The 109,753-nt window shown below is 41.3% G+C and overlaps 2 protein-coding genes across 6 annotated transcripts; one reads left to right on the top strand and one right to left on the bottom strand.

The window, feature by feature from the left end:
- Positions 1-8,065: 8,065 nt before the first annotated feature.
- THBS4 (thrombospondin 4) lies at positions 8,066-64,550 on the bottom strand. Its single transcript, XM_054578539.1, has 22 exons — positions 64,254-64,550; positions 57,730-57,933; positions 34,738-34,985; positions 32,321-32,429; positions 31,863-31,945; positions 31,479-31,530; positions 31,070-31,272; positions 29,432-29,569; positions 27,084-27,152; positions 25,131-25,283; positions 22,023-22,127; positions 21,363-21,470; positions 20,895-21,054; positions 19,427-19,545; positions 18,512-18,564; positions 15,784-15,977; positions 14,679-14,857; positions 14,008-14,056; positions 13,712-13,908; positions 12,929-13,101; positions 8,800-8,939; positions 8,066-8,284 (listed from the first exon to the last, which is right to left on the bottom strand). Exons 1-22 carry the CDS (start codon positions 64,336-64,338, stop codon positions 8,223-8,225), a joined length of 2,883 nt encoding a protein of 960 aa, XP_054434514.1. The 5' UTR covers positions 64,339-64,550; the 3' UTR covers positions 8,066-8,222.
- Positions 64,551-98,377: 33,827 nt separating this feature from the next.
- Positions 98,378-107,494, top strand: MTX3 (metaxin 3). 5 transcript variants are annotated; one of them, XR_008529550.1, is made up of 10 exons: positions 98,378-98,472; positions 99,013-99,082; positions 99,429-99,505; positions 99,987-100,079; positions 100,580-100,762; positions 100,909-100,985; positions 101,486-101,643; positions 102,924-103,012; positions 105,448-105,616; positions 106,352-107,494. XR_008529550.1 is itself a non-coding variant. In XM_054578535.1 (9 exons), the coding sequence occupies exons 1-9, from the start codon at positions 98,392-98,394 to the stop codon at positions 105,556-105,558; spliced, it is 939 nt and encodes a 312-aa protein (XP_054434510.1). In that variant the 5' UTR covers positions 98,378-98,391; the 3' UTR covers positions 105,559-107,494. The 5 variants fall into 5 exon arrangements, 3 of the variants coding, with proteins under 3 accessions (XP_054434510.1, XP_054434513.1, XP_054434511.1); XR_008529551.1 differs by lacking the exon at positions 106,352-107,494 and adding an exon at positions 102,031-102,127 and having other exon boundaries at positions 105,448-105,485; XM_054578535.1 differs by having other exon boundaries at positions 105,448-107,494.
- Positions 107,495-109,753: the final 2,259 nt, after the last annotated feature.

Genomic DNA, 109,753 nt, shown 5'->3' with positions numbered 1-109,753 from the left:
CTTTGACACTTGATTAACTCTGAGACTACTATATTCCTTCTTACAGGAAGAGCACAAGTGCGGAAGTTGTAGGACAGTGTCTATGTTTCTATGCCCTGCTGTTTCCGCATGTGGGTCTGAGGCTGCCTGCTTCTGCCTCCGGGGACTGGTGGTTGGATGTGCAGTGTCACCAGAAACACCTTCTGGAACTGGGGGTGCAGAGTCTGGAGGTGGCCCTTGCTCCCCTGTGGCCCACTTCCCTTCCCTGAGTGCAGGTCCCTTTGGCCCTGGCCCCCGTGTCCTCCCTTCCTTGACTTTCCTTCCGTCTGCTCCCCTCTGCTGTCACTCTGTCCTCTTGCCCTCTCACCCAGCCAGCCTCCTCTGTCAGCCCTTATTGGGGGAACTTCTTTGACCCCATCCTCCTCTTCAGAACCTCTGGGTTTATATGGCTTCAGAAGATGAGACTAGGGCCCTATCTTTCACGGTTACCACCTCTGTTGTTGCTCCTTAGCTCTTGGGTATTTCTGCGGGAATCCAGTCCTCCAGAGCACAGGGGAGGAGCGCTTTTTTCCAGGGTGGATGCATTGGTGTTCCCCATGACCGGCCTGCCCGCCGTTGCAGACGTGGCTACTGGGAGCCCTGGCCTCTGCTCCAGGGTGCGCGCTGAAGTGTCCAGATTGCAGTTGCTAACAGGTGCCCCGTTAGAAGCTCCGCCCACTTTCTCACTGCGTGTGGGACTACACCAGACCCTGCCACCCCTCTGCGCCACTTTGCTTCGGGGAATCCCTCTCTCTCCTTCCTCCAACCGTCTCCCTTTGCCTCTTGAGCAACTCCGGTTTCACCTTGATTAAGCCTGACTTTTCCACACAGTATCCCTGGTGGCTATTTTAATTTTTCAGGTAACCCCTCCCCACACAAACATGATCATACACTTTCAGTCACCAACATTTGAGGTTGTTCAGAATGTGGTGGGGGAGTCACTCATTTCCCTGTCATAGTCCCTCTTCCGCAGTCCTCCCACTCAGGCAGAGGGTGGACTCTGAACTTGTTACCTCAGAGCGGGTGTGGCAGGTGCCTGAAAACTCAGCCTTACGGACATGTGGAGCTTGGGGAGTGAGTGAAGGAAGGCTGGAAGCAGACACAAGTTCTTGCTTCATAAGCAAGGAGGAGGAGGAGGAAGAGGAGGAAGAAGAGGAGGGGGAGGGGAAGGGGGAAGGGGGAAGGGGAGGGGAAAGGGGAGGGGGAGGAGGAGGCTGCCCTCCTCATTCCAGGGAAATATTTTCCCACACCCGGAGGGAGACTGAGAAAAGGGGAGGGGAGGCCTGTGGGCTTCCTGCAGCCGCTCAGGTGGGGCCAGTAAAGAAATGGCCGCACAGGTGCAGACAGTTTTGGGGGTGCAATTGTGGACTTTCAGTCTCAGAGGATGGGGGGTAGGCGCTGACCATGGTCATGCTGGGAGGAATCTGCGTGGAGAGATGTACCCCCTCTCCACCCCCCGACTTCACACTGAGAAGGCATCCCAGAGTCTTGATCCTGGGAGAAGGGAAACCCCAAGAAAGATTGGAGTCATGGTTCTCTTGAGCCTGGCAGAATGAGCTCTCAAATTCACGTTGAAATTTGGGAAATAAAGTTGTTTTCTTGCAAACCTGAGTTCAGGGACTGATTCATGTGCACTACATGGCTGAGGAGGTGGGCCATGCGAGGAAAACACTTTTCATTTTTTTTTATGATAAGCTAAGGAATGGGCTGTAATTACTCCCCAGTCGGGCGTCCAGTCAGAAAAGGGCAGCCGCCGTTCTGCAGGCCTCAGTCACCTGCAGCCCTCCAGGGAACAAGGCACGTTCGGGCATCCTGCGGAGGTGCCCACGTGCAGCCCGCGGGCCCCGTGCAGCCCAGCCAGGGTGGCTGTGAACCGTAAATTTATTGTAAATTTATTTAAAACAGTATGAGATTTTTTTTTTCAAGATTATGGGTCGCAATGTATTTAATGTGTGGCACAAGACAACTCTTCTTCTTCCAGTGTGGTGCAGAGATGTCAAAAGGTGGGACACCCCGGAACAGAAGGCAGGGAGGAAAGGGAGGTGCTCCTTGCTCCGCGCCCACACAGGGCCCGCGCCGGGGCTGGGGCGGGGCCCGTGGTGCCAGGGAGGAGGGGTCAGAGCAGGAGCGCCCGGGTGAGGCTGCAGCCGGCCACCTGGTGATGCCCCTGCAGCGAGGAGAGCTGCACCCAGGTCCTATCCCCTCTGGACGATAACAGCCCCCATTGTCAAAATGGGCCGTGCTCTGGAGCGGTTGTCGGCCACTCATTTGTGGTTGAGGATGCATTTCCTCGGGCTCTTCTAAAATAAACCAGCCCTGTCAGTGTCGCCCATCTGTCACTGGACTGTTTTTGGTTGGCTTTGATTTTTTGCTTATGAGGTTAGCTTTGCTATACAGAAAACAACTTATGGCTACATTGGTCTTTTTAAAATTAGTATTTGATTAACTGAAGATATATATTGCAAAACCTTATGTTTATAAGTTCAATTTAAAATATTATTACTATACTCTATAAATATACAGATTTACTTGTTATTCTATAACAGTTTATAGTCACTTTTTAGCTCTTGATTAATGTTTAGTCTCATTTGCAAACTTAGTTAATTCAGTTTACTTAAGTATTTAAAATTACATTTATAAACAATATATCAATCTATAACAATAAGATACTACGTTAATTATACAAATATTTAAATCCCATCAATTTAATTTTTCTGTCATTTGTCTGACAAAACCTACTGAGGTACCTAAGTAGCTCTTGTAAATATAAAAAATGTACAATATCGTGGATTATAGATTATGTTAACCACCTCACAATTATTTATATGTTTAACCAAATTCTCCCATACTTTTTCACTTAAAATCACAAATCTAAAATCAAATACTCAACTATACATTTTTAATTAGAATCACAAGTTCAATTTATTAGATTTTCTAATATGCCAAATTCTCTTAAATACTTCAACTACTTTAAATACCACATACTCAAAAATAATTCTCAAGTAGCACACAAATACTAGGATGATGGATGCAGCACTTCTATATTAATTCTAAGTTTTCTCAGGAATAAAAGATACTTGTCCACTAATGAAATTATACTGTCTCAGTAAATTTGGGGAGAAATTCTCAGTGGATTGAGGTTATTTATTAACCAAAGATTTGGGCAAGGAAGTAAGATTTGGAGCTATGGACACTGAAGGGTATTTTTCCTCATGAAACCAGAGGAAAGATCGAGCCCTGTCCCCTTGTCCCAGTGTTGTTAGGGCCCCCAGGCGCATGCCCTCCAAACAGGGGCACCTCATGCCTCGCTCCCTTAGATTCATGTGATAAATGACCTAGTTCTTAGGTTTCCTCACTTGTAGATCAGATTCTCTTTTTGTCACTTGAGTATATTCTGAGTTATCTTCCTGGTTTGGGCCATAAAAAATGCTTACAGATATTTAAATAACAGGTGACTGGATTCTGCATCTTTCTCATTTTCTTTGACTCTATAGCCCAGCACCAAAATTAAGCTAAGGACTATTACCTGTAATAATTCTGAAATATAAGAATATACCCTAGGCAGGGAGAAGGAAGAGCTTCCTTTCTCTCCCTAGGGTGGAGGCAGAATGCGCTCCCCGCCCCTCTCTGCACCTGCTCCTGTGCCCTGGGGCCTTGGCCCTCCTCCTGCCTCCAGGTCTCTCCCCACACCCTGTGGGATTCCACCCAGGCACAGCTTTTCCCCCACAGTCACACAGCTCTTTCCCAATCATACCTCATGCCCCCTCAGGACCCGCGATCTCAGACAGAAGTCAGGAGGAGGATAGACAGTGGAATTCGTCCCAGTGAGTGACTGACGGCTCAGACTCCTAGGACGTTCATATGATTCAAATAAGGACCTTACTAACCCGCATGGTCCCCCAACAGGGATTTGAGTGACTGTGTTAAACTTGAATATAAACATTAAAAAATCCCAGGTGTGACTTGGGGGAGAGGGCACCACACCTGCCAGTCCATTTCCATGGTGTGTGCCTGGCTAGGCTCTCTCAGGTGCTCCCTAATTTTCACAATTCTACTTCTCCACTTTAAAGAATTGAATATATGTGATATATAATGTGTATATTTAAGGTATATAATGTGTTAATTTGATATACTCATATAGGGTGGGGCAAAAGTAGGTTTACGGTTGTGAATATGTGAAATAGTTTTTTCTTGTATTATTATTTTTGACTTAGTGTATTATTTCCCATACAAACAACTGTAAACCTACTTTTGCCCCACCTGTATATTATAATATGATGGCTATTGTATCTATACTTAGTTCCTCTATCACATTGCTTAATCATCCTTTATTTTCAGTGGTTAGGATAATGTTTAGTCTCTTAGCAAGTTTGATATTGCAGTACAATATTTTGTCTATATCTATTACACAGTGCAGTAGATCTCTATGACTTATTTAGTACTCATTGTAAGTTTGTATCCTTAAACAACATCAGTCTTTCCCCCCCACTCTCCATTCCTTGGTAACCACCATTTTACTCCTTGCTTTTTATGAGTTTGACCATTTAAAATTCCACATGTAAGTGATACCATGCAAATTTGACTTTCTCGGACTTATTTCACTTAATAATACGCTGGGGGGCCATCCATGTTGTTGCAAATGGCAGAATATCCTTGCTTCTCATGGTTGAATAACATTCCATTTTTTATGTACATATAGAATTTTTTAAATCCATTCATCTGTTGATGGATATTTAGGTTGTTTCCACATCTTTGCTATTGGGAATAAAGAGACCTGTGGGAATGCATTGGTCTCTTTAACATCCTTTTTTCATTTCCTTTGGGTATATACCCAGAATGGAATTGGTGGATCATGTGGTAGTTTTCTTTTTTATCTTTTATTTTTCAGGAACTTCTATGCTGTTTTCCTTAGTGGCTGGACCAATTTACATTCCCACCAACAGTTCATGAGGGTTCCCTTTACTCCACACCCTCGCCAGCACCTGTTCTATCTCTTTGACAGCAGTCATTCTAACAGGTATGAAGTAATATCTCACTAGGGCTTGATTTGCATTTTCCTGATGATTAGTCATCTTGAGCATCTTTTTTTAAAATTTAATATTTATTAAATTTTTTCCATTACCATTTAGTCTCCTTATACCCCTTCCCCCAGCAATCACCACACTGTTATCCATGTCCATGAGTCCTTTTTCATTTTTTTGAGCATCTTTCCATGAACCTGTTTGCCATTTTGTTGCTCTCGTTGGAAAAATGTCTATTTAGTTACTGTGCTCATTTTTAAATTAAATTTTATTATTGAATAGTATGAGTTATTTATATATTTTTCATATTAACCCCTTGCAAAAACATTCTTCCATTTAGTAGGTTGACTGTTAATTTTGTTAATTGTTTCTTTTACTGTGCAGAAGCTTTTGAGTTCGATGTAGTCTCATTTGTTGATCTTTCCTTTTGTTGTTTGTGACTTTGGCATTGTATCTAAAAACTCATTGCCAAGACCAATATTGAGGAGCTTCCTCCCTATGTTTTCTTCTAAGAAGACTTTCCCACTTCTTAAACAAATAGTTTTCTGATAGTTTCAAGCTTTCTATAAGAGCTTCCCAGATATGGAGGCGGAGGGATGACTAGGAATAAGACAAGATGTACCCAGTTGTGTGTTGGTATTTGACAACAAGCTCTATGGAGTCCTGATTTGTAGTGTTTGCCAGTTTCTGTGGTGTAACTCTTCCAACCAAAGCCAGTTTCAAACTATCGACTTTTTAACCACTGGCTCACAAAATTCTTAAAAATTTAATGGTTGGTTCTTACGAGCAGGTATGCGCTGGCTTTGGCACACCACTGGATCTACCTGTGCTATTTGCTCCCAGGCTGTGTATAATAACTTTGTCCTCTGGCACTGTAATAAGCTCCCTGAGGGATAGAACTACGTTTTAGATCTTCTGTGGGTCCACGGTGCTCCCATGGTTATAGTCACAAGGGTATTAACTAAAGAAACTATTTCCTGTGGAGAGATTGCTTTCTTGGAGCGACTACACAATTAACAGCAGGGAGACTGGCAGGTGGGAGGCTGTGTAGGCGAGAACCTATAGAAGCCATAGGATGCTCTCAGTAAGGAAACCAGGCTCACTGAAAGTCCAATCAAGATACTGTAAGATTCTTGATTCAGCTCAGATTCCCATCCAGATCTGATCAACCAACACACTTTCCTATTAGAAATTAGTGTATTTCATGTGCAGTACATGGTATGCACTTCAGTGTTAGAAATTCTTCAACAAGAGGATTTGTGGCCTTCTTCACAGACTGCCTAGTATAAAGTGACAAGGACTCAGAAAAAAGGGCATTGAAATAGCTGTGTATAAAGTTATAACCGAACTGTACCATAGAGTAGATGAAGACCGAGTAGGCCAGAGAGCTCCTGGAAGCCCTCAGGCTCAAGAAGTAAGCGTTTGGTGAGATATAAATAGTGAGGATCAGGGAGAAGATTGAGAGATGGCAATCTTCAAATAAATGAATTTGGTTCTCCTTTTGAGATTTTTGGGGGAATTGGGAGAGATTTGCTGTATGTGGAACCAGAGCCTGAAAAAGACCTATGAGAGCAATATGGCCCAGAAACCCATGAAGGCAGCTCCTGCAGCAGGATCCCCGGGAGACCAGATCGTGACAGAGAGGGAACAGTGCTGGACAGGCCCGAGTCCTGTCCACTCCCTGAAGACTGTGATGTAGGTGGTCGAATGTCCAGAATGGAGGCAACATACACCTCGAGGCTTTGTGTGTGTTGGGGGGGGGGGGGGGGGGGGGGAGGTGTATGTGTGTGTCCTGAAATCCTCTGTCTCTCACACTGGCCATGCATATGCCATTGTATGTTCTATTGAAATTATAAAACTGTGCTGTTTATCGTTTATTTATGAGTTCAGATATTTCCAGGAATTCTGGAATAGAATATATTACTAACCAGCAGTAATCTTTGAAACAAAATTCTTAAGGAATTTGTAAAAATTGGCCTGGATCTTTGCTTTACAACTGGAATGGAATTTTTAGTGCACAAATGAAGCAAGTTTCTGCCCTGTACAGGCAGCGATGCTACTGATGTCACCACGGTTAGGCCATATGTTGTGAGCAGCTTTTTGAGTTGTAGGAGGGCTTATGTGGTCTATATATACCATTGTCCTTGTTACTTGAGGCATTTACCCATCCACTTGCCCATCAACCCAGTGAACATTTACTGGGTATCAACTACATGCCAGGTATAGCCTACCCTTTGGATCCACAAGTTTTGCATCTGTGAATCCAACCAACCACCGATTGAAAATACTTGGGGGGGAAAAGGTACATTGTTGCTGACATGTACTACGTAGTTAGGCTTGTACTAAACATGGAGCCTTTTTGTCATTATTCCCTAAACAATACAGCTATTTATATTACTTTAGATAGTATAAGTAATCTAGAGATGATTTATATTATGCAAATACTTAGCAATTTTACATAAGTGACTTGAGCATCTGTGAATTTGGGTATCTGCAGGGAGTCCTATAACCAGTCTCCACTGGATAGATACCAGAAGATGGCTGTACTGCTAGGCATTTAGGGATACGGATTGTAGACCTGGTCCTTCACGCTCAATAAGCGTATATTCCACTAGGGGGAGCCAAATCTACATATCAATAAGCCTGCAGTAATTGTTGAAGGTGCTGGCATTGAAGTCTCTGTGGGTGTGTGGTGTGGAGGAGGGTATCCGAAAGAACTAGGCAAATATTTCTGAGCATTAGTCAGGAAGAATCTTCATAGGGAAGGTGCCTCTGAGCACATGTTTCCGAGGGTCACCGAATAAGGAGGGTGCTGATGTGTGCCTGGAACTGTAAGGTTTTGTGTGAAGCTAACTGGTGTGGGCAAAGATGAGATCTTTGGCCTGAGCACCCTGTTTCTCACACATGCTCACTGACTGACCTGGTCTTAGGAAAGATCCCCCCACAAGTTTAACGTTGATGCCTCAGGACAACATACTTGTGTCCCAGGCTTCGATGGTGTGTAAGTGACATCTTGAGTAACATGGTTTTTAGAAATTATCTCTTCTTTATTGCCACATTCACAGGAAAAGTTTGATATATTTGGGCTGGTAAAAGAAAGCCACAGTACATATAAAGTTGTAGGAAGTTAAAAAATATATGGCTTTAGTATTTGGAAGAGCAGTTGTGAATTGCTCCTTGGGCTTATTTATCCAGGCGATCAAAATTCTGGGTTTGAAACTCTTGGAAATCTTCTGGGATGGTGTCTGTGAACAAAAAAGGCACAGGGGTTAGGAAGGCTCTGTAAGCCCTGGAAACCTGCTCCGTCGCACCCAGGGCAGGCGGCCTCTAGGGGTCACTGTCAGCCTGCCCGACGGGGCCTGCAGCCATTTTCTACCTCAGGCTGCTTTGCAAATCATCGTGGGGAACCCCACGAGTGCTCATTCACAGGCACAGAGAATATTAGCAGGCAGAGTCACTTTTGAGTCTGTGATTATGTTGGAACTTTGTGAAGGTAAAAGCTGCCTGAAAATTAAACCTGACTGAATTTCTCACAGGACCCCAAATCCTATGTCAAGAAGTTAAATTCTATGGGTCTCAATTTCCTCATCTATCAAACAGCAAAAATGAGATGTACCTTTCACTACAGTTACACAGGGACTAGCAGGTTTTAATGACTATGTGACATGAACATTGGGCCTCTGGGAGGAAAGTGTGCTATAAAAATAAGGAGGCATTATTTAATTCCTTATTATTGTACAATAATAAGGAAGTACATTACCGTTGCAGCGATACTTGAGGTTGGACCAAATGATGTTTTCTTGGGAGAAGCAGAACACGCCAAGCCGGCCTCCCCGCATGGTGGTGTCTATGGTGACCCCAGAGTCAGCCACCAACTCGGAGCCTTCATAAAATCGCACCCTGCAGACAACACAGCCCGAGTGGGTATCCATGAAACTCAAACCAAGGTAAGGGAGCAGTGCCCCCCGTGAGACCCAGGGCTCCCCCTTCTCATGCACGTGCATCTTTGCTCTGTTTCCTCTTCTGTTTTCCACAGACCTGGGTTGTACTCTAGCTATTGCCCCTTCCCCACTGGATTGGAAGGAAGCTCCACGAGGTCAGGGACCAGTTGTCCTCCCATCTCCTGTCTCTTCCAAGGCTCAGCAAGACATTGGGCACAGAGTCAAGCTCAATGAGTCCTTGCTCATCCGTCACAGAAAAATCACAATGTGACCCAGGACCAAGAAGCTTTGGGACTTCCTTGTTCTGTGAGTTGCCCTGGCTAGACATCATGCCTAAAAAACGCTGCTCTCTCCTAGGTCTCGTTAGTTTCACCTGGTGGGAGTCAAAGCAATAATATTCATCAGGAGTGACAGTACTCCCTAAAGCAGGGTTTTAGAAATTTGTGGGGTCATTTTTGGCTGTCTCTGTGGCATGAATGACAGAAGCCAGGGATGCTGGTTGGCTTAGAGGGCCCTGGAAAGAACAATTAAAACTTGTCATTCACGTATTTCACAGAAATAGAAGAGACATTTCAAAAATTTATATGGAACCATAAACGACCCCGAATAGCCACAGCAATTTTGAGAAAGAAACACAAAGTAGGAGGGATCACAATACCGGACATCAAACTCTACTACAAAGCCACCATACTCAAAACAATCTGGTACTGGCACAAGAACAGACCCATAGACCAGTGGAACAGAATAGAAAACCCAGAAATAAGCCCAGGTCTCTATGGACATCTAATATTCGACAAAGGGGGCAGAAGCATAAAATGGAGCAATAACAGCCTCTTCAACAAATGGTGTTGGGAGAGCTGGACGGCTACATGCAAAAAATTGAAATTGGATCATCAGCTGACACCATACACAAAAATAAACTCAAGATGGATAAAAGACTTAAATATAAGTTGCAACACCATCAAAGTCCTAGAGGAGAACATTGGCAGGAAACTCTCAGATATCCCACGCAGCAATTTTTTCACTGATATGTCTCCTAAAGCAAGGGACATAAAGGAAAGAATAAACAAGTGGGACCTCATCAAAATAAGAAGCTTCTGCACGGCGAAAGAAAACATCAGCAAAATGAAAAGGGAGCCAACCCTATGGGAAAATATATTTGCTAATGATACATCAGATAGAGGTTTGATCTCCAAGATATATAAAGAACTCACTCGACTCCACTCTAAGAAGACAAACAATCCAATCAAAAAATGGGCAAAGAACCTGGGCAGATGCTTTTCTAAGGAGGAGATACAGAGGGCTCAGAGACATTTGAAAGGATGCTCAGCATCACTAGCCATCAGAGAAATGCAGATCAAAACCACCATGAGGTACCACCTCACACCGGTCAGCATGGCCATCATAAACAGATCCACAAACAACAGGTGCTGGCGAGGCTGTGGAGAAAAGGGAACCCTAGTCCACTGTGGGTGGGAATGCAGACTGGTGCAGCCACTGTGGAAAGCAGTGTGGAATTTCCTCACAAAGCTGAAAATGGAACTGCCTTTTGATCCAGCGATTCCCCTGCTGGGACTATACCCTGAGAACACCAAAACGCCAATACAAAAGAACCTATGCACCCCAATGTTCATAGCAGCACAATTTACAATAGCCAAGTGTTGGAAGCAACCTAAATGCCCATTAGTAGATGATTGGATCAAAAAATTACGGTACATATACACAATGGAATACTACGCAGCAGAAAGAAAAAAAGAAGTACTAAACTTTGCGACAGCATGGATGGAACTGGAGAGCATCATGCTAAGCGAAATAAGCCAGGGGGTGAAAGACAAATACCGTATGATCTCACCTATAAGCGGAACCTAACCAACAATGCAAAGATGCAAGGAAAATATGACCAGCAACACTGAAAGGAAAAGAAATCAACAGAGACAAGAGGGAAAGGGGGGCAGGGAAAGGGAAGGGAAGGGGAAAGTCAAGGAACATATAGCAAGGACTCATGGACAAAACCAAAGGGGAAGAGCTGAGGGAGGGAAGGTGGGAGGGGGCAAGGGAAAGAGGTGGGGGGGAGGCAGAGACAAATGTATTTAAAAAGTAAATAAATTAAAAAAAAATAAGTAAGACATTAAAAAAAAAAAAAGGCAGATCAGGAAAACAAAACAAAACAAAACAAAAAAACTTGTCATTCATTCCAGACACCTGGGTAGGTGAAGAGCCTGTTTAATCAATACCCAGGTCTAGAACCTCACTCCCTTTTACTTGTGAACATGTATTCTTTTTTTGTACTGTTTTAATAAAGGGGTGTGAACAAGATTTATAGTTGTAATACAAATGAATAATACAATAATTAATAATACAAAAATTAACTCTTTTGTGTACTCACAACTATAAACCTACTTTTGCCTCCCTCCACCCCCAGTATAAACCGAATTTTCCAGGGTAAGCTGAGAAATTGTTGAGTCCTTTGTTCCATTCGAAAATTAAAAGCTGTTCAAAAACAAACTCATAGATACAGAAAATAAACTGGTGGTTGCCAGATGGGAAGGGGGTTGGGTAAAAAGATGAAGGGATTAAGAAGTACAAATTAGTAACCACAGAATAGTCACGGGGATGTGAAGCATAGCATCAGCATAGGGCATATAGTCAATAACACTGTAATAACTGTGTATGGTGTCAGATGGGTAGTAGACTTATGCGGGCGATCACTTGAAGTTGTATCTCACTACTCTGCTATACACCTGAAACTAGTAATAGTGAATGTCAACTCTAATTGAAAATAAATAAAAAAACTGTTTACCATTTTAGAAGTTCACATCACTACTGGTAACGCTAACTGAATATTTAAATCACCAACATAAGAGCTGGATTATTAGAATGTTGCCTTCACAGGGATTCCAGGGAGAGGCACAAGTAAGTGTCTATTTCATTTTGTGTTTTGGTGTGGTTATGTTCAATCATTTTCATATAAAGTATTCTTATTTCTCTATTGTTAGGTGTCAACTTGATTTTCTAAAACTATATGTGCAGGTAGGTTATATTTTCTATGATTTCTTTTTGCAGAAGAGAGGACACTTAAATATTTGTTATAAAAAAGGGGTATTGGGCTTCCAGAGTTGAGAATAAGATCACGTTACTGGGAGACAAAGAGTGCATTCTATGTATCATCTCAGAGAAGAACAAATGTGAGTTAGCCCTCACGATCTCCTCTCGGCCCCGGCTGCTGTCTTGCCCTGCTCAGGAGACTGCCACGGGTTCTCCTTCGCAAACGCACCACATAAGCTGGCGGGGTGTCCGTCTGCACACTGGAGCAATGAGAAAGTGAGTACCTGGTCCAAATTTCAAAGATGTAGTCCTAAGCCATCCTAGCTTCTGAGGATAGTTTTCATTGTTTAAAAAAATAGCCCTACAGGGAAACAAGGCAGATTACATTGACTTGCTTGAAGATCAGGTCATGCCATGTGTGGTCATTGGGAAACCAAGATCAAATAAAACACAGGCTTAGACCTCATGGGGTTTACATCCAGGGGGACAAAGAGATTCTAAGGGGCTCACTGCAGTGTGAAACATTCATGGGTGAGTTATCATACAGGGCCCGGGGGGGTCCTGGGGGGCGGTGTGGATGGAGCCTTGGCCACGAATCTCGCCTCACATGGGTCCGCCTGTCCCTCTCAGGCTTCTCTACAGAACGTGGCAGAAGAACTCTAGTCCCCCTATGCTGAGGTCTCCCCCAGAAGGTCCTTCTACCCTCAGTTTGGTCCTAAAGCCCAGGTGGTCAGCCTGAGCCTTGCTCCCCCAGCCCTTGCTGCGAGCCCGAGGTCTCGGGAGCCCTGGCAGGCCCTCGCAGACAATCCTGGGTCAGGCCTACTCAGCGCAGCGAAGGCTCTGAGACGCAGAGTGAGGGTGTGCTTTGCTTCCAGTTCAAGATGAGATGAGTCGCCCGCCTACCTGATGTAGCCCACCTGGGGCCTGTGCTGCAGGAACCAGCGATAGGACACCTTGTCCTTCCAGCCCACGTTCCTGGAGTCCTTCCACAGCAGCCTGACCTGGTCACTGGTGTCCCCGGTGTGCCACAGGGAATTTCGGAGATGCTCCCCGGGACCTGTCTTAGACTTAACAGCCTGGACAATGACACGAGCACGGTTTTAGAATGGATGCACAGACCACCCTTCCTGGCTCCACGGGGCAGTGAAGGGGTAGCGAATTCATGGCTACAACCTGGCTGCCTTGGATTTGAACAAGAGCATAAACCCTTAAGACACCACTTCTACTGAGGTATCCCAGCCCTGGAATAATCAGCCCTGGCCAATATTCCACTCACCCCATATTTTTCCTGCCAGAAACCTACTGCTTCCCACAGGTGCCTGACGAGGGTTCTGCAATCTGCCCTTTCTCCAGCAGGAGTGGCAGAGGCAGCCTCTCAGGCCTCCTGTGTAAAGTTGGCCCCACCGAGGAAACAGATGAGCCCGTTTCCAATACAGTGTGCTTGAGATGTACCCCCAAATCTTCACCTCTTGGGCCCTACTTGGGCTGATGGTCTCACCACTAGCGTCCCCCAGAAGTTAGAATGGAGCAAGGACCTGGGTGGGCTCTAGTGTTCCCTGACTTGAACGCCAGCAAGAGTGCAACCATTTCTTAGATGAACAAAATGCCATATGGGAACATACAGAATTTAAAAGGCATGTGAAAGGCCCAGAAAAAAGGGAGATGAGTGACTTCAAACCACCCTACCTTAAGCTGAATGCCCGGTTCTGCAACAGCTCGGAACGGGGTGGCCTGCCAGTACGTCTGCTCTGTCTGCTTCCACATGACCACGTAGAAGCTAGAGCTGTCTTGGTAACCGAAGATAAAGCCAGCATAGTCATCATCTGTCTGGGTATTTACGTGGAAGGTCCCTTCGAAGTCAACTCCATTAAAAGCCGTGTATCCTGTAAAGATCAAAATAAAATTAGAAAAGCAGACAAAGCGCCATGAGTACCTGGAAAGAGTGAATTCTACACAAGTGGTACCAAAGGCCCTGGACATACCTACTGCCAGCCCAGGGTCGCTGTTCATGGTCTGCACAATCTCCATGCCCTGTAAAGAGAGTTGAGGGAGTTAAGAGCAATCCTCGAAGGGCCAGAGTGAGCTTGAGGAAGCCCAGAACCTCAGGCATCATGGATGAACGGTCAGCGATATCTGACCTTCATGTTAAGACTTGATTACCTGAGGAATTGCTCTCCCTTGTTCTGTGCTCAAAGCTGAATGGAAATAATATTGCTAAAACTATCACTTAAGCTGACTCAGTAAAGCCTCAGCTGGTGAACATAAACTTCTAATGAATCTCTTGCTGGGTGATGCTGGAATATCTAAGTCTCTCTGTGCCTGCCTTCTCTAGTTGAGGACCCATGGGAGGCAGTGTCCTGGGGAAATTAGGCGCATGGCTGCAGGGTCAGGCTGCCTGGATCCCATTTCCAGCAGTCCTGACCACTCACCTGCAGGGTCACCACGGGCGATCACTGGAGCTTTACAGGGCTTCATCTCATCGTCTGTATACGGGGGCTGATGAGAGGACTTGGTCATGGGGCTACGGTGAGGGATATGTATGATGGAGAATAGTCCCTGGCTGGTAGGCAGGACTCCCTACATTCCTACTGTTCTCAGAGGGCCTGCGTCTGTGTTGAGGCAAAGCTGAGATGTTGCCAACCACGTGACACACCTGGTTTAGGACTACCCAATTTGGATCAATCTGGGCATCCCCTTCAGGGTCCAGGACCACGGTCTGGTAGGCCCTGAAGTCGGTCAGGGTGACCTCAGCATTCTCTGGGCAGACATCGATCCGATCAATGACCTTGTCCTGGTCGAAGTCTGTCTCACAGGCGTCTCCCACGCCGTCACCTGAGCGGGGTGGAAGGGGAGGAAAGGAGCTTACGGGGCTGCGCCCGCCACCACTCCTTGAAGAGGATGGGGCTGGACAAGGAACAGAAGTAAGCCCTGGGGCTACAGTTCTCAAACCACGTTGGGAAGAAGATCCCTGGCATCACCTATGTCTGAGCCTGCCCCAGGCCCGTGCTCAAGTCCTTGTGATGGGTTGGTGAACCCCACTGTATGTGATCAAAAGAACTTCCTGGGGACAGATGGAGGGGGGAACTGTTCAAAATTGGCCTTACCAGAAACCCTGGGTATCCCCTGAGGATGGTGGTGTTCACTACCTGGTGGATCTTTTGCCCGACCTTACATAAACAAATATCTATAGAACTTTCTAGACTACAGTGTAGAAAGAGCAGGGAAATTACTGTCACCGAAATTTATCTCTAAGCCCATAATTTCTGGTGGTTCTGAGGCTGAATCTGGCCCATAGCATGTTTTGTTCAGCTGACAGTGTTAAAATATTTGCAGCTGCATAGCTGGGGATGGGCGGGGCCTCACCAGCTCACCACAGTCCTCACCTGCTGTCTCGTTTCTGGCTGGGCGCACACCTTTCACATCTGGGGGTCTGTGACCCCACCTAGGTCATTTGCTGCTATGCCTTCTTGCTCTCCTGTGCCTTTTCTGTGACACCTGGCGAAGGGAGCAAGCAAGATGGCAGAGCAGCTCTCCGAGCACCTTGCACGGGAGCATCCGGCTGCCCCCTGCCCCTGGCACTGCTCAGAATCTGCGAAGCAGCTTTTCTCTGACCGTTGGAGAACGGTATCTACCAGATATCTATTGTCCACACAGGTTGCAGCTACTCAGAGAAGCTGGTGCCCTGGGAGACGTGTGTCACCTTCTGCCTGGCCGAAGGGAGCCTGGAGTCCTGTGCAGCCCTGGGCTGAGCCACTTACTGTTGCTGTCCTCCTGGCCTGGGTTGGGGACCAGCCGGCAGTTGTCTGGTCCAGGGGGCACCCGGTCTGGAATGCCATCATTGTCATCATCATCATCACACTCGTCACCTATTCCATCCTTATCAGTGTCCAGCTGGGCACTGTTAATGACATTGGGACAGTTGTCTGTGCTGTCCTGGTGCCCGTCGCCATCACTGTGGGAGAAAGGAGAGGCAGCTGCATCACGGGCCAGCAGAAGGCAGTGGGAGTCCAGCTCTCAGGAGGGAGAGTTTGGGTTTGGGGTTTTAACTGGGCCTGGTCTTTTATCAAACACGTGTGTCCTTAGATAAGGCTGCCCTGTGGGCCTCAGACACCATTTTCCCACTTCCTCAACCCGATGAAATAACAGATCACTTCCTATGCAGGAGATAAGGGCCGAGTTTGTGATTTTGTGCCCAGAAGCTCCTATCAGACCCTGGAGAGGACTAGCTGATCTCCTACGGAGAGGGAAGGTGTGCCGAGGGAACAGAGTGAGGGGCGGGGGAGCCTGACTGTCAGCCCCTTCCCAGTTTGTGGCCCCAGGGAAGATACTGGACCCTCTACGCTTCAGTGTCCTCATCTGGAAAATGGGAACAACAACAGAGCCTACCTCATAAGGTGGTTATGAAGATTAAATGATTAAGTGATTAAAATTTTGCACTTTCAATATTTATATAGGAAAAAGCACTTCTAAGTACCTGGTCTTAGGAAACCCTACAATGTTTTCTTTTCTGTTACTCTTCACAATCCCTGGCCGGTAGACCCAAGAAGGATCGGATATGAATGGCAAAGAGAACAGGGTAGCCCCTTCCTGAGAGGTCAGCAGGTAGGCTGGGCTCAGTCCTGGTCTAACACACTTCTCAGAACCCTCTTTCTCTGCCAACGTGACTTTTCTTCTTTCTAGGCCTTATGTCCCGTCCCCAGAGCTTTTCCTGATTGACGAGGCCTCCCACGGCTATCGTGGACCAGGGCAGATCCCCCCTTCACCCCACCCCTCCCAGGGCCTATTTTGGTCTAGGAACTGTCCCTGCCTGGTCTGGGATGGGACAGGGGAGGGAAGCCAGGTCCCAGTGCATGCCCTTCCGGCCATGCTTCCCAGCTGGGTCCCAAAGAAAGTGAGGCCAACCTGGACAAGCAGAAGGTGACATAGCTCCGATGGTGGCATCCCTGTTCCTGTAGCTGCTTTTTAAATCTTAAGATTGGGCTATTTCCATTAGCAGCCATTCAATGTAGCCTTGGACATTTTTATGCAAAAACAAGCAGTTCCTATCCTCCTCCCCAAGGTTCAAGATCGTGGGAATTAAAATGTAGCAGAATGAGTCATTTACTTTATGCAAATATCTAGAGGCTGGTGGAATACGATATTCTAGAAATTGCTTAGATGGCACTCAGAGTGCAGGATGACCTGTGATGGGGAACATTCTTGGTGGACATCATTTAAGGGAGTTATCAGGGTACCGGTCCCACCTTCCACTCAAAAGCGGAGATGTCCTGTGTCAGACTGTCGCCGTGTCGCCTCTCCTCAGTCTGTGATTACAGCAGCCACCACTTTGTGCGGGTCACCTGAGGACCAGCACTGTGTCGGGAGCTTTATCTACATTATCTTTCATTTCACCCTGACCAGCAGGATGCACTTATGATCTCTGCTTTGCAGATGAAGAAATTGAGACTCTGAGAGACTGAGAAGTACATTGAAGTTCAGGTAGCTAGTGTGTCCTTTACAGCAAGGTCACTGAGTACAGGATGAAGACGGGACTTCACAGGAACTGTCCTTGAGCCACGTTTAGCTCCAGAACTGCTGTCTGCAGGGCAACCTCTGACAAGAGGCTGAGACGGGAAGCTACAGTTCTTCTTGCTTTTGCCTTCTGGCATCCTCTCCCTCTCTCATCCCTGGCCCCCCACCTCTGTCCTGGTTCCCCATGGAGATGAAAGGGTTTAGAGCCTGGTTTTGCAGAAGCCTCTGGGGCAGCGCTGCACATGTCTATGTTTTTGGTGAGGTTCCTGCAGCGTCTGATCCAGGCTTTGGCCCAGGACTCCGTCCATGTGGGGTTAGGAGTGTTGACAAAATTCATTTGCATAGAAAAATTCCACTCAAATAAGAGAAGTATAACAAAAGAATTCCAAGGACTACGGAAGAACTGTGATTCTGAGCAAACTGACAGCTTTCTATTTTGGGATGGTGGCGAAGCTTTCCCGAACTGAAAGAATATAATAGAAAAGAGCTAGTATCTATTGAGTGCTATCTATGTAACCGGAACTGTAATATGCACTTTTCACAAATTAACTACATTATCACAACAGTCCTCTGAGCTCCACTGCATTGTCAACCCATTTTTACAGATGAGAAAATTGAGGTGCCGAGAGAAATTCGGTAACTTGCCTAAGGTTTGCCAGTTTGTAAGTGAAGGAGCTGGGGTTTATGTCTAGCTGTGTCTCTCTGGAGCCCGTCTCTGAATTATGATACTATACTGCCTCTCCTGTAATAGAATCTCACTTGCTAGAGCACCTAGTGGCCCCTCCTGATACCATCACCCCAGTGACGCAGAGCTTTCAGGGAGGTGTGGTGGCCCTGACCAGAGGCAGGGCTACTGTCCCACCAGCAGCTCTACCCAGGCAGAGCCCAAAGCATGGTGCTGGTAGCACACCCTGAAGGAGAGAACTGTCTCTAGATGCTTCATCTGGTCCTATGAAGCTGGGAGATGTGCCATACCTGTCCTGATTGGTGTCACAGGAGTCCCCAACCAGATCGTTATCCACATCAGACTGCAAAGAAAACAGAATGTGTTGTTATTTATCCCTGGGACTGTGTGCACGGAATGTTCCAGAGAAGGCAGACCTGACCCATCGTCACTAGGTCTCAGGAATTATTTCTCTGGAATCGGGACTGTGCAAAACTGCAAAAGGACAACACCATATTGGTGTAGGCACAATGTTGAATTTTCAGAAAAGCTTTCCCAAATACCAGGCTATGTGGAGGGGCTGCCTACACACCAGATGGGCTGATGGGAAAGGGCGCCGGGGTAGCGTGGTGGCAGGTGGACACGTGGAACCCTGGCCTGCGTCCGGAGGGAGTCAGCCATAGGCACCAGGAGAAAGCAAACTGACTGTTTGCTTCTGCATTTTGGAATTGAGCCAGAGAGGGAGTGAGTCACAGAGGACAACAATGACTCTCCTCTCTCAGGGCTTTAAAAATACATGACACATCATCCCCAATTATCCAGACAGGAAGGAGGAGGGAGAAGGGAAACAACATGTCGCTGACTGATCTTAATCTGAAATGTCCATACTTAGTCGGTGTAGGGATTTGGGGACTAAAGGGACACAAAGTTCCCACGGTTAATTTCCATGTTACATTTTCATTTCAGCCGAAAAAACTTGTTTGGGCACCACTAAACTCACATTACGAACCTCAGAGGCTCTCCGCAGCCTGTGAGATTAGAGCGAAGGGCCTCGGATCCCTGCCGCGTTCCTCCTCCCGCCTCCGGGCCTCAGCAGGAACCTCGCGGCCCCTGCTCTGTCAGGCAACAGCCAAGAGCTGAGCCGGTGGGCTCTGCTGTTTGGTCTTACATGCGCCCGTGCCCGGGGGAGTTCAGCCTAGAGCATGACTTCCCTATACCCTACTAACCTGATTAGGGTTGCTGACATCTGGGCAACTGTCACAGGCATCTCCCACGCCATCAGCATCCCGGTCCCGTTGGTCACGATTGGGAACTTTTTGGCAGTTGTCCAGAATGTTTTTTATTCCTACGAGAAAGGAATGCTTCCCTGAGTGAGGTGAACGTCACAGACAGGTCTGGGACACGCACACCTGGGTGTCGTCCAGATCAGGCCTACACACACGCATGTGGGGAGTGACTTCTGTCTGGGCCGTCCTTAGAGAGCCACCGCCTTTCCCAGCAGTAACCTGGAGGTAAGGTCAAAGGATGGATTCTGGGAGACTTAAAAATGAACAGTGATCTGAGGCATTTGTCTAATGAGTTATAATTTGTCCGAGATACCAAGGGCTCTGTCGGCAACCAGATGAGGTCGTGAGGGCCAAGTGGGCTGGCCCTGGGGAGGGAGGACCTTGTGGGTGTGTGAGCCAGGCCTGGGACCCAAGGGCTCGGGCAGGCCCATCGTGCCCCTCTCTTCCCAGCTTCCCCGTCGATCATGTCCTCTCTCACACTGGTAGCTTGAACTCAGTGGTGGCGGGAGCGGTTGTTTACATTACAGAAATTGGTGAATGCTACAGCTTGGGGTTTGGGTTTGTTTTGTTGAGTTGGTTTGTCAGCGCACCTGGATCTGAGTCATTGGTTGGGCTTGTAGAAGGTGAGGCCAGGTTCTACAGAGGTGTGGATATTTTGGAGTGGGGTGGGGCTGTGTGTGTGCGTGTGTGTGCATGCATATGTAACGTAGTTCTGAAAGAATTTTCCTTCAAGGCCCTGTGATGTACTATGTTTTTCAGATACTATAGGATCCAGCCTATGCTTTGATAATAGTCCTATGTACGTTATGGAGGCTAGAGAGGAACAGCTGTCCTTCCTCAAGTCCTGTGGGGCGCCAGAGCTCGGGATTGTACCCCAGGGCCCATTCACGCAGGCCACAGTCGGAGGCCTCTTCAGTGGACCCTGGCGCTGGGCAATGCAGCCACCCTGGCTCCACAGCTCTTCACAGAACAGGTGGGGATGCCCGTGTCTCTGGGGGAAATGCCTGATTCCCTGCAGGAGGAGCCTGACCCAGGGCTGACCTGCTCAAGGCCCCCTCATCCAGTTCTCCACTTCCAGGACCCTCGTGTGTGACAATGATGGTGGGGAATGGGGCAGGGTACAATCCGGAAGACAGATGTCCTGAAAAGACACAGCCCTGGTGAGATACTCCTTTCCTACAAGGTTTCTGGCAATGATGCAGCGTTCTAGAAACACCCAGGTTATTAAACAGGTGAGTGGGCTGTGGAGCCTCCTTCAACAGGCACGAGTGGACCTTGGGTTCCTCCGTCATGGGCTGCGTGGAACCACCTGGAGCAGAAGGGCCCTTCTAGGCAGTAATTCTATCTCTGCTCCTCAAAGAGAACAAGGCAAAAGGACAAGTCAGTCCCAAATATAAGACAAACCCACCATCTCCATCCATGTCATCGTCGCAGGCATCTCCTTTTCCGTCCCCGTCAGTATCTCTCTGGTCATTATTTAGGACATCCTGGCAGTTATCACAGGCATCTCCAAAGATATCTTGGTCACTGTTTCTTTGGTCCACATTGTGAGTAAGGACACAGTTGTCCTGAAGGATCAGAAGACCAAACACTCCGACTGTTACTGCTTCCCTGCTGTGTGCGGGTCCTGCGGTGGAGGCTGGCCCACCACCTGCCCCCGACATGGTCATGAGTTGTCAGAACTCAGGAGGCCCAAGTTCGTCAGTTTTATACTTTAAACATTGGATAATCTTAGAATAAGAAGTTGTAGTGCTATGGGAGTGCAGGCATGGAAACTAACATTTGGGATGATTAGTATAAATAGTTGACCTCATGAGATTTCTTCCATCGTCCCCGGCATGTGGCGATTCGTGGGCCCTCCCAGCAAAGTCGGTACCTGCTCATTCGGGATCCCATCTCCGTCAGCATCCTCATCACAAGCGTCCCCAATGCCATCTCTGTCTGCGTCTTCTTGGCCAGAATTTGGCACGTACTTGCAGTTGTCCTAAGGGAGGAAACACACCTCAGAGAGACATCTACACCTGTCGTCTTAGCTTAATTGAAGTATAATTGACAAAATTGTAAGGTAGTTAAAATGTATAATGTGATGAATTGATATATGTACATACTATGAAAGAATTCCCCCATCGAGTTAATTAACAGATCCATCTCCTCACATTTTATCTCCCCCTTTTTTGCTGAGAACATTGAAGTTCTACTCTCTTAGCAAATTTCCATTATACAACAGTGTTATCAACTATAGTCACTATGTCATACCTTAGACCCTCCAACCTTATTCATTTTATAACCGGAAGTTTGTACCCTTTTACCAACATCCCACGCTTCCCACATTCCCCTCTTCACCTGTCTTGAGTTGTCAAACCTCAAGACAACTGTGGCTGCCTGGCTTTATTATTGATGACTCTTTTGCTACACTTGAGTTGTGGCCACTCTAAAAATGCAAATTTCAGTGGAACCCACAGAACCCCTCCCCCATATAAGGTGTGGCTCGGAAAGCCACTGTGTGAGTGAGCATGTGTGTATTTGTCCTACTTACCTTCTTGCAGTTCTTTGCAGAGCATGGAAGTTCTTCGTCCGGGTAGCTGTCGATGTCCACGTCCTTTCCACAGAAATAGCCGTCACCAGCCCATCCGACTCCGCACTGTGAAGGGAAAGCCCGTCAGAGGCCTGGGAGGCCGAGCCTGGTGGGAGGCCGGTGGCCAACGGGAGCCTCTGCCCCTGTGTGCACATCCCTGGAGGGAGGGCCCGGTGCCAGATGGCCTTGCTAGGGAGGATTTGAAAACTATTAAATTGTTTTTCTGAATAGTCTAATGGTCCAGAATTCACTGGGTACAAAGGGAGATACAGGGTAAAGTTCCCACTCCTGTTCCTTTAGCTCAGGTGAGCAAGGCAATCGGATCCCCTGTGTCGTTTGAGAGGTAGGCTATGCACGGACAAGCAAATGCACACCGTCCTTTTTCTCTGTTCTTTAATACAATTGGTAGCATACATATATATGCGATTCTGCAGCTTGGTTTTTAAAAATTAACATTATATCTTGGAGCTCTTTCCATACCACTCCACTAGAGTTTTTTTTTTTTTTTTTAAATAGCAACAGATATATCATATAAAACATGGTATGCATGTACCTTGATTAATTTACTCAGTTCTCTACTGGTGAATGTCAGGTTTTAAAAATCTTCTTAGATTGTAAATAATGCTGCGACAATTCGGTCTAATACATGTGTCATTCTGCACATGTACTGGTTTCTTAGTGTGAAATCCTGGTTCAAAGGGTATTTGTAACTTTGAATTATTGCCAAAAGTTCTTCATTGGCCTGTCCAATTTCTTTTCTCTGGGGAAATGTGGCATTTTCCTTACCATTCTTGAACCATAGCCATCTCCGTGAATCTCACAGTCTTCTAGATCAAGTCCCACAAAAGGAGGAGCCTTCTAAATTGTCTGACACCTATTTATTCCCTTTTCTTTTAACAGAAGGCTCCCATAGGCACAGTGCTGGGTCTGTGTGTTCGCTACTTCCCTGGAGAAAGGGAATAATTATTTAGGCCAGTGCCGCTGGCCGCCGAGAATGAGCCTTGTGTCGGCAGAACAGGCATGAAAATACCAGTTATTCTACACCAAACTCTACAGCCATTTTCTTCAGTTGCTACAGGGACACTGCAAGGTCTCTGTTATCCCATTTTACGCAAGAATCAACGAGGCTCCGAGTGGTTAGGGTCCCTTGCTCAGGGTCTCAGAACTGGGACTAGAACTAGCCCAATGTCTTCTGCCATGTATATTTGTTTAACAGGCGCTTTGAGTTCTTCCTTTGATCCTAGTTTACCTTCCATATCCTAGTTTACCTCATTAAAGGATGTTTGACAAACCAAAGGGAAAGGAAATCATTCCGTAAGTGGTCTCCTGGGTATGAGATGGCTCCTGGAGGCTCAGCCCAGGAGCAGGGTGGGCGCTGGAGTGGGGGGAAGGTGGGACTGCAGAACATGGGAGAAGGGGCCTGGAAAAGGACAGGCAGCTAGAAGGGCAGGGAGAGGAAAGGAGCCTGAGGAAGAGAGTCGGGCCAAGGGAAAAGAAACGCCAAGAGTCAGTGTTGCATTTCCTGGCCTCGCTAATTGGAATAAGGTGACTTAAGACCAGTGACTGCCTTCACGGCAGCCTGCCTGTTCTCAGTCATCTGCACTCTCCTTCTGCAACCAGAGAGTTCGAAGGCAGGGTTCCAAAGATGCCTCTCCCCCCGCTACCCCTATTTCTGCTCAACTGCTTCTGCAGGGCCTTCCGAAGGCCTGGAGAGCTCAGCTATGGGGTATGGTCCCTGACTCATTTTAATGAAGAAAAAAAATTTCATCTAGGAACAAATACATTTTTAATGAGCCATTTTCTGGCAGATTACATTATTTTAGTAGTCACACCAAGTGTATTAATCCTTTACCATCTGTCGCTGCACCTTATTACAAATTCAAAAACATATTAAGAGCCCCATCACCCACCATCCCAGGACGTCATTAATTTGTTCACAGAAAATGAGGATTTAAATATAGATCTACACTTCCCTCTCAGTGGTGATAAGCATGCCCAACCCACGGGAATTAGGGAAACTGTCTTTTCCCCTCTGACCCAGCTTGTTCCTTCATCAGGACCTTGTGTCACCAACAAGAGCTGATGTCATTGCAGTTATTTCTTTAACTTTGACTTTTCTCATTTTTCCTATCTGAAAAGTGACATGCTCATGGCAGAAACTTTTGCGAGCTTAAAAATGTCTAAGTGTGAGGTACAGAGAAGAGGGAAGAAGTCTCCCCGAATCCATCCTGCCACTCAGACGTGCTCACCACGAACCTGTGGAATCTCGGACTCCGAGGGTCACCTGCCAGGGCCTGGCTCGCTGGAAAGCAAGGCAGAGGCGAGCAACTGAAAGTGGCTGATTTATCAGTGCCCAGCATCTCCGAGGGCTCTGGAGCCCAAGTTTGGGAGTGGATGGCAGGAACAAGGCTTCTTCCTCACCAAGGGTCCAGGCTACCAGCCTGGCATGAGACTCAGGTCAGGCCAAACTGCTCTGCTCTCTTCCCAGCCTCCTCCTCCCCAGATCGGCTCCAGGGCTGGGAAATGTGCAGGAAGAAGAGTGGCTTTCTCTGAACGTAGGTGGAGGGAGACACATCAATGTGTGGGAGATGGGGGGTTTCTCTCTGAGGGTGTACAACAGCCTGCCACCCCTCTGCTGTGAACCACGTCCTGGGGCCAGATTTTGAAACTAGATGTCTTAAGGGTGAAGGCAGTTAGAAATGACAGCAGTATGCTAATAAGTTATAAAACAAGTCACTGGGGCAGTAGATGGAAGGGAGGGAAGAAGGCTCCTTCACCTCCTGCTGCTCACTTCCCGGACCTTCTACCGAGCATGCTTGGGAGCTGGGGCTCCATCGCTGAGAGGCCCAAGGGGGACAGAGTCAACCACTGCCAACAGGGAGAGAAAGGGCAGCTGCTGGTTGGATGGACTTCTGATTGCTCCCCACAAACCCAGCTGATGCTCTTACTATTATATTCTGTGTTTATTTTGATTGAACTGTTTCCGTTTTTGAGTACTTTTACCCTGAAGCAAGTAGAAACCAGAATAGTATTTAAAATGGAGGAGGGTAAAATGATAAAGCAACTTACAACACACGTCACATCCCCACCCCGCTCTTCGATGCACTGCGCGTTCACACTGCAAGGGTTCAGTTCTGGGTTTCTGCAGTTTCTTTCAGTTTTGCATCCCCTTGTTTGATCCCCAGTGTACCCAGGTTTGCAAGGCCCACAGCGATAAGATCCCTGTAAAAGCAAAGACAAGACGATAAGCCAGGAGCTCAGAAGTGTAAGCAGAAGGTACTGTAACTGTGTTTACCTTGACGTGATGCCAGGATTAAGTGAGACCTGTGCCTGTCTCTCTGTTTACATGTATTTTTTATAAGATGGCGCGAATATTGGGAAAGACGCCAGCAGGCTGGGGCTGCAGCAGGCCATGCAGGCACGAAGGCATAGAAGAACCGAAGGCCGGTGGCTACCCGGTGAACCACCACTCTGACATGCCAGCTCCACTGAGGGCGGCAGATGGGGAAGGGGCTGAAAGTTCCCATCCGGCCCTGGGAGGGGAAGTCAGAGAACTTACTTTGGGACTAGGGAGACAGTTCGATTAAAACACAAGTCAGAATGTTTTTTATTTACTCTCCCTTTGGGGGAGTGGTTTTTTTGTTTTGTTTTGTTTTTAAACAATCGAGTGACGAAGGAAGAGGGCGCAGAGAAATGCGGGCGGCCTCGCACTGACACCGGTTGGGGTGGGGGGGTGGGTCGTGAGGGTGGGGACCTGCCAATGCTGTCAGCGTCACTGCAAAGGCACTTCCACTGCCACATACGACTTTTGAAGAAAAGTTTTTAACAGCGTTATGGAGATAAAATTTACATACTATGAAAGAGACCCACGTAAAGTGTACAATTACAGGGTTTTAGTCACTAACATCCCTGAATTGTCAAGCTCAAAGCATGCTCTTCGATGTTCTTTCCTGATCCATCAGACCCATTGGGCTGCTTCTTTGGTCAGTTCTCTCCTTTGCTTCTGCTCCTCTGTCTTTCCCGCTTCCTTATTTTTTGAAGTTCTCTGGCATGCTATTTTCTAGAAAGTTCCACTGTTTATTTTATTTTTTTCTTCCTAGGTGGCTTTAGTTATTACCTTTATGTCAATGTCTTCCAAATCTATCTGGGCAGACTAGTTGTGCCCTGGTAAAAAGCTAAGTATAAGTCCCTGTGGGTCCCTAGGCACTAGAGCGTGTGGAGAAGACCACAGGCTCTGCAGCCACCCCCGAGTCTTGTGGCAAGCGTGGCCTCAGCCTAATTCCCAGCCGTTCTGTGCTTCGGTGTCTTCAGCTGTAAAATGGTGATAATAATAGTGCCTATTGACAGGGCTGCTGTGAGGATTAAAATAAGTGATTGTATTTCTAAAATGCTTTTACATACAAGGAAACTAAGAACCTACAGATTAAATAACTTTCCCCGGGGACACATAATAGAGTAAGTTAGAAGCAGTCACACACGGAATCAGTAGTTCTTCTCTTTCGTTGACAATCTACTGTGCTACACTAACCATCTTGGAAAGAGCTGACAGGAACTTTCAGAACTAAAACCCATATCTGAAGATTTAAATTTTAGACCCCCTAAGTGCTAAGCATTTTAATTTAATACAAATGACTTTCAAAAGTTTCACGGAAATAATGAATACCATTTGGGGGTTGTGTCATCACTGGTAAAACTCACATTCTGAGAGTAAATGAAGAAGATGTTCATATTTTTAAAATACAAAAATGATAATATTTTAGTCATTAATATGTCTCTAAAAGCCCAACACTGCAACTTAAATAGAAGATAAAAAAACAAGTTTGGCAGTTAAAAAATTATTCTTATAAAAATTACTTTTATATATTAAAAACTGTTCTTTAGCACAAACTTTTTACCCTCATTTGCCAATCGAATAAATTATGCCCATATGTTCTATATGTGTTTTGGGGTTATGGTTTATAAATACATATTTGGGTTAATAACTGGTCGGCTTTGATCACATCATCCATGAAAAATACTTACCAAAGTGTTAACGCAGATAGAATTGAGGACACACGCTCCATTTCGACACTCATCAATATCATTGCAGATCTAGTGCAGAAAGATTTAAAGAGACACTTTGCTTACATACAAATGCAAATAACTTTTGCTGCATTTTGACACTGTGGCGTGAAGCGAAGGCAGGGCGTTTCAGGCAGAATGGTCATTGGGGCGTCATTGTAGCCCTCTCCCTGTGTTTGTGTCAGTCTGTACTATCAAGGGACAGTTGCCCACCTGGTGTTTAAAGTGATTCATAAAAGACAACCTGTATGATTAATCTGTTCCACAACCTTTTTAGTGAAGAAGGTTTTTTATCCTGCTTGGGACTGTGTACTTCTACCTGAGAGTTCCTATTTTTCAGCAATTCTGGAAAATTCTCAGTTTCTCTCTGCTCCTATTCTTTCTACTCTTTCTTTGGAACTGCAATTAAACAAATACTGGACCTTTCTCATTAATCTCTTTGGTTGACCTTTAACCTCTTATTTGTATTTTCCATATCTTTATTTCTCTGTGCATGCAGCATTCTGGATGATTTCCTTAGTTCCACCTTCCAATCCATAAACTCCCTGTTAGCTGTCTTGCTCATCTATTAAGTTTTTAATGCCAATGATGATGTTTTCATTGAATAAATTTTACTTGGCTATTTCTCAAAATGCCTGTTCCCCCCCAACCCCCCAACCTCTATTCTTTAATTATGATGTCTATTCCTTCCTTTTTCTCTTTATCCTTTTTAACTTATATTCATCATGTTTCCTCATGGTAGCGTCTTCGTATAAATTGCCCTTTTTGTTTGTGAGCACATCCTTAGTGGTCCTGCCTTTGCCTGTGGGTGTTCCACTGCCTCTGAGTTTGGAGTCTCTTTACCAAGTAGTGTGGCTTTGGCCTTAGCCAGGGCCCTGGGGATTTTACTGCTCCAGAGCTGGTTCTCATGTTAATTTTTGGCTTGTATATCTGCGTTATATGTGTAACACAGATTTGGAGCTCACAACTCTATGCAACATAAACTTGGAGCTTTAATTTGTTGTGGGCAATTTTCATTTGTGTTAACCTTGTCCCAAAACTGACATCAAGCTTCCTTGTTGATTTTTGGGGCTAGTAAAGGTTTCTCATCTCTTTGTAATGGGAAAGGTAGCTCTTTGAGGCTCCTGGCTTTATGCAGGAGTGCTAGGTCTTTCTGCAGGTCTGGGACCACATCTGCTGTACCCACAAAGGTGCCAAAACCCAGCTCTCCACCCCTGAGACCTACACCCAGCTCCCGCCTCTCATGGCGCTGAGAACTATGAGCTGCTGTGGCTTCAGCTTCCACCCACAGCTCTGGTTTTGAGTTCCGTCTTTGTTTCCACCTTTCTTTTTATTTCTTTTGATATTGGTGATGCATTAAAATTGTTTTTAAATTTCATCAAGACAATTCCCTTCTACCTCAGTTCAATCTACCATATTGCAGAAAACCCACTGGGAAGTGCTCCGTAATAGCTTACATAAAGCCCCTTCTATTTCATTTTGTCTGTTTTCCTTGCTTTAGTCCTGGAAACTTTGTCTTTAGAGGAGAGGAAGAAAAACGTTGGGTCATTACTCTAATGGCTTCTTGTCATTCCAATCTGCCTAGCTTGCCTCCTTATTCTAGTCTCAGAAATCATGCCCTCTAGGATTCTTTGATAGGCAGCAAGGAGATAATGAACCCTGCCCTTCTTTAAAGCTCATAATTTCCCTAAGGTAGTAAAATATATTTATAGACCGAGCATTTTTAAGGGTTGAAGACATCAAAAAGAATTTCACAGTCAGTCAGTTAAATAATGACCAAGATACAGTAGAACGTTTGGAAATAAATGAGGACTGTCACGAAGTGCCCAAGTGCTTTATGGCAATTTACAGCTTACACTGGAAGAAGCAGGGAATTCCTCGGGGGATGAGTTCGCCCCTTGAAATCCTTTCATCTCTAAAACAGCTTCCGATCAGCAACAATGACTCTAAAAGTGACCTATTTTTTTGAAGCTTTTATTCGTTTCCCTGATTTTCAAGTTGTTTTGCAGGACAAAACGTTCGGTGGCTATTAACAAAATACGCCTGAAATCATGCGTTACCCCATTCGCTGTTTTTCTAGTAATACTCTGTTATCCCAATTTAAGAGCTTCCTCCCTAATAAACTTTATGAACATGTATATTCAGAAATGAGTTGGAAAACATGCCGATTTGTTCATTGGCACCATGACATTCCACATGGCATTGGCTGCTCAAGGAGGTAAAGGGATGTACAGAAAGGTGGCAACCAACCAGAGTTCTTCTGTGGGTAATTAAGGTAAAAGTAATTAAAGACCATCACGTCAGCCCACCTGTTTATTTGACTTGGCAAAACTGATCCCAACACCCTGCACCGTGGGCCCTGTGAAGCCCACCGGGCAGGAGTCACATCTGAAACCGGGAGCTAAGTTCACACAGCGCACACCTGGGTAGCAGGGGTGGTACTTACACTGGAGAGAAAAAAAAATCAAAGTCATTAGTCACATGGAGAAAACACCCTTCGAACTTTCATTTTTCTATCTGCATGTGCTTATTTACTCCCTTAACTCTTTTTGGTGGTCAGAATGGTAAAAGGAAATGAAGGCTTCCAATTTCAGTTGCCCTAGGAACCCCTGACCCATGCCATCCGGAGCTGCTTTGCTGTGCTACAGAGCAATGGTACAGCCTTCATGTCACTGTCCCCCCCAGTGGAAATTCCCTGATATTCTAACCTGGAATTCAGAAATCTCTATGAAAGGACAGTGCTGTTGCACCACTTGACAGCTGTCTGTTGGATGAGCCCAAAGGCATCACTGAACCAACTACGCAAAAGACCCTGAAAAGACAAAGCTCGGGCAGTTGTTTCTTCACTTAGATGCGATCCATCAGGCCCCGGGCCTGTCTCTGCGCCCTACAGAGTCCATGCAGTTCCAAAGCCCTTGGAGTCTAGGAGATTGGTTCCGATCTTTTTTTTTTTTTAACCACTTCAACTAATGTAAAAAACATGACCATTTCTGGCCCTTTCAAAAGGAGGAAAATTCCAGCTCACAGATAAAAACCAGATGCAGTTTTGTGAAACGTGTACAGAGGTTTCTGCAGTTGAGGGATTACTAGAGACCATCTTAATTACTTACTGCCTGGGGAGGTAATGAGTGAAGGGCTACCATGAATCTGCAGGAGAGGGGGTGTGTGTGTGGGGGTGTGTGTGTGTGTGTGTGTGTGTGTGTGTGTGTGTCTGTGAGTGTGCATGTGTCTATGTGTGTGAATGTGTGTCTAAGCTCCTTGTATGCACCTCGGCCCCTCCATTTCTCCTTCCGACCTTCCTCTGGCTGGGTGAGAGGGGAAAGGCGCATAGTGATGGCAGCCTTGCGACCCACTCTGAACACTACTTTGGGACTGGCCTGGTGGCTGGCGAGTCATGGTCTTGAAACCATCTACTTCAGAGGCTTTGGCAGCTGTCCAGCCAGCCTGTATTTGCTGTATGTGTCTTTCTGGCTCTATCGCTGGGCCGTTTTGGTTACAGGTTACAGGGCCTCATCAACAGGTCTTGTTGGCTTGAGGTTCCCCTCTGCTCCTCTGTTTTAGGAAGCTTGAAGAAATCAGTTGCAACCTCTGGAACATATTCTTACACAGATCTCCCCCTCCCATGTTTGCAAAATGATAATACCGACTGCTTAAGAGAAACAATCAATGTTAAAGTACAAAGCCAAAATCTCAGTATTGTAGCAATGTGGATGAGTGGAAACACAGAGGATGTAGTATGAACACAGCCACACTGTGTGTCATGCCTCCTTCCTGCCACTGCTCACGGTGTCTCATGGTCTCTAAGGATCCTTTAGGAAGCAGTTGTTAAAGTAGCCTGGAAGACGACCCAAGCCATCCCTTAGTCACCAGCCTGGCTTCTTTTTCCATAAGCTGTAGTGTGTGCAAGATGTGTAGCGATCCCCTAACCTGTCTGGTTGAACTTTTACCTCATCAATATCAGAACAGGTGACCCCATTTCCTGTGTAGCCCTCCGGGCAGGGCCCACACTGAAAGCCCTCTCTAGTGTTGGTACATCGGACGCCGCGGAAACAAGGGCTGGAGTCACACTGGCGCCGCAGGGGTGCCGGGGGCGCAGGGAGTGCCGGGGGCACCAGTGTGCTCGGGGTAGGAGACTGTATGCTGAGAGGACCTAGAAAGAAAACAATAGGCTTATTCACCACTGGGAAAACATTGCTGATACAAAATAAAATTTGGTTTTTCAATGAACTTCTCTTTCCTCCATCTCTGTGCCAAACCGCCAGAACCTGCAGCCAATGTAGCCTCACCCCAGGTCCATCAGGAGTCTGCCGCTGCTCGTCTAACTCAGAATGAGCCAGTTACTAGAAAAGCACTTACCGCAAGCCTGGCATTCAGCTATGGTGTTTCGCAAAAATGTTGTTTCCTTGACCTTTAGAAATGGGAAGAGGAAAAGAAAAGATTGAAAGGGAGTACCTGATACATAATCCAGGAATGAAAGAATCCATGTGCAGCAAGCTATTAAACACTTCTTAAAGTATTTCTAAAGTAATCCTTGATGGATTGGAGCCTGCCTGGAGCCATGCTGTGTTTATCACATGCTTGCCCCCATTTCCAGGGCCTGTGAAGCGGAGTCCCAGGGTGGTGGGCTGCGTGGGCCTGGCTGCAGGGCTGCATCCCTGCTGTGCCGTAGGCCCCCTGCCCCCCACACACAGCGTCTCTGAGAACACTGGCGCTGTCCTGCTGATATGTCTTGGTTGTTACCTGCTGCCTCAGAAGATCCTTCACCTCTCCCAGTAGCTGGTTTAGTTGTGTCATTTGCCCCAAGAACTGCCGATTAAAATCTCCTACAGCAACAACAAAGGTAAGGAGCATTCAGTCAGTGACAGCCATTTCTACAGTGACTCAAAAGCAAATGATTTCCCCGAGAATTATTATGACAAAACTGACAGTATAGGAATTTAACTTGGTGGGATTCATCTAAAAAATAATGATCGTGATGCCACTGGCTAGTTCAAAATTCCTGTGAGTTATAAAAATATAAAAAGTGTAACGAAAATATTCCTTGTTCTGGGTTTTGGCACAAGAGTCTGATTTCTATAGACACCTCCTGTAGGGCTGCTGTGGACAGCCCGCCTTTCAGTGGTGGGACCCAGCCTGTTCGGAGGCCTGGGGGTTTGTCTGTGTTGACGAAAGTAGGCAAACTGCCCAAGTACCCATACCTGTGCTAGTGGCGGCCACTGGCTCACTCTGTTGCAGGAAGCAGTCTTGCAGGCTGGCCACCTGGAACAGTGAGCCTCTTACCACCAGCTTCAACTCTTCCAAGAAGTCCTGGAAAAAATCAGATCCATACCACACAGTGCTGATGCCATTCAAAAAGCCAATGTGCCTGCATATTCACACAACTTTCATAACAGAATAGCTCCGTACACTTGGACCCTGACATCTTATGTAATTTTGTGGTTTGCATTTTTCCTCAAGCCTGCCAGTCCTATCCTTTTTACTGTAGCAACTATAGAGGTTTTAGCCAGTTGCTTAGGAAAATGCCGGCATTTAGCTCAGTCTGAGAGTCCATGAAGGCGGCTCTGAGAAAAAAGACTTTTCCTTCATGGTAAACAGTTATTTTGTGGCAGGAGCCTCTTAAAAATTATCCAGATTTGTTTATGGACTTCAGACTATAATAAGTATTTTTTTAATTGTTCCAATTTTAAAAAGTATTGTTTTTAGGATGTCCTGGCTCCAGGTTTTAGAAAAGTCTCTGATTTTTTTGGCATATTCTATGATTATTAGGTAGCTGGCCTCATCTTTTTACTTTACTGGTTGATGTCAATCATTCATTGTTAGTCACAAAGTCAATTTCTTCACCCCTTTATTTTGTAACTTGTATCCATTCTTATATCTATATAGGACAGAAAAAAGATTATTTTATCTGCCAAGGTAAAGCCATCATTTTTTATTTTAGAAATGAGTATGCTGAGGATTCTTAGTGGAATTCAACTTTTTAACTAGCTAAGTTAAGATGCCGTCAGTACGTGCTATGTAATAGATGGTGCGTCGGACATTGGACTACAAGGTCTGTGGAGCCTGGACCATGGCTGTGTGGCCCACCCACGCTAGCCCTGGTGCCTACAATGTGCCTGTCTGTTGACTGACTGACCGACTGAATGAGTAGGTGGCTGAAGAGAGAGCACTCTGGTCCCTGCTGAGAGTCTAAGGAGCTAGGACTTTTGAGAAATTTTCAGTAAGTGTAGTTTCTGATGACCTTGTCATGGCTGACTCCTGGCTTTTAGAAATTGACTTAAGTGGCAGTAGACATTAATTTCTGAAATGGTGAGTGAAATAATTTCTTTCATTCTGACTTTGGCTATTTGGGGGAGAGGTTAAAAAAATAAAGTTTATCATATCTATTTGTTAATATTTTTCTCTTATTTAAATCTATACTAAAAATGTATGTATGTGTATATGTATCTGCAAAAAAAAAAAAAAATCAAAAAGAGAGTTGGGTTTGAGTTTTCTTGTGATTTTTGCTGAAAATGCTTCCTATTTTCCAAGCACAAAATTCTAGTATCAGATTCATAGTTTTAAAAAATGATTATCTAAAACATCATGGCATTCCTAGCTGTAATGGAAATTATTGCTTATATCCTGCCTCTTAGTTACAGCACTGCTTGTAAAGCGTGTGTAATAAAGTAGAAATGGAAAATGAGAATTGAGAGTTAGAAGACAACAATATTGTGGACCATAACAGATGAACACAGTTACTGATTTTGGCACCAAATTTCATATCAGATAAAATTCAGGACCTATGGCCAGTTATAATTAATGGAAAGGACAAAGAATACTAGTTCTTTTAGGAAACAAAGCATTTCCTAGCATGCAATCCATGTGGCAATTTCTATAGTAGATGTGGTGATATAATGAAAACAGCTCCATCAACATGGCATAAAACAGAAAACAGACGCAGGAAACAGGGATTTCTAAGGGCACATGGAACTAAGTTGGCAATAAGATCCTTTTTGTTAGTGATGTTCTGATAAGACCTTATGAAAAATGTTCCTATTGCTTAGCAGTTTCCAATCATTCTTTTAAATTTCCATTAAAAATAATAAGTATAGAAAGATTAAAAGTACGTCATCCTATCATCTTAAGATAGTGTCTAAATTTTTGTCATTTATTTCCAACTTTACAATTGCATCCAAACAGTCTCCATTTATAATCAAAAGCAGTTCTCAATTTTGCCTTCACCATAGAATCAGTACTTTTTTAAAAATGCCATATTTTGCTGTGTATAATGCACACCCATGTTTCTGTGTGCATTATACATGGGATTATTATACCCATGGCATGTAATCATTATAGTCATGTATAATGCACATCCTTATTTTTCCTTAAAAAATTTGGACAAAGAGTGCGCTTTATACACAGCAAAATACGGTACTGATGCCTAGGCACCACCCTGCAGATTCTACTTCAGATTATCTTGAGGATGGGCCCTCTATCTGTGCTTTTTCAAGTTTGACAGGTGATTCTACTGTGCAGCCAGAACCACACCCACTCATAACCTCAGCTCACAGCTCTGCATTCTCTGGGCCTCAGCAGCTCACCTTTCCACATCAGAGAATGGTTTGTGGGTTCTTACCTGTGCCCTCCTCTGAAAAGTCCTCAATTCAATGGACTCAGGACTCTGGGAGAGGCCAGAAAATGCTCTGGGGAGACTGTGAACGGAATCCACTTGGGTGCAGTCCACGTAGAGCTCCACAGAGCCAGACCCTCGCTGCAAGTTGCTCAGTTTCAGGAGGACCCTGTGCCGCCTGCCGTCAGCTAGCTGCAGGTTGTTGAAAACCACCAAATGGATCTTCCCATCATTCTTCAGGTAACGGAGGATGGCTGGAGCCAAGCACAGATCAACAAGTAAGGAGATAAGGGGGACAGGGTGGTTTTGTGCTCAAGGGCCTTCAGGTCACGAGGCTGGGCCACTGGAACCATATATACTCATACATATTCATTGTGTGCCAGGTGTTATTCTCAGCCCATGTTGTCATCATAGAGAGACAGACAATAAAGTAGGAAACTTGAAAATAAACAATATAATATCAGATAATTATAAGCACAATTGGCAAGCAGAACCTATTAAAAATCCACTTACTCCAAGTCAGCTCCTGAGGGCATGAATGCATTAATTCACCAAACATTTACTGAGCTCTACCATGGGGCTGGGTGCTGTCCTTAGTTGTTTTAAACACTTAATTTCTACTCATTGCAACCTTATGACATTGGAATACCTAATGATGAGGGCAGTGAAGCTGAGATAAGTGGAGGAGTATGCTCAAGGACATAGAAGTGGCAGGACTAGAATTTAAAACTGAGGGTGGCTTATTTCATGACTAAATGAATGCTAGGCATGGACAGTCCTTTGCAACTGTATATTCAGTTGTGTGTAATCTGCTATATTGTCCCTCGGCAACCCATCTTCAATTTAACAATGCTCGGTTAGAAAATCTATGGTTGCAAAGAAAAAAAAAATTAGGAGGGGACTTCACTACCTTATTTTGTTTGTTTTCTATGCATGTAGCTATCCACATATCTTGTTAAGTTCACTAAATCAAAATTCATGCAAATTTTAAAATTTTGGTTTTCTGCCTTGCTTTTTATTCTATTACTTTCCTGAATACATTGAACCCTGAGTTAAAATCTGTTCTTGGATGCTGAGCCTTTGGAAGTGAAGCTAACTGGGTGACGTTTGCTATAAAGAGCAAAGTGATTTTGTGTATAAGGGCTTAGTGAATCTACCAAGAACACCCCTGGCTCCATCCATGGATACCACTGTCAAACACAAGTTCATCACCAGAGATAATTCTAGGATCAAGGCTGAAGGCTGAGTGTTAATGTTGTAGATAATTAATGTAATAAACACATAATTGCAGCTCCAAAGGTCTGAGTCAAAGTTTTGACTGCCCCAGGGTAGAACAGCTTTAAATTGGTATAACTTTTCTGAGGACAATTTAGTGACATATACAAAAACCTTGAAGCTGTACAGATACTACGGCAATGCCACTTCTAGAAATTGATACTAAGGGGAAAAAAACCCCAAATGTATGGGTAAGAACATTTATTTCAGAAATATTATAACAAATATTTGAGATAACATGTACATCTAAAAAGAGATGGAGAGTTGGCTAGTTAAATAATGGAATGCAATGGAATTATTGCACATTTAAAACATAAAAAGAGGGTAACATCAGCATTGCGTCAGTGTGAGAAGACCTCTTGGCCTCTCCCCTTAAAGTTATAAGTTGGACAACTACAATTCAACAGAGGATTCCCTGCTCAATGCAGAAGCATGCCTGAGAGATCCGCACGTTGGAACGTCTGGAGGTGGGCGTATTGGAGCAAGCGGGTGAGGCAGAATGGGGGAAGAACAGAGGCGGGAGCTGCAGAGGTAGTCTGGTGCCTGCCGCAGCCCCAGCAGACATGATGGTAGTAGAGTGTTGGGTCGCAACCACACTCAGCAAGCCAGAGGCTGGTACATACTGAGGCTGAACTTGGGGTAGAGAAGCGAGGTGAAGGGTGGCAGCTGCAGTAGAGCAGCCACTATCACCAGAGGAAAAAAGAACAAAGCCATAGATGTGTGAATCTACTCACCCTCACCCTGACATAGCCTCCCAAGCTCCAGCAGATGTAGCAGCAGAGGAGGCAGGCTGTGAAGAGGCAGAAGCAACATTCTAGGCAGAGTGGCTTGTACTCATTGTGGCAAAAACCAGTGGGGAAAAAAAATGAAACCACAAATGCTTGAACCTACCTCTGCCTGCCTACCCTTCTCCCACCCATCATGGTGGAGCTGGTAGAGGCCACTGGGACACCTTACATAGTGTTGCATGGCTGGTAGCTTTTGGTTGCAGGAAAGGAACACCAGGGACTCACAGACCTAGAACACCATCACCGACTACACCCCACCATGGGGGTGGTGCCCTGAGACCAACGCAACCTTAACATAGAGAGGATGCCCATATTTTGGGGGGAATATGGAGTATTTCCCATGGCTAAGGTGACACTGCCCCATGGAGAGCCCAGAAGTCTCAGTAGTGCAGATAAGAGAAAATGCAAATTGAGCTATAGCATCATCTACTAGAATCCAAAAGAAAGACCTTTACATATAAATCTGCTTGCAGGTTAAAGGCAACAAATACTTCAAAAAGATTTCAATCCCTCAAATACCCAGGCAAATAAATAAGCCATGAAGTACCACACAAGGTGTTTCAGAAAGAAAATTTAAAAATCTCCAGAAAATAAACTCAAAGACATGGAAGATTAAGATTTAAATGACATAGAATTCAAGATTACAGTTCTGAAAAAAATCAACAAGATATAAGAAAACTCAGAAAGGCAGTTCAATGACCTCAGGGATAAAAAAATAATGAACAAAAGGAATATTTTACCAAAGAGATTGAAACAATAAAAAAGAACCAAATAAATTCCAGAGCTGAAGAACTCAATAAATGAGTTGAAGAATAGAGAGTTTAGGAACTAAAGCAGACCAGATGGAAGAAAGAATTAGTGATCTTTAAGACAGAAATCTAGAAATGACTCAGGTGAAAGAAGAGAGGAATTGAGGAAAAAAAATGAAAGAATGCTAATAGAACTATCTGAATGCATGACAAAGAACAATATAACAACAGTAAGTATAGCAGAAGGAGAAGAGAGTGAGAAGGGAACAGAAAACCTATTCAAACAAATAAGAGATGAGAACTTCCCAAACTTAAGAAAAAAGCTGGACCCTCGAATCCAAGAAGCTAACAGAATATCTAATTATTTCAGTGCAAAAGGTTGCCTCCAAGGCATGGTAGAGTAGACAAAGAATTCTCAGGGCAGCCAGAGAAAAGAAGACTGTAACCTATAAAGGAAACCCCATTAGATTATCATTGGATTTTTTTTTTAGCAGAAATCCTACAGGCTAGGAAGAGTGGAATCAAATATTCAAAATATTGAAAGAGAGAAATCACCAGCTAGGAATAATATATCAAGCAAAGCAATCCTTTAGATATGAAAAAGAAATAAAGCCTTTTACAGACAAAAGCTGAGAGAATTTACATCCCAAGATTTGCACTACAAAAAATATTGATGAACAAAATAAACTAATGAGCAAAATAGAACCAGAGGCATAGAATCATGGAACAGACTGACAGCTGTAAGAGGGGAGGGGGGGGGAGGGGGGAACTGATTGAAAGAAGGTGAAGGGATTGGTCAAAGACCGTAATATGAAGGACTCATAGACATGGACAATGGTGAGGGGACTGATTATGGGAGTGGAGGTGGGCTGGGTGGAAGGGAGCAAAGGGGCGGGGGGAAGTGGGTACACTGTAATAGCATAAAAAATAAAATATATTTTTTAAAAAGAAATATTGAAAGGAGCCCTTCTACCTGAAATGAAAAGACAAAAGGATACAAAATTATAAGGTGACTAGCAGATGGACAGAAGCAGAAAACTACAACTCCTTTTTAGAATAGGGCTTAAACACTTAAATATAACAGAAAGGTTAAAGGGAATAAAAGATTATAGTGTCTTCAACTTGAAAATAAACTTGCAACATAAAAAGGGGTAATATGTGACAACAAAAAATAATAGGGGAGAGGAAAAGGACTAAACTTGCATAGGTGAGTGGAGATTGGATGCAATCAAAAGAAAAAGGACTGTTTTATGTATGAAACTTTTTTTTTTTGCATAAACCTAATGGCAACCACCAAATAAAAATCTAGAGCTGAGACATGTAACATTAAAAAAAGAGAGTATGGAGATTAAAATATCATAGAACACCACCAAACTAGCATACAAAAACATCAGGGAAAAGAAACAATAGAGAAACAGAGCAACCAGAAAACAAAAGATAACATGGCTATAGGAAATGCCTCTGTATCACTAATCATCTTAAATGTAAATGGACCGAACTCACCAATGAAAAGACACAGAAGGATTACAAAAACAAAACCCAACTATATGTTGCCTTCAGGATACCCATCTCAGCTACAAAGACAAACACAGACTCAGAGCAAAGGGATAGAAGATGATACCCAAAGCAAATGGCATCTAGAGAAAAGTGGGTATAGCTATATTTACATCAGACAAAAAAGACTGATATTAAAAAAGGGTAATGAGAGTGATACAATTTAATGACAAAAATACAACCAATCCAATTAAAAAGTAGGCAGAGACCCTGAACAGACACTTCTCCAAAGAGCACATACAGATGGCTAATAGACACAGAAAAAGATGCTCCACATCGCTAATCATCAGAGAAACATAAATTAAAACCACAATGAGATATCACCTTACATCTGTTAGAATGACTATCCTTCATAAGTCAACAAATAACAGACATGTTGGAGAGAAAATGTGGAGTAAAGGAAACCCACACACACTGTTGATGGGATGCAAATTGGTGCAGCCACTGTGGAAAAACAGTGTGGAGTTTCCTCAAAAAATTAAAACTAGAACTACCATATGACCCAGAAATCCTGCTTCTGGGCATTTAGCCAAAAAAATCCAAAACTCTAGTTTGAAAAGTTATATACATCTCTATATTCACTGCAGCATTATTTACAATAGCCAAGATACGGAAGCAACCTAAGTGTTCATCAATAGACAATTGAATAAAGAATATGTGATACACACATACACACACACAGTGGAATATTCCTTGGCCATAAAAAGGAATGAAATCTTGCCTTTTGTGACAACATGGATGGACCTAGAGGGTATTACGCTAAATGAAATGTCAGACAAAGACAAATACTGTGTATTTCACGTATGTGTAGAATCTAAAAAACAAAATAAACAAAGAAAACAAACACACTCATAGATACAGAGAACAAAGTGATGATCGTCAGATGGGAGCGAGATTGGTAGGATGGATGAAAGAGGTGAAGAGATTAAGAAGTACAAATTGGCTGTTACAAAATAGTCACAAGGATGTAAAATACAGCATAGGAAATATAGTCGATAATGTCATAAAAATTATGTCTGGTAATTGAGGTATCACACTTATTGGGAGGATCACTTTATAATATAAATGTCTAATCACTATGCTGTATACTTTAAGCTAATACAAAACTGAATGTCAACTGCAATTGAAAAATAAAAAAAATGGTAACAAGAGACAAAGATTGAGACTTTATAATGATAAAGGGGAGCCCTAGATGGTGTGGTTCAGTGGATTGAGCAGGGGCCTGTGAACCAAAAGGTTGCCAGTTCAATTCCCAGTCAGGGCATATGCCTGGGTTGCAGGCCAGGTCCACGGTAGGGGGTGCATGAGATGCAACCACACATTGATGTTTCTCTCTGTTTCTTTCTCCCTCCCTTTCCCTCTCTAAAGATAAATAAATAAAATCTTAAAAAAAGAAAGGGGACAATACATCAAGGAGACATAATGCCTTTTAATACATGTGCAACACAACTTGGGAGTAAGAAAATATATAAAGTATTTATGGCAGGCCTAAAGGGAGAAACTGACAAAAATACAATTATAGTAGGGGACTTAAATACCCCATTAATAGCAATACATACATCATATAAACAGAAAATTAATGAGAAAGTATTGGCCTTAAATGATACATTAGACCAAATGGACATAATTGATATTTACAGAGCTTTCCATTCCAAAACAACAGAATATATATTCTTCTTTAGTGTACATGGAACAATCTTAAGCATAGACCATATATTGGGGCACGAAACTAGCCTCAATACATTTAAAAAGATTGACATCATAGCAAGTGCTGTATTTTGCCATGTATAATGTGGACCTTTTGCCCAAATTTTTGAGGGAAAAATAAGGATGTGCATTATACATGGGTATAATGATTACATACCATGGGTATAATAATCCCATGTATAATGAACACAAAAATGTGGGTATGCATTATACACGGCAAAATACACTATATTATCTGACCAAAACAGTATGAAAATGGAAATTAACTGGAAAAAGAAAGCTGGAAAAACCCACAAATATATGGAGATTAAATGATATGCCATCAAACTTCTGGGTATAAGAATAAATAAAAGAAGAGATCAAAAGATAGACAAATGAGAATGACAATACAACCTAAAATTTTGGGGATGTAGCCAAAACAGTATTAAGAGAGAAGTTTATAGTATTAAGGCCCATTTCAAGAAACAACAAAAATTCAAATTAACAATCTAACATTTCACCTTAAACAACTAGAAGAGTAAGAATAAACAAATCCCAAAGTCAGTAAAAGGAAGAAAATAATAAAAATTAGAGCAGAATTAAATGAAAGAGAGAACAAAAAGACAATAGAAAAATTTAATGATACAAAGACCTGTTTCTTTAATAGACAAATAAAATAGACAAATCTTTGCCTAGACTAAGGAAAAAAGAAAAAAAGACTCAAAAAAATAAATCAGAAATGAAAGACAAGTTATAATGGACGCCACAGAAATACAAAGGATTGTACAGTACTATGAAAGGCTACAGCTACCAACTTCAGTAACCTAGGAGAAACGGATACATTCTTAGAAATACACAACCTTTCCAGACTAAAACATGAAAAATTGGATAACCTAAATAGATCAATCCACAGTAAGGAAACTGAAACAGTTACCAATAAACTTAAAAAAAAAAAAGAAAGTCCAGGCCTGGTTGGTTTTGCTAGTGAATTCTACCAAACATTCAAAGATTTAATATCTATCCTCCTCAAACTTCCAAAAAATTATAATAGAGGGAATATTTCCTAACTCATTTTATGAGGCCAAAATTACCCTGATAACAAAACCTGGCAAGGACAACACACAAAAAAGAAAATCACAGGCCAATATCTATAAGGAACAAAGATGCAAAAATCCTAAACAAAATACTATCAAATTAAATACAACAATACATTAAAAAAATGAGGTGGGGTTTATTCCAGGGATGCAAGAATGGTTCAATATACATAAATCAATCAATGTGATATACCACATTAACAAAATAAAAGATAAAAATTATGTGATTTTACCAATAGATTCAGAAAAAGCATTTTACAAGATTCAATATTTATTATTTAAAACACTTAATAAAATGGGTATAGAAGGAAAGTACCTCAACATAACTAAGGCCATATAAGAAAAACCCTTGGCTAATATCATACTCAATGGTTAAAAAAGTCTTTCCTCTAAGATCAGGAACAAGACAAGAACTCTCACTCTTGCCACTGTTATTCAACATAGTACTGGGAGTCATAGACAGAGCAATTGGGCAAGAGGAAGAAATAAAAGGCATGAAAACTGGGAATGGAGAAGGAAAATTTTCACTTTTTACAGGTGACATGGTTCTTTATATAGAAAACCCTGAAGACTCTGCCAAAAGACTATTGGAAGCAATAAACAAAAAAAGTTGCTGGATACAAAAATCAATGTACAAAAAATTGTGTTCTTGTATACTAACAGTGAAATATCACAAAGACAAATGAGGAAAACAATTCCATTTGCAATTGCAACAAAAAGGATAAAATACCTAGGAATAACCTTAACAAAAGAAGTGAATGACCTATACACTGAAAACTATAACACACTGTAGAAAAAAATTTAAAAAGAAATGGAAAAAAATGGAAAGGATTGGAAGAATCAATGTAGGTATATGCCATTTTGACTATACAGATTTATATACAGAGCAATATACTATACAGAGCAATATACAGATTTAATGCACTCCCCATCAAAACCCTAATAACATTTTTCAAAGAAATAAAACAAAAAATTATAAAATCTGTATGGAACCACATAAGACCCAGAATAGCCAAAGCAATCCTGAGAAAAAATAACTATGCCAGAGGTATTGCACTCCCTGACTTTAAATTATACTACAAAGGTACAGTAATCAAAACAATATGCTATTGGCAGAAAAAATAGACACACAGACCAATGGAACAGGACTGAGAGCCCCCAAATAAACCCACAGGTATATGGGTAAATAATTTTTGAGAAAGAACCCAAAAACACACAATGGAGAAAGGAAAGCCTTTTCAATAAATGATATTGGGAAAATTGGAAAGCCACATGCAAAGGAATTAAGCTAACTGCTATCTGACACTACAAACAAGAACTTAAAATGGATTAAAGACTGAAATATAAGATCTGAAACAATAAAATACATAGAAAAAAACACGGGTATTAAACTTAGGGACCTTGGTTTCAGATTGGTTTTTGTGAACTTGACCTCAAAGTAAAAACAAAAATAAATGAATGGAACTACATTAAACTAAAAAGCTTCTTCATAGCAAAAGAAACCATCGACAAAACAAAAAGGCAATGAATTGAATGTGAAAAGGTATTTTCAGATGATACCTCCAATAAGGGGCTAATATCCAAAATACATAAAGAACTCATACAACTCAGCAACAACAAAACAATCCAATCAAAAAATGCGCAGAAGACTTGAACAGACACTTTCTCAAGATGACATACAAATGGCCAGTAGATATGAAAAGACACTCAACTTCACTAGCTGTAGGGGAAATGCAAATCAAAACCACAATGAGATGCTACCTTACACCTATTAGAATGGCTATGATCAATAAGATAAGAAATAAGTGTTGGAGAGGATGGAGGAAAAAAGGAACCATAGTACACTGCTCCTGGAAATGTAAATTGGTACATTCACTACAGGACAACAGCGTGGTGATTGCTGGTGGGGGCAGGGGAGTAAAAGGGGACTAAATGGATGGCAAAAAAATACAATAAAGACTAAATTTAAAAATTATATAAACATAAAAAAAGAAACACAGTATGGAGGTTCCTCCAAAAATTAAGAATAGAGCTACCATAAGACCCAGCAATCCTGCTTCTGCATATCTATCCAAAAAAGTTGAAAACATTTATTTGTAAAGATATGTTTATCCCTATGTTCACTGCAGCATTAATCATGGTAGCCAAAACACGGGAACAAACTAAGTGTCCTTTGACGGATAATTGAATAAAGAGATGTGGTACATATGCACAATGGATACTACTAAGCCACAAATATGAATGAAATATGCTATTTGTGAAACCATGGATGGATCTTAAGAGTGAAGTAAGTCAGATGGAAAAAGACAAGAACCATTTGATCTCACTCATAGGTGGGATATAAAACAAAGTAACAAATGAAAAAATAGCCCCCAAAACTCATAGACACAGACAATAGTATGCTGGTTACCAGAGGGAAAGGGAGATGGGGGAGGGGTCAAGAGAGGTAAAATGGGTCAAATACATGGTGACAGGAGACTAGACTCTGGGTGTTGAGCACACAATGCAATATATAGATGACGCATTATAGTTATATACTTGAAATTTATATAATGTTATTAACCAGTGTTACCCCAATAAACTTAATTAAAAAACAGAAAAAGACATTTCCAGTATTTTGTTGAGTGCAAAAATATTACGAGTCACTATAGTTTCATTCAGAAAAAATAATGTATGTGTATGTATATATGTATATACACATAAACAGAAAATTAGGAGATAATGTCAACATTAACATGGTCAGTGCTTAGATGATGCTTTTTTCTCTTGCTCATCTTCATTGTCTAATTTTTCTATAAGAAACATCCATTACATATAGAACACAAGAAAGTAAAAAAAAAAAAAAGAAAAAGAAAGAAATGACACACACCCAGAATGTGCTGCTGTCAATCTGTATGATTGGCAGCAAGTATTCGACCATCTTTCCTCAGGTATCTTTGCTGGAGAGTGTAAATGCCAGCTTGGCGCTGCCCCATGGAGTAGCCAGCCAAGAGTACCTGTTTGTGTGGCAGTATTGCCAAGAAAATAATCACTACTGTGAAACAGTAAGGCTTTTCCCACATCAGATTTTCTAGGTTTGTGTTCCCAACCCTTCTAAACTCTGACTAGATTTGCTTTTCCATTTGTCCGTGGCTGGGGAAGGCCAGCCGGCATCAGGTTAGGGCTTGTACAGAGACGCCAGGGGGAGTCATGCAGAAGATCTCTTCTGCCTATGGGGTCACCACCTCTTGCTTACTAAGGAACAAAAACTGATAGGTCTTGGCAGGACAGACTAGCTGGACTATAGAACAACACTATGTTTCCTGAAGTTCAAGCATTGATAAGACTTAAAGAAATATTGTATACTAAGAGAAAGAAAATAGCGGGAAGGAAGAAAAGAGACATGCATTAAAATTCTTGAGGTGTTTTAAATGTGGGCGAGAATAGAATTTTTACCCCTTTATTTAATATTGTTGAAAATTTATAATACTAACTGCATGGTCAAAAATTGGAAGTGTATACAGTGCTCAAAAGAGGGAGAAAGTAAACCTAAATATGCGCCAATTTAATTTAACTGCTTTTTTTTTTTTAACTTTTTTGAACAGTTTTGCAAATACCTAGAGTTTTTAACAGGGCAATAAAAATACCACTTAGACCACCAAATTTCAATTAGGCAGTAGACACGTATGCTCAATATCTCATTATTCTTGTTATGGCCATGGGTAATCTCGCCTGCTTTTACAATAGGCACTTCAGGGCATGTGGGAGTGATTTATTTTTATAACTGAATAGCTAAGTTTAATTTTATAACTAGTAACTAGAGAAGTACTTTACATATAACAGGTGTACATTAAATGCTGTAAATATGAACTTTCAACGAATAATTAAATGACTGCATTTAAAGTTTTTCACATATAAAAGATTTATAAGAGTGGCAATTCAAGATTTATTGCAGGTAGCAAAACCTACTATTGTGTTCATGCTGCCATTTAAGGGTGCTTCTGCCTTGCTTTGTGTTGCAAGGCAACACTGAAACGACAAATTCTTTATGCTCCTAGCACTTGTGACAATAGCAAGAAGAAGTCAAGGAAAAGAATTATGAAAACTTCCATTTTCACAATGTCTGTTAGCAGAAATATTATCAAGTGCTTTGACATTTACCATTCTTCATACTTGATTCAATAATTCTCATTTCTCTTATGGCTCCCGTTTTTCATTTTTCTTTTTTATTGCAAATTCCTTACTTCAGTGCTTCTATACTTATTTTATCTTCAGAGCAGTAAGAATACCCCAGAGAGCACACAAGCACCTGCTCAGAAAACTCAGCATTTTCTCACCAGTCCTACCGAGTTCAGAACAGCCTAAAGCTCTGGCCCCGGAGCCTGCAGGCTGCTGGGTGACCTTCCCCGAGGCAGCACCGTCAGGGTGGAGAGAAAGGACGTGGTGCCTTCCTCTCGCCGGGTCCCTCTTCCCAGTGCTCCCCTCTCCCTATCTGAGCTCAGCACACACACGTAGTGGAGGGGAGTAAAGACAGACCATCATTTCCCGCTCTGGCGGAGTGGAAAAGCCAGTGCCCTGAGGTTGGGGGAGCGGTCCTCTCCTGGATCCGCCACACCTCGGCCTGTCACCACTCCCAGGAGCACCATTCTCAGGGAAATGGTCACTGAGTACAACTCTGTTTCTTCAGCTGTGGCACATTCCGTTCTCTTGCTCCCTTTTCCTTTATCAATAGCTGAAACAAGTTTGCTCGGTGATTTCCGCCTGGGTCTCTCCTGGGGCAATTATGAAGGTCTCTGCACAGCTGATTAGAATGGAAGGTTGTAAATCTTCGAATGGCGTTTCTGCCTCTACTCTGTTCCATCTCTGGGTTTCTTTGTCATATTCCTGACTCACCTTCCTACGTAAGGTCTCTTTCTGCAGTTTTTCTGGACTGACAGCTGGAGCTTCTTATAGGACTGTTCTGACCAAGTTATTGCCTTCTCAAAGCAACATACAAGCAAATAAATAAAAATCTTGAATACCTCCCCAGTGGTTTCTAAATAATTTCTAAACTCCTTATCCGAGCACTGACCTCAACCTTCCCATTACCTTCATGACCTTCCATGCTGTTGAAGCCCAGCGAAGCTGAACAATTTATTCTGGCTTTTTACCCTTTTACAGCTTTTTCCAGTTTGCCTCATCCTTTTCATTCTGTGTAGAATGTTCTCCATAGCTCTCCTTGCTGCTCCATGATTGCTACACATCTGAAGCCAAGATCCAGCTCAAATGCACCCTTGAAGTCTTCTGTCTCCCCCATAGTTGAAAGGTATCTGCCTCATTAATATTCCTGTAACATGTTCTCAGAGCTTTTCTAGGTGTACATTTCCAAGATTCAGATTCCAGTTATGGCTCAGATACTTAATAGCTATGTGACCCTGGACTTGCTCACTTTACTAAATGTCCATTTACAAAGTGTCTTCTAAATGCACTTAATTGCCCTTCTGACTTCATTTTCTTTTCCATGGTAGTCAAATAAGAAAATGCAAAACTAATCTCAGAAATACAAAAGATTATAAGAAAATATTACAAAAAATTATGTGCCAACAAATTGGACAATCTGAAGGAAATGGATAAATTTTTAGAAACATACAATCTCCCAAAACTGAATCAAGAAGAAATAGAGAATCTGAACAGACTGATTATAGCTAATGAAATTGAAGCAGTAATCAAAAAATTCCTGGCACACAAAAGTCCTGGACTGGATGGTCTTATAAGATAATTTTATCAAACATTCAAAGAAGAACTAACGCCTATCATTCTCAAACTATTCCAAAAAATTCAAGAGGAGGGAAGACTCCCAAGTTCAATTTACAAGTCCAGCATTATCCTAATTCCAAAACCAGGTCAAGACAGTACAAAGAAAGAAAATTGTAAGCCAACTATCTCTGATGAAAATAGATGCAAAAATCTTCAATGAAATAACAGCCAACCAAATCAAACAATACATTAAAAAGATCATACAGCATGATCAAGTGAGATTCATTCCTGGGATGCAAAGTTCTTACAATATCTGCAAATCAGTTAATGTGATTTACCACATTAAAAAAAGGATAAAAATCATATGATCATATCAGTAGATATAGAAAAAGCTTTTGACAAAATCCAGCACCATTTATGATAAAAACTCTCAGCAAAGTGGAAATAGAGGGAACAAAGTGGAAATAGAGGGAACATAAAGGCCATCTGTGACAAACCCGAGCTAACACCATGTTCAATGGGGAAAAAAACTAAAAGCACTTCCTTTAAGATCAGAAACAAGACAGTAATGTCCACTTTCACCACTCTCATTCACATAATACTGGAAGTTCTAGACAAAGCAATCAGGCAAGAATAAATAAAAGGCATCCAAATTGGAAAGGAAGTAAAACTGTCACTATTTGTAGATGACATGATACTATATATAGAAAACCCTAAAAATGCCACCACAAAGAAAATAACTACTGGAACTAAAACATTAATTCAGTAAAGAAGCAGAATACAAAATAAATATTCACAAATCAGTTGCATTTTTATACACCAATAATGAATTATCAGAAAGGTCAACTGAGGAAACAATCCCATTTACAATAATTGCATAAAAAATACCTAGGAATAAATTTAACTAAGGATGTCAAAGACGTACGCAGAAAATTAAAAGACATGGAAGAAAGAAACTGAAGAAGGTACAAATAAATGGAAGCATATACTGTCCTCATGGAGAGGAAGAATTAACATTTTTAAAATGTCCATACTACCCAAAGCAAGCTATAAATGCAACACAATTCCTATCAAAATACCAATGGCATATACCACAGATCTAGAAAAAAATTCCAAAAACTTATATGGACCACAAAAGACTCCACATAGCCACAGCAATCTTGAGAAAGAACAACAAATTTGGAAGAATTATGCTACTTGATATCAAACTATACTATAAGGCCAGAGTCATCAAAATAGAACTGTAGCACTGGCATAAAAACAGACACATAGATCAATGGAACAGAATAGAGAGCCCAGAAATAAAGCCATGTCTTTAAGGTCAATTAACATTTGACAAAGGAGGCAAGAATATACAATGGGGGTAAAGGCATCTATTAATTCAATAAAGTGTTGGGAAAATTAGAGAAATATGTGCAAAAAATGAAACTAGATCACCTTCTTATACCACATACAAAAGTAAAGGAAAAATAAATCGATCATGGAGAAAACCAAAGGGGAAGAGTTGAGGGAGGGAGGGAACAAGGGAAAGTGGTGGGGGGTAGGCAGAGACAAATGTGTTTGAAAAAATAAATTAATTAATTTAAAAAAATAAATTGAAACTTAAATGTAAAACCCAATACCATAAAAATCCTAGAAGAAAACAAAGGCAGTAAAATCTCAGACATTTCTCTTAGTAATATTTTTTATGATCTGTCTCCTTGGGAAAGGGAAACAAATGAAAGAATAAACAAATGGGACTACATGAAACTAAAAAGTTTTTGCACAGCAAAGGAAACCATCAACAAAATGAAAAGACAGCTCACTGAATGGGAGAACATATTTGCCAATGATACACTTAATAAGGGGTTAATAGCCAAAATTCATAAAGAATCTGTGCAACTCAACACCAAAAAAACCAAATAATCCAATTTAGAATTGGTCAAAGGACCTAAATAGACATTTCTCCAAAGAGGACATACAGATGGCCAACAGACACAAAAAGATGCTCAATAGCACGACACAAAAAGATGCTCAATATCACCAATCATCAGAGAAGTGCAAATTAAAACCATGCTGAGTTATTACCCTATACCTGTCAGAATGGCTCTCATCAAAAAATCAACAAACAATGAGTGCTTGTAAGGATGTGGAGAAAAGGGAACACACATGCACTGTTGGTGGGAATGCAGACTGGTGCAGCCACTGTGGAAAGCAGTACGGAGGTTCCTCAAAAAATAAAAAATAAAAAAGCCTTATGACCCAGCAATCCCACTTCTGGGTGTATAGCTGAAGAAACCCAAAATACAAATTTGGAAGACTTGTATATGCACCCTTATGTTCAGTGCAGCATTTACAATGGTGAAGCTATGGAAGTGACCCCAGTATCCAAAAATGAGTAAGTGGATAAAGAAGATGTGGTACGTATATAAATGGAATATTACTTGCCCCCCCAAAAAACAAAATCTTATCATTTGTGACAGCATGGGTGGACCTAGAGGGTATTATGCTAAGTGAAATAAGTCAGTCACAGAAGGACAAATACCATATGTTTTCACTTATATGTGGAATCTAAAGAACAATATAAACAAACAAACAAAACAGAAACAGACTCACAGATACAGAAATCAGACTCATGGTTGCCAGAGGGAAGGGGAATCGGGAGGCTGGATGAAAAAGGTAAAGGGATTGAAAAGTTACAAATTGGTAGTTACAAAATAGTTATGGGGATGTAAAGGACAGCATAAGGAATATATTGTAGCCAGTACTACTGTAATAATAGGTATGGTGCCAGTTGGGTACTAGAAATGTCAGGTGGAATACTCTGTGAAGTATATAATTATCTAACCACTGTTCTGTACACCTGAAACTAATACAAAATAATACTGAAGGTAAACTGTAATTGAAAAATTTTTAAATAATTAAAAAAACAAAAAGTAAAATAAAATCACTGAAAGAAAAAAATGTAAAACTATGAACTACTGTACAAATGTAGGTATTAGTATATCTGTTTATTTCTTATTTTCTCTATCAGAGCATAAACTTTTGGTACCAGGAGTCTTTTTCTTACTAGTTTTCCCATATATCATAGCATCTGAGAGTACCAAATACAACTATTTATTTAATTTAAAAAATAGATAAAATAGAGTATTCATGTGTCCACAATGTGGGATTTTATAACCCACAATCTTTTTAAAAATGTGGGGGACAGTTTCTACTGGTTTATTTATATAAATCTTTTCCTTCTAAACTTAGCACCTTTGTGTACTTGACAATTTGGGACCCAATTTTATGGCTACATGCCCATATCTGGTACCAGCCTGACACAGGAACTATGCAGCCTAATCTGCTTAAATACCATCTCAGTGACTGATAGGAGAAGAAAAAGCAAACCCATGCAATCAAGATTTGAAATATTGCTATCTTGGGGAAGAATTTTCAAAAGGTGCTTGTTTTGAAGAATGGACCTGGTAGTCAAAAAGATTACAATGTCTTGAATGTCAAAGCAATGAGGTTGCGTGCCAGCTGTAAAGAACTGGAAATGATGGTATTATCTCTCTTCGGGCGAAGAAGTTCAGAGTGACCTGTCCTGCAGCAGCAAATTCGGGAGGTTAGTCTGGGACTTTCCGCTTTGCTTGGTAAATGGCTTTGCTCTTTCACACTTTTAAATATATGATGAAAGCCATTGGTGTTAACCTTTCCCCTTCCTGTTAAATGACTGTACATTTTTAAAAAGACTTCTTGCTACTAATGTCTCTCGTGATGGATATTCTTGTTTGTCTTTGCTTATTTATCTTTATGCCCTATACACTCGGTCTTTGAAACTTTAGTGCTTTGGAAATATATATATAAAGAGTAAATCATCAAATTGCCTTTCCTGAAAGTACTCTGGGTGACTCCCAGGAGTGATAAATGTAATCTGTGTGTTCTGAAATTTTCTTAAAGAGGTTTGAACAAATGCAAAATTTGCAGAGTATGTACACACACACATATACACACACGAAAGGCATCATCTATTGAAAGGAAACATGGGACTTATATTGAACATCTGCAGACAGCTTTATATTTTGAGAAATTATGAGACTCCTCACTGTACACAACTCTCTTGTAGGAGACAAAGCAGTACACACAGAATCCCTAGGTCATGTTATAGGAAGAGAGTTGCAAAGCAATTTTTTGTTGTTGTTCAGTTACAGTTGTCCCGCCTTTTCCCCACTGCTCTCCCCTACCCTGTCCCCCCCACTCCCACAGCCACTCCCCCCATTGTCTGCATCCATGAGTCCTCTGTTCATGTTCCCTTGCTTGTCCCTTCCCTTTCTTTTCCCCGTGATCCCTCTGCTCCCCCCATCAGTTTGTTCTTTATTTCCAAGTCTCTGGCTTTATTTTGCTCATTTGTTTGTTTTGTTGATTAGGTTCCACTTACAGGTGAGATCGTATGGTATTTGTCTTTTACAGCCTGGTTTATTACACTTAACATAATGCTCTCCAGTTCCATCCATGTTGTTGCAAAGGGTAGCAGTTCCTTCTTTCTTTCTGCTGCATAGTATTCCACTGTGAAAATGTACCACAGTGTTTTGATCCACTCATCTACTGATGGGCACTTAGGCTGCTCCCAGCACTTGGCTATTGTAAATTGTGCTGCTATGAACACTGGGGTGCATAGGTTCTTTTGAATTGGTGTTCAGGATTCTTAGGGTATAGTCCTAGCAGTGGGATCACTGGATTGAAAGGCAGTTCCATCTTTAGTTTTTTGAGGAAATTCCACACTGTTTTCCACAATGGCTGCACCAGTCAGCATTCCCACCAACAGTGCACTAGGGTTCCCTCTTCTCCACAGCGTCACCAGTACTTGTTTGTTAATTTGTTAATGATGGCCATTCTGGTTGGTATAAGGTGGTATCTTATTATGGTTTTAATTTGCATCTCTCTGATGGCTAGTGATGCTGAGCATTTTTTTCACGTGACTTTGGGTCCTCTGTATGTCCTCCTTGGAGAAGTGTCTGTTCAGGTCCTTTGCCCATGGAACCTCTCTAGCCTTAGAAGAGCCACAGAATACGAGTCATCCAGTTTAATACCTCACTTCACGAATTCCTTCAATACAAATGCAATCTCTACCACCACATTTTTAGTAACAAGGAATTCATTACTCTGTGGGGAAAACGATTTCACTTTTGGATTTCCCTCCAAGATTTTCCAAATACAGGGCCAGCATTTGGTTCCTCGGACCTCTGGCTCCCAGCAATGGCTCCTCTTTGGAGCTATAGACAGATTTAGTCTTATCCTCAATCCAAGTGGTATTCCTCAAATATTTTAGGTCAACTTTTATCTTTCTCATGTCTTCTGTCTTGCCTTTTATTTCTCTAGTTCCTTTAACTTTTTGACTAATAATGTGGTAAAAAAAAAAAAAAAAAGGAGGATCCAAAGGGGTGCTGTTTGGGTGACTCTCAAGGTAATCTCAGTGTCCCTGTGAAATATATCCAGAAGCAGACACAACATTCTACATGTGTTCTGGACAATTCAGAGTACAGCAGGGCTACTATATTAGCTCCCTTATCTGGCCACATGTATGCATTAACAAAGCTATAATTGGAGGAACTTTTTAAATCCGTGGAGTCCACTGTATCTGTTTGTCCATTCAGTAAGTAAACATTTTTGAGCTACTGTGTCAGGCACTGTACTCAACACTGATTGGTTCCAAATGTTGTTGACTAGAACTCTTGGGATAGATTTCACACATCCTATTCTTCTGCAATTTACTTTTCACTCCTAGATGGTGGATTTACATCTTTTTCTTGTTAAATTTCTTCTAACTGATGGTGGCATATTTTATCAGTCTGGTAGGGCCTTATAAATCTTGATATGGCATCCAATATGTTCAGCTGTCTTTTCTAGCTTTGTGCCAATTACAAACATGATAAAATGCTTTCTGTGTCTTCATCTAAGTCACTAATAAGTTGACCAATTAAATACCCATGATAGAGACTCATCGAAACCCACTAATACTTTTCTATAAGGCAACTTCCCAACTCTTAACAGCACTATTTATTTAGCTCATTCTTTTAATATTATTCAGAAAGGCATAATGAGTAACTTAATAACATCCTTTTCTGAAGTCAAGATACATTATGCTCACAGCATCTTTTTGATTTATCAGCTTGGAAACTTTATTTACAAAAAAGAGGTTGGCATGACTTATTTTTAGTAAACCCATTTGTCTTCAAATAATCCCAGCTTTCTTTTCCAGGTGATCATAAACTCCATGAACACTAATATAATCCTCTGGGGGTTTATCCTAATGTTTACTAAAATTCTTTCATTTTCTGTATATGGCCACCTTAAAATTGAGCTTTAAAATAAGAATAAGAATATTGTGAAAGTTAAAAGGGAAAATGAGTGTTGAGACTTTCACACAGTCCTGGTACATTATAAGGGCTCCATAAATATTATTATAAATGTTTGAGACACCTTATTTTTTACCCATCATTATTGGGTTCCGAATTCTAATTTTTAAACACTTGCATCTCTTCCAAGCTACATCTCTCTCTTTAGCTCACAGCCTTCAGAACCACTACACTAAACTATCTAACATCTTCTGATCTTAGGCTTAGGAGCTTGACTGACTTTTCAGTCATTGCTACAAAGTCTTGGGATTCCCTTCATTTTCAAACCAACAAGTTGTTCTGTGGAGATCAAATTAAGACTGCTCTTAGTATGGATCGGTAGTTACAAAAAAAACCATGGGAATATAAAGTACAGCATAGAAAATATAGTTAGTAATAATATAATAACTATGTATGGTGCCAGGTGGGAACTGGAAATATTGAGAGGAACACTTTGTTTTTTTTATTGGTGTTCCTTTGGTTAATAAAATTATACAGGTTTCCAGTGTACAATTTTATAATACATCACCCGTATATGATATTGTGTGCCCACCACCCCAAGCCAAGCCTCCTTCCATCACAGGCTATCTCCCCTGTACCCTCTTCTCCCTGCTCCCACCCCCTTTCCCTCTGATAGTCACCGTACTATTGTCTGTGTATGAGTTTCGTTTTTCTTAACCTCAAGGGGAACACTGTAAAGTATATGACTGTCTAATCATATGCTGTACACCTGAAATTAACATAAAGTACTGGGTGTAAACTCTAAATGAAAAAAAAAGTAAAACAACAAAAGAAGTTCTTCTCATTTGCTTTCTCTAAGAGTGGAAGCTTTCATCAAGGTAAGCCAAGAAGAATTCACCAAATCATCTTTGGAAGACAGTTGCTCAGAGAGATTATCTATCTCTTTCCCTCTCTCTCCCTTCTCTTTTCTTTCCTTGCTTCTAGAAGAACCTGACATTTATTGAGCTTTACAGTCTAATGAAGTTATTGTACTTTATATAATTCACTTCTTGCAATCAACCTGTGAAGCAACTATTATCTCATCCCCACTTCAGAGATAGCAATCAAAACCAAGAGCAATTCAGAGATGTATTCAAGGTAACAGAGTTGTTAAGATTTTCAACTGTAACTGAGATGTACGATACTAACTGGAAACTTGCCTCCATGCCAGGTACTAGAAAAGCATCAACCGTATCTACTATCCAGTCAGATGGTTTCTGTAGAAAGTTTATTTTCATCACAAAGGTGATTTAAGGGAGAGAAGACCTAGAAGTAATTAAAATATAAGACAAACTAAGATTTGTGCCTCTCATAGAGATACAAAGTCAAATAAGGAAAGGTGCAAGAAAAAGTTTGAGCTGGATCTTGCATGTGTAGGATTTTGCTATCTGCAGGTGGTACAGGAAGTATACAGGGGAAGCAAAGGGCAAGCGCAAAAGGATGGAGAAGGAACAACAGTGTAGGTGTGTCCAGGGAATGGTAGCCGGTCCATTGAAATGACAGATATGGCTGCATGGAGGGTTGGGAGGATCGATAAATTGGACACCTGGTTGGGGGTCATGCTGTGGAAAGCCCTGAATGCTCAGCTGGAGTGTTTATACCTTATTCACTTTGGAATGGGAAGCCACAAAAGGTCGGTGGTGCTAGGCATAACTTGATCCAAGTTATTATGTTTCGTGAATAGTAATGAGGTCACTACGGGTAAGACGACTTGGAGAGTGTGAGAGTAGAAGCAGATTGCTCAGCGGCAAACTTATTCTTCACAGTCTTCATGGTTATACTTTAATTCATCGTAGGAGCTCTCAAGGGCTCAGACGACTAAATCTTGCTCTTTGATATACTATCTGTGTAGTCACCCACTCCCAAATCATAGCCTTTAAGGGAGGGAAAAGATGGGTCCTATTTCCTACTCCGGTGTTCTAAGTCAGTAGAGAAACATCTTGATTTTTTGTGTTTCACTGTCTTCCATGCATATCGAAAGAACAGATCAGGTGAGCCTTGCCCGTTCGGTAATGGCTGGGGCTCATCTTCCAGAATGATTCTTCCGCCACCCTCTGTAAATGATGTCAGGCCTGCATAGCCCACCACGGAATACCGCAATGGGGAGTGGCCACCACGTGTCATGTGTTTTCCTTGGACCTGCTGGACCCAGTGACTTTGTCTTGTTCCAATCAGAATGGGCTGCTGTTCCCTCCTAGAACTTTCAGATTCATCAGTGATGGTAAATCTCTGTACTTTTCCCTCTTGCTCCAGTGAAACTTCTCTATGTTACATACTTCAACTCTCCAAACACTTATACTACTATCAATTCCTCTTTGTTTTCTGAGGATTTTCATTGTGGATTGTTTTCAGACTCTTTTTAAAGAATTTTTTAATTTATTTTTAGAGAGAGGGGAAGGGAAGGGGAAGGAGAGGGACAGAAATATTGAGATGTGTGAGAGATACATGGTTTGGCTGCCTCTCACACATCCCCCACCAGAGACCTGGCCTGCAACCCAGGCATGTGCCCTGCCCGGGAATTGAACCGGGACCTGGCCTGCAACCCAGGCATGTGCCCTGACCGGGAATTGAACCGGCAACCTTTTGGTTTGCAGGCCAGCACTCAGCCCATTGAGCCATACCAGCAAGGGCTCAGACTCCTTTTTAACAAAATATTTTCTAACAGCTATTGCTCACTTCTAATAGGTTGTTGGGCGGGGGGAGGTGCAGAGGTGTTCATCATCCCTTTCATCTTCTCTAACATGGTGATCAGCCGGGATTTACAGTGGAATCAGAAGGCTGGTGATTCTTCAAAGGAAACAGACTAACAACCCTCTTACCTATCCATCTACCTGCCCATATATCTGCCCATTACCCCTGCTTATTAAACAGAAAGAATCTGTTGACAGCAGAACATCTGACAGTAGAGGGACCAAATAAGTGACAGACCTGTGTAAATTGGCATGAAACAGGTGGAAATGAGAGCTGTTCATTTAGTTCTCCTGGCTGAGGCACAGTCTGTCCTTCAAGTCCGGGAAGGTGCTCGCACAGTGAGGAGTTAGGTCTGCTAGGTGACATGCTTCCAAGGGAATATAAACTAGTGTGGTGACTGTAATGCACTGAACGTCTGTACCCCCCTAAAATCCTTATGCTGAAGCCCTACCTCCAAAGTGATGGTATTAGGAAGTGGGTCTTTGGAGGTGACCAGATTGAGATTAGGTCATGAGGGTGGGACCCCTACGATGGCATTAGTGTCCTCATAAGAAAAGGAAGGCAAAAAGCTCTCTCTCCCCCTAGCAGCATGCAATGAGGAAAGGTCATAAGAGGACACAGTGAGAAGGTGGCTGTCGACAAGCCAGGACCCAGGCTCTCACCTGGAACTGAATCTACTGGCACCTTGATCTTTGAACTTACCAGCTTCCAGAACTGTAAGAAAAATAAATGTCTGTTGTTCAAGCCACCCAGTTTATGGTGTTTATTATAAGCAGCCTGAGCTGGCTAAGATAGTGGCCTAATTCTCCTGGGTCCAACCCCTTCCAGAATTGGATCCAGAATAACATGAGGGACAACATTAGAGGGCATCTTGGCCACAGACAATTCTCCATTCTTTCTCCCAACATCAATTCATGCTCCCCTTATAGGTGAATGTTCAGTTAGAAAATTTGGTATTGAAAACAGAAATGAATAGTAGACAAGAAAAAAAAGTTGTACAAGGGAACCATCTTAAGAAAAGTAGATCTCAAATTCTGGAATAGAAAAAGAGGACTTTTAAGAAAATGATTTCTGCAAATTTGCTTACCTTTGTTTAAGCGTCCCATCACAGTAAATTCAAAATATTTGCTGTTGTCAGTTGAAGAGTAAAGGCCGAAGATGGTGGCAGAACTCTTAGTCTGCAGCTTGAAGGTGGCGATCACATAGAGCTCATTCAGGGTGGGGTCGGTCAGGATTGGCCGCAGAGCACCTGGGTTCAGCCTCTGGCTGGAGGACGGGAGAAGGTCAAAAACTGGGGAGAATGGAGGAGAAGGGATCGTCAGTGGAAGCTTTTAACTATGGGGCAAATACTTTTCTTTTTTTTTTGAGGGGGCACAATTTGACAGAAAGCTATAAAGTACTGTAAACTAATGTTGTAGTCATATTCCACATTGCTGAACTCCCCAGTTCTCCTTTAGCTTTCAGTGGCTGGATATTTGAACCAGAAGAAATATAGCACAATATTTATCACTAGGCTATAGCCCCCAAGAGAAGACTAAGTTTGCAAACCCCAAATTGCATTTGGCTGAAGAGGTGGCTCTGGAAGTGCCCACTGGGCAAAGCACTGAAGTACAGGGGGAAAAGGGGAGAGCATCCAAGTCATTGCTTTTCTTAGGTCCCCACGTGGTGAATTTCTGGTGTCCCTGGGGTTCTTCATGCACCTCCTGGACCACAGCCAATTGTATTTTCCTAGTTAGTGATTAATGACACAGGGAATGCAGCAGAAAGCATGAATGTGGGGGGAAATAAAGCGTCAGAAAAGTGGTTTCCTACCTTTGTGAGACATAAGTGTTCCCTTTGTGCATTTACAGTTTTCCAATATTTCTGTGTTAAAAAATCCCAATGCAGAAACAAAACAAAACAAAACAAAATAAAACAATGTGGTCTTTATTTCTTGACTGTAACCGGATAGAGTTGGTATACAAAAACTAGTTGCCTTTTTTTTTTTTTTTTAAGAAAGAGGGGAAGGGAAGGAGAAAGAGATGGAGAGAAACACTGATTGGCTGCTTCTCCCCACCCCTCCCATATCCCTGAAAGGGGACAGAACCGGCAACCTAGGCATGTACCCTGACTGGGACTCGAACCTTTTGCTTTATGGGATGACACCCAACTAACTGTTCCACAATGGTCAGGGATAAGTTGTTGTTGATCAAGCCAGCAGCACTTTCTTTCCAACTTTTTTAATATTTAAGAAAGGCATCAGAGAGTACATCTAGGGTTATTTAAAAGGCAATGGCCAAATTTGGGTCTTACTCACTATAAGCTACTTAGTATTTCTATTGGTTTATGCAAATATTGTTTGAACAATTCCATAGCTGTCTCCTGGGTACAATAATCTGGTTACTAAATGTGTAATAGTATTCATAATTATAAATAGCTCTTAAAAATCAATAAAATAAGTATCTTTATAGAAAAATGGGCAAAAACATGAAAAAATAATATACAGAAAAAGTTACAATCGCAAGTAATTATATACATAAATGTTCATATGCTTAGCTAATGATGAAGGAATTACTAACCTAAATTATATTATTTTCACTGAGTTGCAAAAACAACAAACACAATAATACCTAACTGTTGGTAAGGGTTCAGGGAAATGGGAACTCATATACCAGTGGGTAAGATCTGATTAGTATAAACATTTTGAAGTCAGTTTAAATAACAGTATCAAAAGCCCTAAGACGTACATACTTTTTGACTTAGCAATTCTGCTTAAAAGAATTTACCCTAAGGAAATAACAGGTAGAATAGTGAATTATTTAGGTACAAAGATATTCACCACCAGTGGTAATCTTAGAATTTCTCCTAAGGAGGGAATTATGTCAAAATTCCATGGAAGAGATGGGAAACCTGAAGCGCTGTTGGCTCAGCACCGTTAACGGAAACAAAGTGTCCTTAGCGGAGAGAGAAGGGCTTGGCAGAGATTAAGGCATCCTATGGCACTGCACTTGTTCAACAAATTATTATTTATAATATCAAAACACTGGGAACAACTTGTATTAGAGCCCTGGGTAAATATATTTTGGTCCTTCTAAAAAGTGGAATATTATCTATTAATAAAGGTAAGGCAGCTGAATACTTGCAGACATGGAAAAATGTTCATGATATATTAATTAGAAAAAAGAGATTATAAGACTATACATATAATAGGACCCAATTTGAAATATTATTTACATAAAAAAGATTCAAAAGACAATACAACAAAATACATGAATAGTAGCTATCTCTGGGTTAGGTTGTAAATATAAATGTTTAAATTTCCTTTTCTTTTGCTTCCCTAGCTTTCTTTTCTTTTTATAACAATGAACAGGTATTGCTTTTGTATTAAGAAATTAAAATTATAAAACAAATAGGTAAAACCTTCTTAAAATAGTCTACTCTTTTTAAAAGACAATCTATTTTCAGACTCAATCTGTGTAGTTTCTTTCACATGGACTCAGGACCTTATACAATAACGAATTTACTACTAAAAATGTTGGAAAGCAGAACACCTATGATGTTCCTTCTAGCACTCTACTTTCCCCAAACATGAAGACTACTGCTACTGTATTTAGAAGGAGAAACAGAATTTTTAAATTTCCAGGGAACTGGAAACTTCACATTTCCATCAGTGAGAGCAATATGTTTAAAATTTCTACTCAGGACAAGGCATCTTTAGAAAACAGATGTGTGTTTAAAGTGTAGAGATTGCATTTAAAACTAAACTCAAGAATTCCTGATTCTTGTTTTGACTATGATCACTTCCATAAATTAGCTCAAGCTAAATTTACCATTCTTCAATCTGTTTGGTTCGTCTAATGCACTGGCTTCTCTCTCAGGAGGCAGAGTTGGGATTAGTTAGTAATGACTTTGGAGAGTGTTTTGAAAAGGAAATGAGACACTACAATTTTCTTTTAATGTTATAACATTTTAGTAATAGCACCAGGATCTAAGCACAACCTTCTAGTGTTAGAGGTGAAATTACTGCTATCAATGAGCCCAACTACCATGTTATGAAAATTGAATACATACTAATAAGGCTAACAAGGCTAGCTCAGAGGAGAAAGGAGATAAGCAAATTATCCAATTGAGCTGATAATTGCAAGAGTAATTAAGTCAATAAAAGAATTATCAGAAACTTGACTTAATCAGATAATCTACAGCAACTACATTAACCAGGTAATTTAGGTAGTATAGCCTGATTTCAAGTCTCTATAAAACAGGCAGTTCTGTTGCCCTGGCCAGGTGACTTGGTCAACTCATACACCAGAAAGTCACATGTTCAATTCCCCGTCAGGGCACATACCTAGGTTGTAGGCTTGACCCCCAGTCAGGGCATGTAGAAGAAGCAACCAATCAACGTTTCTCTCTCACATTGATGTGTGGGTCTCTCTCCCCACTCCCTTTCTCTGTCTCTCTTAAATCAATAAACATATCCTCTTGTGAGGAGAAAGGAAGAAAGGAAGGAAGGAAGGAAGGAAGGAAGGAAGGAAGGAAGGAAGGAAGGAAGGAAGGAAGGAAGGGAGGAAGGAAAGAAGGAATCAGGCAACTCTGTCTAAGCAGAAGCAAAATCCATACCTGCAGCTCACAAGAAAGTAGTGTGTTCAAATGTCAAAAATTCATATAACCTATATATTATACCTTTAAATTCAAACCTGCCTAATAATATCTGCAATTAAGAAAACTTTTGAATTATGTTGAAAAGCTGCCTTTCTGACACCAAAATTAACAAGAGCAAGTGTAAACAAGTGGGACTACATTAAACTAAAAAGTTTCTGTACAGCAAATGGGGCTATCAACAAAATGAAAAGGCAACTAATTAAGTGGGAGAAAATATTTGCACATCATATATCTGATATGGAGTTAATATTCAAAATATATAAAGGACTCATGCATAAATCTCCAAACTACCCGATTTAAAAATGGGCCTAGGATCTGAACAGGCATTTTTCCAAAGAAGATATACAGTTGGTCAGTGGGTACTTGTGATGATGCTCAACATCAGTAATTAAATGCAAATCAAAACCACAATGAGCTATTACTTCACACCTGTTAGAAAGACTAATTAAAAAGATAAGAAACACCAAGAGTTGGAGAAGATGTAGAGAAAAGGTAACACTATGCATCCTTGGTGGGAATGTAAATTGGTGCAGCCGCTATTGAACACAGTTTGAAGGTTCCTCAAAAATTTAAAAATAGATCTGTCACATGATCTAGGAATTCCACTTCTGGATATTTTTCAAAAGGCAAACACAAAAACACTAGCTTGAAAATATATATGCACCCTCATGTTCACTCAATATTATTTACAATAGCCAAGACAGAGAAACAACGTGTGTCCACAGATGGGTGAATGGATACAAAAAATATGGTATACACATACAATGGCATATTCTTCAGCCACAAAAAGAATGAAATCTTCTCATTTGTGACACCATGGAGGGACCTAGAAGACATTATGCTAAGTGAAATAAGTCAGAGAAAGACAAATACTGTAAGATCTCACTTATGTGGAATCTAAAAAAAAAAAGAAAAAGAAAAAAACCAAGCTCACAGATACTGAAAACAGATTTGTGGTTGCCAGAGGCTGGAGTTGGGGGAGTGTGTGTGTGGGCGAAATGGGTGAAGGAGACGAAAGGTAAAAGTTTCCACTTATAAAATAAATGTCATGGGGATGTAATGTGCACCATAGTGGCTATTGTTAATAATACTGTACTGTATATTTGAAAGTGGCTAAGAGAGTAGATCTCAAAAGTTCTCATCACAAGAAAAAAACTTTTGTAATTATGTATGGTGATTGACATTAACCAGACTTGCTGTGGTGATCATTTTGCAATATATGCAGTTATCGAATCATGTACAACTGACACTAATTTAACATTACATGTCAGTTATACTTCAATTTAAAAAAAAAAAGCTTTCTTTCTTACTTTCCCAGAAGCAAGGTCACAATCAATAAATATCGACTACAGCATTTCAAATATATCAGCACAGACTGAAAGCAGTACAGTACCCCCTGAAACTACACTTCTGGTTGCCTGGTCTGGAATCAAAATGAGTTATTTGGTGAAATGCAAAGTTTAAACGGGTGATGACTGCAACGGCAGGGGAAGGGATTTGAGGATTCCCTCACAGGCATTGTCCATTCTGGCCTAGGGAGGGGTAACCTTTACTTCAAGTTGTGTCTTTCCCAGCTTTATTTCCCTAGTAATAAATCAACCCGGGCACCAATTTCAAACAGATAAAGGTCATCACTGAAGATCTTTTCTTGCGTATATATTGGGTTGGCCAAAAGGTTTGTTTAGTTTTTTTTCCATAAGATGGCTCTAGTAGTGCTTAGTTGTCTCTAATTTCATTTGAAACAGTTTTGTTATATTGTATTGTGACAGCTGTCATATCAGTATGCACTTAAAAAAACCCATCAAAATTGGTGAACTTTTGTGCAGCCATTTTAATATTGAAGATAGAAGAAAATAAACATTTTTGGTGTATTATGCTTTATTATTTCAAGAAAGGTAAAAATGCGAATGAAACACAAAAAGATTTGTGCAGGATATAGAAAAGGTGCTGTGACTGATCGAATGTGTCAAAAGTGGTTTGCGAAGTTTCTTGGTACTATTGCCATTTTGGCCAAATGTCTTTGCTGTGGGGCTGCCTCATGCCTCGGAAGATGTTGGGCAGCACCTCCGGCCTCTACCCACTAGAAGCCAATAGTGGGAGAGAGTCGACATACCCAAACTATCCAAATCAATAAAGTTATTGGTAAAAATGAAAAATGGGTCTTTTATTTTATGGAAAAAACTAAATGGACTTTTTGGCCAACCCAATAATTTCTTCCTTTTGGCCTTTACAAAAAAATTTGCTGTTTAAGCTTAATTGCTCTCTGCCTAATGGTTATTTTCATCCCATCTCACAAAGGGGTTTGAGGTTTATCCAGGTGTTCTTCCCTGCATTGATCGAATTCTCAGTTCTTCATAAAGACCGATTTTCTCAGCCCTTCTGTTTACCTCAGGAATCAAGAGATGAAGCCATCTCCCTAAGGAGGTTTTGGAGTCCAAACAAAGTTAGAGCAGAAAAAGGCGAGTGGTGGGGCAACAGAATCAAATGCTGCGCCTTTCTCGGGAATGGAGGTGTCGAACTGTCCGGGTGAACGTCGCTCCCGCCGTAGGGAAGGATTTAGGGGGCAAGCAGGGAGGAGCAGGCCAACCAGAATGAGATACAGGAGACCGAACACGCGTTTCAGGCTGCTCCAGACGGGGCATGTTAGATAGAGGTCTAGGGCCGTGTGGTGAATAGGCCGGTAAACCCCACGTCCTGGCGGACCGAAAATAAGTTTTGCATTCCCAAAACCACTGTTCAAGGAATTGGTCTCATCTCTGGATAATGGAGTCTCAGGAACTCTGGCCTCTAATCACGGCTTCCAATCACAGAATGCTAGGACTCGGGCCCTGAGAGACAGAGAGGTGCCCCGCGAGGCCCGCGGCCAAGCCGCCGACCGGTCCCCGCACTCGCTCACGCGGAGCTGCGGACGGCGGGCTCCGCGGATGAGGCGTCTGGGGCGGGTCGCCCCGGTAGCAGCTCGAGCTCACTTACCCTGGGGCGCCTGGGCGCCGGCCCCCAGCCACGGCTGCAGGGCCAGGTGCAGCAGAAGGAAGGCGGCTCCGCCCGGTGCCAGCATGTTGGCTCTTCCTCCTCCCCGCGGGCGCCCGGCAGCGACGGCAGCGCTGGTCCTGCTCGGAGTCCTCCAGCGGCGCGCAGGGTCTGGGTGGGACCCCCGGCGGGCGGCGCAGGTGAAGGCTGCGCGTTGCGGGGCTGCAGCAGGACCGGCGTCCCGGGGTGCCGTCGGGGGCGGCGCTCGCGTCTAGGCGCTACGCGGAGCTGGTGCGCTGTCGACTGGGCTGGGCGGCCGCGGCCCGGTGCTTTATGGCCCGGCCGGTCCCGGGGAGGGGGAGGGCCGAGGCTGGGGCGGCCCCCTTGGCTGGGATCCCCCTTGGCCGGGAAGAAAGGGGGCGGCCGGAGCGGGGAGCCTGGGCGGCGGCAAGGAAGGCGTGAGTGTGGGGACGCGCAGGAACCCCGGACCTTTCCAGTCCGCGGGTAGGCGTGGAGGCGGCTCGGACGGCCAGGGGGCTTAGGAGGCGGGAGGAGAGTGAGGGCTGCGGGGGCTGGTGAGAGGCTCCGAGGAGGTCAGGGTGGAGATGAAGGGGCCGAAGAAAGTTACCCTGACCCGCTAGCGTTGGACGCACCCTCAGCCCCTCCACCTCTGGTACTCCTTTTGTTTGGACAGGCTTTTAGTGTTCATCTTGAGTTCCCTTCCGAACGAAACCTGAAGGCTCTCCAGGAACTTTCCTCCTAAAGGGGCCCGGAGAGCAGTTGGCTCTTTTATTTCTTCAAGCTTTTCTTGAATCTCTCAAATATTGAATATTTTTCTCATCAAGTTTTGAGACCTGAACAGGGAACGTTTGAGAGTTTTTGCGTTTTTTAAAGGAAATAAAAACACATCTCAAGGAATCCATCCAGACAGAACCATTTATGGGACAGTGATGCTTTATGGAGAATTTATTTTCAATTCAATTTCTGTCCACTTCTGTTCCACCGTCCCCAGAGACCCCACGCCACAGTTTAAAGGTAGGGCAGTAGGGCCTGAAAGAGAAGGAAGAAACATAAGGAGTTAGGCTCCCTCCTAGGCAAAGCTCCCTAAAAATAATGTGGACTAACTAGAAGAAAAATATTTCAGAACAATGGCAAACTTTTCCCTCTGAAACACTCTTGATGATTGGAGAAGATCCAGCCAAGAATTTCTACCCTATCTTTATGTCTCAAAGAATTTCTTTCAATGTTTAAGAAGCTATTTGTCACAACGCGTGGAAGATGAAGTCATCAGCTTATTTCCAAATTGTACTAGAGTAACCCCTCACCAATTATGATTCTACTTACAGCTAATGACCCGGAGATTTCCGAGCTACCTTCGGAGCTCTTTTCCACTTGCTTTCTAACATAATTCTAATCCAGGTTTCATTTAATGGCACATTACACTAAAGTCACTGTATGAAAGAACCACTGCATGTCTACACATGAGAGCACTGAGGAGACAGAGAAGGTACATGTTTCTAGCAATGTGGCCATAATCTAATGAGATGGATTAGATTAGAGAATCATCTGGTCTCCAAAGTGTGTCCCTAGGAGTGGCCTGGGTCAGAGAGGGCTACAAACTCCCAACTTCTGTTTCAGGGACAGCTTTGCTTATATATGTTTTATACAGTGAGGATAGTAAACAGGACTAAACTATAAGTTACTTGAAGGTAGATACCATTTTTAAGTCATTTTGGTTTTTTGAAGTCATTTTTGCTAGGCATCCCCAGTTCCTAGCAAATTCTTAGGAAAATAGCTTGCACGGCTAAGCACACAGTAAATGTTGGATGAAACTGGATGACTACCAAGTGTAACTGAGCAACAAAAGAATCAACTGACTTTCTGCTAACCTAACAGAACGTATGCTCTAGTTTTGCTTCTAAAGAGCCTGGATTTTAATGAAGCCATTCACTAGGAAATCTCAGTCAGCTTTTTGTGTTCTCAGAATTAAGAGAAAATTTGTTTACAATAAAATTTATTAAATTGGCTAAGAAATCTATGGTAAAGGTGGTGAAAGAGTTAATCAGTCTTTTTTCTCTGCCACCTCATTAAAATATCTGTTGCGCTTAGCACTTAATTTTAACTTATTTTAATAATGTATTCATTTATTTGCTTACTTTCCCCCCAGTGTCAGACTCTGTGCTCTTTAGCGTTGTCTCATTTACTTTTTTAGTCCCAATTCCAAGTACAGTCCCCATCTAGCACTTAAAACTGAGCAGCTTGTTAAATTGACTTTCCTTTTCTTAACATGGTAAAGTAGGATAAGAGGTTGTGATTATGCTAGGAACCCATTCGTGTGGCAGGTCGCAAAAATGGCCTCAATCCTGTGCTCTTCTATATACACATCTTTTGCCTCCCATTTTGACCATAGCCTTGGCCATCTAACTAACTTGGACAATAGGACTTTAGCCGAAGTGCCACAAGGACTTTAAAAAGTGCGTGTGTGGCTGGGCTTGCTTCCTCCTGTACCTCTGTCTTTGGCACAATAGCCTGCGTGGCTGTGCTAGCCTGCTGGAGGATGAGAGACATGGAGCAGAGCTGAGTCACCATAGTCACCCTGGGCAAAGCCAGCTGAGAGCAGCTGACAGCTGACTCAGGTGAGTGAGTTCAGGCAGGGTGAGCAGAGTTGTCTAGGTGACTCTAGACATGAGCAATGGGTGTTATTTTTGTATGCCATTAAGATTTTGGGGTTGTTCTGTTATGTAACATTGTAGCAATAGATAACTGATATACTAGGTTTCCTTCCATTTCTAACTGTTGTAATACAGAGTATGACTCCACTTCTGATCTTTGCTGACAGCCTTTAAGCTCTACAACTCCCCTCCCTCAGCCCTACATTTGCACAAGCGGTTAAGAAAGCTTGGGTGCTGCTCCCTCCTTTGGTGCTGGCAGGAAGTTCAAACTGTGCAAGCCCTTGAGCTTGCACTGGGGCCTTCGCCTCAGCCTCCTCCCCTAAACACCATAAAACCCCCAAAGCTTTTCTTCATTCCCTGCTCTCTCAAGCCACTCTCAGACCATCCTGCTCTCTCCTCATTATGGGCGTAATAAACCTTTTCAAACCCTTTTGCTGCGTGTGTGGCGTCATCAACAATCTCAACATCCAAACTCAATTTTGGGTGCAGGGATACCCATGCGGCTTCTGCTGTTCTTTAGAAGTGGAAGACGTTGCTCATATTATTGCTATTTGACACAACTAAGTAGAAGCTTTATACATATTTGTTAATTGGTATTTGTATAAAGTTATCATTAGTTCTGTCAGGTTTTTCTATGTGAATTCTTGAAAATTTCTATTGAAGGGAATAGAAATGAAAGATAATTATTAATATTTAAAGATTGTATAACAGAACTATAGTTTAGACTCTAACGTGTGATAACTCTACCATGGTGCTGGAAAATTTAGACTTTGGGCTACTATTTAGTTCTGTGTTAATAACAAAGGCAGGTGCTTGATTAGGTGACAGGAAAATTGCCTCTAGAAACTAGTGAGCATAAATAAGGGCTCAGTAAATGAAGCAGGGGGCTTTTCATTAGTGTGCAATTAAAAGTAAAAAACTTTTTTTCTCCCAGAATTTGTAACATTTTGCTTTAGCAATTAGATACTAAAGATTGGTGAGGAAAGTAAAGTGTGTAAAATCACTTTCAACCTCACCAAGGGTCTAAGTAGACTACTAAAAACTCTCATTACACTTTTAAAACATACTTTATTAAAAACTGTGTAAAAATTCCTTAGAAAAATAACCAGAAATGCAGCTGTGAGGACATTTGTTACAAATAATAACTATGTCTACCTAACTTGAAGTCCAGAGAGAGTTTTGACAACTAGCATTTCTTAAAGTAACTACTCCATTAAACAATACATTAATCCATCCACACGGTGGTTCCTGCAACGTCCAGTGATAACAATTCCTGTGCCAGAAAAATCCCAAAATTAGTGCCAGATGTCTAATTGTATTTGCTATGGAAATATGATGCAGAGTGCAATGAAATAATAGAATATAAAGCAAACTTGCAAAATATGCTAAAGTTCTATTCATTTGGAGTTTAGAATTTGGGCTAATTTGATTTGAATTGATTGAAGTTAATCTATAGGGAAAAAAGTTTTGTAAGCAAATGAATAACATTACTTGAATTCCTGGGGGACATGTTTAACCTAACAAAAAGAACTAACACATGAAAGATTTTAGTAGTTAATTATCAAAAGGAAAATTGGTACTGCTAATTACAAATGAGCACTAATGTGTTCATAAAGCAGCTGAATTAAATACGTGCAGTTTTTTCAACTCTAAATTAAAAAATCATGTGGGTTTGCTATCCAATCATTCACAAAAGTGTTGGGTTAGAAAGAATATTTTCCAATCAGGCATGAAATCTTAATTAGATTTTTTTTTTCTCAAGAATGCAATCAGCTATTCAACAAATAATTACTACGTGTCCATTTATTAATTCATTCAACAAATATTTTTTAAAGAGATTTTATTTATTTATTTTTAGACAGAAGGGAAGGGAGGGGGAAATGGTGAGAGAAACATTGTGTGGTTGCCTCTTGTGCATCACCTACTGGGGCCTGGCCTGCAAATCAGGCACGTGCCCTGACTGGGAATTGAACTGGTGACCCTTTCGTTTGCATGCTGGCGTTCAATCCACTGAGCCATACCGGCCAGGGCTCATTCAACAAATAGTTATTAACAGTTTTCTAGCATGTGCCCAGCACTGTGTTCGACACTGGGCATACAAAGATGAATGAGACAGTTCCCCAGCCCATAACCTACTCAGACAAGCAAATGATATAAACAGTATAAAAAGGGCTGTGAGATACATGTGTCCTAAGAAATAATGAAATGCTGAGACGAAAGCAGCTTATAGTTAGAGTGAATTAGAAAGGGCTTCTTAGCTCTGGCTGGTTTGGCTCAGTGGACTGAGTGCTGGTGTACAAACCAAAGAGTGGCTGGTTCAATGCCCAGTCAGGGCACATGCCTGGGTTGTGGGCCAGGTCCTCAGCTGGGGGCATGAGAGAGAAACCACACATTGATATTTCTCTTCCTCTCTTTCTCACTCCCTTCTCCTCTTTCTAAAAATAAATGAAATCTGGAGAGAGAGCACACACGTGTGCACTTCTTAAAAGAGTGGGCTTTTCATTTGGGCCATGAAGGAAGGAGGCAGTCTCCATGTGACAAAGGGAAGAACTTGTCCTGATGTCTGAGGTTCTGGTCTGGGCAGTTTGGCATACTGTGGTGCCATTCCCCTAGTTAGAAGGGGTAGGTGATGATTTGGTTTGGCCATGTTGAGTTTCAGGCATCATCAAAACAATCAAATGGAGCTGTCCATTAGGCATTTAGTTAGAAGGGAGAGAGGTTTATAGGTGTGGTCATCATTAATTAGTAGGTAGCAACTAAAGCCATAGTCATAGATGAGATTAAGGAGAGTGTGTAAGATAAGGAAAGAATACTACCATTCAGAGACCAGTCGAGAAGGAGAAGCCAGCATTAAGGATGGGAAGATGTACAACAAAATCAGGAAAGTATGGTGCCAGGTAGGCCTGGGGAATAGTATCAACACTGCATGGTGCCAGGTAGGCCTGGGGAATAGTATCAACACTGCAAAGAGGTTGAGCAAGATAAGGGGGAAAAATCGTGCTTGGGTTTGTCAACAAGAAAGTCATTGGTGACTCTGTTGAAAGCAGTTTGATGGGATAGTGTGGATGAAAGAAAAGCAGAGCACTGCCATTTGAGGAATGAGGAAGTGGAGATAGTAAGGGTAATAATAAGAGTAAAATAACTTCCAAGAAGCGTGCCTGTGAAGTGGAAGGTGGACGTAGACCAGGAACTGTTGGGAGAGATAAAAACATATTTTGAGTTGGATGGACTAGGGCTTCCAGGGAGGGAATAACTGATGTGTGCTTTTTCTTAGTCAAGGAGCACTAAAATATATTCTGTGTTTTCCTCTAATAGTTTTGCATTTTACTTGTCATATCTAACTACATTAGCTTCACAAGAATGAAGGCTGTCTGTGTAAGACAGTAACAGAATTTTCACCCCAGGGGTTTATCTTCTATAACGTGAAGTCCAGAGAGAGAGAGTTGCAGTGGAGTTCTGTGAATTAACAATATCGTGCCTCTGGGTCAGCTCTTGGACTTCCCTCAGCATGCAAGATGGCTGCTGCAGCTCCAGACATCATATCAGTATATGACAGCATCCAAAAGTAGAAAACAAAAGGGTCAGGCTTCTGCTCTTGTTCTCTCTCTCCCTCTTTCTCTCCATTCCCCCCGCCCCGCCCCTGCTCTATCTCTGTATGTCTCCGTGGAGGAAAACCATTCCTGCAAACACCCAAACAGACTTCTTCTCCGGTCACAGTGGGTCACAGACACACCCACGTCTTGTCTGCCAGGAAGGGTGGGAAAGTGAGGACTGATGTTTTCAGCCTCTATTATGGGCCCGGAGTCCACCAGGAAGGAAGGGGGACAAGAGAAGGGATAACTGACTGCATCGACATGGCCGGCACAGGCTCTGTGTCTTGTGCTTTGTTAGTGCCCGTCACAGTGCCGGGTGCTTACCAGTGCGTCTTTCGCAAATGGTTCTTACTCTCTTGCGAGGTTCATAGGGAGAAAAAACAAATAGGTGAAGGTAGATAAAATGTGATTTACTGGTAAATCAGAATAGGAGGTAGGCTGTGAGGAGAAAATAACACAGAGAAAAGTGGATGGGCAAAAAGAGACAAATAACTTCAATATCAATGGGTTTATCATGAAGAATATGCTTAATATATAAAATGTTCTAGACTAGGGATGGGCCCACTGGGGCCCACAGGCCAAATACGGTCTACTGCCTGTTTTTGTGGGGTCAGCAAGCTAGCAATAGTTTTTAGATTTTTAAATGGTTGGAAAAAAAATGTTTTTAAAGTTTGATTCCTGACAAAAATTATGTGAAATTCAAATTTTAAGGTCTATCAGTATAGTTTTATTGCAACATGCCATGTTCACTGGTCTATGGCTGCTTTTGTGGCATAATCACAAAGATGAATGTTTGCAACAGAGACCACAGGGCCTGCAAAGGCCTAGCACGTTAACTCTCTGGTTCATTAGGGACAGCGTTGCTGACTCCTCTTCTAGACCATACACTTTCCGGCAATTTTATCCATCATGTTAGACTTATTCATTAAGCAGAAAAACAGATGGGAAGAGGAAGCAAATACTAGTGGACTCTTTCTGTTGCTGGTATTCCATTCCTTACCCTCCTATCTTCTACTCAGACCTATGATTTGAGGAGCACAGGTGTTAGTTCCATCTGGTTCCTTAGTACCACACACTAACAAACGTTAAAGCTGCTGTTCCTCTCCCTTCTCTCTCTAGGTACACTATTTCTCCAGTGGTATTAAAATGGACCAGCTTCATATGAAGCTCAAGAGAAATGAGAGGGAGTTGCTTACTGACCTGAAAAAAACTACCTAATGAAAATGTGATTCCTTTTATGGATCTAGGGAAATGCAAACTGCAAACATATTTTATTATTCCACTTGAGCATTAAATTTCATTGGTATATAACATTTTATCATAATATCAATTAAAAATCCAATTTATGTAATTCTCAGAAAGAGATTACCTTATGGAGTTCTGGCATGTTTCTTCACAAAAGTAATTCTGAGTGTGGGTATAGTTGCTAGTGATATTGATTGTTTTCATTGCTGCATTTGAAGATTGACCAGGGAAAGGGAAAGGAAAGGAAAATAAACAGGACGAATCCAATAAAGTACAAGTTTTAGCAGAAAAAACAAAAGTGAGCAAACATAGCAGAGGATTTAGGGAACAGGAAGAGAGAAGGGGGTATGAGGAAGGCCCTTGGAGGGAAAGGTGAGAAGGCAGTAAAGTATTCCTCAAGGACTAGTTTATTTTGTCCAGTGGTAATGAGTGATCATTCCTTTTAAAGTACGTGTCAGAGTCCGATGCTCCATTTAGTATTTTCATTCCTCACCACCCCCTGCCCTGCCCCCGACTCCACTCTCCCTGGAATATAAGAGCTCCTTTCCCAGGGCCCTCTGGGTGGAGCTCCGGGTCCGCTGCAGCTCTCTAAAGTCGCCTGTGTGGCCACGGGCTGTGGTGCTAGCCCTCTGAGGGCTGCTGTTCCTCTTTGTCACAGGAGGGAAATTTTAACACCTCCTGCATATCTGAGGTTAAGCAGCTAAAATCAGAACTCTGCAGACTTGCCCTAGCACGCCTCCTCAGGCTTTTCCTGTGAGATTTGGACTAGTTTTTTTCATCTTCATTTGCACAAGATAACTTACTTATGCACGTGTGCTTGTACACACATTCATGCATGTGTGTATGAGCATGTGCATCCATATGTACACCCCCCATCTTTTTCTCTTTTCTGTGAAAGCATCTTAGTAGCCCACATAATAATAAACTTTAAATATCTCGGATATAGAGCTCTGTCTTACATTTGATCTCGTTTAGTCTATACAACAACGAGGTAAGATAGATCGGATGGTTATAATCCCCACGGCACAGATTGGAAAACTAAAGGTCAGGGAGGTTAACAACTTTCCCAAGGAAATGCCAGGACTTAGGCTCACACTCAGGCCCCTGACCCCCCCGCCCAGCTCCCCTGCTCTGCTGCGCTGCCCTACAGGGGGTGAGTGTTTGATCAATGGATACAACCCTGCTTCCTGGGCAGGCTGGGTGAAGGGAGGCCCTGAGAATGAATTTCTTGTTAATTTAACTTATGTCCTTCTAATAATTAGGTGAAGCCAAAAACTCTGTTTTCTACTACTTGCTTTTTCTTCCTCTATACTTTTTAAAGCCCACTGCAAAGATGGTTGCGGTTACCAGCACAGCATACCATGGCCTAGCCTTGTCCTGAGGAGGAATGTTATGTTTGACCCAGAGGAGTGGCACAGTGGAGCCACATCGCCTCGGTCATTTACAAGGTACGTGGCCTGGGGGAGGTTCCTTCAACTCTGGAAAGCAGGCGATGCTTCTGTTTCCTCTCTGGGAAGTAGGAATGGCACTACTGTGTGAGTAGTATGAGAACCAGCTCTAGAATGGTGCCTGACGTTTTGTGGCTCTCAATGGACAGTGGTTGTTTATTCCTGGGCTGGAGCTCTCTTTTCAGAGACCTGAAGCCAACTCCCAGGACGCTTGAATTTGAAACATTTCTTAAAAGGGCAGATGAAACAAACAAGAATGCAGCAGGCTCTGTAGCCACACTGTCAGGCTTTGATCCTGGCTCCATCATTGTGTGTCCTTGGGAAGCCATGTAATGACCCTGTTCCTTAGATTGGGGTGCGATTTGTAAGATGGAGATGCCATTGGTACATGTTCTAAGGTGAGTGGAGATGCCAATAGCACTTGTTAGGTGAGAGAATAAATATTTAAACTAGTGTCTGGCACATAGCTCTTCCTCCTCTCCCTCCCTTTCCTCCTCCCCCTCCGCCACCCCTCCTCCACCTCTTCTTCTTCTTCTCTCTCTTTTGATAGGATTCAGGTATTTCTATTAGTAATTGACGTTTTAAATCTACTATTATCCAGAGCCTAAATGAGAGGAAGTGGGGAAGCTGTAGGTTGCCGTGACAATCTTTGAACAGCAGAGCACATTCTCTGAGGGGGGGAGGCACCCAATCCTCTTGTAAAAAAAGGGAAGGACTGCAGGGCTTAAAGGAAATTTTAATTACCCTGCCTACAAGCAGAAGTAATGCTTTTGGCTGCCTTGGCAACCTAGGGCAAAAATTGAGCTCCCAAATGGGGGTTGAGGGAGAGCTGTGTTATTACATATAGACACAATAATCTCATTTCTGGGTAACTCTGTGTATCTGGGTCCAGCTAGATATGCTGATCAACATAGAGATCAGAAAAAATAGAAAATTTGTTGGGGGAGCTGGTTCAGGCCAAGTAAGGTCCCAGATTAAAAATAACCTGTCATTGACACTGGGACATAATTATTCTATTACAGTCAGGGGCTGTGAGACATCATGGAATGTTATGTTTCTGAGATTTGCTTGTTGCAGAATAGGTAATGTTTGTTTACTTTTCCTTTATTTCTTTATTTTTCATTAACAAATATTCCTGTTTATTAGTGGAGGCTGGAGCTCATGCAACTGAGGAAATCGATGGCAATCTACTCAGCTCTCTAGGGGAAGGGCTTGCTCTGGTTCTTAAATGGAGGTTTATGTGAGGGAAGTGTCACATCCTCATAGAGTAGCTTGGTCTGGAGCATCCCAAGTCCACAACAATGAAAAAGGAAATATGAGAGATATTTAGTAGGCTTAGGTAGTCTGCTCCTTATGTAAGCAAATAAAAAGAGTGAGGTATTACACTTGTCAACAGGGCTATTTCCACTGTTGTTATGAAAGAAAGGTATTTATGACTTACTGAGAAGGTGTTCTTTTATGACCTAGCCTCTCATTATACACACATACACACAAAAGCGAGCGCGCGCGCACACACACACACACAGTCATTTTATATATATATATATATATACACACACACACACACACACACACACACACACATGCATAGTACAAAATGTAGAAACGTGACTTTTTAATGATTTGAATAAATGAGCTTCATAAATTAGGAAAAAAATTGGCTTGATAGAAATTTTTCTTTTTTTCTTCTTCCGTGTGTGTGTGTGTATTTGTGTGTAGACAGCATATTTTCAACTGGGTACCTGAAAGGTAAATACACTGGATTTAAAAGCAGTGAAAAGACAAATCACCTCAAATGGATACAAATTTGAGCGACAGCACTGTTTTTAACAGCATTAATGGAAGCTAGAAGATATAGAATTGTTAATGTGCTGAGAAAAAAATAATGATCAATTCCAAACTCTACAATTAATCAAAAGATCTCTTAAGAATAGGGGTAAAATAAAGGTATTTTAAGATAAAATTGAGTATATGCCTCACAAAAGGAAATTATAAAGGATGTTCTTCAGACTCAGAGAAAACGAACTCTGATTGGAACCTGAAATGTAAGAATTAATAGTGAGCAAAGAAATTTATAAATAAATCGAAACATTGGCCATATAAAACAATAATAATGTCTAACTTGCAGGATTAGAAATTAAGGTAGAAATGAAGTACTGTAACTATGAAGTTGGGAGGGAAGCAACTTGCGATAGTCTTATAATGTAGTTTTTAGGAGCAAATAAAAGATTGATTAAGCTTATGTTTTATTAAATATTAAAATATTTATGCTAACCTCTGGAAGGATAGACAGAAAATGTATTTCTCAGAAACTGAGGAGGGAAGAATGAAACAAGAAAAAATATCCTTCAAAAACCACAGAATTCTGTTGGTTTGTAGTTCTGTTGGCAAAATATATTGTAGGATTGTGTCATCCACATCGCTGAGTTTTTCTCATATAATGTAAGAAATTTCTTTCAGAACCAAGTGCCAAGAAAAAACCTTGTTTATTCTGAGAGGCTTTCTGTATGGATAATAGCCAATATTGTATCTGTTACATTTTCATTTTTGCTTTTTCCACCAGGAATCCTAGCACAAACATCGGCCTATACTTTAATATCTATGTAGGAACTACTATCCTATATATCTTTTAACTTTGATCACCTAAGATTTATTTTTGTTTTTCTTGATACTTATTTTCATCTTGTGTTCTTATCATCTGCCTTAAATGCTCTGTGGAACAAATTAGGTAGGAATAAATAAATAGATGGTTGAATGGATTGATAAAAAACATGAAAATGATTAAAGCAAATAGAAGATTGAAATCTGGAAGTGGCTGTGATTTCATTTGCCCTTCAGTCTTCTTCATTAGTGGCAGCACAGAAAGCGTGGAATAGATTTACCCTGTTTGAATCAGTTCATCTAAGGCTGGGATTACAAGCAGTTTGTCCAAGTTTGGGGTTTTTAGCAGCTGCTAGAAGTGCAAACCTCTAACAAGATAAGCAAAATTTATTATGAAAAAGAGAAATGAAAACTTATTACCTCATATCACAATACTTTACTGACCAACTTTTAGAGCTAGTGGCAATAGTTATGTATATCTGGTCATCATTTATGGACACAATTGTGTCTCTGAAATAAAAATTGTAATGGGGAAAGAACCTGCCCTCCTTTGATATAATAAAGCTGAATATGACAGTTGAATTTGTCATCTCACTTGACTCAATTTATGCTAAAAATAACAACCTTTCTCAGAGCAATCCCACGCAAAAAATCAGTGGAGACATTCAAAAGAACACAGAAAACAAAATTGAAACGAAATAAAACAAAATGACATTTAAAGACTACAGTGTAGGTGTTACATGGGAGGAGGGCAACAGTGGAGTGACCTTGAGAATTAGGTTATGAAAAGAAATAGCCTTTTGTCAGTGGAGCACACGTAATGGGTAACTAGTATATAGCCATATCTCATACAATACAAAGACTCTAACCTGTCCTGATGAAAGATTTTAACACATGTAAGAAAAGACTGTGTCGGTTAGAAGGGGGATGGGTAGCTTGGGAAGAGTCAATGAGTCAAAAGCTGGCAGTGGACATGCAAGTATTGCCCTGGGGAGTGTCTGTTGTCCTGGCCGCAGACACAACCCTTCTGGTCCAAAGGAAGACAGGCCCCGTGGTGGAATGGAGGCATCGGGTAATTGTAGGCTGATCCCGTTAAACAACAGCCTTGTTGCTAGCCAAGCAACTTTCTGTTAAATTGACTTCCTTATATTTTGTCTAAGAAAGTACTTGCCAGGCTGATGCTAATGTCTACCTTGTAAAGGACACCTTACCTTTTAATCAGTAGTGTCAGTCTGCTGATGATTCTCCAGCCTCCCTCACACGCGGACAAGAGATGGGTTTCTACAGCCCTGAGACTGAATCTCCAACCATGTCCTCTGGTGCTTTCACCCTGGAAAGGAGCTGACTGCCAGTCTGCCCTGTGACACCTGGCCTCCCCAGGGACCTTCTCCATGAATGTCGACAATCAGCAATCATTTTACTAATGACGAGGATAATGTTCTTTCGATGAAACACATGATTATCAGAGGGGGAATGTGCCAGAAAGCATAGGATGAGCTCCAGAACACGGATTTCTCTCTCTTGTTACAGCTCATGGGGGTACTTGCTTTCTCTCTTCCACCCCCAACAGGTGAGGTAGGCGTCAGCCCTTTAGAGTATGTCCCCCCATCTCCTCAGGGACTTGCAGACCTTTAAGAGGGTCTCTCACTAGTGACCATGCCATACAAGTCCCAGAAGGGCATCACTCACCTTGGCTGCACTTGGCACCAGAGTCCCCTAGGAGAAGTCCATCCCTGAGATAGTCAACTCCTTCTTAGCTTCCGCTGCCAACAACTCAGTACTAAGGAAATGAAAACTTTCCCCATCTCCTCTTGGATCTTTGTTCTAATGCCAGAAATAAAACTATGATAGGGTAACATCTTTCCCTTGCTTCGGCTTTTCTCATCTAAATTTGGCTAATGTTCTAAGGTCGAGTACTGAATGTTAATTATTTTAAAGGATGTGAAGTTTCCATTAAAAGATGATTAACCACCAGAAAGCTAACATTTCCAAGTTCTTGGGAGTTACACATTTCAACTGGGAAGGAGTGTTAGGGAGACCCTGGCTCTGTTTGAATCTGGTAGTGAGGGAATAAAATCATCAAAGAAAGGGCCTCCATTTTCAAGGGCAGTCCTCTTCCTTCCTTTCTATTCGCAGATACGCTGAGGTCCATGGATGGTCAGTCACTTCCCCAGAGAGGGCCAGTGGCAGACCCGGGGGAGAGCCCAGGGCCCCGGGCTCCTGCAGCAGCGCTCCTTCCACTTCCTCACTGACGTGCTGTGCTGTAAATGGGCCCCTTCATTTGACTCTGACGAGGACCCCAGGCTACAGAAGAGTGCTCCGGAGTTCCCTGCCTTGTTTTCCTTCTTTGCTTCAATTCACAGTCTCCTCCACTCCCATCATACCCCAAGTTTCTGTACTTTGGGCTATAATCTGCACATGTTCATAAATAAATATGGCAGCCACTCCATTTTCTTCCTCTCTTCCCGCAACCGTTGGCCAGTACCACACCCTTGGGCTCCAGCACCACTCTTGGTCTCAGTAGGCCTGACCTGCTTGCTGGTCTCGAGTTCTGCTCTATCCACAGAGCACGCGTCTGCTTTTTCTGGAGATACCACCATATCTGGGGGGATCGCAGTCACGTCTGTTGGGGACTGCACTCGTGTCTGTTGGAGATCATTATTCCATCTGTTGGGAACCGTATTCACGTCTACTAGGTACCGTAGTCCCATCAGCCAGGCACCACAGTCATGTCTGCGGGATACCATTGCCAATCTGCTGATTAACCTCTGATGCTTTGGATTCTGTGGGATTCCAAAGCTGTGCAGCATTTTGAAGTCAAATTTGAGAGGCAAACTCTTTCCTGGTTAGTTGGAGTACGTATATTTTAGGAAGTTGTGGTATTGCCAAAGCAAAAATGCCTTGTAACACCCTAAATCTTTAACAAGTTTTTAATGAAAACAGCTCTGTTCATAATTTACTTGTAATCCCACCTCTCTATATGATGATGAATTATTGGGAAGTTGGGCCAGGAGACAGAGCTAAGAGCTAGGCACCAATCTGTATTCCGAATCTCCATTTGTGAGGTTTTATTACTGGGTCAAGTTCACTTTTTTCTTGCCTTAGGGTAAATTTCCTCCAAATAGGCTTATTTATGGGGTAGCTACTACTACAGCTGCCATTTATTGGGTGCTTACTACATTCTAGGCCTTGTGCCAAGAGCTAATTTTACCTCAATTCTTATAGCAGTCCCGTGAAGCAAATACTTTTATGTTCCTATTTTACAAAAGAGGAGATGGAGGCTTGAGGAGGACACTTGACTTTTCCAAGGTCACACTGCTAGTAAGTGGCAGAGCTAAGATTTAAACACCGACGTGGGGAATTCTGGAGCCTGCTTTCTTAATCTTCATCTATAGTGCCTGGTGCACACGTGCTTTGGATGGGTCACTGCTCCCACCTGGCCCATGTGTCTGGCTGTGGCTAAGCCCCAGAGGTGGACATAGATAGGACTCAGAGTAGGTCCCTTCATGGAGATATCATTTTGTTCTTAAAATATCAACATGGAGGATCCTGGAAAGATGCCTCTGGAGGTAAGAAATTAAATGCTTTTTGGGGGTAGGTTCAAAACTTGTTCCATTTTGAGGATCCCTGTGGCCTTTCTATGTGCAGCTATGTCCCCTGCACTCCAGCACTGGTGTGTGGGAGAGGCTGGTGGATGAGGGCGGAGGGGAGAGGAGAGAAGATCTGCTAACACAGTGCTGCTATTGGTGAGAGTTATCTTATCAGGCTTCTTTGGAGGCTACTGATCTCTCTCTGTTTAGCTTATAGATGACACCTTTTACAATAGGTTCTAATCCCTGGCCCAGTCAGTGGTGGGAATTTGTCTGGCTGCTTTGCTTAGAAAGAGGGGTACCCTTTTCTGCACAGCCTCTTTGATAGTTGTTATTGCTTGTCTTGTTGATAATACCCATTCTAACAGGTATGAGGTAATATCTCATTGTGGTTTTGATTTGCATTTCCTGTACAGCTAGTGAGGCTGAACATCTTTTCATTTATCTGTTGGTTGTTTGTATGTCTTCTTGTGAGAGGTGTCTGTTCAGGTCCTCTGCTCATTTTTTAATTGGATAGTTTGCAGTGCAATATACAGATCTTGTGTCTTAGAAATGTACACTTGAAACTTATGATCCTATTAACCAATGTTACCTCAATAAATTTAATAAACAATTTTTAAAAAGAAAAAATACATTAAAAAAGAAAGGGGTAGCAGGCACTTATACTTTTCTTAGTTTCTTTTCTTTCCACACAACATTATTATGTTGAAAATCCAAGTACCACTAATAGAAAGTAATACATTGTATTAGTGTTATCTGATTTGTGTCTGATTTTGGTCAATACAATTACTGTTATCTTTGTAGAAGCAGAATCATATTTCAGTACCATTTATATCAGCATTAAGTGACTTGCTCTGATATATAGCAGGTCTTAGAAAAGCATCTAACTCCAGAGGTAGAAATAGATAAAGCTCAAGTTGGGCCTTTCATGAAGATATTGCTTTATTTGGTTCTCTCTGCGGCTTGGGGTTTGGGGGAGCAGCCTGGGAGTTGTTCCCAGGAACTTCTTCCTACAGAGCTCTGTGAAATCCATGATGGCTCATTCCCAAATTTACCTAAGTTTGGTGTAGTCATCAGTATTTGACACATCATTGGGTATAAGCAACCTCTTAGCTCTTGCCCTGTTTTTAGCTCTTTCTGCCTCTGTGCTTTGTGGGTAGCTTCCTCAAGAAAATCGTTTTTGATCTAAAATAGTCAATAAACTGAACAGACTGAAGCAATGATTTTTCTTCTGTCTTCCCCAATTTCCATTCTCCCTCCCCTTCCCAGCGAGGCATATGGTCCCCCGTGAGCGACTGTATTTCCCAGCCTACTCTGCAGCTATGGTGGCCGTCCTAGACATTCTAGATAAGGAGATGTAAATTAAAGGGGTTTCTGCAACTTCCAGGCTATATCCTGTCATGGCTGCTGTGCTGTGCTGCCGTCTAGCCGTCTGTAAGGTTACTGGCTGACAGCCATCTTTGGGAAATGCCTCAGCTGAAAACAGCTGTCTCATCCAAGGCCATGTCCCTTTCCTAGAGCAGCTTGAAACCAATAACTGGCCAAGGGACACAAAGGCCTGATTTCCCATCCTTACGCTAAGGGCCATCTCTGGGTCAGTGTTCCCCGTAAGGTCATTTGAGACCTTGAGACTATCCTGTAACTTAACTTCTCCCTCTGCCCAGATAACTTTCCTGCCCCTCTGACTCTGGCACAGGTGTTGATCTCAGGAGTACTCTCTGCCTACCTTCCTATAGTTTGGAACACAGGGAGGGGGTGGTGAGCCAGCTTTGACCATATGGATAAGGAGAATGACTTACAGGGTGAAGGAACAACAACATAGAAAGTACTAGGGTCAATGGATGACTTCATGGATTAAGTTCCCTATGAACCCTGGACCACTGACCACCTGCATGCTTCTAATCTGTTGTGTGAGAGATTAACCAACTTTGATCTTATTTGAGCCATTCTATTTTGAGGTCTGTATGTTAGAGGGGCTTAACCTTACCCAAGGAGTTGGGGAAACTGATCTACTCCTGTCAGGTAACTTAGAGCCTTGTAGACTGCAGTAAGGATTCTGGACTTTATCTTAAGGGCAGTTGGTCTTTGCTCCATCCTTAGGCATGGTGTATGTTGTTTGTCTAAAGGAAGAATTGTGGGCTAGAACTGAGTTTCTTTGCTCTTAAAGCAGAATTGCCTTGATATAACTTAAACAACAAAGAAACAAAAAACATTACATTTAGTTAGAATGACTCAAAATATTTTTGCATTATCCTCACAAAATATGAAGTTTTAGATTTCAAATTAATAAAGGCAGAATAAGAAGTTCATGTATTCTCTTTGGACTTTTCTTTGTACCACTGCTCCTCTGAGTCTCTCTTCACTGGAAGTAGATTTGATTTTTCATTCCAGTCTGGCAATCATGTAGAATTTGGGTGGAAAATAGGATTAGAGCTAAAAATTCCTTGGAGGAAGGAATGATTAGTGACTCTTTCTATAAAACCAAACAACAGTAATTAAAGTCACAAAGACTTGAAAGGTTAATGCTTTAAAAACTTCCTCACAATATGCACGACCACTTTACTTTCTTGGTTTAGAAAGCAAGCTGAATTCACATGTTTTCTTGAGGGAAATTGAAGCAACAGCACCTAGCAAAATTCCCTGTCAGATTATTTTCTGAAAATCTTATAGCAAACAGTTCCCAATCTGGTTCTCCACACAGCTCTTGGCAATTTGTGTTTTTTTGGACACACAGGCATAATTATTCAGCTAGGTGGTCTAGGTTGGAATTTCACTTATTGCTATCCAAATAAAACACTCCTTTTCCTGAAGTCAGTGGACTGTACTAACTCCTCTTGCAGAGCCTGGATAAGACTCCGTTGGGAACCTGAACCCTCTCACAAGTTCTTCCTACAATCTTTTCCTCAAAGCCTCTAGAGAAACAGAAGCTTCTCTAATAGAGCCTCAGATTGCAAAACAGTCCCATGTCCACCAGCTCATCCCCCCTCAACCATTTCCCATCAGTTCTCCTCTGGTTTCTCTCCTGAGATGCTTTAAAATGAAAACTACATAAAGTATGACTTTTCCCTTCTGTCTTCAAGACCAGGACAAGCTACTTTTCTACTAAAATATACGTGGCACACTTACCTCTGTTAAGTTTCCGTCCTCAAAACAGTGGTCTTTGGTCAGGGATAATTTTGTTCCCCCTACCCCCAGGGGTTATTTGGCAATGTCTGGAGATATTCCTGGTTGTTACAACCAGGAGATGCTACTGGCATCTACTGAGTAGAGGCCAGGGATGCTGCCGAACATCTTGTAATACACAGGACAGCCCCCACGACAAAGAATTATCTGGCCCAAAATGTCAGTAGTGCTGATGTCGAGAAATCCTGCTTCAGTGAGATATAAAATTTTATTGAATTATTTTCCAAATTAATTGGATATCATATACTTTGGAATTAATCAGGAGCAGTATTGGGAAGCAAAATTTGTCCCCTTAGATTATAGTTGCCATATTTAACAACTAAAAATACAGGAAGCTGAGTTAGATTTGAGGTTTTTACTTATATGAAAAAAATTATGTTATTCATATGAAATTCAAATTAAACCAGGCATCTTGTATTTTATCTGGCAACCCTACCTTGGATGGAGACAGTTGCCTTAGTTTCAACTGATAGAACTGCTTTTATAACTTCATTTAATGCACTGATTTTAATTAAAAGATGCTCACTGGTTTTAAAAATCTTTTATGTTAATGTGGTACATAAACAAACTAATTATCTTTCAGAAAGACCATATTACTATGAACACAGCTTGAGACTATCTTTAGTTTCTTCTTTGAAAATTATATCAATCTGATTTTTGTTAACACTGATGTGATATGATAAATATATTTATGCTCTTATGCTCTGCTAGGAATGGTCTCCATTTATTCTGGTCCTGAGACCTTACCCCAGATATACAAATCAGGGTTTTTCAATTTCTTTTCTTGCAGGAGCATCTATTGCCTTCTTCACTCTCAAAATAAAACTAAGTAGTTTTTATTTGAGAAGAACATGAATAATCAGTACTGATAATCTCAGATAAAGTCCAATATGCCATCCACATCACCAGAAGAAAAGTGACAATAAAACGCAAACAATTATATTTGTCTTCCATAAAAATATATGCTATGTGTATATAAGCTGGGGTTAGAAGGCTTGAATCTTGGTTGAGGTTCTGCCTCATTGGCTTCCTCTGGGCTCCTCATTGATTCTCTCAGCTTTGGTTTCATTCACAGACAAGTTGGGCGCTTAAAGCAAACAGACCTGAAGAACTGTGTCAACTGACCAGATTCCAGCATTGAGGCAGAACTTGACTGAGAACCAGAATCTGGGCAGCAGCTGATTCCTGCAGACCAGGTGCACACAGTGGGTAGCAGAGGGATGTGTGCTTTTTAGAGGGACTGGCCTTGAACACTAGCTCCCTGCCTTCATGGTACAGGTGAATTCCAGGAGGCGCAGGCATGCTCCTGCACTAAACTCTGCTTTTGTTCATGTGCTGGTAGAAAATGGCACGAAATATTAAAAAAAAAAATACTACCGTTGAACTAATTTTGGTCTCTTTATACCATGTTATTGTATATGTCTTAAATTCATAAGAAAAATATACTTAATTACTCCCTGTTGATATCCACTGCCATGATGGCCAGGTCTGGGTCTGTGCATGTCTGTGGGCTGTGGAACTGCGGATACAGATGAACACCTCCTGGGTTTCATACTGTTGTCCATTGCGTTTCATCCATTCTCCCTCCTGTCTGATCCCTCTGGGACTTTGATGTCCTTGGCCTCTTATTCTGGAATGTAAGCTCCATGAGAGAAAGAATTTTTGCCCGTTTTGTTTATTAGTGCACCTAAGAAGAGTGCCTGGCATATTGTTGGTGCCCAGTAAACGTTTCCTGCATGAATGACTGGCATGCCTCCTTGATTCTAAGCCAGCTTTGCAGTTGTAGTCAGAATCCTTCCCTAGCCTTCCCCACTTCAGACATTTTCACTGTGGGATGTGCCAGCAGGGTGGTGTTCAGCTCTAGGGAGGTGGGAGGTGGGAGTGGGGAGTGGGAACGGTCTCCAATCTGACTGTGAGGGGTAAGAGAATCCGAGGGAAGAGGCTGAGTTTCCAAGAGGACCAGAGCAGAGCAGAGTTGACCAAGGTAGGGAAATGAAACCTCTTGATATTTTACAGCTACAAGAAAAATAAAAAAGTTTCCCAATTCCTTTTCTGAAAACTATTATTTTTCAGGAAAACTAAAATGTGTATGAAACCATTTGTTTTAAAAACAATGCCACAAACAAAATATAAACTTGTACACAATGCTGCAGGTTAGAAACATCTCTACCAGGTATTATCTCTCTGGATTCTTACAACATCCCACCAGCCCGGCAGAAGGGTGATCAGTGCCCTCCTTTGCATGAAACAGGACCCTGAAGCTCAGGGAATTGAAGTGAACTGCTCAGGCCAACGTGTGGCAGAATCTGGCCCAGACCCCAACTCATTAGAATTCACCTCTGGTGCCCATCCTTCTGAGTCAGCCTCTCTCTCTCTCCACACAAAGTTTAACATGCTTTCTGGCTTAGGAATATTAAAATATATTAGAATTGACAATCACAAAATGTCATGTTGAGTAAATTAAAATTTAAAGAACAGTTAATTCAGGTAACTGCCAATTTACTAATTAAGTTAACCTTTATCTTTACTTATTTTTATTACACATGGAGCCACAAGCTGCTAAACTTTAAGAAATCCAAAATTTATTACTTTCTGCCAATATAGAAAAAGCTGGAGAACATTACATTAAAAATGAAGACATTATTAATACTTTCACTTTAGGAGCATTGTAGCACTAAAGTAAATATTCACACAAGGAGCTAAGGAAAAGAATGAGGAAACCTACTTTGTCTTAAAATACATCGGATACAGCTTTTCCACATGAACTTTGTCTAATTACTTTCATTTCTGAGTTCTCATTGTTCTAATTTTTAATCGATTTTTATTTTTATTTACCACAGTTGTAAAATGCTCTAAGTTGCAGCTCTGCCCCAATGGGTAAACACTTCTCTAATCTTTTACTGACTTGTTCATTTCTAGATTTTCCTGAATTTCTCAATCAAAGCCACAGGCCACAGAGAAGGGTGGACTCTAGCAGGAAAGAAGCAAGAAGGGTCCAGCCTGGTGTTCTGTTCTGCAAACGTGTGGCCTGCCCGAGGTGTCTGGCAGGATCCCAGCTCTGTGTCTTGGGGATGATCGCGAAGCCTTGTTTCCTGTCACCAACATTTGGAAGCATTAGCCCCGAGGTATAGAGTCCTGATTTCCCCAGGCCAGTCAAATGCACTGCTGATCCCTACAACTGTTCCATTTTCTCCATTTGGGGGGAAAAAGAAAACCTTAAGGCAACCCTGAACTTCAGAAAACGCAGCTAGCAGTTTCGGCTTAGCCATTGTGGTTAGGGTTCCTTGTGAAAGCTGCCTGCCATGCGTAGAAAGTGAGGAAGCTAAGCTGGAAGATTCTCAAAGCCTTTTAGTTAGAAATCTTAGTTTTCTCTACTGTCACCTCTCTGGCTGTGATTCATTTGTGGCACATTAGGAGAGTTCCCTGTATGAATGACCCATCCCCTTACTTCTATCACATATTTCCCTGTGCTCAGCTGCACTTTTCACTTTTAAATAAACAGACTTGAAGAAGAAGGTTTAAAACCCACAATATATGAAGAACTTCTCCAAAATCTCTCACCAATCTGTTTCTGATGATAAATACCAGATGCTATAGAGGAAGATTAACTATGCAGACAACCTGTATGTGCATTACACAGTATTGGCAGGAAAGGGGTCCTGAGGGATATGGGATTTCATTTTGAACTTGGCAAAAGCATCTGCTTCTGCCTCCAAAGGGAAGTAGTTTAGGGTTGCTTTAGGTTCATTCATACATATATGTTCATTGTTGTTTCTTTTCTTTTGGAAGGAATTGCATTTACTGTCTATTTTTTTTCCTTTGGAAGAACTGCTTTTGTGTCTGGGTTATAGAGATGAGAATGTCGCGGGCAGCTGTTTGACCTCATATTTGGTGAGAAAGGGTTAGAGAGTTTATTCAATCAGGGCAATAGTTGGTAGGGCAAATCACTAGCTGAAAGCATGGTGTGACCTGTAACCTAAAGCTTCACAAAGCTTTCTGGGTTCAAAACCATCCCTCCTCTTTTTTTTGTCTCTCCCTACTTAGTTCTCCTCTTGCTCTCAGCCCCGACCCCTTTGATCTTTGCCTTGGTCCCTCTCTCCTTTCCCTAAATGTTGCCTGTATCTCCAATTCACCTTTTGAAAGTTATGAAATGTTTCAGGCATATGTAAACGTATAAGGAATAAAAGAACTAACATCTGTTCCCACTATTCAGCTAAGTTTGTTATGGCAAATTATTGAAGCCCCTCCTCTCTCTCTCTAACTAAACAGCAATAAATTTTTTAAAAATTTTATAAAAATTTCTACCCTTCATTCACCTACCAGGAATTAACTACAACACTTGCAATTCATTCACCTGCTACAGACTGTAACACAAGGTGTTAAAAAACCAAACTTGTTCTTACTGAAAAATTACATTCCCAGTTTTTATTATAAAAATCAGGGTATTTAATTAAATTTCTAAAGAGACATAGGAAACATAGTTTTGCAATGAACTTTCATTGAAGTAATGGATCCTCCACCCACTTCCTGTATAGGGGCATGTATGAGCTAGGCTTCCCACCACCATCGGTACAATTGTGTTCAGAAGTCTCTTTCTGAATCTATATACATTTAATTCTCTTCTGGTTAGTTTGCAGGCTTTCCGTTTTTCTCCTTCTGCACTTTCCTCAACTGTCCAATGTTTCTCTCCTGTCTCATTACAGGCTTCACCTCAATGACATTTACTACTTCGACAATTTATTCTGGAATATAAAATGTTCCCTTTCTGCTCTCTGCTCTGCACCAAGGGACTACAGTGCACTTTCCATGCGCCCTTTCTATTAGAATGGTTTTGTTAAAAAGGATGGAGACCATTCACATTAGGGTGAAGCATGAGGTCATTGAGAGGGGTGCTTCCCCGCCCTTCTGAGGCCGTGTGACTGGTAAACACAGCAGAGGTCACAGTCCTTGGGCCTCTGTTCCTCTTTGGGAAATGCTAATGGTGTAGGGGCAGCAGAGTCATCCTTAGTAACGGGGCCTCCCCTGACATCCATTGAGAAGATTGACATCAATTGATGCCTGCACTGGGAGAGACCTCTGCTCCCATCAGGCCCAGCAGATGTGTCTTGATGGAGATGCCCTTGATGTGAAGGTATGGTTTCAGGTTTACATCTATGTTAGGCAGCTACTGAAAGCAGTGGCTGAATGTGCAAAGAGCAGAATGCCTGTTGTTCAGTACCCACTGCGTGTAAGTCCAGTATTAGATGCTGGAGAGTTTGCTAGCTTAATATCACTTACAGTTAACAAAACCAAATAGATGCCCTGGCTGGTGTGACTCAGTGGATTGAGTGCTGGTCTGCGAACCAAAATGTTGCAGGTTTGATTCCCGGTTAGGGCACATGCCTGGGTTGCCAGCCAGGTCCCCAGGTGGGACCTCACGAAAGGCAGCCGATTAATGCTTCTCTCACATACCAATGTTTATCTCCCTTTCTTTCTACCTCCCTCCCCCCTCTCTAAAAATAAATGGAATCTTTAAAAAAAACAAACAAAAAACAAATAGAGTGCATGGTTTTGAGATTATAATTTGAGAGTAAAACATGTCTAATCAATGACTCAAAGTTCAAAGAATGTTCAAAGTCAGATTATATAACACTAGCTTTTCCAAAATAATGCTATTGAAATATTTTCCAAATTGCTATTTTTTCCCTAGTTACAATATGATTTATTTATGTCTTTGTGTTAAATAGTTAACTTCAAAAATGTCTATGAAGTAAGTATGATTTAGTGTAAAAAGTACAGACTTCGGAGAAAAACAGAACAAGGTAAAAAATCCTCATGTAATCACTTTTTGGGATAAGTTATTTACCTCTGGTGACTTTAAGTCCAAATTCCTTAGCATGGCTACATAGGTGTCCAGGTAGCCTTATCTCTCATCATTATCTACTGCATATTTTGCCCTCCTGAAGTGGTAAACTACACATAGTTCTTAAAGCACAATATATTATTTCTTTACTCTGTGTCTTTACTGAAGCTATTATGTCTGCTGAGGACTCCTTCCCTGGTAAGCTGCCTGAAGGACTGCTTATCTGACACTGCTTCATCTCCAAGACCTCTGCAATTCTCTGTGACAAATGATGTTGAGCATCCATTCATATGCTTATTTCCATTTGTAGATCCTCTTGGATGAGGTGTCTATTCAAATCTTTTTTCCCAGTTTTAAATTGGATTATTTACTTTCTTGCTGAGTATGAAGAGTTCTTTGTATATTTTTGGATACAAGTTGTTAAACACATATGTAATTTGCAAATATTTTCTTCCAGTCTGTGGCTTATCTTTTCATTCTTTTAATAGAATTTATTATATTTTCATTATTTAATTGTATGTTTTTTTTCCTTTGAGACTTTCTTTTTGACCCATTGATTATTTAGGAGCATGTTGTTTAATTTCCAAGTGTTTGAAGAGTTTACTGTTGTCTTTATGTTACTGATTGCTAGCTTGATCCTAGTGTTGTCAGAGAATATATTTCTTATAATTTTACTAAAAATTTTTGTTGAGTTTGGCTTCCTGACTCAATATATGGTTGGGTCTACCTTGGTGAATGTTTCATGAGTCTTAGAATGTATATTCTGCTGTTGTTGGATATAACATTCAGTAAGTATTAATTAGATCCTGTTGTTTAATTTTTCTAAAACTTTACTTATTTTCTGTATAGTCCTATCAATTGCTGAGAGTAGGGCATAACTAGCTATAATTTTTCTGTTTATTCTTTCACTTCTATCTGTTTTTGCTTCATGTATTTTGAAGCACTGTTGTTTGGTTTACACATTTAGGATTGTTATGACTTCTTGGTGGGCAGGCCTATTTATTTATTCTTTATTATATTTTACTGATTATGCTATTACAGTTGTCCCAATTTTTCCCCATTTGCTCCCCTCCATCAAGTACTCACACCTCCTCAGGCAATCCCCGCACCATTGTTCATGTCCATGGATCATGCATATAAGTTCTTTGGCTACTCAGTTTCCTATACTGTACCTTACATCCCCATGGCTATTTTCTAACTACCTGTTTGTACTTCTTAATCCCCTGACCCCTTCACCCATTCCCCTACAGCCCTCTTCTCTCTGGCAACCATCAAAATATTCTCCATGTCCATGATTCTGTCTCTGTTCTTCTTGTGTGCATAGTTTGTTTTTTAGATTCAATTGTTGATAGATATGTGTTTATTGCCATTTTATTGTTCATAGTTTTGATCTTTTTTCTTAAGTAAGTCCCTTTAACATTTTATGTAATAATGGTTTGGTGATGATGAACTTCTTTAGTTTTTTTCTTGCCTGGGAAGCTCTTTATCTGCCTTTTGATTCTAAGTGATAGCTTTGCTGGTTAGAGCAATCTTGGCAGTAGGCCTCTGCTCTTCCTAACTATGAATATTTCTTGCCAATCCCTTCTAGCCTTCAAAGTTTCTTTTGAGAAATCAGTTGACAGCCTTATGAGAACTCCTTTGTAGGTAACTAACTGCTTTTCTCTTGCTGCTTTTAAGATTATTTCTTTATCTTTAACCTTTGGTATTTTAATTATGATGTGTCTTGGAGTGAGCCTCTTTGCAACCATCTTGTTTGGGACTCTCTCTGCTTCCTGGACTTACGTGTGTATTTCATTCATCAAATTAGGGAAGTTTTCTTTCATTATGTTTTCAAATACATTTCCAATTTCTTGCTCCTCCTCTTCTCCTTCTGGCACTCCTAATGATGTGAATGTTGGACTCTTGAAGTTGTCCTAGAGGCTGCTTATACTGTCCTCATTTTTGTGGATTCTTTTTTCCTCTTCTTGTTCTGATTGGTTGTTTTTTGCTTCCTTATGTTCCAAATCATTGACTTGATTCTCAGCTTCATCCAATCTACTGCTGCTCTCCTGTAATTATTTTTTTTAATTTCAATTAACTTATCCTTCATTTCTGACTAGGTCTTTCTTATTCTGTTGAGGTCTTCATTAAGTTCCCTGAGCATCCTCATAACCAGTGCTTTGAACTCTGCATGAAGATTGCTTTTCTCCATTTTGTTTTGTTCTTATTCTGGAGTTTTGATCTGTTCTTTCATTTGGGCCATATTTCTTTGTCCGCTCATTTTGACAGCCTCCCTGTGTTTGTTTCTATGTATTAGGTAGAGCTTGTATGACTCCTTGTCTTGGTAGCATGGCCTAATGAAGTAGGTGTCCTGTAGGGTCCAGTGGCACAGCCTGCCCTATCACCCAAGCTGACTACTCGAGTTGTGCCCTCTGTGTGGGCTGAGTACATCCTCCTCCTGTAGTTGAGCCTTAATTGGTGTTGGAAGGTCAATGGGAGGGATTTAGCCAGGCCAGTCAGCTGCAAGGACTGGCTGTGACCACTGTCCACCAACCTCCACCCTCTGTGAAGGATCAGCTGTGCAGGGGTAGGATGGTGGTGCTCTGATGTGGTTTGTAGCTGTCCACTATGTGTGCAGGCTCTGGGGTTTCCCGGCTGGTGCAGGTCAAGGTCAGCCTCAACTAGTGTTCTGCCTGGGTCCACCCTGCATGAGCTATAAAGCAATCTGAGATGGCTGCTACTGTGCTGAACTTGGAGATTCCCAGGCAAAACCAAGCTGTGAATCTAGGCTGGCTGCTGCTAGTGCCCTGCCTGGGCCCACTTAGCAAGTGGTACAGGGGCTTGGGGCTCACTGAGGCCAACTGTTGCTTGTTTGATAGGACTTAAGAAGTTGTGAAGCAGAAGACAAGACCAGCCATTCATATGGAAAAGTCACAGTTAACAGTTTGGGTGGGCCCATAAGCTGGATGGGATGGAGTCTCAGGGGATCTCAGGGCATGGCAAAGAGTGTTAGCCAGGTTGATGGAGTCTCAGATATGGTACCAGCCTATAAGCTCTGTGGTTCTGTGAGGCGAGGGTTCAAAAAAGGGACAATGGCCTCTGCTCACCTTTCTGTCTGGGAGAAAACTGTCCCCCATCTCCCACATTGATGCCAGATACTTCAGTTCCTCCATATATGCCACTGGTACTTTTCAAGCTGCTACCCCAGTGCTGGAGCTCAGAGGGAGTCAGTCCTAGTAAGTCCATGTATAGATTCTTTAAGAGGGACTGCTGGGACTCTGCAGCTTCTTCCACCAACTCAATCCCTGCTGGTTTTTGCAGCCAGAAGTTGTGGGGAGTTATTTTTCTGGCACTGGAACCCTGGGCTTGGGGGGTCTAGGGTGGGCCTGGGACTCCTCACCCCCAACATATCCCTTTGGAATTTGTATCTACCACATGTAGATGTGGGACCAGCCTGTTTCACATCTCCCCCGTTCCTACCAGTCTGGAGGGACATGGTTTCTTTAATTCCGTGTTTATCAGACCTCCATTCAGCTCGATTTCTGATCGTTCTGAGTAATGGATGTTCTACATTTTAGTTGTAATTTTGATGTGGTCTGCAAGGAGGTGAGCCTTTTTTACCTATGTAGCCATCTTGACTGGAAGTCCAGAGAAAGGTCTCCATTTATTATTATGTAGTATTCCTCTTGTCCCTAACAGTTTTTTTTTTTTTTTGCTCTGAAGTCTACTTTATCTGGTATTAATATGTCAGTTCTTACTTTTATTGTCTGATTAATGTTTGCATGGTATATCTTTCTCCATCCTTTATCTTTAACCTGTCTATGACATTATATTTGAAGTTTCTTATAGACAGCATACATTTGGATTTTCTTTTAATTCACTCTGCCAATCTGTCTTTTAACTGGTATATTTAGACCATTTACATTTATAATATTTATTTTGTAGGGTTTAAATCTGTCATTTTATTGTTTGTTTTCTGTTTGCTCTCTGCTAATCATTTAATTATTCCTTTTTCCCTTTCTCTCCTTTATGTGGGTTATTTGAACATTTTTTAAAATCTATTTTGATTTATTTAGTGTTTTTGAGTATATCACTTTGTATAGTTTTCTTAGTTGTTGCTCTAGGTACTAACACTATACACATATAACTTATCACAGTCTACTGATATATGATGTTTTATCACTTTGAATGAAGTATGAAACTTTATTTCCACCTAGGATGCTTTACCCATTCTCACTTTTAAAATGTAATACTCCCATTTTTTATATAAATTGATCACTATGTCAGAAAATATTATTTTTGTTTCTTTTAATTCTTTTTAATACAAAACAGACACAACAGGTTCACTATGCTGGAGGAGCAAACTGAATCACTTTTAATATATATGACTGCCTGATAACATTGATACCAAATGAACCTGGCTCCCCACTTAAACGTGTGGACAGCAAAGTACCTTTGGAGGAATCCACACAACTGTGCTACCTTAGCTAGACTTAAAGATGGCCAAGCCCCACTGCTGAAGCTGAAAATTCCATTTTCTTTCAATTCCTAGGATTATTCCCTCCCTCTTCTTTATATAAATCTCAGAAGGAAACTTTAAGGGATTCTAAACCAAGGTCATCACATAGAACTTCTAACGGACAGAATTGATAAAATGTAAATCAATCCTGTTACATTCTCTAGTTAACTTCATTTCCATTTTTTAAGAAAGGTTGAATAAATATTTAAAGAATACTAGTTCAAAAGGGCACCTAATTATTAGCTTGCCCATGGCTCTTACTTGATTTACCTCCTTCATATTAATTTAAATTTAACCTTTGCTACTGCCAGGAAGTCTTCCATTCACTTTTTACTAATTCCCTGGTACATTCTCTAAATTGTTCTCTCTTTTTTCAAAGCTCAAATATCTCTCTCTCAGGCTTTTGACTGGTTTCCCTAATGTAACAGGGAAATTTGAAGGTAACTCAGCATTCGATGTTCTCCTTGAAACTTCTTCCAGTATCAGAAAGAAAGCATGTCTCTCACCTGACTTGGACTTAGGTTATATATTATTGACACTGAATTCTGCTTCTCTTGTCTTCCTAATACCTGGCCCAGGTGTTGTTCATGGTAGATGCTTGCTTAGTAATTGTTGAATTAATTAAAATTGGAATATTATTGCAAAAAAAAAGCATATTTCTCATTGTCTATCCCAGCTCCACTGCTCAAGTTACTGATCTCAGCCTTTCAACTCCTAGGGTAACTTCTAGGACCCCATTCCTCTTCTCTCTTGCATCTTAAGCCTTTTGCTCACTAGTAGCCAATTTTGTCTTCATATGTATGTAGATTTGCCCTGTCATCTCCTTCAAAAACTTTATCTTGGGTCTTCTGCTCCTGTCTTACTTCTTTCCTTCCTTTATCTGATCTGTGTCATATTCCTCATGACCTTATACCTGTTCCTATTCCTAATACGAATTTATTCAGTAATCCCTTGCAGGTTTTTTTTTTTTAATTTTCTGGAGGAGAGAGCAGCTGTGGGGTCCCTTGCAGTTTGATCTCTGACAGCCCAGTCAATGAGAAATGCTCAGTGCAAGGGTGGCAGGTGGCTTTCTTCTAATATTGTTCAGCAGCATTTCCTCACTTCATTTTCCATGGCCTTTGCTTAATTTAATACAATTTATGGGTTCATAAAACCCTTCCTCCTATAGTGTCTATGCAACAGTAGCATTCCACTTTCCATCCATGACAATGTGAATCCATTAATATTATAGTTAGACTTTCACTCTTTTTTACCTCCTCAAAAATCCATATCCCCAGGCCTTCTAATATCATCATTTCTCTTTCTCAAGTTAGTCAACCAACAGTCTTTCTGCTCAACCTCTAACTTTTTATTGAATCCAGAATCCATTTACTTGTCTTTAGATTCTTTGCCATAGCCATCCCATCTCCCTGTGGCATGCCTTCCCCTGTGCCAATCTAAATCCAATGTACCCATCCTTCAAGGTCAGCTCAAGTCCTGATTCTTCCATTAGGCCTTTGCCAAGCATTGCAGTACATTAAAGTCTTGGTCTAAAACCACACTAGATTTGCAGTCTGCTTGACAAAATGATACGTCCTAATCATCTACAGTTACCTCAAATATGTAGACTTTGTTTTACCAACTATCCCTCTGAAAAGCATGAACATAAGATTTTATTCCCTGAGAGTCTAGCAGTGTGCTAGACATAAGTTGCTGAATGAACTTGTTTAATTAATTAATGTTAACTAATTAATTTAGTATTAACCCTAATACTAAATGAGTACTATTGAAAAAAGTAATAATGGCAATATCACGACATTGATAACTCCAATTTGAGTGAGACCAGTATTTTTAATGGATTACTTAGAAGGCTCTAGGCAGTATGACAGTGGTTAAGAGTATAAGCCCAGATTGGTTGGGTTCAAATCCTGGCTCTCTCACCTATTGGCTAAGTAAACTTGGGAAGATTAATTAACATTGCTGTGCCTTCATTCCTTTCCTGAAAATACAGGAACATTAATGGTACCTACCACGTGGAGTCATTATAAAGATCCAATGAGTTATGTTGGACACTTCAAACAATTTTTGGCATTAGAAATTGCTCCATTAATGTCAAATATTATTATACATTTGTATGTTTATGGTACATAGAATGATAGCATCTCAGAGCTAGAAGAACCTTTGCTTTATAAATGAATGATTGAGGAATAAAGGTAAAGTGATTGGTACAAGGTCATATAGTCAATTGGAATCTAAGTTAGGAAACCAGCTGTCCTGACCTCCATTCAGTATTTGAATTTTTCCTCCCCAAGGATTCTACATCTGAACATGGAATTGAATGATAGAAGTTTAGAGTTGAAAGGGACATTGAAGGCTCTCTAGTTCAACTTTCCCTAAGGGATCATATTGCATGATTACTTGTCACAAACCTTTCATTTTTGCTCACAGCACCGTTTCACAGATGCTTACTCATCCAGTTACAGAGATCCTAACAGAACCTGCACCATGGCTCCCAAGTTAGGAAAAACATGAGGGACAGGAATAGATAGGTCAGGTCCCCTGAGTTTAGATGACTATCACTACATGAAGTCATTTTTACCCATCTTTTGAAAAATAATATTTCTTTTTCAGGGAAAACATTGTCTGGAATACTCATTAAAAACTGTGATTCAGGTTGTCCCACACATACGTGAATGTTTTGCAGATAGTGTGCTTCCTGGTAGAAATATGAAATGATTTTGACGAACTTTGAACAATACTCTTTAGCAGCCAGGAAAAGACAAGGAGCCAACTACCCATACCAGGCATAACTCCTGAAGGTTTCAACTTTCTGTGTGGTTCTCTGGAACAATATTCAGCCTGGTTGTGAACTCAGCTCCACTAGGGTTTTAAAATTCAATCTAGCAAATACAGACTCTCAAGAGGAGTTGCAGCAATAAAAGATTGCAATTAAATAGGCACAAATAAACCTGTGAGAAGGATTCTCTCATCAGATGCAATAACATGCTATTCTCTACCTTAATTCAATGCTAAGAGAAGAGATTTAATTTCCCTTTAAAGCAAATGAAGTTGCTATATGAAACAGCAGCAATAAGGAAGAAGGCTGAACTGAAGACTTATGCATCCACAAGGAATGTGCATCCACTCCCAATCCCCTCCACCCTACAAGCAAGACTCAGGGAATTCACATTCTCTGTATATAGTATTTGAAGCATCTGATCATGGTATATGGACTCAGAGTTTTATAGCTTGGAATTTTAATCCTGAAAAGAGGTGGGGGGGTCCCATTATTTGAATCTGAAAGTTGAATTACCTTCTGTTTACTGAAAACTGAACAGATAGCCTTCACTAAATCCCACAGAGAAGGCCATATTCTTGCTCTGCGATTCCACGGAATTTTATTTATAACTCTAACTTTACTCATGACAATCTGACTTGTTTCACCTGGTTGTAAGTCTCCTTCGTAGACTCAAACTCCTGAGGATAGAATTCACATTTTATGTATCTCTGTATTCTCCCAGAGCCTTACAGTGTCTTGAACACAGTAGCCTCAATAAACGTTTTCATATTTCATTTTAATAATAAATATATTAAACATTTTCCAACTATAGAGCATTATTAATGGATTCCCACCTTTGACATATTTCCCCCTCCTATTTCTGAGATCTCTTGCCTTTGAACCATGACAAAAGGTTTTAGCAGATTGGCAATGTAACTTAGATGGGTATGTAAACAGTAAGGGAGTGCCTAACAATTTTTTTTTGATGTTGAATTGTAACTTTATGAACATTTGCAGAGGTTTCTCTTGAGCTTTCAAGTGTTTAAGGGAACTCATCTGTCTCAGCTGGGCAGGGGAAAGAAAAAAACTCAGAGGAATGACTGGGAGGGTACTCCAGAAAGACTACTGTGCCTTTTAGAAAAAAGACACAGCACCTAAGTCCTTACTCCAGGACCCAGTAAGCATGTTAGGATCATAGCATTTCCAAGGCCTGCTTTTTAACAGTTTTTCTGAGAAATTGTCAATTTGATGTTCAAGAAACATTGAGTTCATTCCTATTAGACCCACAGACACAACTGGCTTTGTGATTTGCAGGGCCCATTTGAAAATAAAAATGCAGAGCCTCTTTTTCAAAATTCTCAAGAATTTCAAGATGATAACAGCAAGTGTGGGCCCTTTTAAGCACATGGCCCCAGGTGACCGCACGGGTCTCACTTCTATGAAGCTGGCCACGTCCTGTCTTCAAAGAGCTTCCTGTAATGAAAGGCAAAAGATCTGTGTCTAGGGATAGAAGCTACAATTCAAGTATGCACAAGGGACTGCATAAACCTAGAAGTTCCTAACTTTGTAAAATCATCCCAGGGAAAGTGACAGTTAAGCTCATTTTTGAGAGAGCAGTGGTAGGGAAGAAACATATTTCATACCAAAGGAAGGCAGAATTCACCTGTCAAATTCCAGGAATAGGGTTACTTTCAAGGAGGGTGGGGCAGTTAACATGAGGATGATATTAAGAGTGCAAAGAGGCAAAGGCCAAGTATTGGGTTGGCCTTAAAAGTCCATTCAGTTTTTTCTGTAAAATAAAGACATATTTTCTGTTTTCACCAATAACTTTATTGATTTGCATATTTTGAGGATGTTGGCTATGTCCCACTATTGGCTTCTAGTCTGTAGAGCCCAGGGATGCTGCTAAACATCTTCCAATGCATAAGGCAGCCCCGCAGCAAAGAATTTTTTGGTCAAAATGTCAACAGTACCAAGAAACTTCACAAACCACTTTTGGCATGTTCAGTCAGTCATAGCACCTTCTCCAAACACTGAACACATCTTTTCTTATGTTTCAGTTGTGTTTTTACATTTCTTGAAATAATAACTCATAATATGCTGAAATGTGTATCTTCTTCCATCTTCAATGTTAAAATGGCTGCACAAAAATTCACCAATTTTGGTTTTTTTTAAAATGCATGCTGATATGACAGCTGTTGCAATACAATCTAATGACATTGTTTAGAATGAAGTTAAAGACAACTAGGCACTTCTAGAGCCATTGTGTGGAAAAAATGTAAATGAACTTTTTGGCCAACCCCACATATGGGGAAGAAGTTGAACAATTATTAAATGCCTACTGTATGCCAAATTTGTTTCCCCTATGTCATAATTTTAAACACAATGATCTCGTGAATAAACTGTCTTACCTATTATACAAACAGTTTAGTTTAGGCCCAGGATAATAAGGTTCAAAGGGTTTGGAATACATTAAACATCCAATAAATGTTTAAGGACTGACTTGTGGGTGTGACTTAAGGCCCAGGACTCCTAACCCCTAGGTCAAACTTATTCTAAGCATGCTTTTAATTCACCATCGATCTTTCAGGTATCTCTCCAGAATCCTAAGGCACCCACCCTACCCTTCCCTCGCCCCGCCCCTCATTTCCACCTGCCGGAAATTAGGCGGCAAAAGTACTTCCGGGATAACAAATGTTAGCCCTGTCAAGATGGCGGCCCCCTTGGAGCTCAGTTGCTGGGGAGGGGGCTGGGGGCTCCCATCGGTTCACAGCGAGTCCTTGGTGGTAATGGTGAGGCCGCCTCTTGGGCCAGGGGCGGGAAAGAAGGGGAGGGGCCAGAGGCGCGAGGTTGGCTGGGCCGGGTACCGACGGCTTGTAAGAGGGTTCCATGCCCGGCGGAGGCCAGCCGTGGCGCTGCTTGCTGCACCGCACTGTGCTCTCCGCAGTTGATGAGTTACAACCTGGCCTGTGACCCCACCAAGGCGTAGCGGGAGACCCATCGCTTCTGCGCTTGGGTTCTAATTATTATTCTCAGCCTTGCAAAGGTATCTGGGCGGTGGAGTGAAAGTCCGAAGCAGGGGACGCGCGAGCGAGGGAGCGCGCCCTGCTCTGCATCCCCACCGCCCCACCCCTCCCCCCGATCATTTTGGTAATGAGGTTCCCGAAAGCCGGGTAGTGGCGCGCGTGCTCCCCCGGCTAGAAATCGGAGAAAGGACGCGCCCCCTTGTCAGGTATTTCTGTCTTCGGGGAACCGGTCTGTGAAGTAAAGCAGCTCTGCAGATTTGCATTACGTACTCAGTCTAAAATATTTTATTGCAAACTCTGTTTCAGGCTTACGCCAAGTTTTCTGGTGCACCCTTGAAAGTCAATGTCATAGATAACACCTGGAGAGGTTCAAGAGGTACAGTGTAAACACCCCTTCTGCCCTCTTTAAGGCCCCCCTTCCCCTTTTAAAGCTATGAGACATATCGCCTTGGGATTTTAGTTTCTTTTTACCATGACCTTGGCTGTGTGTAGTTTATGGTTGTATCACTCTGAATAATACTCAAAGTGCAAGCCAAATCAGTGGAAATTATGAGAAATGTAAATGTTCTTTGGCACTGCTCTTTGTGAAATTGCAGAAAACTAAGATAAACTTATTCATTTCTCCCCTCCAATGTGCAATTGGTAGAGTTTTTTTTTAAGAGTATTGGAATCTTTTAAGAGGAAATAGAAATGTTTGTATGTAAACTGTTTTTTGATTATAGGAGATATACCAATTTTGACAACTGAAGACAACATTGTTTCTCAACCGGCAAAAATACTAAACTTTTTAAGAAAACAGGTGGGTGATTCCTTTTGAAGAAGTAAATTGTTGATCACTGCATGTTGCTTAAAAAAAAAAAATTGTAGGGTTTGCAGATTTTTTCAAAAATTCTTTTTTGCCAAGCCAGTAGACAGTTGGAAGGTTTTCTCCCTTTTTTCTTGGGGAAAAATGCAACCAATTAGAACTTTTTCCTTATTGTTATCAATAATAATAATAATCTTTATTTAATAAATTTGTACTAAACTGGTCATTAACAATTAATGAAATAGTAATGAGTGAATAAAAAATAGTAACAATTATAGACTTTACTGTGTGCATGATGCTGTGCTAAGAACTTTATTTTCATTAACCAACATATGTCACTATATTTGTATTTTCTCCCTTTTGATATCATGTTTGCTATTGTTGAAGAATAAATAGGAATCATAATTTTGCTTCACTGTTCTGGGATGCTCTTGACTTCTGAGGGTTTTTTTTGTTTTTTATTTTTTTTAACTAGAAATATAATGCTGATTATGAACTCTCAGCAAAACAAGGGGCAGATACACTGGCTTACATTGCTCTCCTTGAAGAAAAGCTTCTTCCTGCAGTGGTGAGCATTAGTGAATATTACAATATTTTAATGATCTACTGAAAATGTACTTAGTCTATTTAAAAGAAAAATGATAAAAAAGGCTTAAGAGAGGAAATTTCATTTATGCATTAACCTTGATTCTTTCATTTTTCCATGAAACTGGATTCTGTTAGACATTCTACTAATGTGTGAAACGATAAAGTGAAATACAATGTCATTTGGATATCAGAAGTCTTTGTGGAAAAGTTTTTTGCTCCATGTATAGAATTGGGTGAACTGTAATCCATTCATTCAGCAAATATTTATTGAGCACCTACTGTGTAAGCTGGGTGCCTGGGATATAGTAATAAAAAAACTTCACATTTAAAATCTTGTTTAATCCTTAAGTCTTTCTAACTGGAAAATTTGTATGAATTCACTTTATACAAAGAGATGTATGAGAAACTTGCACATCAATTGAGTGATCTTTCTTTTAATAAAAGAACATCCTTGTAGTGTTTTTTTCTCTTCTTTTGTAGCTTCATACATTCTGGGTTGAGAGTGAGAATTACTTTTCTGTGACAAAGCCATGGTTTGCTTCCCGCATTCCTTTTCCCTTGAGTCTGATCCTTCCTGGAAGAATGTCTAAGGGAGCGCTGACTAGGATTCTCCTGACCAGAGGACAGCCTCCCCTCTACCACCTCCGAGAAGTGGAAGCACAGGTACGGCCATGGTTGCTGTCAGAGCCGGGGCCCTCCCGAGGAAGGGAAGGAGAGGGAGTGGAGGTGAACTTATCTCTAGTTACCTGCCTAAAAAGGACTTCCAGAGCAGCTTTCCTACCTCTGAGATGTAATGTCATCCTTATTAGATATACAGAGATGCCAAGGAGTGCCTAAATCTTCTGTCAAACAGATTGGGGACATCTCAGTTTTTCTTTGGAGATACGTGAGTGCATTCCCTTAAAAGTCATTTTGATGTTTTCTGTGTATATTTTCAGTGAGAGGTTATTTCAAGCAAGTCCCCTGGTCTTCTCCCTCCCCCAGTGAGCCTTTCACTTAAAAAATATTTAATGGATTTTTATTATGGGAAACTTTCTGTTGCTGATAATCTAACATTGACTTAATGGACTGCATATGTGAGGTGAGAACATCTAAGACTATTCCCACCCTGTCTCCAGTCCCTACGTAACACTTGTGAGTAAAAATGAATCTTTAATTTACAACTGCATTTTCTTCTAAATAAAGTAAATTATTAAGAGTATTAAAAAAACTACTGAGTAAAATCCTAGTTGCCGCATCTTATAAGCTAAAATGGGTAGTAAACCTTTAAAAAGACTATATTGTTTACTTAAGAATTGACTAATAATACATTTGGGGATTTTTTAAATAATGCCAAGTTAATATTTTCTTATGTGCTTTTTAAAAAAATGCTGGATTTATTTTTAGGCCTTCTACCTTGGATGCCTATGTGTTTGGTTTTCTTGCACCTCTTTATAAAGTACGCTTCCCCAAAGTTCAGTTACAAGAACATTTGAAACAGCTCTCCAACCTGTGTCGCTTTTGTGATGACATCCTCAACAGTTATTTTAGGCTCAGTCTTGGAGGTAAGCTGGCTCCTCTTAGCTAATCTTTGTACAGAGTAGTATTTACCTAGTTCCTAAGGATGTATAAGCAAGATTGACTACTTACTGAAGAAGTTTGTGTATTTTCTTTAAATGCTGGTTTATAGCACTTCAAAAAGTTGCATTTTTCCAACTTTATTTTTATTCCCATATTTTAGTTCTTATTTAAATAGAGAAATGAATATTTGCTTTTTTGTCTCTTCTTTTGGGTTTTATACATTTCTTGCTTCATGTGCTTCTTTAAATATTACCCCTCTGAAGTGGGTCATTTTCTTCAAAAAGATTAAACCACAGGTATTTATTGAGGTATTTATTAAGATAGCATTATTCGTAATGCAAATGGGCAATTACTTTAAATGTTGCTTCTAGCATTTTCCTGCGTGAACAGAAATCAGTAGCAGATTGATTTTGGTGAGGTACACCTCCATGATTCCACTACTTGAAAACTGATTGCATCAGACTGGAGGTATAGTAAACAGAGGGCACCTGTCATTTAGGATATGATTCATTGGGAATGTGAGGCCTTGTGGTTAAGTGATTGGGGTACTAAATTTGTATTGGGAGAGTTGGCAGAAGTTGTCCTTTTAAGAAATAAGAGTTATAAGGAAGCTGGCTGAGTGACAGTTTATTTTTTATGGGCGGTTATGAGTTTTGTATATAGGGAGGAGTTAGTATTAACAGTTTGAGAGTCATGAAATTAAGTAACGTCTAACCTTGTTACTTTGGAGCAGTGGTTGGCAAACCTTTCTGCAGGACAAATACAAAATCTTGGGTCATGTACCAGATTTACCAAATTAGAATTGCTTAGGGATGGATCCCAGGAATCTATTTTTAAAAGTCCCTCCAAATACTTTGTACCCCAGTTGGATACCTGTTTGGGAGTGGCTGCCTTAGAAAGCTATCCAAATGGTTGTCACTAAAGACCTATTTGGAATGGGTGGGGGAATGGCACAACTTAAACTTGAGAAGGAAATGAGGACTGTCGTGCTCTTACTAATTACTTTGGCGAGTTGCATCACACTTGGCCAACAGGGTCTACTTTGTGGACAAAGTTAGTCCTTTTGTTTATGGTTAGGTTTTGAAGCCTTACTTTCCCACCTAAGTTTGTCTTTGAACCCAGAATAGTTTTCCTCTTTGCCTTTTTTTGGGGGGGAGGGTGGTCCACGTAGGAGGGTGGATAACTCAAAATTCTTTTAATCTAAACAGCTTTAAAAGACTTTCAAAATTTCCTGTCTTTCTGATTTCTGTCCCTGGCTTCCTAGGCATCTCTCCCGCTGGACAAGAAACGGTAGATGCAAATCTGCAGAAACTCACACAACTTGTAAATAAGGAATCCAACTTGATTGAAAAGGTCAAGTTTACTTCAATCATTTTTTTAATAGTAATTTAGTATTTTCCTTTCTGTTATTAATATTGTAATTTGGGTTATGAATTAACTTTACCCTCTTAATTTTTCTTTTTTTAAAGAGTTAATTTTTTTTCAGAAAGCTTTTTAAATATGCATTTACTAAAGTTGTGTAGTATAATAGAGTATTTTGAAGCCCGAAGTAGCCCGATTGTTCTGGGGAAAGATCTGATAATGCCATTGGGTTTACTTTTACCACACAATTAGTATTTTTCAAGTTAGGAGACCCAAAAGCCTGGCTTAAAAAAAAAAAAAAGGAAGACAGAAACAATCCTTGCTTGCTTGTCTGCTTCTGTCTCTAAAGGTTAACATTTCTTGGGATTGGAATCATCTGCGCTTATCCTTTCTTGTTAGTTGTATTATGACATCTTGTTCTTTCTTCCACATGAACGGTTTTGTATTTTCTTATTCTTATCTTTCTCTTTTCTAAATGTTGTCCACAATTTTTTATCATTGTGTGTATTTCGCCATTTTGGGGGTGTTCATTTGGTGAGAGAGCTGTTGAGTAACCGGGTAGGGGAGAGCCAACAATGGAAATTCTAAGGGTGAGTCTGCTTGGAAAAATAGAGAGTTACTCATTTTTCCCCAAGTGTCTGGTAAACTTGCTTTTAATGCTTAATTCTTTCACAAACTAGTGGGGCCATGCAGCCTAATAGCACCGACTAGCAGTAGGAGGCACTGTGTTGTCTGACCTTTCTATGAGTTATCTCATTTAATCCTCACAACAGCTCTCTGAGCACAGGTTCTCTGTCATCCCCGTTTTACAGATGAGGACACTGAAGCTTTGAGAGTAGCTTATGTCACCTACACAAGGTCATTCAAGTGACAAGAGTTTGAGAGGTTATTTAAACCCTAGCAATTGCACTCCAGCGTGGGCTGCGCAGTTAATCAGCCATCTGACTCATGAATGAGATTATGTGTCTATTACCAGTAGTACTAGTAGCTAGGTCTGTAGCTGCCACTCTGGAATGACTGTTCTGTTCCTTTTTATTGTATTGCATGTGTTGTTAGAACTCGAGAAGTAAGTAAAACTGAGCAGTAAAATTTTAAGAGTCTATTATTAAAGTTTGGGTAAACTGGATAAAAGCCTGGTTTGTTTTAATTTTTTGTCCAACCCATTAAATCTCATGAGAGGAAATATATTGAGTGTTAAGTGTGGATAATGGAAAGAATACTCAGACTATTTTAGGCACAGACTGGTTTAGACACTTATCTGCTAGATGAAGGCCGGCCAATATAGTTTCCATTCTCTTCCCTTTCCTACAGCAGAGGAAATGCCTCTGCTGAAACATTTCCACTCTGCTTTATAGGAGAGCATCTTGAGAAGATAAGGGCAAGTTTTATTCTGCACATATTTAAAACTCTAAAAAACATGCATATCATGTGGGTAAAAAGATGTTATATTCCGTTGGTTTTGGGACTGTGATGGCAGCTGCTTTCAAGTCTTTTACGAAGTTAAACTGATAGTGAGCTCAGTACTGGGACCTGAGTATTTTGCTCTGTTTGCAGGATGCTCTGGTTAAAGGTAGTTTTCTAATATCTGACTCAGTTCTAAATAATGCGCCTGCTAGTGCTTTCAGGAATGCTAACGTACTCCTTAGTGCAAGTCCGAAACCCCGGCATCGTCTCAATCTGCTCCGTATTAATTTCTTTCTCTACTGGAGCTGACTTAGAACTGATCCAGTGTTTGGAATGCCTCTGAATTAGGGCTAAAGAATGTATCCTTGTTTTGGTCTCTTTGGTCTCTTCCTAGCTTCCCTTGATCTAAATACTCTTAGTCTGAAAGAGCTGGTCTTTTTGAGTGGAGTACAAGGAATTTCCATTGAGGCAATGAGGTATAGCTGAAAGAATAATAGTGCTGGGATAAGACCTGGGTTCAAATTTCAGCTCTAATTCAGCTTTGCAACTGAATGCAAATTCCTTAACCATTTGGAGCTTCATTTTGCTAATCTGTAAAATAGGGAGTGATTGTATCTGCATTTTTTTCCCCTTCACAATGATGTTGGGAAGATCAAATGAGGTATTGTATGTCAACAAACTTTGTAAACTGTGGAGCTTAGTATAAGCAGAAGTAGAAGGTCTCTTAAATTAAGTCATGCTGTAGTTGATTTCAGCAGACTATTCATTTTGTGGAATAACTGTAATTTTGTGAAGGTATCAAGGATGAGCCATATTGCTTTTATGCATATACTGAGTCAGCTGGTATTTGAGGTATGACATTTAGAATTCTTGAGAGATTATCTGCAAGAAGAAGGTTTCTCTGGCAGTCCTAGAGACATATGGTTCTGTACTGCTCTAGGCTACCGTTTGGATGGGGAGGCCGTAGTCCACATAAGCAGTGCCGCAGCACTTAGTCAGTGTACCTTTTGTACTTTCCACAGATGGATGACAATCTTCGCCAAAGCCCTCAGCTTCCTCCCCGGAAATTGCCAACACTCAAATTGACTCCAGCAGAAGAAGAAAGCGATTCCTTACAACGGCTATCACCCTGACAGACATCATGCCTTGTGTCCAAAGTCATATGATTGTTGCAGTAATCTCTTATACTAAGTGTGTGAAGACAAAAAGAAAATGCCATTAATAAGTATAGGAAGACTCTAAAGCAAGAGAGACTTTCTATGACATCTATTTTTTTAAATTAGGAAGCTTGTATTTTAGCTTGGCAATGCACTTTAAATACCATCAAAGTAAATACTAAATGAACTTGGGGAGAAAAAGAAAACATTGTACTGTACATATTAAAAAACAAACAAACCTGCCTTAATTGTGGCAGATTTTTGCCTTTGGTTCACATGTTGCTGACCAAAAGCTACAATTCTGTTCTGAATGTGCACTCTTAATTTATTCACGCTAATTTATTAATTTAGTTTTCTTAGACCAGTATGAATATCTAATACGTGGTTCTTTGGCTGAGGCCATTTCCTTCTGTTTAGAAATTTGATGCCCATTTTAGACATTAGGAAAAATATATTATCCTAATATTCTATTTACTTCCATAGGAAAGCCTGTATTTAACTGTAAGAAGCAATGAGGAATGTGCTTTTAAATTATGCTCTCATAAGACTAATCTTTTGGGGGTTTAGTACCATATATAAATATTAAATGTGGTTATACATAATATTTATCTGACTATATGCACTTCAATATTACATTAGTATTTGCTGATGTGTTCAATCTAGGTTAGTAAGGGCTCTTTTAGTTTATTGGGTGAATGTGCCAGCTTTAGACCTATATATTTGTAGTATATCTTTATCTCTCATCATCTCTTTCTTGGATTGATTTCAGGAGAACTGAATGTGTTGGCATCGTTACTATGCCAGGCTGTAAAGTCTTATTGAAACATGCCCCATTCCTAGACACTACTCAAAAGGAACCCCCACCAGCAAATAGAAGTACCTACTGTGTGCTGGTCCAAGATCATCATGCTTGGCTTATACCGGTGTTCTTTCATAAGAAGCATATCATGGAGTCAAAAGTTTTATGACAACTATTTTTATGTAGTTTAACTACAGATGAAGGATCCAATGGAATAATCGGGAAAAGCAGTACATTTTTAAGCATATTTTCTACTTATTGGTTGCTGAACTGTTAAAGGATTTGCTGTGCAAGTAATTTTACTTACAATAAAATCTTACTTTAGTGGCTGAGGTGCTTCTGTTGTCCTAAAGCCACTTCTGGGATTTTTAAAATATAGGACCATATTTTTGATTAGTGTCTTAAAAGATTACTATGGTGCTCAGCAAATCGTATCACATTCTGCAGAAACCCACATGTTCAGAAAACAGCTTTGTAGTTCAGACTCGTCTAATTTGAGCTGAGTGGAGCTCAGCCATGTTTGACCTGCATTCTCTCAATTTGTTTGGTATTTAGGTAGTCACTTACATGAGTCTTCAAGTCCTTGTAAATATTTCTTCTTGAAAGTAAGAAATAACGGTGGTCTTCAAAATCTTGTTTATGTGTTTGGATGCATTTAGGGAAAGTAACTATAATTTCTGCAACAGGTGTGAGAGAGTATGTGTGTGTGTATTTTATGCGTTAATGTTTTATTAGTTTCCAACAATCTGAAAATCCGTATGAATACTCTGCATTGAAAATCATGACCAGAGAATTCTATTGTCCTCTAGGATTGATAATGTAAATTGGATGTGGTTGGTTAGCACATTAATCAGACATCTGTTTATGCTTCAGCCAGGGTTAGTCATTTTCAGTTATGATTTATATTAAAACTTCCAAAAAACTTTTGAAGTGATTTACAGTTGTCAAACACATGTAAAACAGGACAATTAAAGTTAGTTGTGGAGTGGGAGAAAGAACTATACCCTTATAGCTTATAAAAATGAATGGTAAATTTAATTCCAAGTTTCTCCATGGGCAAAGTCAAAAGATAATACTGGATTATGTAAATTTTTGTGTCAATAAAACTAGTAATGTCCACGAATAAGAAAAGTGTGTTTTAGTTTTTATAAGAATGTGGGAGATCGTGTTCTTACAACGCACAGACTTCAACCGATAAGCATGCTGTAATGTTTCATGTGTTGACAGTTTAATCAAAAGACGTAATTTTAGAATAACAACTAATTGTCTTTTTTTTTAGTAAAGTAAGATGACTGTAAATACGATTTATTTCCTTTTGGTCATTCCTGCTCTGAACTGCCATTAGCCTCCTAACACATAAGCCATGATGCTTCCAGAGTACTTTTCCTAAGATGCAAAATGTGGTTTAGATATGTGAAAATTTGTACGTTGATTTACTTAGCTGGGCTTTCTTGGTGTAAGTTATAACTGAGCACAGACCACGGCAGAGATGCTCTCTTGGAAAGGAAAAACTTTGCGAACTGGACAGAGCTTGTGATCAGCCTGTCAGGGTTTTGTATAAAACCCTGCTTTGTATAAAGTTTGAGTTTGTTGAAATAAATGGTCCACAGTATTCAACAAAATACTATGGCCTACCTTCTTTTGGAGGCGATGGTGGAGGATAATGTAAAAGGGACTATGTGACGTAGGTTTAGAAAATGGGTCAAATGGTGTCTGTGTGATAAAGATCCCACAGTTGTCATCAGTCATCCGTGATACTGGTCATTCTTACAACACTAACGAAACCGTAAAGAATCGTGAGGATGGTCATTCCTTCACAGTGCTCCTCCCCCCACACACAAAAAGGTAGGCGCTGACAAGTAAAACAAGTTTCAGTTTAGGTATGTTTGTATTATTTGGGGGGTACTAGAGGATTGGAGATTTTACATTATATCCAAAGCATTTTGATTTCCATTTGTAATTTCTATTCAGTTAATTTTGCTAGATACGAGAGGGATCCCCCCCCAAATCCCTGGAATTTACTTATAAAATACTGTGTATTCTTACATGTTTAAACTTCAGTAACCTTCAAAGTACTCTACGTTTGATGCAATGCACCTATTGAGACATTTTTTCCACTGCTCAAAAGAGTTTTGAACTTGTCTATTCTGATGCCTGGTAGTGCTTTTGCTGTTTTTTGTTCCACCTCTTCCACATCGGCAAAATGTTCCCCTTTCAGGACTTTTTTCATCCAGGGAAGCAAAAAAAAAAGATTGCTTGGGGTGAGATCAGGTGAACAGGGAGGGTGGGGCAGGGGGGTCATGCCAATTTTGGTCAAAAACTGCTGAACACTCAGTGTGGTGTGGGCAGGTGCGCTCATAAATCACCCATCCTGAAATGGGCAGACGTGCTGAAAGAGTCTTCGAAAAAAATTCACTGGAGCTGAACACAGCCTCTCACAACGCCAGCTGGTGCACTGCTGCAGACGGGGTCCTAGAACACTCGCCTAGTGGAGGAAGCCTGTACTAGGAGGGGCCCACCCCCTCCAGAAGATGGTTCCGAGATTTTTGAGGGTCCCCCTCATATATAAAGATGAAGGAATGGAGAAGCTTATTTCAAGTATAGCTATGTTAAAATTTTCAGAATTCTGCAAAAATGGGGAAAAAAACATGAAAAGAGTCAAAAATTGGTAAGGGTGATAGTATCTCATAAAACCCAACTTTTAAAAGGTAGTTTCATGTATTAAAAGTTTGAAGTCACTAGCACGTTTTCTTAGAGCCTCTTCCAAGAATATACATTTTCTAGGTCTATTGATTTTTTGACATTTTTTCATAAATTGTCAAAAATGTTAACCCTTTAAAACCAAAATATAAATGCTTAAATACAAAGACAAAAAACTAAGCGATGGATATACAGGGTTTCGCTATACAGTTTTTGCAACTTGTCAATCTATTTCAGAATAAAAGGGTTTTAAAAAGTAAATTCAGTAGGGTGTATTTATCATTACCTACATACACTTTGATTTAAAATTTAATGCTCCAAAGATAGTGCCCAGTATTCAATCCTAGATAAATGACACCTAATACAAATGAAATATAATTTATTTTACATTTGAGTTTAAAGAAACAAGCAACTCAGGTTTGTAACAACTGATCACTAGATCTATTTTGCCTTACCAGGAGAAACAAAACAAAACAAAACAAATAACCAAAACCACAAACTTTTTTTCCCTAGGATATAAAAAAATTCTACGATTTTATGTTTTTAATTTTATCTTTTTCTTCCTAGGGTACCTGGGTTTAGTCTTGAGGTTAAAATATTTTGAAAAAGTTTGTGTCTCCAAGGTTAGCCCATGGCTTTGCACGCGTTACTTCTCTTTAACTGCACAGCCTG

The sequence above is a fragment of the Pteronotus mesoamericanus genome, unplaced genomic scaffold, assembly GCF_021234165.1.
Source record: "Pteronotus mesoamericanus isolate MK-2021 breed Mesoamerican mustached bat unplaced genomic scaffold, CSHL_Meso_final contig_50, whole genome shotgun sequence".
Taxonomy (NCBI): domain Eukaryota; kingdom Metazoa; phylum Chordata; class Mammalia; order Chiroptera; family Mormoopidae; genus Pteronotus; species Pteronotus mesoamericanus.
Note: the sequence above shows the minus strand (reverse complement) of the source record. Positions and strands in the feature narration are given on the sequence as shown.

Bases quoted from the DNA above. Each gene is read 5' to 3' on its own strand.
- THBS4 (XM_054578539.1), bottom strand. From the start codon at position 64,338: ATGCTGGCACCGGGCGGAGCCGCCTTCCTTCTGCTGCACCTGGCCCTG. The intron at 31,946-32,320 runs GTATGGGTACTT...TTGTTGCTGTAG, and splicing joins AGTGGCCGCCACTAGCACAG to GAGATTTTAATCGGCAGTTC. The intron at 19,546-20,894 runs GTGGGTTTGTCT...CCTTTCTCGTAG, and splicing joins CGATGACATGGATGGAGATG to GAATAAAAAACATTCTGGAC.
- MTX3 (XM_054578535.1), top strand. From the start codon at position 98,392: ATGGCGGCCCCCTTGGAGCTCAGTTGCTGGGGAGGGGGCTGGGGGCTC. The intron at 100,080-100,579 runs GTGAGCATTAGT...CTTCTTTTGTAG, and splicing joins AAAAGCTTCTTCCTGCAGTG to CTTCATACATTCTGGGTTGA. The intron at 100,763-100,908 runs GTACGGCCATGG...CATCCTTATTAG, and splicing joins TCCGAGAAGTGGAAGCACAG to ATATACAGAGATGCCAAGGA.